This window comes from Nelumbo nucifera, chromosome 5, assembly GCF_055504915.1.
Source record: "Nelumbo nucifera cultivar China Antique chromosome 5, China Antique-T2T, whole genome shotgun sequence".
Classification (NCBI taxonomy): Eukaryota; Viridiplantae; Streptophyta; class Magnoliopsida; order Proteales; family Nelumbonaceae; genus Nelumbo; species Nelumbo nucifera.
The window spans coordinates 75566955-75711133 of NC_142653.1; the positions used below are offsets into that span (position 1 = coordinate 75566955).

The 144179-nt window shown below is 38.2% G+C and overlaps 2 protein-coding genes across 3 annotated transcripts; one reads left to right on the top strand and one right to left on the bottom strand.

The window, feature by feature from the left end:
* Nucleotides 1-8368: 8368 nt before the first annotated feature.
* Nucleotides 8369-11224, bottom strand: RAD52-1 (cobalt ion binding protein). The gene is made up of 4 exons (XM_010254060.2): nt 10797-11224; nt 10055-10092; nt 9786-9880; nt 8369-8879 (listed from the first exon to the last, which is right to left on the bottom strand). The coding sequence occupies exons 1-4, from the start codon at nt 11111-11113 to the stop codon at nt 8736-8738; spliced, it is 594 nt and encodes a 197-aa protein (XP_010252362.1). The 5' UTR covers nt 11114-11224; the 3' UTR covers nt 8369-8735.
* Nucleotides 11225-15891: 4667 nt separating this feature from the next.
* Nucleotides 15892-121203, top strand: MAD1 (mitotic checkpoint family protein). Of its 2 annotated transcripts, XM_010254059.3 has the most exons (16): nt 15893-16189; nt 21070-21169; nt 21744-21904; nt 34427-34624; nt 34713-34805; nt 35959-36081; nt 68237-68484; nt 75500-75671; nt 86347-86451; nt 86535-86738; nt 111655-111817; nt 118257-118344; nt 118436-118505; nt 118640-118768; nt 118859-118897; nt 120817-121203. In XM_010254059.3, the coding sequence occupies exons 1-16, from the start codon at nt 16022-16024 to the stop codon at nt 120904-120906; spliced, it is 2151 nt and encodes a 716-aa protein (XP_010252361.1). In that variant the 5' UTR covers nt 15893-16021; the 3' UTR covers nt 120907-121203. The 2 variants fall into 2 exon arrangements, with proteins under 2 accessions (XP_088743666.1, XP_010252361.1); XM_088887540.1 differs by lacking the exons at nt 118257-118344; nt 118436-118505; nt 118640-118768; nt 118859-118897; nt 120817-121203 and adding an exon at nt 115702-115818 and having other exon boundaries at nt 15892-16189.
* Nucleotides 121204-144179: the final 22976 nt, after the last annotated feature.

Genomic DNA, 144179 nt, shown 5'->3' on the forward strand with positions numbered 1-144179 from the left:
GGATCCCACACTAATCTCACATAAGCCTACATGGGTTTGGCCTAGTCTCTTTCTGAAAGATGATAGGCCTAATTCAGTGTTTAGGGTACTGAACCCCTGACCCAATCAGCATTGGTCAAGTTTGGGCCCAACATTTACACCTAAATGATTATTAGATTCAGCCACCCTATGAAGACTCAAGGATAATGAACTCATGTAAAGCAAAGCCCATCAGGTAATCAGCCCTGTAATGGTTTCTTACACTTAACCTCTCAACCCATAATGATCAAACACTACCCAACAGAGAAAGACCTCTCTCCTGGTTACAAGGTGAAGTGTCACACTCTCTACTAAGATGGACCCTAAGATTAAAACCTTTTGCAAGCTTTTTTCATAAAATAGTAGTATATAACATATAAATACATTTTGCAAAACTATATTTCAAACATATGTGAAATGCCAATAGTTTAGGTTTCTATCAAAGGGAGTATAAACTCTAATATTCATGTTCTCTGATAAATGGGTCGATCATATCAATATGATCATCCACTTGGGTGAATTCTTAGACTGCCCCAACATACCCAAGTATTTTACCCTTAATGGATCTCACTACTTGTCATATCAAAGACAACCCAGTCCAAAACCTAGTGTAGTACCATAATCAAGTCTGGGGTAATGTGTAACTTTCCAATTTTGCCCATCTATCTTTAAGGTCCAAGGCATAACTAAAAATTGGTTCGGATTCAGTGCTTCTAATAAACACCCACTGGCAATGCTTGGGGTCTAACCTTAGTAGCTGAGATAAGCTATTCCAACTCCTTGCCAGCACACCAGTGTCAGCCTTGTCAGGATAAACTCCCCAAGTCTATACAATGATAGAGAACATTCTAAACTAACACAAATCTCTTAAATGTCTAGTTTAAGGGGTAATGCACAAAAAAATACTCATATTAACATTAAACAATAATGTACAACAACCACTTTCGATTTTACTTCATATTAGGCCCTACTTAACTTTTTATGCCCAAATAAATAAATATGTATGTATGTACCAACAAATCTCATCAATAATAGGGATGGCACATAGAAAGGTACTCTCATCATCAGAAATGTTGGGTTGTCCTCCTTATGAGATGGGACCTACAAATAAATAAAGGCAAACAAAAGTAAAAAGTGCAAAAAGACAATAAGAAGAAAATCAAAGAAAAAGATGGCTTTTGTATTTGGCTTTTCTCACAAGCCAATACGTCTTTTGGGGCTTTAATGAATTGGGTTCAGCTTTCTATCTCCTTTTCTCTTCAAGGATTTTAGAGAAAGAACAAGGTTTGGTGGAAAAGGTTTTTGAGAAAAGGACAAGAAGAAAATATAAGGGTTGTAGAAGAAAGAAGAATCCTACAACATCTCTTGGCTCCCTCTCTTTTTGCTTTCTTATTGATGAGATCTTTCTCATTTTGTTTATTCCATCTACTTAAATGGTGTTTATTGTTGTTAGAAACCAAGAGTCTCTCTCTTGAAGTATTTATCTAGTTGTAACTAGATAGAACTTGTTGTACCCAGCTATTTAGTTGATAGTGGAAGTTGTGGACTTCAGTCTTGTGGTTGTTACCCTCACATTAAGGGGTTTTTCACGTAAATTTTGGTGTCTTTGTCATTGCTTGGATTGTGTTTGTTAAAATTGCTTCTATATATTGTTGCTTGCTATTTGCTCATTATTCTCCTTGATTTGCACAAGGAAGTACAAAGGGATTTATTTCCCCAACAAAGTGATATCAGAGCAAGGTTCTTGTACAAATCATGAAAGGAAGTTCGGTTAGGATGATTTCATTAATTAGAAGCAATTCCTCTTTGGAAATCAAAAATTAAGATATGTTGCTCTCCAAAGACTTGTATGCACCATTGAAAGGTGAACAAGGCAAGCCCAGGGATATGTTAAGTGACCAATGGGAAATTCTTGACTTGAAAGTCGTTACACATATCTAATAATGGTTGGGCGATAATATTTATCATCTTGTGGCAAATAAAATTTCAACCTTTCCACTTTGGAACAAGTTGGAAGATTTGTATTTGAAGAAAACCTCAGCAATAAGCCTTTCTTAATAAGAAAGCTTGTAAATTTGAAGTATAGGGAGGGTTTTTCCATTACTGAACACTTAAACCAAGTGCAAGATGTTGTAAATCAGCTAGTTTCAATGAGTATTGTAAGAATCAATTTTCTCAAAGAGAAAACTAGAAGGAAATCATTAGACACTAGAAAATTAAATGCACTTCTTACAGAAAGTCAGGGTAGAAGTCAAAGTCAAGATCCATACAACCGTGACAGGTCTAGAGGTAAATCCAAGTCAAGAAAGGATATCACTTCTCATTAGTGTAACAAGCCAAGATGCTTCAACAAAGAATGCAAAAAAAAAAAATAAAAAGGGACAGAAAAAAAAAAGAGAAAAAATAAGGAAATGAGACGACTACAGTTGTTTCAGATAGTGAGGTTATGATTTTTGTAGGTTGTGAAGAGTCTTGTTTTAGCCTCCAAGACACAAATTGGATTATTGATACTGGTGCTTCATACCACACTACTCCACACAAGGAATTCTTTACTACTTACAAATCAAGTGATTTTGGTGTTGTAAGAATTGGAAACAACTACACATCAAAAATTGTGGGGTTAGGTGATTTACAAATAGAGACCGATGTTGATTGTAAATTGGTTCTCAAGGATGTGAGGCACATACTGGATTTTTGTTTTGACCTAATTTCTGTAGGAAAATAAAATGAAAAAGGCTACAATAACAATTTTGGTGAAGGAAAATGGAAGCTCACCAAAGGATCTCTAGTAGTGGAAAAGGGGTGAAGATGTTGTATCCTTCTACAAAATGAAGGCTCAGTTATGTAAGGAGCAGGTAAATGTTATAGAAAAAGGCTCCTCCAACTTATGACATAAGCGGCTTGGTCACATGAATGAGAAAGGACTCCAAGCTCTTGCCAAGAAACAATACCTCCCTAGCTTGAAAGGTACGCATTTAGATTCATGTGTTTATTGTTTTTCAAAGATATCCTCCTCATTGAAAGCAAAATGTTTTAAAATTGGTCCATTCTGATGCATGTGACATGAAAGACAGGTCACTTAGTGATGCTTCCTACTTTGTTACATTCATTGATGATACATCTAGAAAAGTTTTTATGTTAAGACTGGGCATCAGGCTTTATATAAGGGTTAGGCTTGGACTCAAGCCTAGACATTTTCTATTAATAAAGAGGCAAAGCCCAGTCCAAACCCGGTGCAATACAACACATTAGCAGGTCTATTTGACACCAACAAATGAAGACTCTTCCATCAAAAGTCAAGTGGAAAGAAGAGGAAGAGTGAAAATTTATCGGTCTTCACATGCACCAAGAGATAAGTGAAGAACAATTATTGTTTTCAATTTTTTTAATGTTCAGATGTGATTAGTTAGTAACAGAGAAATTGGACTTGAACCAAAGAAAATGACTTGATTATAGGCTAAAGAAAAAGAGTTGCAAAATTAAAATGAAATATGTTTGACCCAAAGAGTGGGAGAGGGAAGTAGAAAACTTGAAATGGTAAAAGCTAATGGTTACCCATTGAATAATTGTGACCCAACCCAACCCAACTCATTAAATAGCCCAGTGATCCAGGCTAAATGGATACAACCTAACTCGTTAATTAATGGGGTGGGTTGGATGGGTTAGCGAGTTGGGTTAAAAAATTGCCACCCCTAATACCAAGTAAAAGAAACGGATGGGGAAAATTCTGGAGTTATCTCTTTAAGGTATCAAAAACCTCTTGTCTATGGGCGACCATAGACACCAATGCAATTTTAAATATAATCGAAGGGATCTTAATATGCAAATAAAATTCTGGAGTAATTGCTTTAAGGTATCAAAAACCTCTACTTTCAATTATAGTATAACTATAATCATTCAATCTATTGAGGAAGCTTCAAAGAAGGAGCAAGTGCAATGTGTTTTAGGCCCCATTCACTTTTCGGTAAGTTAATTTCTCGAGTAAATAGACTTATCTGATGGGCGTTTTAGCTATAAAAATCCATTATTAAAAGTGGCAATTTTGTCCCATCCAAGTGCTAGCAACTTTCCCCCAACTGGGAAGATGGGTATCATTTATCACTTGCCTAGGGAAGTGGTTCCCAGGGAAAATAAATTTTCCATGAATTCCACAAATCTGAAAAAAGAACATGGGTTTCTTAGTCAATGGGAACCAAAATCCCATTGACTAACTTTCCTCCTCTCAAAATCCAAAAAGCGAGCAAACCCTTAGGTAGGGGTGATCATGGGTCGGATCAGGCTTTGCACTTATGATAAGGCTATAGCTTAGGCCCGAGGTTCTGGGCCTGAAACATAAGCCCTAGCCCAGGTCTATACGGGCCTAGGTCGGGCCGGGCCTGATTCCAGGCCAATATCACTTATATATAAAACATTACATATTTATATATTAAATGACATAACATGCCTATAAAATTATTTTATATATTATATAATATAAAATATTACATATAGTATAAATTATACATGTCATTTTATAATATTTATATATAAAATATATAATATAATGTAAAATAACATGTATACATATGTATATAATATACACAAAATGTGTAAGTTTAAATGCATGCGAGTCGGGCCGAGCTTGAAGTATTAAGCCCAAGTCCGGCCCTAAATTTTAAGGGCCTGATGTGGGCTCGGGCCTGGGCCGGGCCTGAACACAAAACCCAGGCCCAAGCCCGAAATTTCTGGGCCGGGCCTTGTTCACTTTTCAATAAGTTACTTACCCAAGTAAATGCACATACCCGGGTAAGTGTTTCTCAAGAAATATTTACCCGAGTAAATGCATTTACCCATGTTCTTTTATTTCCCAAGTAAATAAAACAACGACCATCTTAGCCATAAAAATACAGTATTAAAAGGGGCATTTTTGTCCCATTCAAGTATTGGCAACTTTCCCAAGGCGGGAAAGTTATTTACCCACTTGGGATATGGGTAAGTGATATCCATAAAAATTAATTTTCCCTGATCCTCCAACAACTCTGAAAAAAGAACATGAGTTTCTTGGTCAATGTGCAACTTTTCCCCTCTCAAAATCCAAATAACAAATGAACCCTTAAATATTAAAAAATTAAAAAATAAAAAAAAATATATTGGTTTCACATCATCAAGCAATCTATTCGTGAACAGAGTGACTGCCCCCACCTTGACAGTTCCAAGCCAACAGCTTCATGGTGCCTACGGTGGCAATTGACAGCTGCCACCTAGGCCTCAAACAAGGTAGATTTCAGGGGGGTAATTCTGCAAACTTGAGCTTGTAGTTCGTCTAGATCTCTTCTTCATGTCAAGTCAAGGTGAGGATGGAGAAACTGGAAGAACAACAATGAACTTTCTCATCGGCCTTACTTTCTAGGAGAGGTGCAAATCCGAAGCAAGTTTGTCTATGATCAACAAGCATAGATTCAGTCTCATTAAGTTGCTCCAATGGTGAAGGTGGATACGCAGGTATTTGACATGCCTTTCTAATCATCTCCTTCAACCCCGAGGGATTAATATTTCTATTTGAATAGCAGGGAAACACCTGCATCATCCCTCACTTGGTAGAGAATCTTCTTCAGTCGCTTTAATCTTTCTCGATGAGCTTGGTAGCAACAACGAGATAGGTTAGTATTCAGTTGGTTGTCCCCTAAATCATCATATATTTTCCTGTCTCTTAAAATTGTGGTCTGTTTCCAATTCGTGCTAGTCGGAACAATTGGTTCTACTACGTATTGGCACATTTCCAACTTACAGCCCAAGACAAGTGAACAATCCAATGGTAGAGTAGCAAAACATTGTACCCTGGACCCATTTAATTTCGCATTCAATCCTTTAATTTTATCAATCAATACCAATATACCATGTCATCAACAAATAACATGCACTGCCAAACCTCTTAAATATGTTGATGAGAGCAAGGTTTTAAAAACCGACCTAGAAAGAGAACCATTCTAGCTACCAGTTTCCAGGTAGGCAGTTTGACTGTCCGGGTCAAATAGTTTGGACGGTTTGCATTAAGGCAAATATTTATATGAGAAAGGACTCAGAAAAACTGGAGAAGAGACTATTGTGGAAAGAAAAAAAGAAAGACAGAAAAGGAAAGGAGAAAGGAAAAAAAAAAAAGAAAAGAGAAAGGAAAGGAAAGGAAGAAAGAGGAAAGAAAAATGAGAGAAAAAGAGGGAAGAGGAGGAGGATGATTCGATGCTCACCGGCGACGATAATGGCGATGGTGAGGTGACGGCAGCAACAGACGCAAATCTGATATTTGAGTTCTAGGATCTCAGATCTAAGATCAATTTCTCTACAACGTCTGTCTTCTTCTTCTTCTTCTTCTCTCTCTCTGTGTTGGATCTCAGATCTGAATTCATGTCTCAGACTGGATCTCAGATCTGAGTTCATGTGTTTCTCTCATCTCTGCAACTTTCTAAAGCTATGAACTGATGTCTGGGTCAAACAAGTCGATGGTTCGACCACCTAGGTCAGTGGTTTTCTGACCAAGTCAACAGTTTTTTATCTAAGAACAGGTTAAGGATGAAACCAAACCAGTTACTTGAACGGTTTCTGGGCCAAACGGTCTGACCGTTTAAGTGAACGATGATTCAAAAACATTGGATGAGAGTCTAGATCAAATCACCACAACACATTGCTGGTCACAGGACTGCAGCCGCACATCAAGAACATCTCCTATGAATGGCAATATAAAATATAAGAGATGCTCCCGATGTGCGGCTTTGCTCATTTGGCCCGCAAGGTGCTGCTGTCAGCATATCCGAACTTGTTTGGTCAATTTATCCATGAATAAGGACCACGTGCACTTTGATGAAGTTCCATCATAAGTGAAAACTGATCTCCCTCCCACAAGTGTTCTAACATCAACTACTAGAACCGATACATTAAATGCATAATTCTATATAACAAAGGAGAAAGGTATGGGTAATTACATGTAAGAAAGCTCGCAGAAGCTCCTGTCTCGCCAGGTAAAATCTTTCATTAAACAGCTTAGTATATCCGAATACTTATCAAGCAGTCTTCAGAAGATCTTCCTAAAAAGACTTGTCAAACATCCCCTATCTGATCTTTATTATCTGATTTAGAAAGAGAACTTGGATCCCACACTACCCAGGAAACTCACTTTCCTCAAGCAAATATATTCTAGTTATAATGTAGGGTATGCATATGTTTTGGCCTTCTTAAATCCTAAATACGAATGCATATCTGATATCATCACCCTCCATACATGATACATCAAGTGAGAATTGAAACTCAAGCCCATGCACTACGGAAGTTCATAGCTAGTTATGAGATTTTTGACATATTCAACACCCACATGCATTCAGTATACGCTACCAACTACGATCTTCTATCTAATATCTAACTAGACAATTCATTCATTTTCATAGAAAAAAGTATTCATTAAAATACAAAGAACACTTAAAAAAATTCCATAAAATTACCCCAAAGCAATCTTTCTCATCCATGCAAACACACCTACCACCCCCTAAGGACAAATTAAAAGCCATATCATAACACCCCCAAAGTGCTATCATTATCCCCTCTTCCAAATTCTCTATCCGAGGATTAGAAGAATCTTTAATAACAAAGAAAGGAAGAAGGATCAATTATGTGCTGTCACCGGTTCGGGGCTGGTGGATTGGATGCTGAATCTTCCAGAGTCCAGAAATTCTAAGAGAGAACGCTTTGATTCTGAATTTTGGGCTTCTTTGAGTCCCTGTTAAGAAGAGTGTCTGTTCTGTTTTCCTTTTTGTTTTACTGCTTGTAATCTGGCTTTGTGGGTGATGCTGCATTGTACCTCTCTTCTTATATTTAATGAATTTTCTTTTTGATTTATCTTCCAAAAAAAACTCTCTCCAAGCATACCTCCCTCAAAATTTACCTGGCTCTGGATCAATTTGCAGACTACAATTCACTACTTAAAAAGCTCATGGTTCAGTAACTGTATTTTTTCTTTTCTTTTTTTCTTTCATTTGTTCTGAGAGTAAAGCAACAAATGTTACAAATCTATTCAAAAGATATGAGAGCTTAAACAGATATTTTTTAGGAGGCCTAAAGGAAGCAAAAGAGATTCATGTTCAACTCGATAGTGTTTTCTATGGCAAGTCTTCAACTCGATAGAATTGATCAAAAGAACCCTTGAAATAGATTCTACTTAAAGAAAGGGTTCTTGTCATAAGTTGTTCCTAGATGGGTTTTTTTACCAGCTAAATTGTTCTTGGTGTTTATAATGTTTTAGATACCTTTTTCATACAAATACATTTACATGTAAATGTATGTGCTGGTAAAAGATACAAGAATAGATGTTTCAAACACATTTACATGCATCAACTAGAAGATCAAGATAACTAAAAGAGCCAGAATGGACTACCACAAAAGGCGCTAGAGGATCAAGATAACTACAAGAATAGATGTTTCTTTTCTTTTTTTCTTTTTTTCCTTTTTTTTTTTGAAAAGAAAAAAAGGTGTAGATGTCAAACTATAACATTACAACACATCATGATAAAAAAAAAGTCCAATGCTTGGAAGCGAGGAAAGCATTGCTCTTGTCTTTGAAGGAAACCTTTGTAATCTGTATCATGAACAAGCCCACATCTTGTTTCATGATTCCTTAGAAACTATAGTTTGAGTATGGTGCTGATAGAAAAGCCAAAATTGCCCATAGTCTGAAAAGGGATTATATGGTCATCCTATGACAAATCTTCATGATAAAGATGAAGCCCAAGCCCTAAACGTGCACAAGCTCGACGAAATGCCATTGATTCTGCCTTTTGAACAGGGTCCCCGAAATTTGTATCATCAACAGAGGCAGTGCCAGTCGATTCCCTAAAAATCTTTTCCAAGTAGCCAAGTCAACTGAATTAGATATCTCCAATAATTCCTTCATTTTCTCCCAAATTCTTAAGATACATTTTTAATTACTCTTTAATGGTTTAAAGACATTTGAAAGCATAATAAATTTAAAGATAATCTGGCAAATCCTACAAAGGTAAAATAAAGAACTTTTTTTGTTACAACTCAATACAACACTTAGATTTAGGGTAGTCAAAAGTACATATTTAAGAGAAAATCAAATATTTTTAATAACTGAAAATAATCAAACTCAAATGGCAAAGTCAAACACATGGAAACTAGAGATATTTGCATGAGAACAAAAGAATCAGGAAAAATGAATTTGAGTGGAGTACTTGATAAATATAATTTTAGATAACAAGCTCAGATGAATATGTTGAAAATGTTTATATTAACATGAACTCATCTAGAGACCAACACCAAGTGGACCCTTTTTTTTGTTGCTTTACAACTGATTTTAAAATGCTTATGGAACAATCTATTTTTTAATTCTATGAGAACTCTATTGAGTTTTCCATACATCCACTGAATCCTTCATAGTTAAATGAAGTTTTCCAGATTTGGAATTGGAAACCCAGTTTTTGAAAAGGGGAAGCCATATTAGGAATTTTTTTCAAGCATCGAATCAGTTTTTTTTCTTTCAGAAGATACCGTTTAAGGCAGTAAGAACTTAGGATGATAGCAAATAGTCACATATATGAAACTATGCAGTGAAAACTACCTCACATGCAAACCTGTCTTTGAAAAATAGGAAGCAACTAATCAAATTTTTTAAAAAGATTTTCCAATGCTAAAAGTTCAAGCACAGCATAAAAAACATGCCAACCATGCATATACATGCACACAAAAATACAAAAACTCCTGAAAAATATAAAGTGAAGTGGTACCTCAGCATCAGTCCCATAGAGTGTTACACGATAGACAACTGATACCGACTTCCCATCAGCAGAATAGGTGATGCTTCGAATTTCACCAGACCATTCTACAATGTTGAACATGAGATACTTTCAGAGTTGTAAAATTTGATACTGAAGTACACATCCCCCTCTAGTCCTCTACCCAAAAAAAAAGATTAGATGAATAAATGAAAATCAATTGTAATTATTTAAATGAAAAAGAAAGCAATATGAGAGAGAAATTAAGATCTAAAATAAACCTGGAGCATGTAAATTCATGATCCGATTGATAACATGCCTGCAAGGAGTGAAAAAGGGATCATTCAAATCCAAGTTTAAAGCAATCCAACAAATATATGCTAGGTTCGTAAAAATTACTGAAAACTAGCCATGCAGAACTACTAGAACAATCCTCTGGTTTTTTATAGAGTCAAATAAAGATCCAAAAAGGATCATTACTCTCTAAGGGCCAGCTATTTAGGGCCTTGGGAAGGGTAATAAACTGGATAGGACCTCAACCTTTAGCATTCATTTCTTACAAAGTGGTCGCTCTCAGACTCGAACCCGCGTTCTCACTCTTGTCAGCCCGGTATTTTACCATTGCACCAAGCAATGGCCCTACATCATTACCAATTTACTATCAAGAAACCAGTATATAGAAAATGAAGAAAAAATATGGGCATGGAACCAAAGATTTCTTAGTAAAAGAAGAAGAACCACGGACATAAGTCAGAAATTCTCTTCTAGGCAAACCGAAATGTCAACAATGAAACATAGACACTCTCAAAATAATCACGAAAAAGAGCATGAAAACTCTCAATCAAAACCATTTCTTACACATTTTCTTGTATGTAAATGCTAGTCATGTTTTCCCTGAATTCACAATCATCTTTCATTTGTAATTCACAATTTTTCCAGAGTTTTCTTCAAGAAGTTCTAGCTTCAAAGTTTACCAAACTAATCCATTCTGATTGAGAGTGAGATAGAGATAGAGGTTCTTACCAAGGAACGTACTTAACGGATAACCCATTTTCCATTCGAACTTTGATGAGGGAATCCGGGATTCTTTTATTAAGTTCTCTGAGAACTTCCGACAACGGGCGACTGATTCCAGAAGTCGGAACATCGAAAGCTTCGGAATGTTCTATTGGGACTACCACTCTCTCCTCACTCTCCTTCTCGTTCGCCACAGGAGCGGAAGAAGCTTTGGCGTAAGACCGAGAAGAGATCCGCGGTGACAATCTTAGAGGGTACTGTAAAGACGAGCAAGAACAACGAGTGGAAGCCTTGAACAAGGATTTCATCAGACACGACGCCATTAAAGAGTTCTTCCGCTCTTTCCCTCTGAGAGAAAGATGACCGGAACTCCGGAAGACAAAACCTCAGTTTTAGGGTTTTGGACATGCCTATGGAAATGGAAGTCAAAATTACCATTTGATTGACATATTGCTGCCCCGAATTTTAAGAAACAACTAGAGGGGACCGCACGGGAAATCTGAAAGATTTAAAAATTTTATTTATTATTAATTAATATTAAATTAATAATCAAAATTTATTGTTATTTAATTAAAAAATTTTAATATTTAAATTTTTAATAATTGTATTTTTTATTTAATATTAATTTACATAAAATAATTAATGTTAATTTAATATGAATAAATATTTTTTATTAAATTTAGTTTTATTAATAATTTGTAGTAATTTTAATAATTGTTATTATTTTTTCATTTTTAAATGAAATTTTGATTACCTTTAAATAAATAAAAATAATTACAAAAACTAACATTATTATTAATTTCACTAATAATTAATAATTATATAGGAATGACAACGGGGTGGGTTCACGATAGGGCACCCCATCCCTATACCTGTCCCATAGTCAATACACTCTCCTCCATCCCCACCCCGTCCGTCCCTAGTGTCAAGCGGGTTCAGGGCAAGGCAACCACTCCCCTATGTCAGGCAAGTTTAAGGGCAAGGCACCCCACTCCTCATCAAGGATGGGGAATCCTCAAATTTTCCCACCTCGTCCCTAGTATTGGCGGGTTCAAGTAGAGGTGTAAATCGGGTCATGTTGGCCTGGCACAGCACAACTTGCATGTGGCCATCACAAAGTGTGGGTCGCGCTATTCTGGCCCACGAGGCGTCTTGACCAGTGCTTCCCTCCCTTAGGATAATTTGGGGGGTCAATTCGGCACGGCCCACGGCCCGAGCCCGCATGGGTCCGTGTCGTGGGCTAGGTTTTAGACCTAGCAAAAAGTTGACCCAACCTGCGATCCCAACCCAACCCAACCCGAAAAAAACAGGGTTAGGGTCTCATATTTAGTTACCCGAATGTAAAAATGACCCGACTCGACCCAACTCGAAAAAAAAACGGGTTGGGTTGGGTCATGGGTCAACCCGCCGACCCGATTGTCAAGTCTAATTGGGATTATTTTGCATTGTTAGAAGTTTACACTCTTTAATTTTTTCTATTTAGTCTTTACTTTTTATTGTTTACTCTTTAAATTGTTAAATGTTCAAGTTTTTTATTTTATATTTTGGAATTTTAAGGTTAATTCTTTTAATTTTAACATTTTTCATGTATTTTTTCTTTATTTTTTTAAATTTCAATTATTTTTTGGGATGACCTGAATTGACCCAATGGGTCAAACCCAAACTCGAACATTTAGGGTTAGGGTCTAGCACTTGACAACCCAACCCGAAATTTCACCCCGACCTAAAATCAACCCAAAGTACATTGACACAACCCAAACCCAATCAACCTAACCCAATTGCCAGGTCTAGCCAGGTTGGTCCATGGGCTAAGCCTTGGACCAAGCCAAGCTATGAAAGGTCCATTTAAAAAAATATGAAAAAGATGTTTAAATTTTTATTTCAAATGATTTTTTATGTATACAATTAGACATATTTATGGGCCGAGTAGCCTCACGGCCCGGCCTGGCCTAACCCATTATTTTTTAGGCTTTGACAAAATTTCAGACTTGTGGGCCCAAGCTTGAACTTTCTCAAATAAGCCCGACTTATACTATTACATATATAAAAGAGTACTTATGTTATATATAATAAATATAATATATATATATATATATATATATATGCTTCCTAAAATATTAATAAATATCAATTTATTATTAGGAAATATAAATTAGTTTACTAATTTATCAAATTATTACCAGATTAATGTAATTTTAGTTTATAAAAATATATTGAAAAATAAGACATCTTGTGTATAGGTCGGGCTTCGGGCTTGGGCTTAAGATCTAGGCCCGATGGTCGGGCTGAGCTCGGGCTTAGGCTTGCACATTTTCTATTGATAAAGAGGCTCGTGTTAATTATAAAACTATGTTTTTTTATAAATTAAAAATTTTATTTAATTCTAGTCTACTATAAAAAAATACATAACATTTCTATGCATATTAATATAAAATTTGTTATTTAAAGATTATATAATAATATTTACCATATATGCATATAACTTCCAAATTGAGCTTATTAGGAGTTATTTAGCTTGGGCTCTATCCGCTAATTGGACTCAAAAAGTTTGATACACAGTTAGATTTCGAATCTCATTATCCCTGATAATGTGTGGACATGGTGCATATCTCAACTAGACCTAACTTAAAAGAAAATAGTTGCTTAATTAAGTTATAAACGATTTGTTACTTTTTATTATTAATTATTAAAATATTGTAATTATTAAATTACTATATTTATTTAAAATATAGTAGTTTATTGAAAGTATCATATTTTCAAAAATATTGCTAATTTCTTGGTTAAAACAAATTAAATGTATTTTTTTGGTAATTAAATGTAATTTTCTACTATTTATAGCTTAAGTTATAATTATTGTTAGTTATAGTTTAAAAATAATTAATGTTAATTATATTACTATTAATAATTAAAATGCATTATTTTTTCATTATTATTCAGTATTTTTTTGCAATAAAATACAACTAATTTAATTTTTTAATTATTTTTAGTATTTTAATTAAGCTTTAGATTTTTTAGAATTTTTGGATTTTTAATTAAGTTTTGGTGTTGTTTTCATTATTATTCATTAATTTTTGCATATGAGTATTTTTCAATAATTTTCAGTTTTTTCAGCATTTATTTTTGCATACTAGTCATACAAAAATAATTTGCATACGCTTTCAGTAAAAATAAATTAAAAAACTAAATAAATATCATAGTTAATAAAAATACAGCTAATTTTCAATATTTTTCAATAATTTATGGCTTTGGTATTTTTTTTTATAATTTTTAGTATATACCCTTATTAATATAAAATATTGTTAATTTTCAATATTATTTAATTATTCATAGTATTTTAATTATGTTTAGGTTTTTCAGAATTTTCCGAATTTTTAATTAATTGTTGGTCTTTTTCATTATTATTTAGTAATTTTTGCATATGAGTAAATTTGCAATAAAATATTATTAATAAAACATGTTATACATTTTAAATTTTTATTATTTTTTATCATTTTTAATGAGTTCAATATGCACAATAAAGGTCTCAACTCATAAAAATTATTAATTAATTAAAATGCATCAATACAAAGTTATCTAATAATATTTTTAAAACTATCAATTAATATTTTTATATTTAAATTTCTTATTTTTTAATTAATTGTTGGTATTTTTTTCATTGTTATTCAATAAGTTTTGCAATAAAATACTGTTAATAAAATGGGTTTTGCATTCTAAATTTTCATTAATTTTTATCATTTTTAATGAGTTCATTATGCACAATAAAGGTCTCAACTCATAAGTTATCTAATAATATTATTACAAGTTTAAAACTATCAATTAATATTTTTATATTTAAATTTCTTATTTTTATTATTATTAAGTTTGATTTTTAAGTGGAATTGAAACACATTTTTAATATTTAATAAGTTTTGTTAATATTTATTTTTATTGAAAGTTATGTGGATTTTTAAATTAATAACTTTGTGATTGTTTAACCTTAACCTATTTATATTATTACTATTCTCTCTCTCTCTTAAATGTAATAATAACATGTATTAAAATAAGAGGCATTGGAAAACGCAAAGGTCTTTATCTAATAGTATATAGTTTTATTAATCTAATCAAGATAAGCAATGATTACTGTTTTATATTTTTTAAATAAAAAAATACAAAAAGTAGAGAAAATAGATAAATAGCTTTATCTCAAATGAGAGACATGCTAACACTCGTGATATAGATAGATAGATTACAACCGCTTATCACTCGTGATCACTCCGTTTATGCTCAGTCAAAAGGTTTTTGTCCTTCGACATCCAATCGACGCATCACAGATGTTCTCTGGATGAGAGGTTTAAATGAAAATGATTGAAATCGAGATTTGTCAAAATGAAAATGAATTAAAATAATTAATTTAATTTGTTATAAAAATAATTTAGTAATTTGGATTAGTTATATTAATAAGGGCTTTTTACATACAAAATGATGAAGTATGATGACTTTACAAAATCAGATATGCTAAAAAAAAAACTAAAACAATGAGCGGGAAAAGTTTTATTTTTTTCTAGACTAAAATGCCCCAAATTCCTGTTCATATAAAATATAAAAATGTTAGTAGATTTTTTATAGAAGTTTCCATCATTTTCTTAAATCATTAAAAAATATAAAAAAATTTTGAGAAAATTTATCTGATTCCATTTTTACAGGCAGCTGATTCCATCTTCTTTCTTTACAAGCGGCGAACCCAGATCTGTCTTCACAGAGGAAAACGATAAAAACAAATCTGGGTTTAAATATAATATTTGAGTTGGCTTAGATTGACTTGGCTCAATTAGTGTAGGACAAAACAACCTTTGCGTGAGAATAACAAAAAGAACTTTATCATCGTCACGATCAATATTGTAAACCATCCAACTTAATTCGGATTTGCTCCTCTCCTCTCCCTCATATACGGCCCATTTAAGAATGTCCCTTACTTGGGCTCAGCATGGCAAGGCTCATCCACTCATATGTGGGCCAAACCTGAACTCTCCCATACCATGCCCAAGGCCCAAATGTTATGGGCCTTTTGGGCCCTCATTCTAGCACCAATGAATATAGCAAAAAATGGCGCCTTCATTTTGAACCATCAGTCTGCCAATGAAAACATTGGCCTTCCATTTCGCAGGAGAGAGAGAGAGAGAGAAGCAACAAGTAGCAAAAACAGAAAACAGCGGAGAAAGGTACCCTAGACAATAGATAGAGGCGTCCGAAAGATGATTCTTAGAACTCCTCCTCCAAGGAAGCGCAAGGTGGATTCCGGCGCCACTGACCACGAGACTCCCGGTTCGAATCGCGCTCTAGTCATCTATGAAGACCCCGTGCGGGAATCTTCTCACGATCCCTGTGAGCAGATGCTCTGCACTTACCAATGCCGCCAAATGGTATCCCTCTCGAAATTCACTACAGTCAATTTATTGTCCTTTGTAACAACTTCGGGTCTTACTGATTTCATTGAACTTTTCATAGTAGAAGTTCGTAAAAAAAAGCTTTTATATGAGATTGATGTCTTCTATGTTATTCTTTTTGGCTCTTTGGTTTGAGTGTTGAAATCAATTGCATGAGCTACTTAATTAGTTCAGCTTCAAGAAAACCCATTGGAATTAGTTCAGATTCTTCTCTTTTCCAGGCTCTCGTTTATTGCCTCAGGGCCTGGGGTATTTTAGGTTTGCGGTTGCTTGCATTTGGAACCGACAATTGAGAGACTGACAATAAATTTACTATTTATTACCGTTTTTAGATAATGATGGCTGTGATAGAAAATCTGTAGAAAGTTTCCTTTATTTGCAAAAGAAATATTGGGGACATATGCTATAGTTTGGTTGTAAAATTTTTTAGTTGCCGAGAGTGAATGAATTATTAGATCATTTAATGTGTTAGTGTCTCTAGAGTTAAAGCAAGGTGGTTGAAGTAGATAGGTGCATCTTGTGCCTCTAGGGCGTCATGTTATCTTTTAACATGCACGTTGTACTTGTAGGTTCAAGTCCTACTCCTACATAGGCTTACTAACAATTACAAACTTATAGATTAGTGCTTAAATGTCTTAAATTAAATTCTTAACTCTTATCTAAAAGAACCTCTAGGATAACTTTCTTTGTACAAATTCCGCATGTATCATGATGCATTTTACAATACATTCTAAAAGACTAAAGATCAATTACTAAAAGGACATATAATATGCCAATATCAGAAATGACAAATCAGAGTATTTAAATACAAATATAAAGTCATATTTTTTTGAACCCCAAACTTTACTCCTGATGGAGTGGTGGCCATCATTGAATTTTGCTAATAATAAATTGGTAAGAAATACTTGGGGGGGGGGGGGGGAATTGGGGATGTAAAAGCCTTATCCCTCAGAAAAAAAACTAGATACAAGGAGATCATCCCCATAGTTATTAAACATCATGTACAATAAAAAAACTCTAAAATCCACCAACCAAGAAAAACACAAAAACAGAATACCTGAAATATCATTTTTAAACAAGACTTGAATATGAACTGGGAGTTTGAGAAAAGAATTATAGACTGTATTGCTGTGTAAGCTACTCCCTATCTTGGAGAGAGAATCTGCTACTTGGTTTTCTTCACGGTATATGTGAACACATCACCAAAGGGTTGAAAGATGTCATGCAAAATTTTTGGGTGTGTTTCCACCATCCATTCTCTGGCTTGGATTTTTTGTCTCTGTTGAAAACCAGGTTATGTTAAAATCACCACCCAAACACCATGGTCCCTCCCACAATCCTCTAATCATGCTCAACTCTTCCCAAAAATGGACCCTATCTTTATAGGAGTTTGGACCATAAACATTTGTCAAAGCCCAATCCTTACCATCAGTTAGCCTACTAAATTTGATTGAGACTGAGAACTGCCCTACTAGCTCTTCCAAACCCTCCAACTATTCATTCCTCCAAATGATGAGAATACCTCCAGAGGCTCCCCATGAAGGTGCAAAAACCCAGCTTAAGCCCCTAACTCCCCAAATGCTCCTGATCCATCTCCTATCTATCTCTTGAAGTTTTGTTTCTTGTCATAACACCACATGTGATTTTTCCTTCCTGAGGGCTTCTCTAATTAGCCGTCTTTTCTTTGCACTCCCTTAACCCCTCTCATTCCAGAATCCAGCTTATAATCTTCACATCTGCAACAACAATGAACCCTAACTTTTGAGCAGTAACTAACAGGCTTCCCCTCTTCTACCCTTTCTTCTGCTCTCTTCCCTATCATATTCTATCTCACTAACTAACATTTCCACTTCACTCTTCTTCCTTTTCTTTCCTTTGTCCTTCCTTGTGTATGCCTTCACACCTAAGGGCTTCTCCAAGGCGGCTCTCTTTTTTTTCTTAGGCATCTCCCTTAATTTCTTTGGTCTCTTTCTAACTTCCTGTCTTCCCTCTTCAAGACTAGAGCAAGAACTCTTGATTTCTTGCTGTCCTCTCTCTTTCCCTTCCTTCTCTTTTTCTTTTGGCTCCACTAAAGTCAAATTCTCTGTACCTAGTTCCAGAACTTTCTCTTTAACCCTTATCACCCCCACTTCCTCTGAATCCAATTCACTTCCAAGCTTTGTGGCAGAGATATTTTCTGCAATCATTGGCACCTGACTTGACCTGGTTCTGCAAATGCTACCTTTTCTTCTTCTTTTGGCTCTTAGTAAAGTCTGCTTCTTTGTTCCCACCTCCAAAACTTTCTTTCTCACCCCTACCTCCCCTGTTTCCTTTGACTCCTTTGCACCTCTATGTGTTGTGGCAAAAAGATTTTCAGCATCCACTGGCTTCTGAACTGTGGTTGGATTTGCAAACACAGGGGAGGACACACAAACTTCATTATTAGCAAAGGTTTTCGAGGAAAAGAAAGGACCAACATAAATTGAAGGAAATACAGGGGTAGACAACTCACTGTTCACAACTTTTGTAGGCCCCACCCAAAGCAAACTTAGGATGGTTGGAGTCCTATGAGGATGAAGGCTGCACGGCTTCTTGTGGAAGGGGGTGCTGTGCTCCTGTGCTCTGCATCAGGTTGCGATCCAACCCCTGAGTGATGTTATCCGCCGGTTGCTTTGATGTAAGATTACCTAAATCCTCTTGCTTGGTCATTGGTGAAGTCACTTCACATTTGTAGGAGCCTCACCTGGCCTAGACCCTTTCAATAGATTACTTTCGTTTGAAGAATCTTCAGCAAAAAGTATTTGCGTGACTAATTCGTCATCGCTCATTCTCTTGCAAGCCTTAGTCAAGTCTATACTCCGCATACTCAACGGTTGGTTGATTTCTTCATCCCCTTCAGGCTGCATATCGTCCCAGTCGCTGTCTGTATCTGACTCTTCTTTATTTTCTCTGATAAACTTTGGGTTTGGCCAAGCTGGTGTGGTCGAAAGCTCCTCTCTAATCAGTCTCTAAGCTAAGGTTGTGGCCATCCGTTCAGCTGAATACTGTGAGACCTCCACTGACCTCTGAAACTTTTCCATCTCCGCTGTCATCTTCGGTTGGAAGGGAGGAACAATTGATGGGGACAATGATAGATCCAAATTTTTGTCCCCCATCAACCCAAGTGAGCAGGGCACATGACTTTTTAAAGAGTCACACACCATAATATAAGAATTTGGATCCATCCTTCTTAATGAACTGGGTCGGGTTGGCTTGACGTTTTCCTTAACCCGCATATCCAACCGCCTCTGTAAATCCTTAGAATTTGAAAAACTTGCCATCTTAACATCCGCTTCAATTACCTTGTTTGACACGGCAGCCCTCCCTGACACTATCTCTGCACAAGATTTTCTCTCCATCATCCAATCCTGATTGAATGAACCTCCTTTCCATTTTTATAGATATCTGCTGGCCCCCTTTCTTCGCAAGCAACATTTCAGCTTCCTTTTTAAGAGATTTTTCAAGCTCTACTTTTGACCATCCATTCTCCACGTGGCAAAGTTTCAGCTTCCTTTTTAGGAATTGGAGAATCAGGGCACACTTAGGACTGGAGACCAATAAATAACTCCATGTGGCCTTTTCTGGTACATTGGTTCAATATTTCATAACCAGGGAGAGATCGAGGAGGATGTTGCCCATAGGATTAAAGCAGGATGGTCAAAATGGAGGAGTGCATTCGGACTTTTATGTGATAAGTGAATACCACTTGATTAAAAGGACAATTCTATAAGATAGTTGTAAGGCCAGTTATTTTGTATGGAGCAAAGTGTTGGACAGTCAAGAAACATGTCCAAGATATGAGTGTGGTATATTATACTCGGGCCCATTAGGAGTGGGGGTCTCCACTAGGGCAGAATTATTAACTGCCCTTCAAGGGGTGCAGTTTGCAGTACAGCTAGGAGTGGAACATATAATAATAGGAGATTTCAAGGTGGTTGTGGGGTGGTTACAGAAACCAGAGTCGGTGGTGTTGTGTTTTAGGAATGAAATTAAGAAATTCAAGTGGCTAACAAGAAGTCTGTGTATTAGCTAGAATATGATGGGTGGGGAGATCAGCAAATGCTATGGCTGATAGCTTAGCCAAGCAAGGGGCAAACAGGGAACATTTGTATTGGGCATCTCTGTAGTAAGCTTTTGTTTTTGATGTCTTGGAGAGGTCACAGCTCGTGCATCTCCATGGGACACTTGTGCCTGTTCTATACACTTTCTAATAAATTCTTTCTTCATTTATAAAAAAAAAAGAGTGTGGTAAAAATGCTTATGCTGAGTTGTATGAGTGGAAAAACTAGAAAGGATAGGATTAGGAATTAGATCATTTGTAGGAACTTAGGGGTAGACATAGCTCCAATAGCTATAGTTGATAAAATGAAAGAAAGTTGATGCAGATAGTTTGGCCACATGGCATAGAAGACCTTCAACAACACCTGTGAGAAGAAGTGATTTGTTGCAAGTTGAAGGGGATAGAAGGGCTAGGTGGATTAAAAAGGACATGGGTAGAAGTAGCCAGAAATAATTTATGTGCCGATAGTTTAGCAATGGGTATGGCTTTGAACAGAATGGAATGGTGAAGCAGGATTCATGTAGCCGACTTGATATGGTTGGGATAGGCTTAGATGATGATGATGATATTTTTGGGTTTTGTCCTTAAAATAGCACATGAATATTTTAATTTATTTATAAAGAATCACAAATCCATGCTTTCTTGCTATTTTGGAAATGCTAGTTGTGAAATGGCAATTTTGCAGGACTCTATTGATTCAAGAACTTGCTTGGTTTAAAGATTTGCTGAGTCCAGTGTTTGTCTTGATACTTTGGATTTTGTTTTTTCATTTTAATAGGTTAAGTCAGAGTTTTTGGATGCATTGGGTAGTGCAGAGAAGCAAGTTCGTGATTACCAATCCAGACTTGAAATGTTGAATGATGATCTTCGTAAATCTGGTGGGTTGTTAGAAGCTCTATGATGCTGTTAAATCTCATTGCTTGCCTACCATACTCTAAACTTATGCATCCCTTACAAATATCTATACTTTAAATATTCAAACCAGGAAAAATGTTAATACATTTTGATTTCTTTGATAAACCTTCCTGTGATGCCACTTTGTTAACATGGCATTTTGCTAGACAATTTAGTAATATATTTTATTTTGCAGGAATCATGAATTTCCAAACATTCCATTCTTGTTTATATGTAAATATTTTCCACCATGTATTCTTCTGATATAAAAAGGCCACTACCCAATGTTGGTCCTAGCTATCTGTGGTCTTGGGAAAGGGTAGACTGGGTGTGGTCCTAATCTTTGGCAGTTTTTGGATAAAGTGGCTACCTTAAACCTGCGTTCTCACATTTGCAAGCCTGAGATCCATTACACCAAGTAATGGTGAAAGTGTTATTTGTAGATATTGAATGATTTTATGCCATTCATTTTCTAAACTCTTGTGTCTTGATACAATCCACTAAGAACAATAGTTTATAACTTCATTGTAGTTCTCATCTCGTTTTTACTTGATACAGAAGTTGAGAGGAAAAAATTCAGAGATCAGTTCCTTTATGCAGAACAAGAACTTGCTGCTGCCAAAGGGCGTGAACAGTCGCTGCAGGAGCAGCTTTTAAAAGAAGTAAATGATTCTCAGGAACGGCTCCACAAACAAATTAGATCTTACAGTGAACTTGAGGTACTAGTTTTTCTCTGTTAACCTTGGATCAGTTAAGCCTTTTGGTTAATATTACCAAATATCAAGCTGGATGATATGATATTGGTATTTGGAACAAATTTGCTAATGTCTATAGGTACTAGTTTCTATTTCAATCTCAAGAAAAAAACATTATTTCAACCTTGTTATTTTTAGATTGTAGTTGTCAAGTAAGAAATGAGAGGTTAGGTTAAATCTTTTTGATGCTTTAACTCTGTTTAGGTATATTATTTATTAGGGCAATTTTCTTAAACTACCCCTTCTGTTTACATATGGTCTTAAAGTACCTCTACTGTTTCTGACAATTGACTAAATCTTCCTTGCTGTTATTGTCCGTTAACTGAAAAATAAAAAGACTATTTTGCCCATCATTCTTCTTTAAAATTTCAAAATGAGGGCCTGCTAGAAAACACTACCCGATGCTCAATCTGGATCTTGGGAATGACAGGTGGCACTGACGATCAGGAGCGTCGAACACAACTCGATGAGTGCAGATCTACTAAAGATGGAAGAGCTTCTTCGTTCATCTTTTCCGATCGACGGAAAAGCCTCAAACCCAACTTGATTTCTTTTCGTTTCTGTTTTTCCTCTCCCTCTCTATCCCCCCCTCTCTCTCTTACCCACTCTTCTTCTCCCCATCGACCTCACCTCCCCTGTTTCAGTGTAATAAAACATCGTCGCTGCTGCAACTTCTACTCACCGGTCGATTCAGTCTTCTTCTCTAAAGGTGCTGTCAGCCGGGAACAGCCTCTACAAATGCCTGAACCGCCACCACGAGTGCCCGAATCTCAACCGCCATCGGAACCGCTGCTGAAACCACCACTCTCTCTGACAGGAGGGGGGCGAGACAATTGTCATTGAAGCTGTTCAAAGTGACAGAAATGATGAAGATTAGTATGATACAACTGTTGTTCAAAATCTCACAATCCTTGCTCTATGTCGTGTTTGCTTTTACGTTGCCTATGCAAACCCAGCTGAAGCCTCTGTTCTCCTTTCCTTTTCAGCTTTTTTTCTCTCTCCCTTCTTTATGCAAGAAAAAACAAACTCATACTAAGCTTTTAACAGAAGGAAAGAGGGGGTTGCAGCGGTGGCATGCAGTACTAAAAATGGTGTGACAGGGGAGCATTGTGCGCAAGCTTTTAATAGGAGAGAGGGGGGTTGCAGCGGGTGCGGTGATTTAGTTGCAGCGCAAGCTTTTCTGCTTGTCTTGACTCAGTGGTGGTTCTTTTCGAAGCTTCCCTGAAACAGAAAACCTTTTCTTAACAGTATAGCAGAGAGCTTGCTAAGGTGCGTGGTTTTACACAAGCTTAATGGCTTGTGTGATGTTGCTGATCAAAGCTTTCAAAGAGGTGCTCCTATAGAAATTGCATAGTCAAAGTCGGAATTGGAGTCAGAGACGAAGATGAAGACGGAGTTGGAGCCGGAGACGTAGATGAAGATAGAATCAGAATCAGAGACAGAGTCGGAGTTGGAGTAGGAGTTGGAGCCGGAGTCGGAGACGTAGACGAATATGGAATCAAGATCGGAATTGGAATCAGAGATAGAGTTGGAGTCAGAGCCGGAGACGTAGATGAAGGCGGAATCGAATCGGAATCAGAGACAAAGTCGGAGGTGGAGATGAAATCGGAATCGGAGAGGGAGACAGAGACTGACGGAGAATGGAGTGAAACCATAAAAGGGTATTTTAGGAATTTTAAAATATATATCTGTCACGTGATGTCAAATGTGAACGGAGTGTGACAGAAAGTTAGCGGTAAGGGAGGTTTTAGACAATTGTCAGAAACCTTGAGGGTACTTTAAGATGATATGTAAACAGTAGGGGTATAGTTAGTCAATTTTCTAAACCTTAGTGGTAGTTTAAGAAATTTGCCCTATTTATTATTATGAACCACTGGAAAGACATTGGAGCCCTTAATTAGTACAAACTGTACAATTTACCAATTTATTTCTTGTTATTCTCATATTTTGATGGCAAATTTGCAAATGCTTTGAAATTATATTTACTTACGACAGGAATGCTATTGTAGAGAATTGGTAGGTCCCTTCATGCAATCATACCTGAATACTCTCCTAACTCCTGAAAGCCCTGGATTCCCCAAGCTGCAACCATCAAAGTTTATCTGTCGATCTTAATGTTATTCTTCTAGAGAAGGCTTTCCAGTAGCAACTTCTTGCTTATTCAATTGTGATGCTAACACATGTTTGTATTGCAATAAAAGATATTAGATTCAGAGATACCATAGTAAGTTGAATAGTAGTGTTCTAAAATTTCAACTTGTAATTTGCTTGAACTGAAACAACTTGATTAGCTTGGCCATGAAAAGATCAAGTGGTTGTTACTTCATACTGGCAAGGCTTCTCTAGAAGAACAACGGTAAAATCCAGAGCTAAACACATGTTTTCTATTACAGTGAAATGTATTAGACTTGGAGGTACTAGTGAGTTGAATAGCAGCAAGTGTTTTAAAACTAGTAAAGTCAACTTGAAACTTGCCTGAGCTGAAACAACTTGGTTAACTTCGCGATGAAAAGATTTGGTTGGATTTCTGAATTATGAAATCTTGATGATCGGTCTTGAATTAGTTTCCTGATGCCACAATCAAAATCTGGAGGGGGGGGAGTTTTGAGAAAGAGGTTCTCTTTTCAAAGTGGCCATTTCTTTTTCTTATCCCAAAGGTAAAAGATATACCCCTGTACAAAATATACAATTAATGTATTTGTTACATAAAAATCCCATTATATCCTTATAACTCAACATAATCCAAAGTGTGGAAAATCAGTGTTGCTGTGATAACAGACTTTGATTGGACAAGTGCTGATCTTTCAATAGCCAAAGTGCCAAACTTCAAAATATTTGCCTCTCATAAATCATACCTGATTGACCAATTAACGAGCTTTTGTTCTCAATTTTGTCAGTACCTGATTCACCTATAATGTTTCAAATGTTTAGAAAATAACAGATGGCAAAAAAGATTGTGGGGGTAGAATGGAGAGAAAAATCAGGGTCTTTCTACCAAATAATGAGGCTTTGATTGGACATAATCCAGTGTGTGGAAATTGAGTATTGCTGTGATAACAGACTTTGATTGGACAAATAGTGATCTTTCAATAGCCAAAGTTTGAAACATCAGCCTCTCATATCTGATTGACCAATTAATGAGCTTTTGTTCTCAGTTTTGCCAGAACCTACAAAAGAGTTTTGGGGTAAAAATGGAAAGAATTATCAGTCTTTCAACCAATGAGATATGGTCATGGTCATGATTTTTCTGGGATTTGAGAAAAAGATAACTTGTATTTAGAAAAGGGGAGGGAGTGATGTTCACATGAAATACTGTTCAAAAGAGGGCCTAGATAAACCAAAAAGCAAGTTCCTAACTATTTTTTGATAGTATCATAAAAGAAAGTTTTATTAAAAAATAGAACCACAAATTACATCAAGGTATAAAGATTACACCATCAGACATTACAAAGAGCTAATCCAGATTACATTCTTGAATCTCAAGAGCACTCCAAAAGGAGGACCTAAAATCTGACAAAGAAGTTCGAGCAAAATCTGGAAGGATGAGCACCCAGGCAGAATAGCTTTTCCAATAGACTCCACTACCTTTTCTAACACATGTTGACTATCCTTGAATACTCTTCTGTTTCTTTCTCTCCAAATTGACCAACACACAGCAAAAGGAATACAACCCCACACAATTCTGGCTTTTTTGCTGCCCTTGTAGGAAGGCCATTTGGAAAAGATTTCCGCTGGAGACTCAGGGAGGAACAGCTGCATGCCAAACAGATCTGAATAATAACTCCAGTACGTCTCAGCCACCAAGCACAAGAAGAACAAATGAAGTACTGTTTCCTCACATTCTTTGCACATGTGGCAATTGTTTGCCATGTGAAAGCCTCTTGACTTCAAATGGTCAGTGGTAAGAACACTATCTATAGCCACCAACCACGCAAATGCCTCCACCCTAGGTGGAACAGGATTACCCTACATGCCCTTTACAGCTCTCTTCCCCCAACTAGTTTTTAATTTTTTTTGAAGAATCAGAAAAAAAAGATTTTATTAAAAGATAAAGAATACAAAAGAAAGGTGATAAGATATCACCTGAGAAAGGGGCACATCCAAAAGACCCTTACACAGAGACCACAACCATCCAAATCCAACCCAAAGCCACACAAACACAAAAACCACACTTTACCCAAGAACAACTAAAAAACCCAGACGTGAAAAAGGAAACCCCTATAACTGAGATTGTCACCATACAGACAGCTGAACTGGCTAAGCCTCAACTCGCGATATGAACACAGCCTCAATCTTTGTCCACTAGAGCATCTTGTTGCCCTAATCATCCTTATCCCAAACCTTGCCTTCTTGCAATCAAGCTCTTTTATTCAACTTCTCGTCCCTTGTTTTCCCTTCAAACTCGTCGAAGGCCCTTCTAACTAATTCCTTGCTTCCCCAAAAACATAAACCCAGGCTGTTACCGATTGTTACCTCTCTTTCCACTAATATCTGGATAGGCACGCCATCTGAGTCATCCTTCTTTTTGTCGCTTGTTTGTAACGGCAAGTTCTCACCAGAGTCAGCACCTTCGACATACACATTGTTTACTTGTTGCTCCTTCCTCAACTGGTTTTTAATCAGAGCTAGATAGAATGACTTCACTGTGAATTTCCCATTCTTGCACTCCTTCCACCACAATTCATTCCTTGAAGAACTAGAGACCTTTGAAATCTCCAAGACTTCCAGAAGTTGTACACATTCCTCCACCTCCCTAACCCAGAAAAGTCTCCTAAACTTTTGGCACCAAATCACCTTGTCCCCCCTCCTCTCATAGCATTGGCTGATTGAAACATCATGGTCAACCAACCTGTATAGTTTGGGACAAACCTCACACAACCTTCCCACTCCACACCAGGTGAGATTTCTGAAATCTTGGTTGAAGTTCATGATACCTTTCCAGATACTCACCCCAAAATTGCTGAAACCTCTCTAGATTCCCACCCGAAGCCAACCACCCCATACTTTCCAGCCACCACCCTCCTCCATAGAGAATCCTTCTCCTTTTCTAATCCAAATCTCCACAATCACTTACCTAGCAAAGTCTTATTAAACACTTTCAGCCTTCTAATTCCCAAACCCCCATTCTTCTTTGGTCTGCAAATCGGGTCCCAGCTCACCAAGTGAAATTTCTTAGAACCTCCCACCCCTTACCAAAGAAATTCCCTCTGCAGCCTTTCAATTTTCTTAGCCACCTCAGCTGGAATTCTCAATATATATATATAAGTTGGCAAGCTAGACAGGATGCTTCTAACCAAGGTAATTCTGCCCTAGTGTTTTAAAAGCGCAAGGGCTAATTTGTGCCTGAGGTGCAAGGCGCAAGGTGAGCACATGCCTTTTTGAAGCAAGGCGCAAAATTACAAAAAAAGATAAAAAATAAAAAAAGTCAGAAAATTAAAAAAAAGCAAAAAAATTTTAAAAAATGCAAAAAATTCAAAAAAATATTAAATATAATATTAATAAAAAAATAAACTAAAATTTAAAATAAATGTTTTAAAGAACCTATTACCGAAAATTAAAATACATAAACATTACATGTAAAGTAAAGCGTATTCAAATGAAAGTTTAAAAATAAAAGCAAACATATAAAGCATTTTCAAGCATGTAAAACCCACAATCTCTTTTTATCCTCAATTGCATTACTTCAAGTAGCTAATGTGATGTAAAACATATTGCATTCTTGATTCTATGAGTCGCCTTTGTACCACGCCCCTTGAGGCAAGGCGCATACCCTAAAATGTGCCTAGCTTTTAAATCACTGTGCACCCCAAGGACAAGTGCTTAGCCTTCCACCTATCCAGCTTCCTCTCCACTCTCTCAATGATTGGTCTCCAAATAGATAAAGTGGAGGATTTGGCACCAATCGGCATCCCTAGATGCTGAAATGGAAGCTCTCCAGCTTGACAATCAAACACTGTAGCACAATTCAACAACACTTCTCTCTCCACTTCCCCAACCCCAATGATGGTGCTCTTTGCTAGATTCACTTTTAAACCTGTCAGCATCTCAAAGTTAGCTAGAATTGTTCTCAGGCTAAGGACTTGGTCAATAGACGCATCCAGGAAAATCAGCGTGTCATCAGCATATTGCAGGTGTGATATACATGAGCCATCAGACCCAGCTTTGAATCCTTCAATAAATCCATACTGAACACCTTTAGCAAGCAGCAAGAACCCCCATCTTTCTTCAGAGGCATTTGTCAGCTTATCTAGGTACTTAAGAGTCAAACAGCTCTTTAAACATTGGCATGAACTCATTTTCTAGCAGAGATCAGCAGTGTTTAATAAAGGCAAAATTCAACCTGTCTGGGCCCGGGGTTTTGTCTCCTGAAATTCGTTTCAGAGGCTCCTTCACTTCTGCAGCTCTGCCACCTCAAAGCTACTCTTGAGCCAATGAGAATCAAACTCACTCAGTTTTCTTGGCTCCAAACCCCTCTAATGCCACCCAGCTCCACTATCTAGCAGAGTACAATCCTTTGTAGAATTCCACCACTTTTTCTTGAATATCAGGACACCCGTCCACCACTTCGTCCCCCACTTTAATTCTGGAAATAGTGTTACATCTGCACTTGGCATTAGCAAAAGCATGAAAAAATGCAGTAATCTTGTCACCAGCTCTCAACCAAACTGCCCTAGACTTCTGCCTCCAGCTCACTTCCTCCCTCTTTGTTAATCTTTCCAGGTCACCTTTCAGCTTCTCTCTCTCCTCCCTCGTCTCCCTAGAAATATTCCCCTCCTCCAGCCTTTCTAGCCTCCCCATTTTCTCAAGCACTTCCTTCTTTCTACTTGGGAAGTCTCCAAAAACCTCCTTGTTCTACCCTTTTAATTCCTCTTTTAAAAATTGTAGTTTCTTCATTAACTTGAAACTTGCAGACCCTTCCACTTACCACCCACCCCATTTCTCCTCCATCCAATCCCTAAAGTCCAGATGATCCAGCACATATTTTCAAAGCGAAATGGCTTAGCACCCAACACCTTAGCTAGGCAGGGCCTCTTGAATTACTTCCCCAACTTCATCAGCTCAATCCCTTGTGAACATAAATCTGTCCAGCCTTCTGAGAATCTGGATGCTGTCCATTTGACCAAGTGAACCTCCCTCCCAACAGCGGAGGGTCAATCAGCCCTGCTTGGCGATAAAATTCCCAAATCTCCTTATCCCCACACAGACTATCCCCTCCCTGCTCCCTATCATCTCTCTTATCCTCCTAACCACATTGAATCCCCCCCTGACCCAAGGCCCCCCCACCCCATGTGACTGTCTAACCTCCTCCAACTCCTCCCAAACTCCTTCCTCCTACCTTCCTCATTCAGGCCATAGACATTAGTGACTCCCCAACACAACTGACCTCCATGTGCTGATTTGAGACAGACCGACACCGAAAATTCACCCACTTCTCCCCTACCTTCAAGAACACATTTGGGTCCCAGATTATGACCAAGCCCCCTGAAAGCCCTATGCCATTCAATTCCAAACATTCCCCAAATTTCAGACTTCTCCCTTAAACCAAACTCCTCCATCTTAGTTTCTTGAAGGCAGACCACATCCGGCTTAAGCCTTCTAATCAACTCTCTCACCAACATCCTTCTCCTATCCTCCCTCAGACCCCTAGCGCTCTAAGAGAGGATTTTCGTCCTTCTAATCTTCCTTTCTTAATTCCCTTTCTTTTTTTTTTCTTTTTTTAGGATTCTGCCTCAAAATCTTCTCCTTGTATTTCTCCCTCATCCCACACTTTGCCTCCTTCCACCACTATTTCCTTCTCCCTTTCCACCTTTCTCCTTCTCTCTAGATTCTTGAAGGCTTTCCTCACGAATCCTTCTCCTCCCCAGTAAAACACACCAAAGATTTTACCCACTTCCACCTCCCTCTCCAAAGTTTGTTTATATCCACCTTTCTGTCACTCCCTTTATCACCCAACAACAACGGACTCTTCCTCCCTTGTCCTTCTCAACCCCCCTTTTCTTCCATACCCTTAGAACTTTTCTCTTCCTCTGCCTTCCCTCCCCCTTTCTACGCCTCCTCCCCTCCTTGAGTCAAGCTTCTTCTTTTCCCATTATAGACCTTACCTACTCTGCCCTCTTCTTCAGAAACTTCTCTATGCTTCCTTTTTGAGTAGAAAAGTTTGGACAACCTGTTTTGATATAAAAACTGTAAAAGAAAGAAGAAAAGAAAGAGGAGAAAAGGTTTCAGCTGAGAAAGAGAGAGAAGAGAATGGGAGAAGCTCAGAATTAGGTCTGACAGCCTCTTTCATTAGATTATATACTCATAAATAAAAGAGAGTACAAAGACAAGTATGCCCTTAGTAAGTCGGCTACTTATGAGAACTTAAAAACACTCTTAACTTAAAAACATAAATTGATGGGCCTAAGGCCCAATAACTCCCTAACTATGCTATGTAAATAAAAAAACATGTTATATAAGCCCAAAACTCAACACTACTCAAGTTGGGAATAAATGTCACACATTCCCAACTTGCGTAGATCATGCTCCAGCTTGTTTCTTGCAACTCCTTTTGTAATAACACCAGTAAGCTGCAAGTCGGATGCAACATATGGCAAGCAAACTTCTTCGGATGTTACCCTTTCCCTTATAAAGTGTCTATCCATTTCTATATGCTTCGTTCTATCATGCTGAATTGGGTTGTGGGCAATGTTAATTGCTGCTTGATTGTCGCAATATAGCACCATAGGTTCTTTGGCCTCAACTCCAATGTCCCCTAACAAGGAACGGATCCAGAGGAGCTCTGAAACATCATGTGCCATGGCTCTGTATTCAACTTCTGCACTTGACCTTGCCATAATTGTCTCTTTCTTTCTCTTCCATGAAACTAAATTACCTCCAACAAGAGTACAAACTCCTGATGTAGATCTCCTGTCATCTAGACATCCTGCCCAATTAGCATCTATGTAAGCCTCTAACTTCATTTGTTTGTTTCTTACTCTCAGTATTTTACAATGTTACCTAGGCCTGAACTATTTGAGAGAGCCTTGACCTCTCCCTCAAACTTTTTTTTTCACTTGCGATAGTCGGTTCCTCTCCCTTCTTTACTAGCCCCACACTCTTCTTTAAAGAGTCACTCAGCTTAAAAACCACCTCCGCGTGTCTGTCTCTGGACATATTTGCCCTATGTCCTCCCTCAAATTTTCTTTTTTGCCCAAGTGCGACTGTTGGGCTTCTTCCTTTTCAACCTCGCCATTGTTTGATCTCCTCCCTCCATCGTCCTTAATCGACTTTTGGACCCACTCCACCTCAAGAGCGTTACTCAAATTAATAGGTTGGCCCAAAGACAATGGCAAGGTTGAAAAGGAGATTTGGGACATAGGACATGTGTCCAGTATCCCAAGGAGATTTGGGACTATGCCAAGCAGTTGTGTTTTGGACAAGACAGTGTCACAAGAATTTACTACTTATACCAAGATTGTTTTTTCTCTTCAATAAGGGGATAAAGGTGTTGAAGAATACTATGGTTCTTTAAAAAGCTAAAGAAAGGAGCTTAATGTTTATCAATCCCTATGCACTGATTTGAAGACTCAACAAGAACAAGGATAACATCTAGATGTTGCAAGGTTTTTATCTGTGTTGAGGTCTGAATTTGAATTGGTATGGGCCCAAATCTTAGGTAGCAATGATCTTCCATCCCGTTTTGAGGTTTTCTCCCATATAAGAAGAGCTTCAAATTCATGTAGTGATTATCCCCCACCTTCAGAGAGATCAGCCATGGTGGTTTCCAGAGGAGGTTTTCTTGGTAGAAATATGTGCAGTAAAGGTGGAGGTAACATGAGGCGTTTTGTTTGTGGGCCTAGGGGTGGACATGGCAGTGGTAGAGAGGCTGGTGGTGGTCGTAGTGGCAGTGTTATGATCTTCATGGCCCTTCATCTTCCTGGGCTAACTATGCATGGTGGAAGGTGGCTTTGGGAGTCATAGTATGATTTAAAAATGCTCTTACTTCTAATGTTGGTAAGGGTAAAGACAATCTCTTTCATGTGAGGACTGAGGAGTATGAAAAGCTTCGCCAGTCTGTTTCTTCCAGTTTTGCTACTATACACTTGTGAAGTTAGGTACCGCTTGCCTTGTTTCCAGTTCTACACCTTTGCCCTAGGTAATTGATTTTGGAGCCTCATACTACATGACTGGCTCCTTAGATATGTTTGTATCTTTGTCACCACCTTCTAATCCCAGACTATTATTGGTACCGATAATGTGTCTCTTGGTTATGACCTTAACTTATGCTCTATTTTTTTATGATCCCAAGATTCCCTTTAGTCTCTTGTCTACAAGTAAGATTACTCAAACCTTTCATTGTTTAGTAGCTTTTTATCCTTCATATTGTGTCTTTCAAGATCTCAAGATGGGGAAGACGATTGGTGGTAGTCATGGAGTTGGAGGACTGTACTCTACCTAGATGACTATGGTCCTTAGAAGGCTCTCTTCTTTCCTCTCTTACACCACATCAATGGCATTGTTGTCTTGATCATCCTTATCTTTGTGTTTTAAAAAGCAAGTCCTGACTTTGGAGCTTGTAACCTGGTTAGATTGTGAGTCTGTTAGTTAAGCAAACATCATAAAGCGTCTTTTGTTTCTAGAGTTGATAAGTGAGTCCTAAGTCCTTTTGCTTTAGTTCACTCATATGTTTGGGGTCCTAGTCATGTGTCATCTTATAATGGATTTAGATATTTTGTAACACTTATTGATGATTATTCAAGAATGACACGGATTTACTTAATGAAGGATTGTTCAAAATTGTTCTCTATTTATTGATGACTATTCAAGAATGACATGGATTTACTTAGTGGAGGAACCTATTCAACCATCTATTTACAAAGTGTACTCCAAATGTAATTGACAACTAGAATTGTCATCAACAGTTGATCTGGCTCCAGTTTCTTACCTACCACCAGAGTCTTTGTCGTTGACAGATCCACCAGCCTGAAATCTTAATCTTCCTATTGCTCTTCATAAGTGTAAGCGTGCTTGCATAGATCACCCATTTTCTCAATATGTCTCTTTTGCTCACTTATATCCTTTACATCAATGGTTCATTTCCCTTCTATCCTTAGTTTCCCTACCGTGTTCTCTACAAGAGGCCCTCTCATCTTCGGACTAGAAGAAGGCGATGGATGAAGAATTTCATGCTCTTCAATCTAATAATACTTAAGACCTCACTTCCTTACCAGCTAGGAAGCAAATCGGTGGTTTTTTATGGGTCTATACAGTTAAGCATTGTCAAGATGGCCATATTGAGCGATTCAAGGCTCAACTTGTTGCTATGGGGTATACTCAGAACTGTGGTGAAACCTTCTCTCCCATGGCTAAAATAGGTTATGTACGAGTGCTCATCTTTTTAGCTACCCACTTTGATTTTCCCCTATTTTAGCTTGATGTTAAAAATGCTTCCCTCCATGGTGATCTTCAAGAGGAGAGGTGTATATGGATCAACCTCCTAGATATGCTGCTCAAGGGGAGTCAGGGAAGGTGTGCCTATTGAAGAAGGCTATCTATGGGTTGAAGTAGTCACCACGGGTATGGTTGGGTTGATTTACTACTGTGGTGTAAGATTTTGTCTTGAATAATGCAGTGCTGATCATTCTGTGTTTAGTAGGGACTCTTCATTTAGGAAAATCATTTTGGTAGTGTATGCTGATGATATTATTCTCATTGGTAATGATGCACATGGAATTAATGAGTTGAAACAGTTCCTACAACAACACTTTCAAATTAAGATCTAGGAACCTTGAAGTACTTTCTTGGAATTGAGGTGGCTCGACCGAAGTGGGGAATCTCTGTCCAAGCGAAAGTACGTTTTGGATATGTTGGATGAAACTGGGTTGTTGGGATCCAAGCCAGTTGAAACTCCTATGGATCCCAATGTGAAGATGACTGATGGTTAGGGGGAGCCATTAGAAGACCTACAAGGTATTAGAGACTAGTAGGCAAGCTGATCTATCCTACCATCACTAGGCCTGACATCTCCTTTAGTGTTGGAGTCTTTAGTCAATTCATGCAGAATCCAACAATTGCTCATTGGTATGGTGTTATGAGGGTGGTAAAGTATCTAAAGGGTGCTCTTGGTCGAGGGGTTTTGTATAAGAAAGGGGGAGATATATCTCTAGTAGGGTATTTAGATGCAGATTGTCCAAGGTCTCTAATGGATAGGAAGTCTACTATAGGCTATTGTACCTTCTTGTGTTGAAATCTCGTCACTTGGAAGAGCAAGAAATAAATATTGTTTAATTCTATATACAAGATTATCACAGGTAATAGGCTACAAAAATTACAAATGGAAACAAGAATAAGTAGACAAAATTATCTATACAGTGAAAAATAAATGAGTAGGCGTACTTTATACTGTAACTCTCTCCATCCCAATTTCAAGTCAAAACTTATTTGCTATTTATTTGGCCTTTGATGCTATATGAATGAATTACCTATTCTATGTCATTCACAATCCAGGTGAAACTCCGGAAAGAAGTAAACCTTCGCAGGAATGCTGAATCTTCGGCGGCTTCAGCTGAAGAGAAGGCTAGCCTATTAGAGGAAAAGCTGAACCATCTCTCTGAAAGCATGAGCAGAGAGAAAAATTGTCTCCAGAATGAACTTGTTCAGTTAAAGAAAGACTCCAAACTTTCTATTTCTCGAAAACATGCAGATGTGAGTGGTTGGATGTGCTCATTGAATTTGAAAAAAAATGTTTAACTTTAATCTTTCTAAAGGGTAACTGACTTGTATGTACTTTTAGTTTGAACGAATGGAATGCAGAGCAAACAATGCAGAGAAAGAGTCAGAGCTGCTGAGGAAAGAGTTGGAGGAACTTAAAGAGCATCTGAACGAGGTTGGTATGATATCTTGTACTGATTTATACTTATGCACAAATCAATGTATTCTGTGTTGGATTTTGATGCTTTGTTGTTCTGATGTTCATTTTGAGGTAATTCTGTGCTTACTTTCATTTCTAATTAACCTGAGGAGCATTGTTGGCCTAATAAAAATGAGGTTAGGTTTCTTCTTGTGTACTTGTAGGGATCTCTGTTTCAGATGTTGTCATCAATCTGCATGGTCCATATTCTGGGTCATTATTTGTGTTGTGCTAAAGCAGTCCTGTGGTGTCTTGGTGCTAAGCTTGCACTAATTACTATTTGTTTTGATGTCTCTAATGAATCTCCGAAACATAAGTAACCTGGTAAAAGTTGAGGCTGGTTTTCTTCGATTGTGAGTCTAGATTCCTTCTGTTGATGCCTATCAAAAGAAAAAAAAACCAAAAAAGAAAGATTCCTTGTGTTCGGGAGGATCTTAGTCTCTTAATGCTTATGGCATAATTTTTCATCAATCTGCATACTCTAAATTTTGCACCATGCTTTGGGTTTGACTCAACGCAACGCAATCCCCTCACAGTCTGGATAAACCAGCTTAAGGACTTCAATTTATACGTAGGTAATTTTGCTAAATCAGCTTGCTGTTCAGAGAATTGTCCTTTTTTTTTTTTAATTTTTTTGATACTTGTTTTTAAGGATGCCAATATTTAGAATCCTGATTTATGTGAAACCAGCTCTTCATTGTCTACCCTTTGCAGTTTTAATATTCATACGGCTCTAAATGGGATTTTCATGTGATTGTATCCTTGATGCCCTGATTCTCTGGTCAATTGTCAGGCCTGTCAGATTGTGAGGGTTTTGGTATTTGGTCAATCTAAGTCTGGCTTAGTGTTGGGTTCAAAGGTCAATCAAACTATTAGCATCTATGTAGAATTCCTTGTATGTGTCCCATTTCTTTTGGATTCGAAGGTCAAGCATTTGGTGCTATGGCCTGGGGCTTTACACCACTGTTAGATATCAAACATCCCAATAGTGCGATACAAATATCAAATCTCCTGTTTTCTTTGTAATTCTGGTTGTGGAAGTTGGATGGTTTTGATTTTTTAGTACTTGGTCTATGACATGATTACACCAAATTTGACTAATAATTATTTCTTTTTTAATTTTTAACAGTGTTTGCAGCAGAAAAATGAAGTAGAAATGAAATTGTTAAAAATCACATCTCTATCTCAAGAAGCTGCTTCTACAGATACTGATATTTTGGTGAAGCATCTACAGGAGGAGCTCAGAAACTATGTGAGTTCAGCATTTTCTTGCATTATGAAAAGGGTCATTACCTAATAATGATCCTGACTGTTTTGGAAGGGGTAGACTGGATATGGACCTTGCCTTATTTTATTTTATTTTTTTCAGAAAGTTATACTTCTTTCAGAGTGAAACCTATATTTTTGTGCTTGCATTTTTACCTTACTTCAAGATTTTATTGTTGCACCAAGCAATGTCTCCTATTTTCTTGCATTCTGACTTGTGCATCAAATGTCTTATTCTTTTTCTTATTATTAATTATGGCCTATGTTGCATAATTGTACATTTGTTTCAATGGATATCTTGGAAAAATATATGAAAAAGGTGTACATGGACCATACAAGATAACAAAAATCCCAAGGTCCCAAAATAAAACAATGTCTCCACATATTCTCCATCCTCGGAATAAAAGGTGCCACATACAAAAGGCTCTAAATATGGAAGCTTATACAAATGAATGACTAAACAGGAAATGCCCTTGATTTCAACATGATATACATTTCTTGTGTATTATATTTTTTCCTGTTAATGGAAGGAATTTTACTAAAAACTAGATAAGTAAACTGTAGAAATGTATGAAAATATAACCATCCAATACTGATAAAAAATATAACCATCCAAGACCTAAAATATTTTAATTGGAATTTAGAGAGGAAGATTTTCTTCTCTATTTTCTGAATATCAGAGACTTTCTACTACTACTGTTTTATCTACTATTAAAAATGGCTATAAGTAGAGATGATGAGTGATGCAGGACAGGTAGGGGGGTGCAAAAACTTTTAGATTTGGTGGTTTACTTTGTGGAGTGAAAGAAGGTAATTGGAGTGATTAATAATGAAGAATTGAAATGGAGAAGCAAGTAAAGAGCTTGCTGCCTCCCAGAAGATTAGAAAGAGATTAGAAAGAAAAGAACAGTTTTTCTGTTAGAGTAAACAACATATAGGTAGATCACCTGGAAGAAGTAGACAAGGAAATTGAAAATAGTTCACTAAACTAAAGGTTTCTTGGATGTAGCCATAGTATCAAGAAGATCTCAGAATTGGAAGAATACAATGAAGTTGAAAGGAAAGGTTTTTGAAGCAGAACAACGGTTCAATAGAAAAGGGTGGTTCATCACAGTTACAGAGTGGTTCGGACTGGGCACAAAACAGATGATATGTATCCCCTTTGGAAACCAGAGCAAAGGTTGGACCATGTTTGCGAAAGAGTTGCAGGATTTCTTGTGGAGAAACGAGGAGCAATCAAGGAAAACCCAGGCCAACCACAGTGAGGCAATCCAATCAAAGACAGGTCGGGGAAAGGATAAAGATGGGAATGGTAAGGATTGGAGTAAAATGTATTTAGTTTATGCAAACAAGAAGGTGTCCAAATGGAGCTTGGTAGCAGAGGAACTGAAACAGAAATTGAAGTTTGAAGGTCCCTTCAATCTGTGACCCTTTCAGGCAGACAAGGCTTTGTTAGAAGTGGGTAAGATGGGAGAGGAGATCCATGCTCGTTCTTTTCAGACCACCGAAGGTGTAATGGTAATCAACCAGTGGACTTCGAGCGCAAATCGCATACACCACTCAGAAGGCTTCCACATTAAAGTTTTAGGGATTCCTTTCAACTTATGGACCCCTGAAATTTTTAAGAAAATTGCATCCCTGTGCGGAGGTGTCTTGGAAGACCTGGATACCTCAAACCTCAGTGCGGCTGTTTTGGGTCTGAGAGGGATCAAAGTGGAAGAAATCCCAAAAGCAGTGGAGATGGAAATAGGCGAATCTCAGTTTGTGGTGTGGTTGCTTTCTTCAGTGGAGGAGAGGCTGTGGAGAAATTTGTGAGAGGTAGAAGATGATGACGTGGCATGGGTCAAAGAAAGGGAAGAAGAAACAAAGAAGTTTGACCGCTCTTGCAAAAGAATGGAAATTGAACAGTCATCATATTCGAAAGTTGGAAATTTGTGCATTAATGAAGAGGGTAAATCTGAGCCGTTTATTAACGCACACGTGGCCTTTCAAAGATCTTTTGCGGAGGTGACAGCTGGAAGAGGCGGTAAAACATCATTAAATTGTAAACCCGCGCCAATAGTCAAACTGATGGGCGAACCGAGCGAACCAAGGGCTCAGGTGCGCGGGTCAGTCCGAAGGGTGGTGGACAGTAGCAGGGGTCTATCATCGTCTTCTTCGATCCCTGTTGCTCGCCTCCCGCCATGCTTTTAACGCAGAGTTGCAAAGCCGCTTCTAAAGCCCCTAAGGACGTTGGAAAAGGTGCGGCCACATGGAGATGGATGCCGGTGGCGACGAACAACTCTACATCTCCTGATAAGCCCAATCCGAAATTTAATAGGCATGAGAGCGACAAATCCGAAGAGGAAAGTGATTGGGAAGACCTAAGGCAAGAGAAGGGGTATCAATCGGAGCTAGAAGATAGTATCGGAAGTGTCAACATTACTAAAATGTGCATCTTGTGGGACAATGAAATGCTGGGAATAGAATTGTTGTTTGAAGATCCCTCTACCTACGCTAGCGTGGCTCCAAGAGAAGTATCCGGTGATAGTCCTGCCCCAGTCTTAGAGGCAAACTCAACTTCAGTCAGAAGGGAAGATGGAGAGCTCCCAGGGGAGGCACAACGTCAAGATATTAATAAAGGATGTCAGATTTTAGTACTAACCCGGACAAAGAAGCACAGGAGGAACAGGACATTGATGTTATATCAGTGTTGCATGCCAAGGCTTCCGAATTAGTGAGTATTGATAAAGGGAAGAACTCAGGCTTGCTGGCACAGGGAGTCCCTAACCCCTCGTCTTCGTGTTTACCCTTTCAGCATGTGAATCCTTGTTTAGACCCCTCTAAATTATATTCATGTGTTTGTGCAGGTACAACCAATGCCATTCCTCCCAGGAATCTCTCAATGAAAAGTGCCATAGCCCAAGATTCTGATAACCTATCGGACAATAGCCTAGAACAAGAGAGCTAGAATTTGGTCCTTAATTCTAGAAAACCTATTTGACCTGACCTTATTTTTGGAGAATAATGAAAATAGAGTAAACCACCCTGTGGGTGATTGGGGGCTGAATCAGGAGAAATAAAAGTTAGAAGGAAAGAGAAGAGTGGGAAGGAAGAATGAGGGAAGTATGGTATACTTGAGGAAAAAAGGAAAACAAAGAAGAAGAAAGCGAAGCGAGCTAGTGAAGCTTAAGTGTGGAATAAATTATGAGAAGATGGAAGAGGGGAATCTGAAAAGGAAAAGAGGGGAATTTTAGGCAGCCATTGATAAGGGGTCACAACAGGTCGAAATGAAGATAGTTAGCTGGAATGTAAGATGCCTAGGAAGCGCCAAAAAGAGGAGGATAATCAGGAATGCTTTCAGAAAAGAAAGACCAAATATGATATTGATTCAAGAAACCGAACTTTCAGAGCTAAATCGAAGGTGGATAAGAAGTATTTGGGGAGCCAGGGGTCTAAGCTGGTCGTATGCTCCATCATGGGGAGCCTCAGGAGGAATTTTGACTATTTGGAGAAATGAGGAAATGGAGTGTGTGGAGGAATTGATTGGTAGATATTTAGTCTCCCTAAAAATTAGAAGACTATCGGATGGGAGTGAATGGGTGGTAACAAATGTATGTGGTCCTAACTCCTATAGAGACAAGGAGGTTTATTGGGAAGAATTATGCGATATTAGGGGAATCTGGGAGGGACCATGGTGTGTGGGTGGTGATTCCAATGTCATCAGATTTTCAGGAGAAACAAACAATCCGAATCAAAGAATCACTACCAGCATGAGGAAGTTTAATAACTTAATTGATTCCCTTGAATTGAGTGAACCTCCGATGCTAAGGGTGGACTATACTTGGTCAAATTTTCAATCCCCCCTAACCATTTCCAAGCTGGATAGGTTTCTTATTACTCCTGACTAGGAAGAATTGTGGGGATCAATAGTAGTGAAAGGGCTACCTTGGGTAACTTCAGACCATTGCCCCATTTCCATTGAGAAGGAAAGTCCAGGAGGAGGCCCTAGTCCTTTCAGATTCGAAAACGTGTGGTTTGAGGATCATTCATTTAAAACCAGATTGAAGGAATGGTGGCAGAAACTCAGACCTTTGGGGAGTATGAAAATGTTAAGCTTTGCATGGAAATTAAAGAGGATAAATGGGAAAATAAAAGAGTGGAATAAAGAGCATTTTGGGAGGGTTGAGGAAATAAAAGAGAACATAGTGAGGAGGATTGAGGAGTTAGATAAGAAAGAGACTATCAGAATGTTATTAGAAGAAGAGTGGAAGGATCGATGGAAAATCAAACAAGAATTGGAAGAGATATTAAGAAAGGAGGAAATATGTTGGCGATAGAAGTCAAGGTGTCAATGGATTGTTGAAGGAGATGGTAACACTAAGTTTTTCCATGAAAGTGCAAACGAAAGAAGAAAAAAAAACTTATTCTTCAGTGTGGAGGAGGGGGGTCAGGAAGCAAGAGAGAGCTAGGAGATCACAAGGATTTTTGTAAACCATTTCAAGGAAACCTTCACAAGATCAAGCGGGGTGACAATAGAGCTACCATAAATGGAAGGGGATAGGATCTCAGAAGTGCAATCCTTACTTTTGGAAATGAATTTTACTTTGGAAGAAATCAAGGATGCAATCGAGCTGGATGGATTTTCAATGGCCTTCTATCAAGAATGCTGGGATTGGACGAAAACTGATATTCTGGAAGTTCAATGAATTTTTTCAGAAAGGAGAGGTGCCTCGAGGGGTGAATGTCACTTTTATCACTTTAATCCCAAAAAGGAGAGAGGCCAAAACCCCTAAAGATTATAGGCCAATCAGTTTTATTGGGAGTATATATAAAAATATTGCAAAGGTTCTCTTAGAAATGAATTAGGCAAGGAGACCCTTTATCCCCTTTTATCTTCACTATAGTGGCTGAGGTGTTAAGCAGAATGGCTATGAAAGCTGATTCCCAAGGACTGTTTAGAGGGTGGAGGATAGGTAGAAATCAAGTGGTTGTTACCCACCACCAAATGCAGATGACACAATATTCATTTGTGAGGGTGGTACCGTGGTAATGAGGAAGGAGTAGTAAACCTAAAATTGCTATTGGATAAATTTGTGGGGGTGACAGGTTTAAGGATAAATTGGACTAAAACAAGCATATTAGGGGTCAATCTGGAGGAAGGGGAACTCCATAGATTTGTAGAGATTTTGGGGTGTGAGATTAGAAGGTGGCCAATGAGCTACTTGGGGTTACCCTTAGGAGGCAATCCTAGGTTAGAAGGTTTTCTGGAAGCCAGTCATTGAAAGATATGCTAGGAAGTTAGCTCTTGGAAGAGGAATTATATCTCTTATGGTGGAAGGATAACCTTGATTAGAGCCACTCTGGCAAACTTCCCTATTTATTTTCTTTCAACCTTTAGAATACCCTGTAGAGTAGCAAGGAATCTAGAGAAATACATGAGAGACTTCCTTTGAGACCCAGGAGAGGAGAGGAAGGTTCACTTGATTAATTGGGACCAAGTTAGAAAGCCCAAGGATCAAGGTGGTTTGGGAATAGGAATTATTTCACTCAGGAACTCAACTTTGTTAGGAAAATGGCTGTGGAGATTCCCTTTTGAGAGAGACAGGCGGTGGCACAAAGTCATTGAGAGTATTCATGGGTTGGATGGAAATGGTTGGGATGCAAAAGTTGCCCCTCATGTTTCTTCAGCTTCTCCTTGGAAAGCAATTTATGAAATTTACCGACTTTCCTTAATTCCATTTGATTTGACGTGGGGCAAGGTAATAAAGTTCGTTTTTGGGAAGACCTTTGAGTGGGAGATAGTCCACTTAAGGACCTTTTTCCTGACCTCTACACTTTGTCAAATTTCGAAGGGGAAACAGTAAGAAAATTGGGAAATCCTAGTCCAAATGGGGTTAATTGGAATCTGGGTTTCAGGGAAAATGATTGTGATTCTCTAATTCAATTGTTGGACCTAATAGGACAAGTTCATTTGGACCCATCCTTGAAGATTCTAGAATATGGAAAGGCTCCGTTGATGGCCTCTTCTCTTGTTCTTCCTTCTTTAGTGTTCTCGCTTAACCTAGCATCCCAATTGGGGACATCCCTATGAAAGAAATCTGGAGTAAGCCTAATACCCCCAAAATTCAAGCTTTTTGTTGGGAAGTCTTCCTTGGAAGGTAAATACTTGTGATATGCTGCAGAGAAGAAGGCCTTTTGTATGCCTCTCTCTTCATATGTGCTCCCTTTGTATGGAAAGTGGTGAGACCTTGGCACACTTATTATTATCTTGCTCCTTTGTGCATCACATTTGGGAATATTTTTGTACTCGTTTTGGTTGCAGGGGGTTTCCCTTCAAGATGTGGCAGGGCTCTTCAACTGAGATTTTTTGAGTCAACCAGAGAAAAGAGGGAAGGTTATGTGGAAAGCTACAAAGGTAGCTATTTGTTGGGTGATTTGGAAGAAAGGAATAACAGAATATTTTTGGACAGGAGTAGAACAATGGAGGAGGTAATTGACACCATCAAAATTAAAGTAGCTCAATGGGTAAGATCTATGCATATCTTTCATGATTGCTCAGTCATAGACATTACAAGATCTTGGACAAGTAGCACAATCTTCAAGAGTGAAACTGTGAAAGAGAAAGTAAGGATGGAATGGTAACCTCCAAATGGAAATAGGTTTAAACTGAATTTTGATGGAAGCTCCTTTGGAAATCCGGTCAGGTATTGGGGGAGTAATCAGAAATTCTGAAAGGAGAGTATTAGCTATTGGCATGGGCAACTCTCTAAAAGCTGAGTTAATGGCATTGCTACAAGGGCTGAAGATAGCTAAGCAACTTGGAATGAGGCATATTGAGGTTGAAGGGGATTCCAAGGTGATTATTTCTTGGGCTAGAAACAATAGAAGTATTCCGTGGACCTTCAAACAAGTGATAAGGGAAGTGGAAAAGGTTGCAAGGGAGGTAGAGGCTGAATTCAAATGGGTTAGAAGGAGTGCAAATGGGTTAGCTGATTATCTTGCTAGCTTCATGTATCCATGCCTAGAGAAGAGAAACTCTTTCTTGGAGTTCCCTTTGAGTAACAGAAAACCCATTCTGCAGTGGCCATATGTGTGTCTCTTGGGGCATGCTGCATGTATAAACCAACCAATCGCACTACCAACATATGAAATATCTGGTCATGCCATACAAAGATATATTAACTTCCCCAAAAGTCTTTGGAACACTCCCCTGTTTGACAAGAGTTCACCATTCCCAGCTGAAAGATTGTGGTTGGCATCAATGGGTGTAGAGGCAGATTTGACACCGAGTTTCCTGGTCTCAATAAGAAGATCTAACACATAATTCTGCTAGGAGATGAACATACCATCTTTAGACCTGGCAACTTCAATTCCAAAGAAGTAATGCAAAGTATTTGAAGGAATACAAAATATTTTAGATCACATTAGCTATTTGAAGTAATGCATTTGAAAAAAAAAGAGATCAAGGGTTTTACATGTTTTGAATATGTTTGTTTTATACATTTTTTTTTAAATTTTCATTTGAATGTGTTTTTTTGATAAATGATCACTTTATTAATGAATTATAAAAAATGATTAGTTTATTAATACCAAGAGTTTAAACCAGTACAAGCATCCCTTGGAGAGGTGTGAGTTGCAACCTCCCCCAAATCAAATACAAATAGAACAAATTAATAACAGATTACAGCTGAGCCCAGTACAACGTATCCCTATTTGTCCCTTGTTTGGCTAGAAAATCAGCCATAGTATTTGCTGATCTCTTGACCCGATGTATTCTTACATTCATACTCCTTGTATACCATTTAAATTTCTTGATTTGATCTCTATAACACCATAGGACAGTCCGGATTTTGCAGCTATCCCACTACCACCTTAGAATCTTCTATTATTAGATTTACCAAACTAACCTGGTGGGCAATCTGGATTCCTTGTATTGCAGCAAGCTGTTCAGCCTAATAGAATCTCCTTCCCCCACCGGTCCTAAGAAAAGTGCCAAAATATTACCATCCATGTCTCTCACCACCCATCCTACTACTTCCATCAAAGTTCAGTTTTAGTGCTCTTCTAGTGGTAGTGTCCAAACTAAATGTGTTCTATCCTTTTGAGAACTGCTATTGGCCACCACCATCCATTTTGTCCTAATATCATCAAAGGAAACTGATTTTTTTTTTTGGATCAATAACTGTGAAATGTATTCATTAAAATTAAGAAGAATTGCAAAGCAAGGGGGCTAAACAAACTTAGCTCCCTATAACAGTCTATGAGCAGCAAATACAATTACAATAAAGCCCAAAACAAAGAGTTCCTATTAACCCCTTGCCTAGCTAAACCATCTGCCAGTGAGTTTGCACTTGTCTTAACCCATTTGTACTGAATTTCAACATCCTTAGCCAGCCACTTAAATTATCGTTTTTCATTGCTGTACTTCCATATCGTTGAGTTATCTTCTTTTAACCAGTTCACCACCACTTCAGAATCTTCTTCAATAATCAGCTTTCTAATTTGCAGCTCCTTGGCTCTTCGAACCCCTTCAAGGGCTGCAAGAATCTCAGCCCTCAAAGAGTCTGCTTCCCCAATTGGTCCCGAAAACATAGCTAACAGATTTCCATGTTTATCTATTATTGCTCCCTCTATTCCAGATGGACCTGGATTACCCATACTGCTGCCATCAAAATTTAGTTTAATAAAGCCGTTATGTGACGGTTCGGCCACCATCAGCCACCATCAGCGCCATCAGCACGCCATCTAAGCGTCTTGGGTTGGGTCCTTGTACTCTTTTTGTAAGGGGGGTATGCCAATGGCAATTATGTAAATAGTAGTATGAATGTACAGTATTTTGATGTATCCTTTTGTCACTCCCCCAAAAGCTTAACGTACTCTTTGAGGGGAGGTAGGTAGTCGAGTGAGCTCATAAGCGTGTAAAGGTTAAGCACGAGATCCCCTCGACACTGTACTGTGTGCTTGTGCTTACCACTGATTAATGCAATACAAGTTGCCTTTTGTCTAATTTGTGTGCACTCTTGTTTCCTTTTGTGTGTTGTTGCTTGCATTTGTAGGCTTTCTCGACCCCAATCGAGCGCCGCACGGGGCCCCGTCGATCAGCCCCGTGACAGTTGGTATCAGAGCTAGGTTGACATTAGTGGTTGTCAAGTGCAACGAGTCCCTTTCGTGCCCCGCAACAACACCAGCCAGATGAAGAATCGTGACACGCGAGAGGAGATCCAGGTAGGGATCTCACGGGTGTATGATGAGGACGAGCCTAGAGGTAGCTCTCCCAAGGACAAAGGCGTCAGCTCAAAGCATAGCAAGCGTGACAAGTCAGTTGACAAGCTTGCGACCATGGACAAGCGCATCATGCGCTGTGAAGCAGTGGTTGGCGAAACTCGTGACCGTGTGGACGAGCTTCAAATCAACCTTGAGACCGTAGCATCGGTCGTGGAAAGATTGGAGGACCAGTCCGGTGGTAGCTCCAACAGGCCAGATAACCCACTAGACCTGGTGAAGTGCCTGCAGATCCAGCTTGAAGACTTGAAGGGCGAAGTGACCCTTCTGAAGAGGCTGATGGCCAGTACAGCCAGCGCACCTGCTGCTCCAGCCCCTCCAAAGATCAAAGTCCGCGAGCCTACCTCATATGCAGGGACCCGCGATGCCCGGGAGCTTGACAATTTCCTGTGGCAAATGGATCAATATTTCACCGCCGCCGAACTCGTCGAGGAGGCGGCCAAGGTGCGTACTGTTGTTATGTATCTTACTGATGTTGCTATGTTATGGTGGCGCAGGAGATGTGCCAATGCGGAGCGAGGATTATGCTCCATTAATACTTGGTCCGTGTTCAAGAGCGAGATAAAGCGCCAGTTCTATCCAGAGAACGTGGAGTACCAAGCCCGTCGGAAGCTCAAGAACCTAAAACACACGGGCTCATTGCATGAGTACGTGAAGGAGTTCTCCGCACTATCGCTCGAGATCACGGACATGTCAGACAAAGACCTTCTCTTCAACTTTATGGACGGCCTACAACAATGGGCCGAGCTCGAACTCCAGAGACGAGGTGTGAAGGACCTTGCCACAGCCATGGCCGTTGTTGAACAACTGGTAGACAACAGGCGACCAAGCAAAGACGGCCCTAAACCCAACTCATATCAGGGCGTAGGCAAGATAGGAGGCGACAGGAGACCTTACTATGCGCCCAAGGGAGACTCTGGGCCAAGTAAACCCAACACTTTTAAGTTCTACAGGAGACCCGAAGGAGACACTGGATACAGAGGTGGCCAGTTTGTGAAGAGGACACCTCCGGCACCATGCTTCATCTGTGAGGGAAAGCATTGGACTAAGGATTGTCCTAGTCGGGGGAAGCTCAGTGCCTTGCTTGCAAAGCTTAGTGATGATGAGCATAGCGAGGAGGAGAAGGAACCAGGGGAGACAAGAATGGGGGCTCTACGAAGACTCAATGCAATGAAGAAGAAGGCGAGCCCGCAAGGAGCATCGAAGTTCAAGCCGAAGGGACTGATGTATGTAGACATCCGCTTGAATGGTAAGCCCACAAGAGCCATGGTGGATACTGGTGCTACTCACAACTTTATCTCTATGGAAGAGGCATCCCGAGTAGAACTTGCACCTACCAAGGAAGTCGGATGGTTGAAGGCTGTGAACTCTAATGCCAAACCCATACAAGGTGTAGCTCATGGGGTGGTCTTGCAACTTGGTGACTGGGAAGGGATGATAGACCTCTCAGTCGTGCCCATGGATGATTTTCAGGTTGTTCTTGGCATGGACTTCTTAACTCAGGTAAAGGCGGTGCCCATGCCCTTCCTCAACAAAGTGTGCATTTTTGAAGATCAGGCTCCTTGCATGGTTCCAGTTGTGCCAGATACCACGTCCACCCCCAAGATGCTCTCAGCATTGCAACTCAAGGATGGAGTGCGGAAAGGAGAGACCACTTACCTAGCCACATTGGTGGACTCCGACCTGCCTGATCCACTAACCGAGCATATCCCACCAGTGATTACAATGGCACTAGAAGAATTCCAGGACGTCATGCCTCCCACATTGCCGAATAAGCTTCCCCCAAGGAGAGAAGTTGACCACAAGATTGAGTTGGAGCCTGGAACCAAACCACCAGCACGCCCGCCATACAGAATGTCTCCTCCTGAGCTGGCCGAGCTACGCAGACAGTTGAATGAGTTGTTGGATGCTGGATTGATTCAGCCTTCTAAGGCCCCTTTTGGAGCACCAGTCCTATTTCAGAAGAAGCATGATGGATCTCTTCGGCTCTGTATTGACTACCGAGCTCTCAACAAGCTCACCATCAAGAACAAATATCCCATACCATTGGTGGCCGACCTCTTTGACCAGCTCAGCAGGGCCAAGTACTTCACCAAGCTAGACCTGAGGTCGGGGTACTATCAAGTGCGTATAGCCGAAGGAGATGAACACAAAACAGCTTGTGTTAACCGCTATGGGTCCTTTGAATTTCGTGTCATGCCCTTTGGGCTTACCAATGCTCCAGCCACCTTTTGTACATTGATGAATAGAATATTTCATCCCTACCTAGACCAATTTGTTGTTGTGTATATTGATGATATTGTAATCTATAGTAGAACCTTGGAGGAACATGTTGACCACCTCCGCACTGTTTTACAGGTCTTGCGGGACAACAATCTATTTGTTAAGAAGGAGAAATGTTCTTTCGCCACAGAAGAGGTGGCCTTCCTCGGTCATATAATCCGAGCAGGCACAATAGTATGGATCCAGCTAAAGTCAAGGCCATTCAAGATTGGGCACCGCCCACCAGGGTCACCGAACTTCGCTCCTTCCTTGGCCTCGTGAACTACTATCGAAGATTCATCTCTGGATTCTCAGCACGAGCCACTGCCCTCACCAACTTACTGAAGAAGACTAGTATGTGGACCTGGAGTGAATGTTGCCAAACAGCTTTTGATGATTTGAAGAGAGCTGTCTCAGCAGAACCTGTCCTCGACTTGCCTGATCCAAGCAAGCCGTATGAGCTACACACAGATGCTTCTGATTTTGCTATTGGCGGGGTCTTGATGCAAGAAGGACATCCCATCGCCTTTGAAAGCCGTAAATTGAATGATACAGAGAGGAGGTACACTGTACAAGAGAAGGAGATGACAGCCATCGTCCACTGCCTCCGCACATGGCGACACTACCTGCTTGGCTCCAAGTTCGTGGTCAAGACTGACAACATAGCTACTAGTTACTTTCAGTCTCAGAAGAAGCTGAGCCCTAAGCAAGCTCGATGGCAAGATTTCTTAGCGGAGTTTGACATGACTCTAGAGTACAAGCCAGGGCCGATGAACAGGGTTGCTGATGCACTTAGCAGGAAGGCCGAGCTTGCAACACTATCCACAGGTGAAGGTCCCTCTCAAAGCCAGATCAGACTAGACCTCATCAAGCTCATCAAGGAAGGACTCCAGAAGGACCCCATTGCTCAGAGCCTATTGACAGCGGCTCGTGAAGGGAAGACTAGGCGGTTTTGGGTTGAAGAAGACCTTCTTTTGACAAAGGGAAGGTGGATATTTGTGCCGAGAGTTGAAGATTTGAGGAAGACTCTCCTACGTGAATTTCATGATAGCTTATGGGCAGGACATCCTGGGTGGCAGCGTACCTTGGCACTTCTACAACATGCCTACTATTGGCCTCATATGGAGCAAGATGTTCGAGAATACACAAGGACATGCCTGATTTGCCAGCAAGACAAGCCCGAACGTGCCAAGCCTCTTGGACTCCTACAACCTCTTCCAACTCCCTCACAACCTTGGGAGAGTGTTTCTATGGACTTCATCAGCGGTCTTCCTAAAGTGGGAGACTATACATCCATCATTGTTGTTGTTGATAGATTTTCCAAGTATGCCACTTTCACCCCAGCACCAAAGCACCTTTCAGCTGAAGACACGGCATACCTTTTCTTCAAGCACGTAGTGAAGTATTGGGGAGTCCCCCGGAACATTGTTAGTGATCGGGATCCCCGATTCACTAGTGCTTTCTGGACAGAGCTATTCAAGCTTCTTGGCTCGAACTTGAACTTCTCCAGCAGCAGCCATCCAGAGTCAGATGGGCAGACAGAGAGAATGAACTCCCTCCTTGAAGAGTACCTCCGCCATTTTGTATCAGCTACACAGAAGAATTGGGTTCGATTGCTGGACATTGCGCAGTTCTCCGTCAACACACAGAAGAGCTCCTCCACCAATCAAAGTCCTTTTGAAGTCATCACCGGCCAACTACCAAGATGTCCGCACAGCATCGTCAACGACCATCAAGGAAGAAGCCCTCGCGCCTTCACTTTCACCAGGGAATGGAAAGAATGCCTTGACATCACTCGAGCCTCCCTAGAAAAAGCCTCAAGAAGAATGAAGAAATGGGCCGATTTGGGTAGACGACCCGAGAACTTCCAAGTAGGTGACCTAGCCTTAGTAAAACTCCATACCCATTGCCTTAGGTTCTTTCGAAGAGTTCATCCCGGGCTTGTGAGAAAATATGAGGGACCCTGTGAAATCCTAGCCAAAGTAGGAGCTTCAGCCTACAGACTCAAACTACCTCCATGGCTAAAAGTACACCCTGTCTTTCATGTAAGCCAACTTAAACCCTACCATGCCGACAACCAAGACACCTCCCGAAACCAAAGTCAACGTCCACACCCATCCTACCAACCACCCAAGAACCGATCCCTTGACTCCATCCTCAACCATAGGTTGTCCCAATCCTCCCAAACATTAGAATGGGAGTACCTGGTGAAGTGGAAGGGACCTGCAGAAGAAGACACTTGGGAGATTGCAGAAGACCTCCTTCCGTTCGCAGTGAAGCTGGACGAGTACCTGAGGAAGAATCTTCGAGGACGAAGATTGAATTGAGTGGATGAGACTGTGACGGTTCGGCCACCATCAGCCACCATCAGCGCCATCAGCACGCCATCAGCACGCCATCTAAGCGTCTTGGGTTGGGTCCTTGGTACTCTTTTTGTAAGGGGGGTATGCCAATGGCAATTATGTAAATAGTAGTATGAATGTACAGTATTTTGATGTATCCTTTTGTCACTCCCCCAAAAGCTTAACGTACTCTTTGAGGGGAGGTAGGTAGTCGAGTGAGCTCATAAGCGTGTAAAGGTTAAGCACGAGATCCCCTCGACACTGTACTGTTTGCTTGTGCTTACCACTGATTAATGCAATACAAGTTGCCTTTTGTCTAATTTGTGTGCACTCTTGTTTTCTTTTGTGTGTTGTTGCTTGCATTTGTAGGCTTTCTCGACCCCAATCGAGCGCCGCACGGGGCCCCGTCGATCAGCCCCGTGACAGTTAGGTAGGGGACTCCAGCAAGAAAGTGATGCCTTCTTAGCTGAAGCTAATTCTGCAATTTCCTTCCAGTGTTTTACCATTTCATCTACTAAGAACTCTGCAAACAAAGCCAAAGTTTTCAGCCAATGTATCACCCTAATATGGATTACCTCCAAAATTACTTCCAAGGTTCTCTCCTTTTCTAAGAATATCCGTGAGTTCCTCTCCTCCCAAACAGTCCATCATACTGCAGCCCTCATACATCTCCACATAGCCTTGGCCCTTTTTGTTGGCCTACTCAGCATGAACCTGAATAAACTCTACACATTCAAGGAGGGGGGGGGGGGGTTCTACCTGCACCCAAACAAAGAAGTATACCACTCCCACTATTGGGTCTTTTTCTTTGAAGTAGATCACATGTATTAACTCTTTCCAGAAAGGCTTCCCAATAGAAACTCCCAACCTTAGGGGGTATAGGAAGACACAACACCTTTTTAACAGGGAAAGACAGACCCATAGAAGGAGTTGAGTTGGAGCTTTAAAGAAGGAAGCACATGCGAAAGAACTAGAGGGGGTGAGAAACCAAATTCTATTGTCTGTCTTTGTAGGCTCTAAAAAAACCCCTTCAAGAATGGATAGCAAGGATATGACATAATCAAACTCTGTGTCCCTAATTTCCCTTCTAAAGCCCAAGTTCCAGCTGAACCCAGAAGTTGAGTTAGAAGCAAGGTTTAAAATGTCGATGTTGACGGAAATGTTGCTTACCAAAATATAGGACATATGTCGGAAATGTCGAGGGGAAATATTGTAAAAATTAGAGACGTTGTGGAAATATTATGAAATATGTGGAAATATGCAATGATATTTTGTAAAATGATAAAAGAAGCATTAATACATATTTCTAGACTATTATCTTATTCCCAACCATTATATAATGCTAAGAAACTAAGATCAATAACAAATTAGTAAATGACGATTTACTGATTTATTATGCATTTTGATGTTTTTACAAGGCTATATGATATTTTCTTTTCTTATTTTTAATTCTGATTTATTATAAATTCTAATATATTTATTTCACACTAGTAAATAGAAATACATTTATTATGATTTTTAAATATTAAAGTTATAATACATTATAAATTTAATAAACTGATTCTCCTTTTTGTAGTATTAAGATTATGATAAATTCTGATTTCTTATAAAACTTAATGAATTTATTATGATTTTAGTAGAGATCACTAATTGCAGATTTTGTCGAGTTTCTTGTGAAGGAAAGAGGGGGAAGATGAAGTTTCTTGTGAGATTAACCCTAGCCGCCCCCCTCTCATTATATTTATACTTAACTTAAAAGATGAGATATTACAAGGATGCCCTTAGTAGGGCGGCTACTAAAAGCTGAACAGTCACAACTTAAAGAAACATAAACTAATGGGCCTAAAGCCCAACAACTTCCTAACTAAAATAAAACAAACCGGACCAACTCAACACTCCCCCTCAAGTTGGGAGTAAATGTCACACATTCCCAACTTGCGTAGATCATGCTCCAACTTGTTCTTTGCAACACCTTTTGTGAGAACATCTGCGAGCTGCAGATCAGAAGCAATGTATGGAAGACAAACTTCTCCAGAAGTTACCCTTTCTCTGATAAAATGTCTATCCACTTCAATGTGCTTAGTTCGGTCAGGCTGGCTTGGTTTAATGGCAATGTTAATTGCTGCCTGGTTATCATAGTATAGCATCATAGGTTTTTCTGCCTGTACACCAATTTCTTCTAACAGGGAACAGATATAGAGGAGTTCTGAAACTCCATGTGCCATGGCCCTGTATTCGGCTTCAACACTTGATCTTGCCACCACTGTTTGTTTCTTACTTTTCTATGAGACAAGGTTACCCCCAACTAGGGTGCACACTCCTGAAGTTGATCTCCTATCATCAAGGCATCGTGCCCAATCTGCATCTGCATAAGCCTCTAGTTTCAACTGTCCATGATCAGTAAACAATATGCCTCTGCCCGGGCATCCCTTCAGATAAGGAAGAATTCTGTCAACTGCCTCCCAATGCTGGACTCGTGGAGCATGCATGTATTGACTTACTACACTTACTGCATAGGAGATGTCTGGTCTCGTCATACACAAGTATAGCAGCTGACCCACAAGTCTCTGATATCTTCCAATGTCCTTTACTGGTTCACCTTCTGATGCATTGATTTTATGGTTCTGATCAATAGGGGTGATGATTGCCTTTGTTCCAAGTTTCCCTGTCTCTTGAAGGAGATCCAAGACATACTTCCTTTGTGAGATAAAAATTCCATGTTTTGATCTTGCAACTTCAATGCCTAAGAAATATCTCAGTTCTCCAAGATCCTTAATTTCAAATTCTTTATGTAGGTTCTTTTTCAGACCATCAATCTCACTCAGATCATTCCCGGTGACTACAATATCATCCACATAAACAATTAGGATTGACACCAAAGATCCCCTTCGCTTCACAAACAAGGTGTGATCGGATTGAGTCTGAGTGTAACCAAAAGCAATCAAGGCCTGTCTGAATCTGTCAAACCATGCTTTGGGAGATTGTTTCAAGCCATAAAGTGACTTCTAAAGCCTGCATCCCTTTCCCTTTTCAGTATCATTGTAAAAGCCAGCAGGAAGATCCATATACACTTCTTCTTGCAGATCCCCATTTAGGAAAGCATTCTTCACATCAAGTTGAAACAAGGGCCAAGAGTATGAGGTAGTAAGAGAAAGAAGTATCTGAATGAGGTCATCTTTGCAACTGGCGCAAAGGTCTCTCAGTAATCAATGCCATAGGTCTGTGTGTACCCTTTTGCAACAAGTCTTGCCTTGTACCTTTCTATACTTCCATCTGCCTTATATTTTACTGTGTAAACCCATCTGCATCCAACTGTCTCTTTGCCTTCTAGTAGATCCACAATGTTCCATATTTGATTCTTAATCAAAGCTGCCATCTCTTCCTGCATAGCTGTCTTCCACTCAGGTTTGGAGAGAACCTCACTAACACCCTTGGGTATAGACACTGAATCAAGAGAAGAGAGAAAAGAACGGTAGGAAGGAGAAAGTCCACTGTAGGATAAGTACTGTGAAATACAATGAGCAGTACACTTTCTCTTCCCTTTTCTGAGAGCAATAGGGAGATCAAGATTATCTGTAACAGAGTTTGTAGGATCAATTGGAACTGAAACAGTAACGGGACCAAGAGGAATACCTGAATCCATGGCATCCGAATCTGGAGTCTCCAAGTAATCGATAGGAAGTGATGTGAGTTATGCTGTAGTGGAATCAACCTCCTTGTGAAGTCTCTGTCGTAAGTAATGCTGAGAAGCAGAACGCAAAGGAGGTGGCAAGGTAGGTGCCACAGGGTGGTGGTCAAGCACAGGAGTAGACACAGGGATTGGAACTGGGAGAGGAATAGATTTCTGACTCACTTCCCCAAAACACTCCCCCTGAGAAGGATTCTTTGAGAAGAAGCACGTAGATTCAAAAAAGGTGACATCCATGGTAACATACCGGCTCCCAGAGACTGGATCATAGCAGCAGTACCCTTTCTGATTCTCTGCATATCCAAGGAAGACACACTTCTTTGCCTTGGGATCAAGCTTCGAGCGGTGAGGACCAAGGATATGTGCAAAGCAGACACACCCAAACACCCTGAGAGGAATATGAAACATCTCCCCCTGAGGAAAAAGAAGACTGAATGGGGTGGTGAATCCAAGTATACGAGAGGGCACCTTGTTAATCAGATATACTGCTGTGAGAACTTCATCCCCCCAAAATCGAACTGGAACTGTAGATGTGATCATCATGCTTCTTGCAGTCTCAACAATGTGTCTGTTCTTCCTTTTTGCAACACCATTCTGCTGTGGACTGTAAGGGCAACTGCTCTGATGGACAACACCATATTCTAACAGATATGAGGCAAGATGTCTTTCAAAATATTCCCTGGCATTGTCAGATCTGAACACCTTTATTCTTGTTCCAAACTGTGTTAGTACCATCTGATGAAATTCCCTCACCAAGGATGGTACCTCATCGCGGGATCTCATCAGGTAAATCCAAGAGTATCGTGAGAAATCATCCACAAATAAGAGAAAATAACGATAGCCTCCCATAGAAGGAACATGGTAAGGGCCCCACACATCTGAATAAATAACATCAAAAGAAGAACATCTTTTATTACTAGGTTTAAATGAATGTCTACAATGCTTTCCAAGTTGACAACCTTCACACTCCAGACTTGACAAACTAACAGACTCAAAAAGTTTTGGAAACAAAAAACTCAAAGAAGAAAACAGTAAATGACCCAAACGATTATGCCAAAGTATAATTTGACTCACAGGCCCTGACTCACTATCCCTGCTGACATGGCGACTTTGATGAGATGGAAGTACATCCAGGAGGTAGATTCCATTCACTTCACAACCACTCCCAATCGTCCTCTTTGAATCCAGATCTTGCAAAATACGACTAGGAGAAAAAATTACTGAGTAGTTCAGGTTCTTAGTCAAACTACTAACAGATAACAAATTAGTGCTCAATCTGGGAACATGAAGGACAGATGGTAGAGAAATAGAATCACTAATCTTGACAGATCCCTTTCCAACAATAGGAACATGGGATCCATCAGCTGTGGGGACCCTATCTCTGCCAGAACAAAGCTGGTAAGTTGAAAAAATAGTAGAGCTCTGAGTCATGTGCTCTGAGGCTCCAGAATCTATAATCCAAGGAGGACCCTCCTTACCTGAAGTGGAAACATAATTTGCAGTGACGTGTGAACTACATGTGTGAGCAAAGGAAGTAGAGTGGACTCCACTAGTGCTTTCTGTACCTTGCTGTCCGCTTGCGCGGCTGAACTGGAACTGGTTGTATCCTGCTGGTTTAGAAGTAGCCCATACCTCTCAAGTTCGGCCCTTACTACAGCAACTGCAACAGACTCCAGGGTAGCTGTAGTAGGAGGGGCTAGAATGTCACCAGTAACTGCCATGTGCGCATTTCCCTTCTTATTTTTCAATCTAGTGGGCACAAGATGTGGGTGAAGCTTCTAGCAAGTATCTCTTGTATGTTTAGGCTTCTTACAATAGTCACAGATCAGATCTCTTTTATCTTCCTTCTTGATGTCATTGCCACTTTGTTTAGGTTTCACAACACTTACCATGGCAGACTGATCAGAAATAAGGTTTTTCATCATCACATCTCTCCTGCACTCCTCCCCTAACACGAAGGCATATGCTTGGGAGAGAGTAACACTGTCCCTGGAAAGAAGGTGCTGTCGTGCAATATCATACTTAGGATTAAGGCTAGCAAGGAATTCAAGCACCCTTTACTTCTCTAGATGTTTCTGATAGGTAGCTGCATCCTTAGTGGTTTCCCAAGCAAATGTCTCTAAATGGTCAATCTTCTGCCACAGGGTTTTAAGGATTGAAAAATAGGCTGCAACAGATCTATCTCCTTGCCTTGTAGCAATAATTTGATTTCTCAATTGATAAGCCCTAGCAACATTCTTTCTCTGTGAGTAGGTTTCTGCAACCCCATCTCATATTTCCTTAGCTGTATTTGCCCATAAAAAATTTTTACTTATATGTGGCAACATGGAATTACACAACCAAGTCATCACCATATAATTTTTCTGTACCCACCGGGAGTTGCTAGTATCGGGTTTCACCTTTTCACCAGTGATATACCCTAATTTCCCATGAGTATCAATGGCCATCTTTGCAGATTGTGACCATTCTAAGTAATTTGCACCATCTAACCTAATTGTAGTAATGGTCCTAGCCCCGAAAGGGTCTTTAACACTTCCTCCCATTGGTCCCATTTCACTCTTGGGCTTATTTTCAACTCCGTGACCCTCCATGCTTCTTTAAAAAGGTAATGAAAATAACTAAAATTTGCAGCAAGATCAAACAAAACACATTTTGGAACCAACAACACCTTTCTGGTGTCCTAGACTTTCTTCCCACAAAAGATTCCTTTTCTATGGGACGGGAGAAGAGAGAGAAGAGGCAGCTGCCCTCTCTAGAAGCCTCCAAATCAGGGAGGACTTGAATCGCCCCTTACAAAAAACTCCAAGGAACCCTAAAAAATTAGGGCGCCACTTCCTTGGTCAAAATTGAAGAGTCCAACAGAAACTGGACTCTTCCCCTTTCTCCAGTTTTTCCTGATTTTGATGAGAAACCCTAGAACAGCTACAGGGCACACAGATCCACCAAAAAAAATCCAAAAACTGGGCTTACCTGAGAGCTTCGATCAGCCTCTTAAATCACCATGCAATCGGCCGATCAAGGGCTGCATGAGAGAACAACTTCAAGGAACCTTCGGCCCGCTCTGATACCAAGTAGAGATCACTAATTGCAGATTTTGTCGAGTTTCTTGTGAAGGAAAGAGGGGGAAGATGAAGATTTCAGCAGTAGAGAAGAAAGGAGAAGAAGAAGAGAGTAGGAAGTCAACCAGGATTATCAAAATCAACCCTAGCCGCCCCCTCTCATTATATTTATACTTAACTTAAAAAAAGATGAGATATTACAAGGATGCCCTTAGTAGGGCGGCTACTAAAAGCTGAATAGTCACAACTTAAAAAACATAAACTAATGGGCCTAAAGCCCAACAACTTCCTAACTAAATAAAAACAAACCGGACCAACTCAACATTCCTATCTTTTGTACCCTCGTTTTGCTTTTGGAAAGTCTCAGATACTTCATTACCTGTTTCCTGAACGACCAAAAGATTGGAATTAGCGGCTTTGGAGAATGAGTCAGGCTTTTCACCAACAGCATTAAAGAGATGTTCCGTGCTGTTTTGAGTGTTTAGCTCTTTACTGGCACAACAATGAGGTTCCCTAGCTTGCACTTCTTGAAACAGAGTTTCCAAGTTAAGAGTTGCGGCAATCTCTTCCTCTGCGACCTTATCGAACTCAGCACTGCCTATACTAGTCTGGCTTTCTAGGTCTTCCTCCGTGTCTTCATCTTTAGTATCACAGTCTACCCAGCCTTCATCAAAACCCTCCTTCCACGTTACAATCTCTGGCATATCTAGGATTTGGCCGGTCTGGTGAAGATCTTCCCACCCTAGGATCATTCAAAGCTGTGCGAGAAATCCACTGTAAGGAGCTCGAGTTCCGCACATACCTTTTGGAGGAGGTAGCAAGTTCTCTGCAAGCCTTCTTCGAGGAGGAAGAAAATAGACGGTTGCTATCGTCTATAGTCTCCCGTTGCAAACCCCGAATCACGTGCGCACTTAAACATGCACGTGGATTAGGGTTCCACCCATAGGTTGAACCGGTCGGACCTCCTACTGGTTCAGATGCTCCAACTTGTGGCCCGGTTCTTTTTTTAACCACGTCAGCGAAAGAAGTGCAGCCTTTTGAGGTTACGCCTAATTCAAAGTTATTTAAATTTTTTTCTTTAAATAGGTTGCATTGGTTTTGGGCTTCCCCCATTGACTTTTCAGCTTCCACTTTAGGCTGACCTCTATTTTCAAACTCTATCTCCACCTGTAAGCCCCTAGTAACCCAGCCTTCCACATCAGCATCATCTTCAACCTTGGAGCTTCGTCCCCGAAGCTCTGCTTCCATCTCTGAAATCAACCAGACTATATACCAAAATCCATCCGCAAGAACCTCTATTGTTCTTGGGATCGAATCAGGTTATACCCCAACCATCCTCAGCTCAGCAGCTCAAAAGCCTTGCAGCTGACATTCTTCCATTTCCCTCCCAAGAGCCTCACAATATTTCCCACATTTAATTCGTTCCAGAGATGAAATGGAAGTCCTACCAGTTTGAGCAGGAAGCTTCCGCCAGGCTGTTCTATCTCATTACATAATGGCTTCCACCTTTGAACTTGGACTATGCCTTCTTCACATTTGAAAGCAGTAAAGCCTCTGTTTACCTCATCATTAGTTCTTAGTATTGCCTTCCTTGCTGAAAAAGGTTTCAATGCAACCTCAGCCTCCAGATTCAGATTAATCACAATTGAATCTAAAACCTTCCTCCAGTCTTTTATCTCCTTGTTAATTGATATCACCAATCTACACTCCCAGCCACCTTGTTCACCTTCAAGCCACAACTTCAATCCAGTATTGGAGCTCGATATAACCTCTCCAACATTGTAAGATTTCTGCTTCAAGTGCTGCTCCGAACATTTCAAAGTTGCGGAACTTTGTTCTCTCACCTGCTCCGCATGTCTGTCTACAGAGACAAGAAAATGCTGCAGCTCTTTCATGAAAGCCTTCAAACCTTGTGTCTTCTTTCCTTCTGGTAAACAGACCATCTATTTCCTGGCACCGAAGTATTCTGATATCGTAATAAACCATCCTTTTCTGTTGCGCCTCAGCTCCACTTCAAACCTCTTTCTTTCCATTTCTAACACATTCCTCCAACCAGCTGTTCTAACCGATTGTAGTACACCATCGATAAAACCCTTCAACCATAGAACCACATCTTCGAACAATAATATCATCGCCTTCTTGTCTTCCCTAATTTTTGGCAGATTCTTGCCTCTGAGTCTTCCACTCTCCAATAATAAATTCTTTGCTTCAATGTTTAAAACTGATTTCCAACTATTCACCATCTGGAAACCTTCTTCAGATCTTTTCTCCATCTTCGACGATCAACCACAAGCTCCTTTCACCTGTTACGGGTGAAGAACAAGAAGATCAATTTTCGATCTATTAGGTTTAACTCAAACCTACCGACCTTCCTTCGATCGAATATCGCTGCAATGGAGCCCGGAAAAATAAAATAGAAAGAGGGCGGCGAGAGGAGAGGGGAACACGTTGAAGTCCACCCCCCTTCCTATTTTCATCAAAAGAAACTGATGAGAAGAGTCCAAGGTTTTTAACCAAGGCATCACCCTGGTCATCACACACTCCTTCATTTCTTGTATACTTCTCTCCTCCTGAAAAATTCTTGCACTTCTCTCTACCCAAATAGACCCGATTAGTGATACTCTTGTAAACCTCCACATTATTCTTCCTCTTTTTTTTGCCCACACAAAGATAGGTGAAATGACAAACGTATCTCTGAAGGTATATTCCATCTGAACCCAAACAAAGATAAGAACCAATTCTACAATTTTGCAGCAAAAGAATAGGAAATAAATTAGTGATAAGAATCCTCTCCACTAGATTTGCAAAGAATGCACCAGTAAGGGGATTAACATAGAGAGGGTTTTCACTTTTGCAAGTTGTTCAAGGTGTTTAACTTCCCATAGTATACTTCTCAACAAAGAGCATTAACTTTAGGGGGAATAGACCTACACTAGACTTGAAGAAGGAAGCATGCGAAAAGGAGTCCTTAGGATTAGGAGACCAACCCATCTGCCTGAGGTAAAGGGATCCAAATGGACATTATCAAGAGAACATAAAAGCCCAATAGCAACTCAGTCTTCCTCCTTTAACCCTCCATGAAAAACAAAGTCTCAACTCAAACCCAAGAGAGTAATAGAAAGGGTGAGAATTTCGATACTACTTTCTTTTACAAGGAATAGAGTACAAAGAGGGATGCAGGTCCTTAAGGGTTGAGTTACCAATCCACACATCTTCCCAAAAACAGAGTTCCTAGAACACACATCAAACCTGACAAACTTGGGAAGCTAAGGAAGCAAGCTATGAATTGCTTTACATGAAGTTGCCAAAGTAACCCATGAGAAACACTAGCATCCCAACCATTATCCAACCGACCATGGATACTTGCCACCACCACATGCCACAAGCTTTTCCTCTCTAAAGGCCATTTCCACAACCATTTTCCTAATGAGGCGGCATTCTTTTAACCCACATTCCCTAATCCCAATCCACCCTCCTAACTCTTACACTGTCTCCCGTTTGATTAGTTGGTCTTTTTAACTTTCCCCTGGTTCCCACAAAAAAAATTTTTCTTTTTTTTCTCTAACTTTTTTGCTTCTCTCAAGGGGATTCTAAAAATACAGAGAAATTAAACTGATAGATTTGCAAGAGTGGCTTTTATCAAAGTATTTCTGCCCTCCAAAGAGATGTAATTCTTTTTCCAAGCAGCCAACCTCTTTCCAATCATCTATTCTTGTCCAAGATTGGGTTCCAAAAACTGCTCTCCTTACGATTGTTACCTAGGGGAAGACCTAAGTAGGTCAAAGGCCAAGGGGAAGTAGAGCACTCTAGACAAGCTGCCATTGATTCTAAAATCCTCTCCTCCACATTAAGACCTGCAATGCAATTTTTTTCAAGATATGATTTTCAGATTAGTGACTATAACCTCGTTTCTGCCAACCCTCCAACCTTTTAACCAGCCTTCCACATCAGCCTTCGAGATTTTTGAATATGCTTTAAATGCTATCTTTATGTATTTTAATTTTAGATAATATTTTTTTAACATTTATTTTAAAATTTCAGTTTATATTTTTAATTAATATTTATGTTTAATATTTTATCTTTTTTTTTTTGCATTTTTGTGTCTTGTGCCTCAAGTGCAAAGTTCCCCTTGCGCTTTTAAAACATTGGGGCATTAACATCTTATGTAGCTGTTGTAGGTTATTTTCAGGGTCATATGCACACATTTATGCCTTTGAACAAACAAAGTTGTGGTACCTAGTGTGAGTGGGGAGGTAAGGCAATGTAGGGAGGTCAACTTGAAAGATAGTAGATGGCTTTGAGAGAAGGAAGAAGGGAGGAAGGAGGGTTGTAGAAGGTATGTAATGGAGGCTGGAAGAGACCTGAGAGCACACTTGGGTAGATCTCACGCAAGGAGATGATGTGTATGCGTGAAGAAAGCTTTGGGTCTCCTCTATTTATAGAAGAAACCCCTTAACAGAATAGGGAAACATGTAATAGGAAAATGAACTTTCCCCAAAGCGGGAAAGTCTATTATTTGGTTAGATCTGAGATAGAGAGGACACGAGTAGGGTTTTTCCATGTGTCACGTGTCATTGTGGAGATCTTGGAGAGAGAGAGAGAGAGAGAGAGAGAGAGAGAGAGAGAGAGAGAGAGAGAGAGAAAGAAACGGAAATTCCCAGAAATCAATTCTCCTCTTCTGGACTTACTTTCCTTATTTATAACACTCAGTTACAATTCTGTTATATCAGCCTCTCCACTTGTCCAGTTTGTTATGTAGTTTGTTCGAGTGGTTGGCTTTCAGTTACATTACTTAAAGGCTGACGTGGCCTTTTCTTGTACACTTGTCCCCCTGTTCCACTTATTTGTGTCTTAAAAGTCCCTCCTCCCTTGAAAGAGACCTTGCCCTCAAGGTCAAGATGTGGGAGACCTGACCATACCAGCAATGCTTCTGGTTCGATGTGATACCTCTTGTCCAGAACTGAAGTGAAGAGAAGGGAGAAGAGAGAAAGAGAGAAGAGAGGAGAGAGATTTGAGAGCTCAAAAAGATGCTGGCGGCGCCAACTTTTTAATATTTATATTAGGGCAACTAAACATAACATAAAGACAAGGGGAATTACAATAGTACCCCTGCCACACTAACATAAATAAAAACATAAGAAAAAACACACTTTAACTAGTCTTTTAACACTCCCTCTCAAGTTGGGACATAGATGTCAATCATGCCCAACTTGTCACATAGATCATTGTGCCGCAGATGATGTAGCCTTTTTGTGAAGATGTTTGCAAATTGATCTTCATGTCTGACATAGGGAGTGCACACTTCCCTTTGACAACCTTCTCTCTGATAAAATGCTTGTCTACTTCAATATGCTTGGTTCTATCATGCAGTACTGGGTTAGCAACAATGTTTATGGCTGCCCTGTTGTCGCAATATAAAGTCATAGGCCCATCAACTGTAAATCCCAGTTCACTCAATAGATTTTTTAACCACATTATTTCAGCCACTCCATGAGACATTGTTCTATATTCAGCTTCAGCACTAGATCTAGCCACCACATTTTGCTTTTTGCTTCTCCAAGTGACTAGTACAATAGCCACTGGTAGACTTCTTATCATCCATTGATCTTGCCCAATCTGCATCAGTATACATTTCAACCTTCAGATGTCAGTGCTTTTGGAACAATAAACCTGCACTTGGGAATTTCTAGAGATATCTGAGAATTCTTTCAGTTGCTTCAAGGTGGGAGGTCTTAGGGGCATGCATGAATTGACTAAGAATACCCACAACATAAGCAATATCTGGCCGAGTCATGGAGAGATATAGAAGTCTTCGTACAAGCCTCTGAAATTGCTTCACATCTTTGATGGGTTCACCTGGGAAATCACTTAATTTGTGATTAGGATCGATAGGAGAATCAACTGGTTTCACTCCCAACTTTCCTGTATCCTATAACAGATCTAGGACATACTTTCTCTAAGAAATGAAGATACCCTTTTGTGAGCGGGCAACTTCAATTCCATGAAAGTATTTTCAGAGGGCCTAGATCTTTCACCTCAAACTGAGTAGCGAGAAATCCTTTCAATCTTTGAATTTCATCTTTCCAATCACCAATGATAACTATATCATCAACATATACTATTAGGGCTGTAATTTTCCCTTCCTCTTTTTTTACAAACAATGTATGGTCAGATTGGCATTGCTTGTAGCCCTTTTGTTGTACAACTACCTGGAATCTGCTGAAATAGGCTCTTGGTGATTGTTTCAGGCCATATAAAGACTTTTTTAACTTGCATAACTTTTGTTCATTACCTTGAGCCCGAAAACCAGGAGGTTGTACCATGTACACTTCTTCTAGATCACCATTTAGAAATGCATTCTTGATATCCAATTGGTGAAGGTCCTAGTTGAAGTTAGTAGCTAAAGAGAGGAGAACCCTAATGGAGTTCATCTTAGCAATTGGTTTAAAACTTTTTGCATAATCCACTCCATACACTTGAGTGAACCCTTTTGACACTAGACAAGCTTTATACCTTTCCACTGTGCCACCAGCCCTATGTTTCACTGTAAATACCCATTTACATCCAACTGGTTATTTTCCCTCAGGAAGATCCACCAATTCTCACGTACCATTTTTATGTAATGCATTAATCTCTCATTGCATCTGTCCATTCAGGCACTGAGAGAGCTTCTGCCACATTCTTAGGAGTAGGGACACTATCAATAGAAGAGAGGAATGCTCGAAAGGAAGGTGAAATGTTTTCATAGGAAACAAAGTGGGAAATGGGGTGCTTGGTGGTGCAAGATCTAACACCCTTTCGGAGAGCAATAGGAAGGTTAAGATCACCAACACTTGAGGTATCAATAGCAATAGGGTTAGAAATATCAATGGGAGCTAAGGTACCTAGATGGGTAGGATCCGTTCTGGAGAATGTGATGGCATTGGTGGTACAACTTCTTGATGCTCCATAGCTCTTGAACTTGGTTGGCCTTTGTGATGATGAAAGAAAACACGAAAAGAAGGAGGGTTGGGTAGAGGAGGGAGCTAAATCTGAGGTAGAGGAGGATTTTGAAACTATTTGTCCTCATGCCTACACTTCCCCCTGAGGAGAAACAGAAAAGAAATGTTGACTCTCAAAAAAGGAGACATCCATGGAAACATGATATTTCCGAGAAACAGGATCAAAGCACTAGTACCCCTTCTGATTTGTAGGGTATCCCAAGAATATGGAAAGAATAGCACGAGGATCTAATTTCCCACGAGTGGGTGACAGGTTTTGAACAAAGCAACGACAATCAAAAACACGAAGAGGAATAGACAAAAGAGGAGCCTGGGGAAACAGAAGCTGATGTGGGGCTTTGTTCTCTAACCACCGAGAGGGCATACGGTTAATGAGATAGGCAACACAAAGGATAGCTTCAAGCCAAAAACATTTGGGGACATTCATATGAATCAATAGTCCCCGAGCTACTTCAAGAAGATGGCGGTTCTTTCTTTCAGCAACACCATTTTGTTGTGGTGTTCGAGCACAAGAGCTACGGTGGAGTGATCCACGTGAAGCAAAGAACTCCATAAGATCGTTATGGAAGTATTCTTTCGCATTATCAGAATGGAAGATCTGGATTTCAGTTTGAAATTGGGTGAAAATCATTCTTTGGAAATCTTGGATAATTTTCGGAACTTCATCCCTAGTTCGCATGGGATATACCCATGTATATCGAGAATAATCATCAATAAAGGTAATAAAATACTTGTAGCCACTTTCAGATGGTAAAGTAACTGGGCCCCAAACATCAGAGTGAACAATATAAAAAGGAAATTCAGATTTATTATTCTTCGAAGAAAAGTGAGTTCTACAATGTTTACTCAATTGACAAGTTTGACATACCAACTCTGACACTGACACAAACTTAAACGATTCTGGAAACACAATCTTTAAGGAATCAAAGGATAAATGACCAAGACGATTGTACCATAAATAGGTTTGACTCTTAATAGACTAACTCTTAGACTCTATGACTGCAAGGTCAGCCTAGAAGCCAAGTTGTTAGTGTGCATCTGCCGCTTTGTTGTGGTTGGCGTGAGAAGTAATGGAAATAGTTGTGGTTGGCGTGACAGTGCATCTGCCGCTTTGTTAGTGCGCCCTGCCTTGTATTCAATGAGATAATCGTAGCCGAGTAATTTGGCTATCCATCGCTGCTGTTTCGGGGATAGAACTGACTGCTCCAACAGAAATTTCAGGCTTTGATGCTTAGTTTGTATGATGAACCTCCTCCCTAGAAGGTAGGGTCGCCGCCGCTGAACTGCGAGGACAATTGCTATCAGTTCTTGTTCATATACTGACTTGGCCCATTTTTGTGTTGTCAATGCTTTGCTGAAAAACGCTAGTGGTATTCCTTCTTGCATGAGAACCGCACCCACTCCCTGGCTTGATGCATCACATTCAATGATTAAGTCCTTTGAGAAATCTGGAAGTGCGAGCATTGGTGGGGACGAGACAGTTGTTTTGAGCATCTCGAAGGCCTACTGGGCCTCCATAGTCCAACATAATCCATTCTTCCCGAGTAAACTTGTCAAGGGGGCAGCAATCAGTCCATACCCTCTGATGAATCACCAGTAGTACTCTGTTAGACCCAAGAAGGCCCGTAACTCCTTAACATTTTGAGGTTGGGGCCAATTTATCATGCTTGAGATCTTTTCCGGGTCTGTCGCTATAGTTCCGTTTTCGACTATGTGCCCCAAGTAGTGTACTTGAGTTTGGCTGAATGCGCACTTTGACTCCTTTGCAAAGACTTTATGAGTCCTTAGTAGTTCCAAAGTGATTTGTAGATGCACTAGGTGTTCGTCCCATATAGCGCTATATACAAGTATATCATAAAAAAGCTAGTGTAGATTTGCGCAAATGGGGTCGAAATATATCATTCATAAGTGCTTGGAACGTAGCTGGCGCATTGGTCAACCAAATGGCATGACCAAAATTGCATAATGCCAATTGTGTGTACGAAAGGCAGTCTTGTGGATGTCACCCTCATGGACCCGAATTTGATGATATCCCGATCTCAAGTCTAGTTTGGAGAATATTGTGGCCCGACCGAGTTCATCTAGTAGTTCATCGATTATCGGTATGGGAAATCGATCTTTCACAGTAATGTTGTTCAGGGCCCTCTAGTCTATACAAAACTGCCATGTCCCATCCTTCTTTTTCACAAGTAATACCGGTGAGGAGAATGGGCTATGGATGGGTTGTATAATTTTTTTATCAAGCATATCTTGCACTTGTCTTTCAATCTCTAGTTTTTGAAAATAGGGGTAATCATAGGGCCTTACATTCGTGGATGCCGTTCCAGGCAACAAGGGAATGCAATGATCATGGGCACGTTCCGGTGGTAGTTCCTTAGGCTCTTGGAAGATCACTGGAAACTTCTGAAGTAATTGTTGTTGTTGTATGTGGGCTTCTGCAGATCTGTTGGAGTTACTTCCTTGGGCTTGAATTGGGCCGTTCCCGTGGGAGTCTATTTGCATTAAAATGATGTGGGCTAGATCTGCCGCCTGTTTTCTTAGAGTGGCGAGGCTAATGGGCCCTGGATCCTTGGACATCTGCCCTTGAATATTCACCTGTGATTTTCCCACTTGAAAGTCCATTGTGAGGCGGGCCTAGTCACATATCACCGGCCCTAGTTGCCTTAACCATTGGACTTTGTGAACTACATCTGCTCGACTGATTTCTAGGGGATGTAGATCTACCTCGAACTCGTGTCCTTGTATCTTTAGTTTTAATCCTGTGCATGTACTGTCACACACCAGGTTGCTCCTATTAGCTACGTGCACCTAGAATGATGTGTATGGTTGGACCGGAATCCCTAGTTGTCTGACCAATGTTTGAGTAATGAAATTGAGGGTGCTGCCACTGTCTATAAGAGCCGACACATGGTGCCCTTGTATCAATCCGGTTACTCTCATAGTTTGAGAGGAGGCAAGACCGGTTAAGGCTTGCAGGGATACTTCCAGATATTCTTTTGTCCATTGCTCCCATTCTGGGTTGTCCACTGGCTCGTCGATGTCTGTTGATTCCTCTGCGTTTTCGGTTTCGGGCTGAAGGATGAATACTTGCTGGATCATGCAGCGATGGCCCAATCCAAATTTGTCTCCACACGCATAACAAAGGCTCTTTTCTCATTAGGCTTGCATCTCGACCCAGGTTAACCTCTTGGCTGGGTCGAGTGGGCCTGAACCGGAGTTGGCTTCCTTGCTTGTGATTCTCACTCCTGGTTTGGACTCCGGTTTACCCAAGATACCAGGTTCCGGATTCGGTATACCTGGTGTGACCGCTGCTCCCAGAGGTTGATTAATCCTTCTTGCCCGATTCAGTTTGTCTTCGTGAAGTCAAGTTAATGCTGCTGCGTCAAGAATGGTGGTGAGTTGCATGGCTTTAACCTCCAGCCGCAGTTCTTCCTTTAGTCCACCGACAAAACTGCTGATCAATGCGTTTTCTGGCCACCCTTGCACGCGCATAGCTAACCTCTCGAACGCCATCTGATAATCTTGGATGGAGCCACTTTGTCGTAGCTTGGCAAGGCTTTCATCATAGTTTTCAAAAGCCGAGACACCAAATCTCATGGTTAAGGCATCTGTGAAGTCTGCCCATGTGGCTCTTGGGTGCCGTTGCCAGTACCACTGGTACCAGACGATCACCTCTCCTTCTAGGTGCGCGGAAGCTAGTGGAACACGACCAGGTCTAGGCGTATCATGGTAATCGAAGTACCTTTCGGTTTGCAGAAGCCAGGACGTGGGATCCCCTCTTGCGAAGACGGGAAACTTGATTCTTGCCATTCTGATGGTTCTTGATCCGCTTTGATGACTAGTGTCACTGTGTTCTTCTTGCCCTTCCTGTTTCGGTGGTGTCTGTTCCAGTCACCCAAGAAAGGACGTGAAGCTCTCCTTCATTTCTTTAATGTCTGCCGATAATGTTCGCATTTTTCCTTCCATGTTGTCGACTCTGTTCTCCATCGAGGATGACCTTGTGCTCGGCATCTCAGCTCTGATACCAACTTGTTTGGTAACTGCCTAACTTAGGGCTTTTTGAGGAAGCCTGCCCCCTCGCGCGCGAGAGAGAGAGGGAAATTCCTTTCCTTATTTATAACACTCGGTTACAATTATGTTATATCAGCCTCTCCATTGTGCTGTAGGGATTTTCAGGCTACGTTAGCTATTGTTGGCCATTCTAAAGTGCAGTTCCTTTGTTATTTAAGTGGGGAGACTTGGGTTTGTGATGCGACGTGAGTGCATTGTGGTTACTTACTTGAGTGTCTATGGCACAATCTCCATAGGGCCTGAATCCATATACTTGCACCTAGAAAAACTTCACTATGTTTATATTAGTCTTTGAAAAGGAAATTGTGTCAACTGAAGGAAGGAGGCTGTGAGTATAACTTCTTGATTGTACTTATATTTGCGAAGGATAAATCTCTGAAAGATAGCTAGTCTAGGAAACCTTTTATTATGATTATATTCTATATTTATTTGATTTTCATTCACTTTTTACTAGGAGTCTGAAGTGCGTGAAGCAAGGAAGTTAAAGTCCTCGCATGAGAACAAAGAGTTATTAAAGGAGAAATTTTTGGAAGAAAAGAACCGCAGGGAGAGGGCAGAATCTGAGTTGCTTAAACTACAAGATGTCCAGCTGAGTGCAAAGAAGTTAGAGGATGAATTAATGTCATGGAAATTGGCGATCCATGAGATTCCCGGTGTTTCTTGTCCTGATGATATTATCATTAAGTTTTCAGGCTTGCAAAAGTAATTTCTTAACCTTTTGTTCTATCCTTTGCATATCATTTATGGGAATTCCATTTTATTGCACTATAGATGAATGATTCCTTACACTAACTCTGAATTTCCTATGGTAATTTACTTTTAATTGGATTGTGGTTTGAGATATGAAATCACCATCTACTAAAGTAATAGAAATTATTAGTATTGTTAATGGTGACCGCCATTAAACCATATCATTTAGGCCATGCATAGTTGCCTAAGAAATGTAGAAATGTAGGGATTTTATAATGCTTTTTCTAGAATGAACTGAGTTGTGGTTGGTTGGTTGGCCAAGGTAGCTTTTGGGCCCTGGTGTAAGATTTCCTGATTTGGAAAATAAAGATGCAATTAAGGATATGCAGGCACAACAACCAATGTTAGAACACCCGTGGGAGAGAAATCAGATTTTACAGTTATGATGGGCCTTCACCAAGGTTCAACAGGTAGCCCTGATTTATTTGCACTGATCATGGATGAATTGACTAAGCATATCCATGAGGAGGTCCCATGATGCATGTTTGCTGATGACGTCGTTCTAATTGATGAAACCAGCAGAGGATTAAGTGCAATATTAAGCTTATTGACAAATTCCTTGGACACGAGATTATAATGTAAGACTAAAACAGAATATATGACATGTAAATTTAAGAACAATGGAAATGCAAATCAAAGTTGAAGGCAGTACTCGTTGTCCTATTGTAATACTTTATATATAATATGAGATATCATGTGTTTCTTATTTCTTGCTTGAATTTCTTGTTTCTTTAACTTGCCCACCTAAAAAGGGAATTTGTGTAAATGTACATATTTTATGCCCATGAGCCCATCTCAATAAAACATTGCTCTTTTGGGGTGGGGCGTTCATTTGAATTCGCCCCTTAAACTGTTTATCTCTTCTTCTTTGCTGCATACATGAAAACCCTTATAGGCTGACAAGAGTACACTTAGGATTGGAAACCAAGAGATAACTCAATGTGACGTTTTTTGGCACCTTAGTTCAATTATTCATTGTAAGGAAGAGATTGTGGATGATGTTGTCTGTAGAATTAGAGTAGGATGGGCAAAATGGAGGGGGTGCATTTCGAGTCTTTTGTGATAGGGGAATACTACTTAGATGAAAAGGAAAATTCTATAAACAATTGTAAGGCCAGCTATGTTGTATGTATCTAAGTGTTGGGCAGTCAAGAAAAATATGTCCAGAAAATGAGAGTGGCAGAAATGTATGCTAAGATAGATGAGTGGAAAACTCGCAAGTATAGGATTGGGCAGTCTTAGGAACTTAGAAGTAGTTCCAATAGGTGATAAAATGAGAGGAAGTAGACTAAGATGATTTGGTCATATGCATAAAAGACATCAACATAACGAGTAGAAGAAGTGAATCAAGCGATTGTCACAAGTTGAAGGGGGTAGAAGGATAAGTGGTAGACCTAAGCGGACATGGGTAGAAGTAGTAACTAGTAAGATACATGTAGCCCTCACTGTGCGCCTTGTGCTTTTAACACAGTCATTAAATTGAACAGCCTGGTGAAGCAAGATACATGTAGCCGTCCCAATATAGTTCGGATAAGGGCTTGGATGATGAAGAATCATCTCTAGTAATGGTTCAATATTTTTTGATCCAAATGCATTCAAAGACAAGAAAGTTTGTTGGATCTGCCTTTACCTATTTCACACTGCAATCTGCTACAATAATTTTTGGAACTCCATTGCAAACAAACAACTTTTTGAAAAAGCAGATTTGCATCTTCAAGGCATTATGTCTCTGAGCATGAATGAAATGCACCTTATATGCATAGTTTTCGAGGAGTCAAGCGACCAAGGTGAACTTGGGCACCCACTTAGGCATTGCTTGTTGTCCTTGTTGTCTGTCTGAACTTCTGGTCCATCAATGTATCTTCTCAAACCTATTCTGTGAACAGAAGACAGAAAGTGAAACATCCATAATTCTACATCAATGTTTTAAAATGCGGAGGCGTGACGTGAGGCGTTCCACTAGCTAGAGGCATGAGGTGTAGTTCAGAGCGTAAGAGGCATCAATGCTTACGCCTCCTTAAGAGGAAGGGGGATGAGGAGGAAGAAGAGGCAGAAGAATCTCATTTTTCTTTATTTTTAATAAAAACATTTTATATTAAGAAGAATGAAGATGCATAACACTAGTTAAAGGGGGGGGGGTTCTTGTCGAAAAGGGGGCCTTTCGCCCCCCAGCCAAGGGGTCTGGGGGCTTAGACGCCGGCCCACTTTCTTTTCCCTTATCTTTTCTTCTATTCCCATTCCTTTCCTTTCCTTTTCTTTCTTTTTCTCTTTTTTGTCTTCTCTTTCTTTCTTTTTCTTTCTCTTCCCGTTCTTTTCCTTTCATTTCCTTTTTTTTTTCTTTCTTTTTTCTTTTTGTCTTTTTACATGAGGTGTGCGTGAGGCATATGCCTCAGAGGTATCAGTGCCTTTGGCATATGCCTCAGGGCGTTTTGGGGGCACCTCGCCTGGAGGCGTGCCTCTAGGCGTACACTTCCCACGCCTTTTAAAACACTGTTCTACATTTAATTGATTGTTCCATCAAACTTTACTGACAGTATTGATAGACCCTCTAACAGAAGCTGTAAACAAATCAAATGGGCTCTGAACACTCACTTAGTTCCTCTAATATGAAACTAGAGGTTGTGATTATGACCCAAGGAGGTAGCAGTCACAAGTGAAGTTTTTCTCAGATTCTCATCATATGACCGATAGACTAGAGGGCCCTATATATTGAGACCTCTAGCACACAACGTTACAAAATTTTACTGTTGGAAGGGAGAGCCCTTCTAGTCTGTGAATTTACCAATGATCAAAGGACAAGCTTCCTGCAGGGTAGGATTAGTTGCCCAGAAATTATCAACTACCCTGCCAGACATTGACCACACCAAGCAAATAAATAGCTGACATGGGAATAGTTTGATTAACTGTAAATAAGCTTAAGATAGGACACACGACAAAGATATTTACCCATTGGTGTATGCTATGCCATTGGCCGTAAGATTTATCCATACACCAAGGCTATTCTGAACTGAAGGCATCTGGCCACTCAGATAAACATCTCTCTTTTTAGAAGCCACTATACAAGACATCATCTAAAATACAGATGTCTAGAGACTTGGACAAGTGAAATATACATGAGTTAGTGGAGAGAAGGTCTATTCCCAAATAACCCATATGTCATGGGCTTCTGTGTGTATGTCTCAAACTGGACCAATGATCAGATTTAGTGGTGATAAATTGATCCAACAAAATCTGAAATGTAGGGGGCTCTGTCTAGGTTCAAAGTATGTACCTCTATTCAACTATAGACGTGGCCTGCTACCTCAGAAATATTAAAAGCAGACCAGATTTTGGACTGGTGAAAACAGTCCCAAGAAAACCTTGAAAATTCATGAAAAAGATGTACTGATCGCTGGAAACATACTCTACCAAAGGAGAATATAAGATTGAAGCAAGGAAAAAAAAAATAGATCTTCCAACCTGTATGCCTCCTTTCCAAAAGAAAGGACAAAAACTATCTTCCTTCTTAGTCCAGAGTCCAGATGTGTGACCCATTTAACCTATTCTAGGTGTTGAAACCTCCTTTGATACCATGTAATCTAAGCAAGACACCTCATGAAACTAGAGATAATGATGGAGCAATGGAAAACCAATATGGAGAGAATACGTGTCATTCTTGTTAGTTCAATAATAGTTCGATGAATCTTTTGTAGGTTAAACCGTGAGTCTTGCTTTTACTTAGTAAATTGCTGTCCATTTGTTTGATCCAACTACTTTAGATGGCCTAACGTAAGGGGGCAATAATGTTGAGTTGTACAATGTGTCAATGGTTGCCATGATTTGGACAATTTGGGAGGGAATTCTGTTCAAGGTTGTTAACTGGGTGAAGAGTATTGAGTTCTTTTCACCTTTCTTTTTCAATGGAAGTGGGCTGAAGTAGGGGTGTCAATTGGACCGGATTTGGTCGATCCAATCTGATGAATACTTAGGACCATTTTGGACTGGTTCCAATTCACTGTCTGTACCGTCCAATCTGTTCAAATTGGTTTTAATTTAGATTTGTTCCAATCCAAACATGGTCCATTGACACCTGTATTCTTATTTTCTATCAGTGGACCAGATATTGGTTCAATCTGACCCAATCCAATATAAATCCATTATGGATGGACCAGGTCCAATCCAATCCAACAGATACTTTGGACCATTAAGTCTGGACTGGTCCAATTCAATATGTCTTATTGGTCCATTCAATCTATCCAAATTGATTTTGATTTGGATGGGGTCCAACCCAAAACCAGTCCATTGACAGCCCTAGGCTGAAGTGGTGGGGTCTAGTTCAAAGAAGGTAATGTAAAAATGGGTTGCACCGGAAGGGGAATTTATTTAACTTAGTTTTGATAGCAGCAGTTTAGGAAATCTGGGGCCTTCGAGGATAGGTGGGGACTTTAGGGATGAAGATGGAAATGTCATAGCTATGTACTCAGGTCTTATTGGAGTAGGTTACTCAGTAAGGCCAGAACTTATGGCTGCAATTTATGGAGTGCAAAAATCTGTGGAGATCAGAATGGAGAAATTAATTATTGAAGGGGATCTGAAGGTGGTGATAAGTTGGTTGCTTAATAAGGAGAAGGTTTTAGGGATATTTATGAATGAGATTAAGGAATTTATATGGCTGTCAAGAAGCAGGCAATTGAAAATTTCATTAGGGGCCCAAAGAAATTTTACTTTGTAAAGTGGGACAAGGTGTGCAGGCCAAAAGGAAGAGGGGGTTTGGGGTTTAGAAGGGTAAGGCTCTTAAACAAGGCACTGTTGGGTAAATGGTTGTGGAGGTTTGGGTTGGATAGGGAAAGGGATTCTCTTTGGAGGAGCATAGTAGCTGGATAAATCTTACGGCATGAAGGGAGACCAGCTGGTGTGGAAGGGGATAATGAATTTTAACCAAGAGTTCAAAGCTTTGGTTAGGTTCAAGGTGGGGGGGGGGTCAAGGGTGGGAAGACGAGTAGTGTTGGACAAGGTTCAAAATTTCGATACGTATCAGGCCATATCGGTTGATACGTATCGTATCGGGAGCTTCCCAATACGCCCATCCAGGGGGTGTTTCGGGGTCTAACCCGGTTCAGGGCGTAGGCTGGTCTTAAACTGACCCCTCTGAACCAGGTTAAAGAAAAAAAACTAAAAAAAAGGGAGCGACTCACGATATAGTCCGATATGCCTACCGGTGTATTGGACTATATCGATATTTTGAACTTTGGTGTGGGATTGGGAAACTTAATGAGGTATGTCCAAGGTTATACAGGCTGTCTGAGCAGCAGGTAAGTGTAGATCATTGTTTTGACATGAAGGGAGACCAGCTGGTGTGAAGCCCAAAGTTTAGAAGACCCTCGAGGGATTAGGAAATTGAAGAATGTCTTCTACTGCTGGATAAACTCCAACAAACTAACTTCTCAATCACCACAAGAGACAGACTATGGTGGAAAGAGTGCAGAAATGGAAGGTTCACTATGAAATCTTTCTATTTGGTGCTGGTCAGGGCAGTGATTTAAAGGCACGCCAAGGTGCATAGGCAAGGTGCATTTTCAAAGGGTGTGTGGCTGGTGCGCCTAGTGTGCTAATGTTGCTCATTCTTTCATCCTAATAAAAGATAGTTTTAAAAGACACTTAAAGTTATAAAACCTTTCTTTTTTTATAGGGATTATGAATTTAAGACCCTAATATGGACTTGTTTGGGTTGGCCTCGAGGGGCTTAGATGCTTAGTACAAAGGTGGCTCGTAGAATTTGGGAAAAAATAATATTTATTTTAATTTGAGATAATAGGTTTTTAAGGCATTTATTTCAAAATTTAAGTTTATATTTTTAATTAATAATTTGTTTAATATTTTAATGATTTGCATTATTTGAATATTATGGCATTTTTTTGATTTTTGTTTTTTGCATTTTTGCATCTTGCTTCGAAAAGGGGTGTGCCTCACCTTGCGCCTTGTGCTTTGGGTGAAAAATGGCCCTTGCGCTTTTTTTGTGGCTTTTGCTTTTAAAACACTGGGTTAGGGAGCAGTTAGTTTCTGATCAAGTGGAAGGAGTGTGGGGGAGCATTGTAACCTCAAAGTGGAAGCTTTCGCTTGGTTAGTGGCTTTGGAGAGCATTGTAACCTCAGATCATCTGAAGAGTAGAGGTTTCTGCATGGCAAGTTACTGCTATCTTTGCTGCTTGGATCAGGAGACAGTCTACCATATATAAATAACTTACAGTTACTGTTGTATGCTTATTTAATATGGGACAGTTCTTGAACATAATAATAGAAGACTAAATGACATTACTACCCTTAATACTGATGCTATCTAACAGTGACTGTTTTGCATAATACATAAGAGTGGAACCCTAATCCTACTGTAAGTAGTATAACTCTACTTCCATACTTGGTCTTGCACATGTCATAAAGTGGCATAATTACTAAAACAACATCCTTCAACCTAGGTGAAAAGGCGTAAACACCATTGACATGAACATCTGTAAAGGCAAGGGTGTGAGAGTATCTCTACTATTGCTCTGGATGGTAGGATTATGATTTGTCAATTTTGATAAATCATTGAGAAGCTAACTGTTGCAATAGAAAAGTTTTCATGTATCATATACCTCTTCAACTTTAGCTCTCAGGAATCTGTACTTACGTCAGTATGTCAAACTACTGTAGAGAAGTTTCTGTTTTCGTTTCCTCTTTGGCTTCTTATTTTGCATTTTAGCATTCAATACTTGTTTGTTTTCCTTGTGTTTTTCTTGGAACATATAGTGATGTTGTCTTCTTTATCTTGTTGTGAGGACCATGACATAAATGTGCCTGTTTATGTCTTGACAGTTTGTTGCTTTTACGGTGAAACTACAAGTTCTTGCCTTGAATTTAGGTGTTCAATCCAGCTTTGCCAGGAAAGAAGAGATTATTCTTAGTTGACTATAGGTGATTTGTTTTTTTCTTTTTTTTTTTTGTTGTTGCAGGGAGGTGATTGAAAGTATGATGAAGGTGGGTGAATTTAATGCACGCTGGAAACAAATGGAAGTAGTTCTGGAAGCTGCAGATCTTGGTAAACAAAATGCTGAATCTGAGGCCATTTTGGCGAAACAGAAGGCAGATGAATTGGTATCAGAAATTAAGCGGCTTGAACTAGTTGTAAGTTTTAGATGATATATTCTTTAGTTTAACTTACATGCTCGGTTGGTAAACTTATGCTTCCCATGCTTAGATTGTCCATTTTTGTCATGCACAAAATTATTGCACCTGTCAGGCAGGTTTTCCTTTATCCACATTTTTTGCCTTGTTTTCTTTGTTAATGAGGAGTCATTAATATGCCAATTGCTTCTTTGTTTTTTGTTCTTTTTCATTCATAAAAGGTATATGAGAATTCTATGTTGACAGTAATTGGTTACTGACTTTTGTGATAAGTTCTTGTATATTTTGATTATTCCCCAATTTATGCCACCTTTTGGTTACTTATCTTCTAGTCTTACTATGGGGCCTTGAGATATCCTTTGATAGTTTTCAAAGATATGATTTCAATGGTTCATCTATGATTAATTGTTTGGGCTTTTGGTTATTGTTAAATGTTATATAAGTTGTTAGTTAATATTTTTAAGTGATCCCCACCATCTTATTTTTCAATTGATCTTTTGATATGAGTTATCTTGGATGACTCTTTTTAGCTCCTGCTGTATGGCTACTTGTTGTACTGGGCCTGGTTGCATCCAAACACACCTTTTTGATATACTAATGTACTTTGTGGTATGCAAATACAAATAGATTTACTGTTTAAAGATAATTGATTCAAGTATTCGAAAATTATTTATATATTGAGTATTGACATTGCCCTCTTATCTTGCTGGCTTGAGTTGAGCACATCTTTCCTCTGGCTTTGGATTCTCATTTCCTATCCATTCACATGTTTGATTAATAGCTGTGAAACAACAATTATTTGATTTGAACTCTGGAACGCTGTTATAGATTGTTAATAATGTTTACATTGCATTCTGTGAACTTTGTTTAAAGCCTATCATTTTACAAAGAACTGTTGTACCTATAAGTCAAAGTATGCAATTAGTGTACAAAGAAGTGCTAATAAGGAACACTGATGTTGAGACTTGGTATGTAACATCAGGGAGCTAATGCTGTTATAAGTAAAGAATAAGACCATCAACATTAACAAATAATAACAAATCCAATTTAACTAGAGAGCATGTGTGGGTTGCTGAATGCATAGAATGGGGGGATAAATTAGTGCTATGTGCTTGTAGTTATGAGCATACCATGCCAGTAGGGGTGGGCATTTGGTTTATTAAGTGAAAAACTGAACCCTTACATGGAAAACCGAACCGAAAACCAATATAGCTAGAACTGAAAAAACTGAAGCAAAATTTTTAGTTATTTCAGATATAACTGCATTTCGTTATAATATATTATATTATAATATATATTCTGTATATAATATATTATATTCAACATAAATTAATATGCTTATATATATTATATATGTAAGGAAATTTGGTTAATTCTGTTAATCAAATTTTCAATTATGAAAAGTTGAAACTGAAATACGCAAAAACTGAATTAGCTGAACAGAAATAACCAAACCGAAGAAACTGAAACTGAAATTTTGGCTTCGGTATTTCAGTTTTAACTGAATAATGCTCACCATAACCCTAAATCATGGTAATTTATGTCGATTTCCATTTTGTATGGGATCCATAGTTTTCACCTTGGTCACCCTTCTGTTCCATCTTTTGAAGCATGAGGTTTTTGCTTACATTGTTTCTATCATTGGAGGAAAGTTAGATGGTTGTTCACTTTTGACCTGCGCTCAGCAGCTCTTCGTCTAAATGGGGTGAAACCAGAAGATATACCCAGGAATATAAACATCGTTTTTGAGTGAGTGTTCTATCTGGTGTGGTTGGCGACCTCCATTGAAGTAGCTTTGTGGTTGGAGGCTCGCAGAAGGGAAGATGAAGGGTTTGAAGTGGATTGGTTTCGTGGGAAGCAGAGATTGCTGAATTTCAAACAGGATAAAGCTTTCTCAGATATGGAGGGGCAAAGCGAAGAAGTGTCAAAAGATGGAAGTCGAAGAGTCAAGATGACTGACCTAGGGAAGCCCAAGGGTGTTGCATGTGACAGGTGTTTTCCTCTAAAGGTCAGTGGTGAAGGAGAGAAGTGAGTTTTGTTGGTGGCCAAGATGTGTGGTAAGAAGATAGACAGTTGGGGTCCTAGTTCAATTCGAATTAAAGCCACTGGGTCAGCTGGTACTGAACTGGTAGCTTCGAAAGCAGGAGATATTGTTCTGGGTAGCAAGGTTGGACTGGTTTTAACTAGTTGTGGGCCTGATAAGTTCGAAGCATTGGCAAGGCCACATGACAATTTAAGTGAGCATGTGAGTGGGAGGGATGCTAGTACATTGTTTGACCTTTCTTTGGGTCTTTGACGTCTGTCCTCATCCTCTTCTAAACCTATTACAGCAGTGTGTTTGCAGCGAAGGAGAATTTTGAACAGGATCTTCTTTGGAAAGAAATGGAGGAACTCTTTGTTATTTAAAAGAAGTAGGCCTATAGGAATCAAACAGCTCTCATTAAAGAAGTTTGAAGGGGGAGATGAATTATCTTGCAAAGAGGGTGGTTGGATGGTAGATAGTTTTTCTAGAGCTGATGTTCCAAGCAATTTAAGTGTTGTCGTGAATGAATCTCTCTTGTAGGAGAAGAACCAGGAGCAGGCTAAGAAGTTTCTTAGGTTAGAATCTCTGGAGCCCATGGACAACAAACAGAGTCCTGGCATTTTGTTTAAAGATAACAGTTGTGTGTCCACTGGAGATATTTTAGGGGAGGCGCAGAGGGTTTTATGGAATAATAGAACAGAACCTGAAGATCAAATATACCTGGAAGATGCAGGCAGAGTTAGGGAGGAAAACCAAGAGACCAACATTTTATTTAAAGAGCTAAGAACAACTTTGGCTTTGGCCATTGAAGACTCATTTTTGATCTCTGACTTTAGTGACTTGAATATGGAAAAAGAGGAAAAAAATTGCTCCATCGAAAATGAATTTCCACTGGGGCAAGGGGTCTCACCAAATCATCCCACTGTCACACAGATTTTTATTGGAAAGTTAGGGGTGGATTTAGGAAGGAAAAAAGAGAAAAATATGTTAGAAGGGAATGTTAAACCTTTGAGGATTAAGGCTGTGTCGAAAATGGCCAAAATTCCAAACAATGGACAATTAGTTCATGTTACAATTGTTTTTCATTGATTTAAGTCAGGCATTTTTGGGTTGGTCCTTGCAGTAAATTCAAGAGAACATATAAGAGAAGGGTTGTGAAGACTAAAATTAAAGGAAAAAACTCTGCTGCAAGTAGCATCCGTGATAAGTAAATGATTAAGGTTGAAAAAGAGGATGTGGGACTTCTTCATAAAGGTCAATTTTTTAAAAGTGCAAGGTGCAAAAAATCCGCAAGGCACAAGGCGAGGCACAAGCCTGTTTGAAGGATGGCGCAAAAATACCAAAAATGCCAAAATAGTTCAAAAAATGCAAAAAATTAAAAGGGGAATTTACCGCCCAGCCAGGGGCATAAAAAATACCTCCACAAGCACTGTACTACTTTAGAAATCTCCCAATTTTATACCATGCAAATACAAACTTCCGTCAACTCCACTGGCCCACACCCACGTCACCCCCAATCCTGTCATATTATAAGAAATACCTGAAATACCCCTGGTACCCACTTGATTCTCGACCCTCTAAGACCCCCTTTTCCTCATCTTTTCTCTCTTCACCAGGGTTGTCTTCCCCTGAACCAGCTTCCTGTCTCCTTTCTTCCACCTCTCTTCGGAAGGAACTTTCTAGTTTACCTTTATTAGTGATTTAACAGATGCGCCTAGGCGCTCAAGCAAGGCACATATTAAGGTATGTGCTTGGCCTAGGCCTTAGGCCCAACACTTTTAAAAGACGCGCACCCGGTGCGCCTAGAGGGGCTTTGTACAAACACGGCTCATAAAATTAAGAAATTCAAATTATAAAATCATTTATTTTGTGTAAGGATTAAGAATTTAAGACACTAAACTGGACTTGTTTGGGCTTCCCTTGAGGGGCTTAGTACAAACACGACTTGTAGAATTAGGAATCCAAGATGTTTTACATCACATTAGTTATTTGAAGTAATATAATTGAGGAAGTAAAGAAGTTGCGGGTTTTAGATGCTTCAAAATGTATTTTTTATGTTTGATTTTGCTTTTAAATTTTCATTTGAATATGCTTTATATTTTTTATTAATATTTTGTTTAACATTTTTAATTTGGGGAATTTACCGCCCAACCAGGGGCATAAAAAAATACCTCGAAAAGCTCTGTACTACTTTAGAAATCTCCCAATTTTATACCTTGAAAATACAAACTTCTGTCAACTCCACTGGCCCACACCCATGCCACCCCCAATCCTGTCATATTTTAAGAAATACCCAAAATACCCCAGGCACCCACTTGACTCTCGACCTTTTATAGAAAAACCCAGGAATACCCCTCGCATCCCGTTGCGATTCAGTTAATTTTCTCTCTCCTCCCAACGTCCTTCAATTCTTTTGTTCAATGGCGCTCGTTTGAAGAAGACGATAGAGTTTCTGCAAGCGGCAGGGCTGGCACTTTCCTTCCTGTTGGACAAGGCATAAAGTTCTGCAAAGAGAACCTTGCAGAGGACTAAGATGACAGAGGTTATTTAAAGGGGAATTTTTCTTATTTAAAGAGAACTTTGTAGAGAAGCATTCGAACGCCAAACTTGTTCATACAATGTAAGATTCTAACTCTCTTTTTTTCTTCCTTCTTTGTCATTTTTTCCATTTTCACTATTTTTTTTATCTTTATTATTCTTTGTAACTCCCGCTTCCCTTCATCTGTCTCGTTGGGACGGCAACGACAACCTGAGCAGCGGCAACAATTTTTTCCCCCGTTTTCTAAGTTATGAATCAAACTAATATCGTGTAATAACACTAACTGACCTAGTGGTCATCATATTTGTTAGGTATTATGGTCTCTAAATTGAAATAGCGACATACTGTTCTTTCTACATTTATGTCTCACTTTTCACATGTTCTTCCAATTTTTTTATCTTGTTTAGTTGTTACGAATGGAGGAACCCTTTGAGATTGAAGTATCCTTGATATCCTGAGGCGAACTGTTGCTGCTTGCCACCTCCCATGTCCGAGATTTACTATAAATACCGTGGGCAACAAATTTTATGCAGTCGCCACTGTGACTGCGTGGGGAGATGTGATAAGCTTCTATGGGGATACAACTGATATGCCCGATGCATCGGTTGAAATGGCTGCTTGAGCGGCCATCCAATATCTGTGATCACGCTTGCAGATCAACATAAGGGATGCAAACTTCGATGCCATGAAAGAGTACCAGCACATTTGCCTTGAACGGGAGGTCGAACTACAGGATGTGAGGACAGAATATCTAGCATTGAGACGTGAGTTTTTGCAATTGCGCGGCGAGGTCAAACGCTTGCGGAATATCGCTACATGAAATGATCGAAGTGGTCTCCATTAATGAGATCGGATTGTGTCTAAATGATCGGATGTTTATGCCAGATCAAACATTTTGTGTGTAATTTGTTTATATAAACGTGTTTTCGTAAAAGCACTTTCATAAAGTGCTTTCATAAATCTCCCGTGTCCGAGATTTACTATATTTTTATTTGATTAGTCTTTTATGTGTTATGTTAATATGTTTATCCAGCTCCACCAAAAATGATTTATTTTCCTAAATGCTTCATATATACATATATCCATATGCAGGACTGAACAACAACGAAATCGAAATGACATAAGTCTGACAACTATCCTCCGTTACTTAAAAAAATGAGTAGATATTTTTCTGAAAAAATGACATAAGTCCGACAAGAATCATATATTTACTAATGAATTACATTTACAATTAAAACTGGTTTATTGCAAATTTATAAGACATTTTAGATGTGTGTTAGCCTATTGTAGTCCACATTTGGTGGATTATTGTGTGCACGTACCGAGATGGATTGACTTCAAGTGTATATGCCGGAGGCATCCGGGCCCTGAAGAGCCTATCTAAGGGCCCATTCACCTTCTGAGATTTGTTTTGACCTTTTTGTTTTTTGTTGTCTTTATTTCTTTTGTAATTAAAAAAAGGGATGAAGGTTTATGTTTCGGTGCGTCTTGGGTGTTTTTTTGGGGGTGATATCTTGTCACATATTTGTTTATCTCTCTTATTTTTATTAAAAGTTTTCTTTTTATTTATTACCAAAGAAAAGGTGCCAAGGCGAAGCTAGGCGATAAGGGAATGCCTTGTTGCTTAGTCACCTAGGTGAGCTCTTAGGCGATGAGTTTTGAAAATAAAAAAATATAAATCATAGGGTAGTTTCCTAGGTTTCGTAGTAATAAGCAGTAATCTTTAATTAATAATTATCATAATCCTCATGAAGCATGTATAAACCCCATATCAAAAGATAGAAAATCAATATATTTATGACAAGAAAAATAAGAAAGGAAAGAAAACATACAAAACATAAGGGCTGAGCCCTTGTGTTGGTCCTATTGTTTATTATTGTGCCAATTGGATAAAGTCTTCAAATTACTTATTACTTATCTATTCAGGTTTTAAAGTCTTAAAAGGTTTAAGACTGTGTCCTTTTGATAATAACTGAAGATGTGGAACTGAAAAATCTTAGTTTCCTGAAGAATGATGATATCTAGTTTTTCCCTCTTAAGAGTTTCTTTTATTAAGCTTCTTTTCAGTTCCTCTCCCAGTCCCCTAACATTCCAACTGAGGATCTTCATCAAGGCTCTGTTACAATCTTTCCCTTACTCATTCTACTTATTACACCAATCGATGAGTCCAAATTCTGATCTACCAATCCCCATTGTAATCTTTTCAGTTCCTTGTTTGTCCCTTTCTTCATCCCTGTTCCTGCCTTGGACACTGTACTCCTACTTATGCTTCTTTTGAGATCTCCTTATGTACTAGCTTTCCCATCTTTGTTTGAATTTACAATGCCCAGTTTTCTATCTAACTCATCTGGACCCAGCTTTCCTAGTTCGACTCCTTAATTTGCCATGTGTGCAAAAAGGAACTTGCCAACAATTTGGGAAAGTGGGGCACTTGAACCTGAAACACAAACAAAAGAGGGTTTTCGGTGAGAAACAAAAGAGGCAAGCAAGGAGTCAAAACAACTATGACCAAGGTTAGAAGAAGTATATAATGTAGTGCCTGGGTTGAGGAGGTTTTAATTTGCTGGAGGAAAGCAACTTTGTCTCTTTTGCAAATTCCTTGGTTCGGAGTTGTCTCTAATTTTGGTTCACCAACTTGATCGGTTGTAAGATTTCAACAATGCCTCAATCATCTCTTCCTTCGCATTGCACCTTTGATCTTCTAAGTGCCTCCTCTTGGGCATTAGTGACATCCTTAGAGAGGTATGAGCTGAAATCTATATCCAACTCTTTCTCTTTTTTTGGCAAAGTGTCTAGGAAAAGACTAGACCAGTGATTTAAAAGGCGCGCCTAGACGCTCAGGTGAGGCGCATTTTAGGGTAGGCGCCTCGCCCAGGTCCTAGGCGCAGCCCATTCAAAAGGCGCACGCCTGGTGCGCCTTGTGCCTTAGCCCAGGTGTGCGCCTTTTGAAAATTTGCCGCTTTTTCCTTTTTTTTTGAGTTTGGCCGCTAGGCCGGGGGCTCTACCCTTGGACCCCCGTGCCACGCCCCTTAAGGCCAGCCCAAAGGTGGCTCGTAGAATTAGGAATGTAATATTTCACATTCTTAAAAGCAATTAAAACTTTAAAATTATTATTTTTTGTGTGAAATCTAAGAATTTAAGACCCTAGCCTCGAGGGGCGTGGAACAAAGGCGGCTCGTAGAATTAGGAATGTAATATGTCACATTAGCTACTTGATGCAATTGAGAAAAAAAACAGATTGTGGGTTTTATATGTTTGAAAATGTTTTATATGTTTGATTTCATTTTTAAATTCTCATTTGAATATGCTTTACATATTATATTTATGTATTTTAGTTTTAGATAATAGGTTTTTTAAAACAATTATTTTAAAACTTAATATTTTTATTAATATTATGTTTTATAATTTTTGGATTTTTTTGATTTTTTTTGAATTTTTAGCTTTTTTTTTTAAATTGTGTGCCTTGCCTCAAAAAGGCACAATGCGCCTCAGGCGCAAAATTGTCCTTGCGCCTTTTTTGCGCTGTGCGCTTTTAAAACATTAGAGTAGACACAGGAGTTGGCAGCCAATTTGCATCTCCTGCTTTTCCTTCCGAGCTGAGAGGAGTACTAGTGATCCTTCCATTTTCGATGGTGGGGGTTGTAGGGATGTTGGGATCGACATTTCCCGAAGACGTAGAGATCTGTTGGGCTTTGGTTCTGATATGAGAAGGGGTTCCAACTGTATTCTGGTTCTTTTCTTGGAAGGTTTCTTAGCGATCTCCTTTAGAAACTTGAACCTCATGCAAACTGTTCTGCACAAAATGTCTAACCATTTCGAAGAGAGGAATGAATTCTCTTATTGCTCACCCTTATTATAGAAAAGCCTAGCTCCTGAAAGTGTTTCATTTTAACTTCAACTTCCAGAAGACCACCACAAAGACTCCCAATTAATTCAAACACCTACTTTATTTCGAATAATCAGCCATCCATCAGAGCTCAGATAGTTTAGCTCAATGCTCACCATGGGCCACCAATGAGAGACCGATGCTCATTTTCCAAATATGAAAACTATTTCTAGCCTTGTCCAAGTTGTGACCAAGAGGCAAAGCCCACTACTTTGTTTGAATTGAAAGGAGTTAGTTGCAACAGCTCAGGGGCATGACAATTTGTAGTTAGCCCCAACTCCACTTCCCTCCAAGTCAAGTCTTCTTTCTTAGTGTAAATGAAGGCAGTTTTCCCATTTTTCAAATGGGCTGGTCTTGTGAACCATAATAATGTGTTAAACTTCTCGTCGCCACCACTTTATTGAGTATACTCTTTTTCTTCAATTGTGGAAAAGATTTAGGCGAAGGAACTGAAGTGTTTGCTCTCATGGGGGGGGGGTAATAAACTCATCTATGTTTGTAGAAAGGTCTTTCATCCAGTTTTGTTGTCTTCTTCTAGGGTGCAGATATTATGCAACCCATTTGTTCCTTCCCAATGCCTTACCCTGTTAAATTTCCCCCATCTGTTTTTGTTGACTTGGACAAGTCTCACTCTACCCCTTTTTGCTCGTTTTTTGGGTTCTTTTTCCTTTCTTGAACTTCTACTACCTTCTAAAGGACATCCACCAATCAAATCACCTCCTATGTTTTTTAGCTAAATCATGTCCAAGCTTCTCTTCCTCGTTCCGTTACCACTATCTCTTTGAATCGCCTATTGGAGTTTAACTCTTGCTTGAAAGTTTTGGATCTAATAGCTAGCAGTCATTGTGCCATCTCTTATCTTGGAGTCACCATTGAATATCTTTCAATCCTTCAAATCGTTATTGGAGATCTTTCAATCTAGCTCGAAGCATTAATTTTGCATTTAATCGTTCATTAATTTTATCAATTAAAACAATGTCATCTGCAACATGCACCATGGAACTTCCTCTTGAACATGCCTAGTCAATTCATCTATTATCAATATAGAAAGACAAGGGCTAAGTGCTGAACCCTGGTGAAGACCCATCATAACTGTAAACTATGAAGTGTCTCGCATTGGTTGTTACCACCTTGTACATATCCTTAATTTGGTCTATATACCTATTTTGAATTCCCTTCTTTTATAAGACCCATCATATTATCTCTCAAGGAACTCTATCATATGCCTTTTCTAGATCAATGAATATGAAGATCTTTCTTCCATGGTTCATCTCCCTGGCATAAAGTTAAATTGGTTCTTTGATACACTTGTTTCAAATCATAATCTTTGTTCAATTATTCTCTCTCAAAGGCTCATAGTGTGGCTTATGAGTTTAACCCCTCAATAGTTATTACACCTTTTTATTTCACCTTTGTTCTTAAACATAGGCACTATACTACTGTTTCTCCAATCATCAAGAATCTTCTTTTGTTTCACTATCTTATGGCTTAGTTAGCCATAACATCTGCCCAAATAGCAAGCTTACCTCTCCCATACGTTTCCACATTTCATTGGAATCCCATCCGGTCTTAACGCGTTTCCCTTCATGTTCTCTAGTGCCTCTTTTACTTCAGAAAGTCTAACTCTACGAAGGTATGGGCTATTTTTAACACTACTAGTATAATTAGATTCCCCTCTATTAGCACCCTCTCTCTGCTGTTCATTTAATAATTTTCGAAGTAGTTTTCCACTTTTGTTTGATTTCCTCATCTTTCACCAAGACTTTTTAGTGCCTAATATATGTATTTGTTTTGATCAGCCTGGATTGAGCTGGACGTTTACAGTATTTAAGTACTAAAAGTGTATTCCATCTAGTTTCAGCCAAATTGTTGAAGCCTTGCTCTATCCTTCTATTTCATTCTTTGAGATTTACCGAGAAGATTCTTGTAACCACTTTCATGACCTGCCTTTTGCCCCCTCCGCCTTGGGAGCATCCTGGACTGTGTTCCACCCTCTATATTGCATTTTGACAAACCTCAGTTTATAGAAACTGTTGTTTTCTAGCCTTCTTGTTGGGGGTTAGTGCTGTATGTTTCTGTTTATGTGTGGTATTTCTATTTATTTGATTAAGTAATGGCTATGTTTAAGGTACTGTGTACTTAAATTGTTTCTTTATGTGTATGGGATCTTTTTTTAACTTGGCATTTTTCTTTTCATTTTTTAATAGCTTTGCATTGTTTATTACAGCTTTCTTTTGTTAGTGAAGAAAGAGATAGATTAAAAAAGGAAGTCGTTGCAATGAAGAAGAATGTTGAAGCAGAGAGTGAAATGACCAGTGAAACCGTTATCCAGGTCATAGTAGTATATTTTCTTTATTGTATTTTTTCTTCATGCTTTTTATCCTGATAGTTTTACTTGTACTTTTGGAAACACAGGAGCTAGAATCATTACTTTCTAAAAAGGAATATTCCATTAAAGAATTGGAGAGCAATTTAAATGAACAAAAAGAAGTCATTAATCATCAGCATGATGAAATAAAGTTGCTCACTGAGAAGCTGAATAATGAAGCAAGGAGAATCAAGTCATTAGAGAGGGAGGGCGATAGACTTCGCTCTGAAATTTCTTTACTCGAGTCCAAGGTGAGTTATCAAATCTAAAGTAATTTCAACATATTAGGGCATATTGAAAGCTAATCTGAGGTGGGGTGATGTTGCTGTGAATTGCAATGTTGATTTGGCTCCTGCTTTGAGCCATGTGAGATGAAAGCCAATCTAAGTTGGCAAAAGATTGTTTGTAACATAACATTTCATAATGAGGATGCAGGCCTTTAGTCACTCTGCATGGCAGTGTCTGGTAAAAGTCCCTGAGATTGCCTGGGCATTTTCAACTGTCTGGACCTGATTAGTGACAATCAATTACTTGGCTTTACCTAGGCCACAGTTAAAATATTTCTTTTAATTTTGGATGGTTAATGATATTGGGCTGCTAAATTATTGCATACTTAAATTTTAAAATCAGTTAGCAATTTATAAGTCAAAGATTTTTCTTTGTCATATCTGCAGTATCTGATATCTTCCCTCTAGTCATAAAGATTTTTCTTTGTATTCTTTTTCCATGAAAACAGAATACCTCATGTGTACTTAGACTTGAAATTTTAATTTCCTTAGACTTTAAAATTAAAATGTGTAATTTTAGTTATACATTTTCTATTAATACGTTTACTTTTTTATTTATTACAAAAAAAAAATAAAATGTGTATATGAATGATCATATCTTAGTTTAGACTTGAGAATTTAGTTTTTTTAATTGTATATAATGTTTATTTGTAGTGTTTCACTATTGTACTAATGTGTGTTGTTTGAAATTTGAATTATTTTGTTCTTGAATCTGCTAGGTTCTATGCAACCTAGTAGTTTCTTATTTTAATATTGTTTATGATGCATGCTTGATTTTAATAATTGAAACAATAGAAACTAGAGATTTATCATAATATTGTTTATGATGCATGCTTGATTTTTGCTTTAAAAGTCTTGAGGATGAGGATTACCAAAGCAAAGTGGTGCTTAATTATACCATAGGATCTGTTAAACTATGACTGTTGCTTGGGTACAAAAGTTGTACAAAATAATTTTTCTTCTATTTTTTTAGATGTTCAAGTATTTTTTAAAGGTTTTTGACAACTTTTAGAAAAATCAGAAGAAAATCTTATGATTTACGATATGACTTCATTCAGCCCCTTTATGATTTATGATAAGATTATGATTTTTAAAACATTGCTCGTGTTCATATTTGCATTTACTGTTTCAAGCGGTAAGGTAGTGATTACAGTTATGGTTGATCCACTTATCACTAGAGATGGTCCAAGATCTAGCAATTGAAGAAAACTGGATACACAATCCAGAAAAGGAAAGTCTGGACGCAGCTGCCCAGAAGAGAAGTACATATCTCTCTCAAAACTTCACAGATCTCAATGAAAATTTCAGAGTATGCTGAGAAGGGCTATGCGACAACTCCTTTCAAATCTTACTGCAAATGGATGTCAAACGAGAGAGATCCATTGAAATCTCTCTTGCTAGATGCACAGAGTGCATAAAAATGGTTACTGGAAAGATCAAGACAGTCCAGAACCAATTGGCAGTGTTACGAGTTCTCAACGGATTAAGAAAACAAAGTGGATCAGAGAGAAATGGATCAAGGAGCAATCTGCTCTGGTACCATGTGAACCGAACTGAGAACAAGAGCGAGAACAGAATTAAGGGTGTCAAGAATGGTTGACCCCCAACCCAAAGAACCTCTTTTATATTAAAGATATAAAAGATATGTACAGTTACAAGAATACCCTTATAGGGCTGAAAGATAAAAAGAACAAATAAAATAATAAGAATACTATTCTGTACAACAAGGGCTATACTAATAATGTACATCAAGATATATCTTCACAGCTTGGATCTACAAGAATGAGCTCAAGATATATAAATAGCTGACGAGAAACATGATTGTTATAGTACAGTGGATGGGGAGATCAACGAATGCCCTTGTGGATACTTTGGCAAAACAAGGGACAAAGAGGGAAACACTATTTTGGGCTTAACTGTAATTTTATAGTAGTACTCATGTATTCATTGTTATGGTTCTTTTGGTTTATGTTTTTTTGGGTTCCATGTCTTGGAGAGGCGGCACCTCGCATCTTCCCAAGGGTCAGTAATTGCCTCTTGATATTAATGAAATGTTATATATTGTTTATCAAAAGAAAAAAAAGAGTATGACTCCCTTCCAAGCTTTTTTATTGAAGACCTCCACCCTCTATAGTTCCCTACAGAAGGCATCATCCTTGGTGGCAGCTGCTGGTTCCTACCTGTTCGACAAAGATGAGGTCTTGTAGACTCTCAAGCATAACTTGCTCAAATCTCAACAGCAAATGAAACATCAGTATGACAAGAAGCACAGATTAGTAGAGTTCAACTTCAAGGACCTACTTATCTCAAACTGCATCCTCACCAACAAGCTTCTATAGCCAAGCACATTCGATATTACCTCTTACCCAAGCTTTGTGGCCTTTTGAAGATCGCAGTGAGGGTGAGCCTCATGGCATGTCGCCTGAACCAGCCTGAATCTACACAACTACATCCTATGTTTTACATTTCCTTGTTGAAAAAGCACTTAGGGAGTTAAGTTATTTGTTGCCCCACTTTACCGGACCTGAAAGAAGATGCTAAACTTGACCTACTGCTAGAACGGATCATTGATTATGAATGGGTCAAAATTGGAAGAAAAGTTTTCATGTAAGCTTTGGTTTGGTTAGGCTTGCCCATTGAAGTTGCCACTTGGGAGCAATGTTTTAAATTGTAGAGGTGTGCCGTGATGTGTTCCATTACCTAGAGGTGTGAGGTGTGCTTTAGAACATAAGCGGTGTAAGCCTCATGTACACCTCCTTAACAAGAGGGGGATGAGGAGGAAGAACAAGAGGAAGGAGGGGGAGGAGGAAGGGGGATCTCATCTTTTTTTTTTTTCTTTCTTTTTTATGAAGGATGTCTTGTATTAAGGAGAATGTAGATGCATAACACTAGTTGAAAGTTGGGATCTTATTGAAGCAAACAAAGTTGAAGCTTCACTCCTAACCCAAACTTTCTTTCTCTTACCCTTTCCTTCCCTTCCCTTCCCTTCCCTCTCCTTTCCTTTTCTTTCTTTTCTCTTTTTTTCCTTTCTTTTTTTCTTTCTTTTTATTTTCCTTCCCTTCCCTTCCCTTTCTTTTCTTTCTTTCTATCATTTTTGTATGAGGCTTGCATGAGTGAATGAGGAGTACATCTCTAGCATGCCTTATGCAAAAGGCGTATGAGGCAAGTGCTTTGGAGGCATCAACGCTTTTGGCATATGCCTCAGGGTGCAAACCATTTAGTACATTGCTTGGGAAGTCTTGTGTAGTTCTAACCCAGACTATCCCTGGCTTGCCCTCGGGGATGAAGTCCATCTTGAGGAGGGGGGAGATGTTAGGGCCCAATTTGAGCCCATCTTGGTGAGAAGGTCTCTATATAATCAACTCCATACACCTGAGTATACCCCTTGGCTACTAGTCGAGCCCTACACCTCTCAATGGTGCCATCAACATGACACTTGATGGTGAACACCCACTTACATCCCACTGGTTCCTTCCCATGAGGAAAATCCACAATATCCTAGGTATTATTTTTGTAAAGTGCTTCTACTTTAGTTCTCATAGGTTGGGAAGTGTTAGAGCTAGCCGGATAAGGGTAGATTAGTCATTTTATTTCTATTAAGTTATGTGCTTATGTGGCAGTTTTTAATAGAGACTTCCTGTCCCATACTTAAGTGGGGGGCAGTTTAGTCTTTGTACAACTAATTAGAGGCTAATTCATATTAGGGTCGACTGGTAGGGTTTATGCTATCAGATTCAACTGTTCCTCTTCTTCTTCTTCTTCTTCTTCTTCTTCTTCTTCCTTTAATTTGAACTACTGAAACCACTGAGATAACATGGTATCAGAGTAGGACGTTGCTCTTTAAATCTCTGCTCGTGACTGTTGCTCCTTTCTGTTCGTGACTTCTTTTTCTTCTCTCTGGACTGCAAATGGAGAACACAAAGTCGACCAAGGTCTGAAAACACTTCGGCCTCTCTTTCTCTGCTTAGAACTTGATTGCCTTTCAAGAGAATAACTCCAGAAATAAGTGGATGGCCAACTGGAGCTCTCCATCAAAGTTGGTTATCCTTTTTTTTGTGTTGGTGTTTCTGGGTTGGAAAACCCTAAAAAATCTGCTCGTACTGATCAGAACTTAAAGAACTAGGTTCTTTGTAGCCTTGGTTCTTGGTAAAAGGCCCAAGAACAGGCTGTGTTTACAGTGACCGAATGGTGTAGGGGTTACTGTAGTGGTTGTAGTTGATGTCTTTGGACTGGTAGTGACCTTTAAAAAAAAAAGGGTCAGACAGACCTATACCATGTGGGACAGAGATGGTTGTGTGGTGATGCTTTTGATGCTCACTCTTTATTGAGCAGCCTCAAGAGGGCTTGTATGTGGTTAGTAAATTGCTGAATTACTGTAGTGGTGATTTATGGCTCTGTGTAATCAGTAGTGGTGTGAGCAAGAACAAAAGTTGTTTTATTTTTTTTTTTGGGGGGCTGGAAGGAATGGCCGAATTGCCTACACCAATTCTCTGCCTTGTTGGTGTTGTTTGAATGTTGGTTTACCTTTTGTTCTTAATCTGGATGGTAGTTTGTGCACAGCCTTGGCTGTTGTAGTATTTGGTTGGTGATTGAGAGTTCAACATTAGAGATAGCAGTGGGGGAGACATAATGGCAGCAAAGGGAGATGGTTCTAGTGATTAGAAACCGAGTGTGATGATCCCCTCCGATTATTTGGGTGTGAAGATGACCTCCATTAAACTTAATGGTGAGAATTATGTGCCATGGGCCAAGTCAATGGAAGTTTTCCTCAAGGCAAAGAGGAAAGTGAAACACGTGAAGGAAGATAAACCATCAGCTGATTCTCTAGGGTTTGACGACTGGGAACAGGAAGATGCCCAAATCATGACATGGTTATGGAATAGTATGGAACCCAAAATAAGTACCAACTTTATGTTCTTAGGTACAGCTAAGGACATATGGGAACATGCCAAGAAGCTTTATTCTGGGCAGGATAATACTACAAGGGTATATAAGCTCTATCACGAGTATTTCGATCTGCAGCAAGGGAATAAAACCCTAGAAGAGTACTATGCCAATATGAAGAACCTCATAAATGAACTCGATGTCTATCATCCCCTCACTCTAGATGTTAAGGTTCAGCAACAACAGAGGGAACAACTAGATGCCACTAGGTTCTTAGTGGGGTTGAAATCAAAATATGAACCAGTAGGGCCCAAATATTGGGAGGCTCTACTCTTCCTACACTTGAGGAAGTTTTTGCACGACTTTGTAGGATTTCTTTGGGATTTACAGAGAATCCCACACAGTCTGACAGATCAGCATTTGTGATAGACACAGAAGGTGGACATGGTACTAGAGGGGGAGGACATGCCTCCCAAGGAGGTCGTGGTGGTTCCGTATTTGGCCGTGGTGGTGGTCGTGACTCAGGGGGAGGCCGTGGTAAAGGAAAAAGTAACTCTACAAGGAAGTGTACCCATTGTGGTAGGGACAGACATTCGATGAATTTCTGTTATGATCTCCATTGCCCTCCTTCTACATGGGCTAATCATGCAGTAGCTGGTGGGGTTGATGTCAGTGATAACCGACAGGCAGATCTAACACCTTCTACATCTACATCTTTTTCCCGGAAGGAGATGGTGAGTGTACCGCGCGATGAGTATGAGAGGTTCCTCTAGGCTACTTCACAGCATACTACAACCACCCTTGCCCACTCAGGTATAGCTTGTCTGGCATCCAAACCCTCTCCCTGGATTATTGACTCTGGAGCCTCTGATCACATGACCGGGACTCCAGGTGTGTTCTCTTCCCTCTCTGAAACTTCCACATCTCAAACTGTTACCCTTGCCAACGGTTCCTCTTCTTCCATCTGTGGTGTTGGTAATGTTGACACGACTTCTCTTTCTTTATCATCTGTTCTATGTCTCTAAGTTTCCATTCAATCTTATGTCTGTTAGTAAATTAACCAAGACTCTTAATTGCTCTATTACATTTTTCCCTTCCTTTTGTGTTTTTCGGGATCTCAAGACAGGGAAGAAGATTGGTGGGGGGCATGAGGTTGGTGGATTGCATTACCTTGACGGTGGTGGATCGTTAATTGTACTTCAGACTTCACTCACTCCTCTACAGTGGCATTGTCGATTGGGATATCCATCTCTCAAGGCACTCAAGATACTGGTTCCGTCTTTGAGTCATTTGTTGTCTTTACAGTGCGAGTCGTGTCAGTATGGGAAACATCGTTGGGTTCCCTTCAGTCCTAGAGTTGATAGTCGTATGTTGAGTCCTTTTGCTTTGGTTCATTCAGATGTTTGGGGTCCGATTGCTAGTTGGGGTTGACCCTTCACCTCCTCCAGTGCAGATCCCTACTAAACGGCCACTGATCTGGCACGTGTATACTCATCGACAGACACCGGCTCCTTCAGCTTCTACCTTGTCTGCGGATCTTGTTGTTGTTTTTGTTCTAGAACCTTCAAGATTTGATCTTCCCATTGCTTTATAGAAAGGTAAACGTATTTGTACCCTCCATCCCATTTCCAATTTTGTTTCAGTCTCTCGCCTTTCCGCTTCACATCGCTAGTTTGTTTCACTGTTGTCATCTATTTCTATACCTAAGAATGTCCAAAAGGCTCTTAGCTCACCTGGGTGGTGGCAGGCAATGGAGGAGGATCTCTCTGCCCTTCAGCACACTCAAACGTGGGAGCTCATTACTCTTTCTCCCGGTAAGCATGTTGTGGGTTGTAAATGTGTGTATACTATTAAATACTTGTCGGATGGTAGTGTGGAGCGTCTGAAGGCCAGACTTATTGCTAAAGGTTATTCACAGTTGTATGGGGTGGACTATATGGAGACCTTCTCTCCAGTGGCTAAGATTGGCTATGTCCGTGTCTTAATTTCCTTGGCAGTTATGTATGATTGGCCCTTGTTTCAACTTGACATTAATAAGCCTTCCTTCATGGTGACCTTATGGAGGAGGTATATGTGGAGCAACCACCTGGGTTTGTTGCTCAGGGGCAGGATGGTAAGGTGTGAAGATTGAAAATCACAATTTATGGGTTGAAACAATCGCCTCGTGCTTGGTTTGGGAAGTGGTGAAGAATTTTGGAATGAAACAATGCCAGGTTGACCACTCGGTGTTCAGCTATGATTCAGAAGCCAGAAAGATTTTATTAGTGGTCTATGTGGATGATATTGTCATAACTGGTAGTGACAAATTGGGAACCAATAAACTAAAGGTCTTTCTGCAAAACCATTTTCAAACAAAAGGCCTTGGGACATTGAAGTATTTCTTGGGTATAGAAGTTGCTAGATCAAAACAAGGTGTAAACTTGTGCCAAAGAAAATATGTTCTTGATCTGATGGATGAAACATGACTGTTAGGTGCAACACTGGCTGAAACTCCCATGGAGCCAAATGCTAAGTTGAGCAGTGATACAGGGGAAATATTTGATGATCCTAGAAGGTATAGACAGTTAGTGGGGAAGCTGAACTATTTGACTATCATGAGACCATACATCTCCTTTGCAGTCAGTGTGGTGAGCCAATTTATGTAGAACCCTCAGATACCTCACTGGGATGCAGTTCTTAGAATTGTAAGGTACTTGAAGGGAGCTCCAGGCCATGGGTTATTGTACAAACCAAGAGGAAGACTTGAGGTAATTGGGTATACAGATGCAGATTGGGCAGGCTTTGTGTCTGATAGAAGATCTACTACAGGTTACTGCACATTTCTTGGAGGAATCTTGTGACATGGAAGAGTAAGAAGCAGACGGCTGTGGCAAGGAGCAGTGCTAAAGCCGAATACAGAGCCATGGCACACACTACGTGTGAATTAGTATGGCTAAGGAATCTCCTACAATGAAATCGGGTTCTCCATGGGTAGACCTATGAAATTGTTCTGTGACAATCAAGCTGCACTCCACATCTCATCTAACCCTGTTTTTCATGAGAGAACAAAGCATATAGAGATTGATTGCCACTTTGTGAGGGAGAAGGTCCTTATTGGAGAGATAAGTACAAAACATGTGGGCTCACGTGATCAATGGGCAGATTTATTTACAAAAGGCTTAAGCTCAGGGAGAGTGAACTATATATTTAACAAGCTGGGATTATATGACATATATTCTCCAGATTGAGGGGGAGTGTTAGAGCTAGCCGAATAAGGGTAGATTAGTCATTTTTTTTTCTGTTAAGTTATGTGCTTATGTGGCAATTTTAATAGAGACTTCTTGTCTTATACTTAAGTGGGGGGTAGTTTAGTCTTTGTACAACTAATTAGAGGCTAATTCATATTAGGGTTGACTGATAGGGTTTATGCTATCAGATTCGACTGTTCCTTTTCTTCTTCTTCCTTTGGTTCGAACTACTGAAGCCACTGAGATAACAGGAAGAAATAAAGGCTAAGAAAGAGTAATATGATGGGGACAATATGCTATAAGAAAGGTGTTTAGAAATACAATGTGTTGTACATTTTCTCTTACCTTTTCTCACAACTATAGGTAGGCCAAGTCTGGGAAGGAAGGTTTTGGAGCAGGTTCCTATTCTTTTGCCTCTCTTCAAGAGTTGGGAGTGTCTGAGGATCAATTGTAGATGGGGGAACAACCTATTCATGTCATAGCCTATCTTTGGTATCACCTCTTAAAAATAGGATGAGTAGTGAAAATTGGAGGACTAGAAGGTGGAGGAGCAGGAATGGAAGAACTTGGAGATGAGTCTGCCAATGGGACAGAAGAAGCCACAAGGGATTCAACTCCAGGGTTGACAAGAGAAGGCAGAGGAAGTGGTGAAACAAACAACTTAATGGAATGATCGCCCTTAGGAGAATGGCTATAAAAAGGAAGTGACTCTCAAAGGTGACATCCATGGAGACAAAACTAGTGCCACTTATGTCTTTGAGAGCTAGGAACATGAACATAACATGTGCAACCAAAGACACATAAAGGAATATGAAACACTCCACCCTTAGGGAAGAACACAACAAAGGGAGATTTGAACCCCAAGATTCGAGAAGGCATGCGATTAATAAGATAGGTAGTTGTCATAACTGCATCACCCCAAAATCTTACTAGAACATGGAAGGCAAAAAAGATGCTCTTGGCTACTTCAACAACATGTTGATTCTTTCTCTTTGCCACTCCATTTTGCTATGGAGTGTAGGGACATGAACTCTGATGTATAACCCCAAACCTCTCAAAATATGAAACAAGATCCTTCTCAAAATATTCCTACGCGTTGTTTGATCATAATATTTTGATGAGGGTATCACATTGGGTAAGCACAAATTCAAGAAATTGCTTCACAAGTTTGGGTAACTCAGCACGAGAATGCATAATGTAAAGCCAAGTGTAACGTGAAAAATCATCAATAAACAGAATAAAGTATTTATAACCACCCATGCAAGGTAAATGGTATGGCCCCCACACATCAGAGTGAACAATATGAAAAGGAATTGTGGATCTTTTATTATGTGCAGGATAAGAGTTTCCACAATGCTTTGACAACTCACATGACTCACAATGTAGATTTCACAACTTAATTTCCTTAAACAAAGTTGGAAACAAATGACTCAACGAATAAAAAACTTGACCCAATTGATATTGACATAACATAATATGACTGATTGACTCTAACACATTAGAACCAAAAGCAACTTTCTGAGCTGATACTTGACTTTGCTTAGGAATATCCAACAACTATATCCCATTCGTCTTATGGCCACTTCCAATCACCTTCTGAGATTTCATGTCCTGAAAAACATGGTAAGAAGGGAAAACAGTTACATTGCGGTTCAAGGTTTTTTTCAAATTACTTACTGAAAGCCGGTTCATATTTAATTTAGAAACATGAAAGACTGAAGATAAGGTGAGGTATCGAAAGCTTTGATGTTTCCCTTTTCCGAAATAGGGGCAAGGGAGCCATCAACAAGGGAGATCTTGTCTTGGCCAGATAAAAGACAATAAGTAGAAAATAAATGGGACTCACTAGTCATATGGTTTGAGGTTCCAGAATCAATTATCCAATGGGTCCTGTGATTACTTGTGATAGAAGCGGTTTGTAGTAGCACAAATACCTGAATGGGCATAGGAAAAAGAGGATATTTCATGAAGAAGTACTAGTTGTAGTAGTAGATTCTAAGTGGTTGATGAGTCATCCATACTTCTCATACTTTTCTTCAACATCAGCAAGCTGTTCTCCCATTGATTTCTCATCATTGGAACCCTTTTCAACCTCATAAGAGGCAGCTACATTGTCATTGCCACTTTCCCAGTCCCACTCTTCTTACCATTATTGTTGGAAGCTCTAGATGTAGCTTCCAATAGGTATCCTTCGTGTGCTTAGGTTTCTTGCAATACTCATACTACATCTTTCTTTTTAGTACCGACCCTTGGCTTCATCCCAGCATTGGCAAAGTGATTCGTTGAGACTTTTGTAACCTACACTTGTCTTTGACTCTCCTCACTACTAACCATGGCATAGGCTTGGGATAAAGTCACTTTGTCTTTTGCTATAAATATTCTATCAGACAATATCATACTCGAGATTGAGTCCAGTGAGAAACTCGAAGACCCGATTTCTCTCCACTAACATCTTATGAGTCTTGGCATCTTTAGTACATTCCCACACAATAGTCTCCATCAAGTAAATTGGTTGCGAAAGAGATTTCAGCACAGAGAAGTAAACAACCAAAGGTTTCACCCCTATCTTAAATTATTCACATCATTCTTTAGTTTGTATGACCATTGACATTCAACTTCTGGATATAGGTCTTTGTAACACAGTTCTACGCCTCTTTTGCAGTCTCCATCCACAAGTAATGGTAACTGGAATATGAGGTTGCATGGAATTCACTAATCAACCTATTACAGTGTAGTTCTTTTGCATCCACCTCTCATAGGTAGTAGGGTCATCCTTCGTAGGTTTTTTCTTGGTTCCAGTGATGTATCCTCATTTCCCTCTTCTACATACATGGATCTTTATAGATTGAGACCATGCCAAACAATTGGTTTCATCCAGCTTCACTGAGGTTACTGCCCCCAACAGTCTCCACAGACCCTCCTTAACCAGGTCTAAGATCTGTGGAGTGTTTCATCTCACCTCTAATTTGCTCCATTGGCCAAATGAAGACAAACAGAAATCAAAATAGGATGTTACTAGTCAAGACATACTGCCTCAAGGCCCAAACTGCTCTTCAAACATCCGAATTAGGGATTTCACCAGACTCGACAAAATGGAAGAAAGGGAGAAAAGTCTAGCCGCTCCTACTAGAGGCACCAGAAATCTTTCCAACTCGGGTCGATCTCAAAGACAATCAAAGCGCTTCTATTCTAGTCCCAAGTACTTGCTAGGGTTTTCGGGAAGCTCTCCAAGAACATTCCTTGGGCCCCAAATAAGCATTGCAATCTTCTCCAAATACCTCCTCTAACTGGGATGAATACATGCTATTTAATTAACCAATCAATTCTCCATACAACCTGTGTATGGGATTAAAGAGAAGAAAAAAGAGTGTAGGTCTGCTACTTTGATACCAAGTTGTAGATCCCACCTGCAATAAAAATAGAAAAAATTGGAAAAGAAGAAAAAGATCGCAGAAGTTGGAAGAGATAGAAGTAATGGAGGAAGAAGATGGAAGAAAAAGGAAGAAGGAAGAGAGTAGTTCGATCCTTCTCTCCAGCCCCTAAAGATATCTTTTATTCTTTAATAGTAATCTGAGTACAATTACATGAATACCCTCAACAGGGCGGCCAGCACTAAAACAATAACAAAAAAGCAGAAAGCAGGCCCATAACTATGGTCCACTACTGAAAAACGTAAAACATAAACATAACTAAATAAAAAGAAATAAACTAAGGCCCATTCGACCCATCATCTCTACAGCCTGTTGAACCTGTTAGTCTTAGTTATGACTATAACAGTCATTCCATGGCCAATTGTAGTTCTAGAGAAAATTGTAACCAAGGAGTCAGGATTGCTGCCTAACTTAGAGTTCCTATGAGAAGAACTAGCCTCCGGAAGTGGAAGAATAAGAAGAGAATTTGAATGGAAAAAGAGAGAGAGAGATTTGGGTTCAACAGTTCATGACATGAGTTTTTGCCAGCACTTTATAATGTTACATCTGAATTACATTCACAGATCTATTCCTTTCCTGCCATAACCTGTTGCTGATGTGGCTTTGTTGGTATGGCTTGCTGGGAAGGCCATTCCTCATGTGGGGGTACTTGGTGATGGGGTTATTCCTGAGCTTAATTGTCTCTATTGGTGGCCTAACAGGTCCCCACGTGTTCAAATCAACCTCATCCACAAGGTTTAGATGTTGAAACTGCTGTTGGTGCTTATCATAAGGCTTCCATGTTGCACCATCAGTACCAAGGTGTGTCCAAAACTCCAAATAACCAAAGTTTCAGGTATGACATGCTGACCTTTCTGTAGAGAAGATGGGCCGAATGGCCTATAGGCTGTTTATCCTTCTTTATTTTTTATGTTATTTGCTGTAATGGGCCTTAATCTGGGCTTTATTCTTTCTTGTGTTATGTTTTTTAATTTTTTGCCCAACTAGGGGCCTCTCTGTAAATTATTAAAGTTTAACTTAATGAAATAGAATTAGGGGTGTAAGAGAGAAGGTTATGTTTGAAAATCTCTCTCTGAACCCTAGTTGCTGCCACCTTCTTCTTCTTCTTCTCTCTTCTTGAAACCTGGTTTCTGCTACTTTCTTTTGATTTTCTGCAACTTTTTAAATAGTCCTTTCTTTTCAAAAGGCTGTTTTTCTTCTTGGTATCAGAGTAGGCTCGACTTTTCTCTCTTTTCACCTCTTTTTCCCCATACATAGTGTGTATGGAGAACTGAATCGTATGAATAGTTAATTTCAGCCCAGTTGTTGGTGGTTTCTGGAGAGAAGGGGACTGGTTTTGTTGTCCTCCTGACAGATTCAAGTGTGTTGGCCGAAACCCTAATTTTTTGGAGAAATCTGATTGCGGGCCCCACAGGGAGTTTGATCTGGGTGCTCAGTGATTGAAGGTCTTCTCATCCTTCATCTTGAAGATCGAATCAAGTGGATTGGTGTTCTGTGAAGTCTACAAGGAGTGGTTGAGATTTCTCTGTTTCTCCCGGCTTCAGTGTGTGACGCAGGTAGTTGGTACGTTTGCATAGAGGTTCGCTCACAATACAGTTTTTGTTCTGTCTTCATTTGTATTCAAAGTTGTTAGAAGTTATTTTTGAAGTATTTAAGAAGATGAACCCTTCAGAAGTTGATAACAAACATGTTGAATCCGGACAAGTTCCGGGAGCCTCTGTAGACTCTCTACTGTCTGTGACCACCGTCAAGCTGGATGAAACTAATTATCTGGCTTGGTCACAATCAGTAAAAATTCATATCTGTAGTAGAGGCAAATAGGGTTTTATCTCTGGGAGCAAGAAGGCTCCTTCTGAAGATGATCCATCATATGAAAAATGGATGCAAGAAAATTATACTGTTATTGGATGGCTTGTAAACTCAATGCAACCGCAGATTAGTCAGCGCTATTTGTGGATGAATTTAGCAAAGGAAATTTGGGATAGTGTTGCTGAAACCTATTCCCATAAATTAAATGTGGCCAGGGTTTACAAGTTGAGAAGTGATGTGAAGAATTTGAGACAGGGGGAGAAACCATTAACTGTGTATTTCTCAATACTGAAGTCTTTATGGCAAGAAATTGATTTGATAGAAGCTGTAGCCTGGGACACCACTAATGATGCTGAGACCTACAGGAAACTTGTTGAGAGAAACAAGGTGTTTGAGTTTTTGACAGGGTTGAATCCAAAGCAAAATATTTTATCCAAGGGTAGTGTTTCACTGTCTCAAGCCTATGCCTTGGTAAGTAGTGAAGAAAGTAGGAGACTTGTCCAGGTCCAAGGGGCTGGTCTAAATGATCACTTTGCTAATATGGAAGTGAAACCCAAGGGAGTTGCAGGGACTCCAAGTAGCTCAGGGAAGAAAGAAATTATTTGTGAGTATTGTAAGAAGCCAAAACACACTAAAGACAAGTGTTGGAAATTGCACCCTGAGCTTCTTCCTCTTCGATTCCAAAAGAAGTCTAATAATATGAAGGCAGAGAGTGCCAATATTGCTATTGGTCCAGATAATGACAGATACCAAACTGAAGAGATGACTACTAGTGAGCAGTTACCAACTATGAAGGCATAATATGAGAAGTTTGGGAGGACAATCAGTCACCTAGAGGGTGTGGCCTCTTCTTCCAACCCTCCAGGAAATTCAACATCTTCTGCATTTGCTCATTTAGGTATATGGGCTTTTGCCAATCATGCAACCATTTCAGGTAATCGTAGGATCCCTTGGATTATTGATTTTGGTGCTTCTTATCATATGACCAACCTTTCCACTTTGTTTGTTTCTTATGGTTTACTTCTTGGTCGTGACAAAATCACCCTAGCCGATGGCTCTCTTGCCCCTATCTCCGGCAAGGGAACCATCAAAGCTACGGATTCCTTAGTACTTTCTTCTACTCTTCATGTACCCAAGCTAAATACAAATTTGTTATCTGTAAGTAGCTTAACTAAGTCATTGAATTGTTGTGTAACCTTCTTTCCTTCCTATTGTGTTTTTCAGGATCTGGAGTCTCAGAAAGTGATTGGGAGTTTCTATGAGGCGAATGGAATATATCTACTAGACACTCCTGGACAGAGCCATGAACAACCTGGAAAATTTGCTTTTGGGTCTACATCTACAGAGTCCATATTTCGAGTCATGTTATGTCATTTTCGTTTGGGTCATCTTTCTTTTTCTGCATCGAGTCATTTATTCCCAGAACTGTTTAAGGGAATTAGTCTGTCCAGTCTTCATTGTGAGTCGTGTGTATTGTCAAAACATTGTAGAAGCAGTTATCCTTTGAGTAATAAAAGATCTTCTTCTCCTTTTCATATTGTGCACTTTGATGTATGGGGGCCTTACCACTTACCTTCTATGGGTGACTACAAGTATTTTATCTTGTTCATTGATGACTTTTCTCGGTTCACTTGGATATTTTTGATGAAGTCCCGTGATGAAGTTTCCAGATTTGAGGCAATTCCATGAATTTGTCCTAACCTAGTTTGATACTAGAATTAAAATTTTCAGATCCGACAATGCAAAAGAATATTTTGAGAAAAATCTGACCTGTTATCTCACTGATTTGGGGGTTATTCACCAAAGCTCCTGTGTTAGTACCCTAGAACATAATGGAGTTGCTGAAAGAAAAAATCGACATATTGTTGAAGTTGCAAGAAGTATTCTATTTGCCTTACATGTCCCTACAAAATTTTGGGGTGATGTTGTTCTCACTGCAACCTACCTAATCAACTGTATGCCATCCAATGTTTTGGGTTTTAAGTCTCCCTTCAGTCTTCTTCATCCGGGCAAGGATCTTTTTCCTATTCCTATGTCTTTGGCTGCACTTGTTATGTATATATCCCAAGTGTCCAGAGACATAAATTTAAACCAAAAGCCCACAAGTGTATCTTCCTTGGTTATTCCCCCACACAAAAGGGTTACTGTTGTTTTGATCCGAAGAATGGCACTCGGTATGTCTCAATGGATGTCACCTTTGATGTGCTCTCTTCCTTTTATGATTCTTCTCAGGAGAGGCATTGTCCAAAGGGGGAGAATTTGTCACAGTTCTTTGCTTTTCCCCTTCTTGTCCCAGTTCAGTCTTCTGTTGAGACTCTTCCTCCTTCAAATGAGTCAAGGGAGGATCAGTCATTTCATTCTCATTCCAGTGTTCCTATCTCTCCTCCTTTACCTCCTCGTCCTCTTTTTAATCCCAGGTTGTACCAATGGCAGAGAACCAAAAATGAGCAGATTGTTTCCCTTACAACACATGAGCCTCCTGCACTTCCAATCACAGAAGAGACAACAGGTATTGATACAACCCCTTTGGAGTCATCATTCCCAGACCTTGATATCCCTATTGCTATTAGGAAAGGAAAAAGGAAGTGTACTGCACATTGCATTTCCAAACACCTTTCTTATAGTTTGCTCTCTCCTTCATATTTTGCCTACCTTTCTTTTGTTGCTTCTAACCCAATTCCCAGGTTTGTGTCAAAAGCTCTTACTATTCCAGAATGGAGGGATGCTATGAGAACAGAAATTGATGCTCTGCACAAGGATGACACTTGGGAAGTGATTGATTTGCTTGAAGGGAAGGATCCAGTAGGCTGTAAGTGGGTCTTTACTATCAAATATCTTGCTGATGGCACCATTGAAAGGTACAAGGCTAGGCTGGTTGCAAAAGGTTATACACAGATATATGGGATTGATTATCTGGAGACCTTTGCTCATATTGCCAAGATGACTTCTGTGAGAGTTTTGCTATCTCTTGCTGCACACTCAGACTGGCCACTTTATCAACTGGATGTAAAGAATGCACTTTTGAATGGAGAGTTACATGAGGAGGTCTATATGTCTTCCTCCAGGGATGTATGAAACAGATATGAAAGGGAAGGTCTCTAGGCTGAAGAAATCTCTTTATGGACTTAAACAGTTCCCTAGAGTATGGTTTTAAAGGTTTAGGGCTGCCCTTGTTAGCTTTGGCTATGTACAAACATAGTCTGATTATACCCTCTTTATGAAGAGGAGAGGATCCTTGGCCGTTTACTTGATTGTATATGTTGATGATATTGTTGTGACTGGTGTGAGATCAAAGATCTGGGGGAATTGAGATACTTTCTTGGCATATATGTTGCTAGATCCAAGGATGGGATACTTATCTCTCAGAGAAAGTATGTACTTGATTTGCTCTTTGAAACAGGGAAGATGGGTGTTAAACCAATTGCTACTCCTATTGATATGAGTCATAAACTCTCTGCTTTAGATGGATTATTGTTGAAAGATAAGGGAGCCTTGCATAGACTACTTGGAAAACTTCTCTATCTATGCATGACTCGCCAGACATTGCATATGCTGTTAGTTGCATTAGTCAGTTCATGCATGCTCCCAGGGATACTCACATGGTAGCAGCAGAGCGGATTCTGTGTTATTTGAAGGGTTTCCCTGGAAAGGGAATTCTATTTGCTAAGCATGGCCATATGAAACTTGAAGCCTACGCAGATGCTGATTGGGCCGGAAACATTCATGACAGAAGATCTACCTCTGGGTACTGTAGCTTGGTGGCAGGTAATATTGTTTCTTGGAGAAGCAAGAAACAATCAGTTGTTGCCCGATCTTCAGCCGAAGCTGAATACAAAGCCATGGCTCATGGAGTTTCTGAACCACTGTGGCTTAGATCCTTGATGGAGGAACTGGGTATTGAGCATGATAAGCCAATGATGTTATATTATGATAATCAGGCTGCCATCAACATTGCTCATAATCCAGTGCAACATGACAAAACTAAACATATTGAAGTTGACAGGCACTTCATTCGAGAAAGAGTGGCTTCTGGAGAAGTGTGTCTACCTTTCATCACTTCTAAAGGACAGTTAGCTGATTTCCTCACCAAGGGCATTCCCAAGGCTAAACTTCAGCATGATACTGGCAATCTTGGCATGATTGACATCTATGCTCATCTTGAGGGGGAGTGTAGAGAAGATGGGCCAAATGGCCCATAGGCTGTTTATCCTTCTTTATTTTTTATTTTTTATGTTATTTATTGTAATGGGCCTTAATCTGGGCTTTATTCTTTCTTGAGTAGTTCAATCACCGTTTTCCTCTCATAAAAAAAACTGAGGTAATGTAGGACTGCTGAGAAGTCTACCTGTGTAAGGTGGGAGTTTGAGGAAAGCAAAATCTCTAACCTGGTATACAACCTGTTGATGCTTGGCATCATAGGCCTTCTTTTGAGTTGTTGGGCCCGTAGGAGATTAGCCTTAACTTCTTGAAGTATAGCATCTCATTGTAAGAGGTGATCCTCTAATGTAGCCACAGTGGTGGACCCCTTCTCATAGGGAACAATGGGAGGTGGATCCCTACCATACAAGGTTCTAAAGGGTGACATTCCAGCTGGGATATGGTAGGTGGTATTGTACCACAATTCAGCCCAACACCATTTCATCCATTGCTTGGGTCGATCATTAGAGAAGCAACATAGGTAGGTCTCCAAACAATGGTTGACTACTTCGGTTTGTCCATTTGTTTGGGGATGATAACTAGTTTATTTCATCAGCCAAACCCCTTGAAGGCAGAAGAATTCTTCCTAGAAGCGTCTCAAGAACACTGGGTATCTGTCTGATATAATAGACCTTGGGTTATCGTGAATTAAAGCAACCTCTTTGTCAAAGACTTTAGCCATCAATATTGCGCTATATGGATGCAGAAGGCCTATGAAATGGCTTTATTTGGTGAACTGATCAACTATGACCATAATAACTGATTTTCCTACCAATACTGTCAAATCGAAGACAAAATCCGTGGATATATCTTCCCACACCTGAGTGGGGGTGGGCAATGGTTCTAAAAGACCAGAAGGGGAGGGGGCGAGTTTTGACTTTTGTTGTTGACAGACACTGCATGCTACAACATATGCCTAACTTGCGATGCTAGCCATTTGTATGTTTGCAGGACTCCTGAGTATTCCCATCTGGAGAGGCGTGAAAAAGTTCAAAAAACTGTTGTACGTGTACCTAATTACTAGGAATCACTATGTGACCCTGAGTATTCCCACCTGGGCCCATTTGTTTTTAACGGCCTTCATCTCTTTATTCAATTCATTTCACTTCAGAGTCTGTCGATGAGAGGGAAAATGGGTCTAGATACTTGCATGGGCTTGCACTCAGGCTGCCTGGACAAGGTATCAATAGAACAACTAGTGGCCCCAGCTTGATATTCAATTTGGTAATCACCTAGCAATTTGGATTTTCATTTTTGCTGTTGAGTAGATAACACCTATTGTTCCATGAAGAGCTTCAATTTGATAATCACTACCATCAATTCCTTCATGCACAGACCTTGACGTGGCTTGGGATGACAATGCCTTCACTATGGGCCTTCCCTCTGGCATTAACAACGCCCCCATTTATTTGAGGCATCAGACTCACTCAAAGTCTCCTTACAGATATCAGGTAACACTAAAGTTAAAGATTCAGAAGGTCAAAAGTTTGCTGGGCTTCCAGCTTCCCTGGACCATACAAAAGAATTTTTCTTGAGGAGCCTTGTTAGTGGAGCTGGTATTAGGTTGTAGTTCTGAATGAACCAGCGGTTGTAACCTGTGAGACCAAGGAACCCTCTGAGGTCCTTAACCATGGTCAGGTAGGGTCACTTAGTCATGCAAAAAGAAAAAGAAATTGTGTCACTAGAAAGTTTTAAATTGGTAGGAGAGGAGTTCTTGTTTTCAATGGACATATGGTCTATTGAAAATTTTAACTTATTGATTTTAAAAATGTTATACTAGAAATGTTTTGCTTTAAGTTTATTGTTGATATATACATACATATAAAATATTTATATTTATAGATGTGAACAGATTTTGGGTTTCGGTTGGATTGGGGTGCTCAATGTCTCAACCCTAACCTGACCCTAAATTAAGTTAGTTTCATATTTTTCAACCCTAACTCGAATTCAAATTTCAACCAGAACCAACACAACTTTTTTGAGTTGGGTTTGGGATAACATGATCCTAGTTGCACCTCTACTATAACTTGAAGTTACTGCTGTTAGCAAAACTGTTTTAGGATGGAAAATAACCCAGAAATAAAAGAAGAAGAGAGAAGAGGGAAGAAGAGGGAAGAAGAAATGCCTTGATGCCTATAACAGTACAAGAAAACATGAAGAAAGCAAAAAAAAACAACAAGATAACTGAATATATGGGACCACAAGTAAACATTATCAGGTCTGGCCCACTATATCGCTATACTCCCCCTGAAGTTGGGAATAGATGTTGATCATTCCCAACTTGTGCAAATTTGATTCCAATTTGACTTTGGTGAAGAGATCGGGAAGCTGCATATTAGAGGCAACATATGGCAAGCAGACATCTTGAGAAGCAACTTTCTCTCGGATGAAGTGGCAGTCAACCTCAATATGTTTAGTTCTGTCATGCTGGATTGGGTTGTGAGCAATATCAATGGCAGCTTGATTTCCTCAAGAAGAAATCTCAGCCATAACACTGCAGCCACAACATGAGTGATGGACCTATACTCTGCCTCAACACTTGAACGAGCAACAACATATTATTTTCTGCTACGCCAACACATTGACCCAATCAACATCAATATACACCTCAATTTTCATATGATCATTGTTCTTAAAGAGTATGCCATGACATGGACATCTTTTCAAGCAAGGATTCTTTCCACAACCAATAGATGAGTGGTTCTAGTAGAATGCATGTATTAGTTGACAACACTAATAGTACAAGAGATGTCAGGACGGGTAAGACATAGATAAAGGAGCTTTCCTACCAGCCGATGATTCAATTCAATGGGTGTGTCTACTGGTTTAACTCCTAGTTTCCTACTATCCTCAAGGAGATCAATGACATATTTCCACAACCAATAGATGAGTGGTTCTAGTAGAATGCATGTATTAGCTGACAACACTAACAGTATAAGAGATGTCAGGATGGGCAAGACATAGATAAAGGAGCTTTCCTACCAGCCGTTGATTCAATTCAATGGGTGTGTCTACTGGTTTAACTCCTAGTCTCCTAGTATCCTCAAGGAGATCAATGACATATTTCCTTTGTAAAATGAAGATATCATGTCTAGATTGGGCCACTTCAATTCCCAAGATATATCGTAGGTCACCAAGGTCTTTCAATTCAAATTCCTTATTAAACAATTGTTTGAGAGAATCAATCTCACCAGCATTACTATCGGTCACAACAATGTCATCAACATACACTGCAAAAAGGGTAAGGGAAGCATCACTTCTCTTAATGAAGAGAGTATGGCTGGAGTGGTCCTATACATAACCAAATCAGGCTCTTAGAGTGAGCCAATCTAAATCTGTCAAATCAAGCTCTTGGAGATTGTTTTAAACCATATAAAGCCTTTTGCAATTTGCAAACTTTCTTCCCTACAGCTTCATCATAGAAACTAGGAGGTAACTCCATATAGATCTCCTCCTGCAAATCACCATTAAGGAAAGCATTCATGACATCCAGTTGGAACAGAGGCCATGAAAAATTTGCTACAAGGGATAATAGAACCCTAATGCAATTCATCTTGGGTACAAGTGCAAAGGTTTCTAGGTAGTCAATGCCACAAGTCTAAGTATACCCGTTTGCAACTAGTCGGGTTTTATACCTATCAACTGAACCATTTGCGTTATGCTTCACAGTGAATACCCATCTACACCCAATTGGTTTATTCCCTTCTAGCTTGTCTATTAGCTCCCAAGTCTTATTCCTAATGAGGGCATTTATCTCTTCCTCCACTGCATTGTTCTACTAGGTACCACAAGAACTTCTTGGACAGATCTAGGAATAGATACAACAGAGGTAGTTGCCAAGTAGGACCTATAGGATGGTGAAAGATAACCATAGGTGATAAACTGAGATAGTGAGATATGCAATGGGCAGTAAATGAAGTGCACCAACACTTCCCTTTGCAGACTGCAATGGGATGATCAAGATCATTTGGAGGAGGTAAGGAATCAAAAGTTTGAGTGATGTATCAACAGGCAAGGTGGAAGTACTTGAATCTGGAACTGCAAAAGTCTTAGGAACTTGCCTGGACTACTTATGAGCACCAAAATCAACTTGCCTCCACCTTTTGTGAAAGACCCTCAACTCCTTACACCTCTGACAAGCACCCTCATTACACAACTCTCCTTCAAGAATAGGAATATGCAGAGAAACTTAAAGACTAGGAACATCCCTCTCACTACTCTCCCCCGATAAGAAACACCTGGGTAATAAGGTACATTCTCAAAGAAAGTAACTTCCATGGACACAAATTGAGCCAAAACGAGGATCATAGCAGCAATATCCCTTTTGATTTTATGCATAACCAAGGAATATACATTTAGGAATATACATTTATTAGCCTTAGGATCAAACTTAGAACAGTGAGGTCCCAAATTTTGAACAAAACAAGCACACCCAAAAAGTTTAAGAGGGATGGTATACAAATCTTTCTTAGGATGCAATAATGTAAAAGGAGCTTTCATATCCAAAACACGGGAAGGGACTCAGTTGATGAGATACACAGCAGTATGAATACCATCCCGCCAAAAAGCGAATGGGAACATTAGAATTCAGCATAAAGCTTTTTGCAACTTCTAGGATATGTCTATTTTTTCTCTTAGCCACCCCATTTTGTTGAGGTGTATGAGGACATGTACTCTGGTGAACAACCCCATACTCAAGAAAATATGAGTTTAGGTGTTTAGTGAAGTACTCTTTGGCATTACCGGATCTGAAAATTTTTATTCTAACTTCGAATTGAGCGAGAACCATTTGATGAAAAGCACAAGTTAAAGTGAGAGTCTCATCTCAAGAATGCATAAGATAAACCCATGAGAAATGGAAATAATCATCAACAAACAATAAGAAATACTTATATCCCCCCATAGCAAGAATATGATATGGCCCCCACACATTAGTGTGCACAGTTTCAAAAGGAACATTACTTCTTTTATGACTTAAAAAACAGAGTGATCTACAATGTTTTGCAAGCTCACAACTCTCACATTGCATAATAGACATTTGAATTGGCTTAAATAATGCAGGAAGGATGCTTTTCAAAAACCAAAAAGACAAATGATCCAAATGATTTTACCAAAGAATAACCTGACTCACAAACTTAGAAACAAAAGACTTCGCAACTCTTTTTATCACTTCGAAGTGGGTGTTCATGTAGGTAGATTCCATTCATCTCATGGACAGTCATATGGTCTAATGCAACTCTGATATTTCCTTTTCTAGAAATAGGAACAAGAGAGCCATCAGTTATAGATACTTTATCTTTGCTTGAAGACAAATTATATGAAGTGAATAATGAAGACAAGCTAGTCATATGGTCTAATGCAATGGAGGCTATAATTCAAGTAGCATGAAAAACAGTGGCTCTTGTACTTGAGTGGGCAAGAGCTAAAGTAGAGGAAGGAGGAGCAGTGGTGGTAGTGGTAGGCCGGGATGATCCTATAAATCTAGCTTCATTCTCCAACTGTGTCAAAACTGCCCTGATTGCATCTAAGGCCTCCAAATAAGTAGATCGAGGTTTAAGAAGGGAAGAACCATTTGATGTAATAACTGCATTTGCATTTTCCTTCTTATTCATGAATCTTTCTAGTATAAGGTTGGTGAAGCTTCCAACAAGTGTCTTTTGTGTGCCTATTGCCTAGGTTTCTTGCAGTACTCACAAAACACCCCCTTTTTTCCTTCATTCTTCATCTCTTTCTCCCAGTCACCACCATGCTTCTGTCTTGCAGCTGCTAATGTTGCCTCCCTTTGATAATTTTGCAACATAACCTTCCTCCTACTTTCTTCACTATGCAAAAGGGAGTAGGCTTGGGTCAAGGTAACAGTTTCCCTAGTGAGAAGTTGCTGTCTAACAATGTCAAAATCAGAATTCAAACCCTCAAGAAACTCAAAAACTCTGTTTCTTTCAACCAACTTGTTCTAAGTTGCTGCTTCCTATTGCTTTCCTACTCAATTGTTCAAGGTGATCTATCTCATGCCATAATGATTTCAGAGTAGAGAAATAAACCAATACAGGTTTCTCCCCCTGCTTCAGATTGTTCAAGTCACTTTTCAACTCATAATCCCTAGCCACGTCAAGTCGCTGTAAGTCTCTTTCATATTTTCCCAAATATCCTTGGTTGTCTTTGCCCAAAGGTAATTTTTGCTAATATGGGGCTGCATTGAGTAGTACATCCATGTCATCACAAGATAATTCTCTTGAACCCATTTTGCATAAGTAGTGTCTTCCTTGGCTGGTTTCTTAGTGTCTCCAGTTATAATCTAACTTCCCCTTCCTCCAATGGCCATCGTGGTAGATTGAGCCCAATGCAAGTAGTTTGAACCATCAAATTTGATTGTGGTGATCTGAAAAGGGTTGTTATCACTTATAAGTCATACTAACAGCGCCTCTAGCACCTTCTCCAGCAGATTTCTATTCACTCCCAAATAACTCCATGCTGGACTCAACACAGAGAAGAAAAAGAACATAGTCGGCTCCTCTTTTGAATACAAAAAATCCCCCAAAACTGAGAATAGGGACAACAATCCAATAGATTTATTGTTTTAAGAGAAAAACCCTAGTAACAGTCTTGGAGAAAGATGAAAAAGAGCAGCTGCTCCTCACAGAACCCTATCTCCTGTTACAAGTCTTCAGGAAAGTTGAATAACCACCCAGAAATTGTCTGGGTGGCACCTTCAATCTGAGATTTAAGCCCTAAACTCACTTGAACTTAAGTTCTCTGATTCTTCCTAACTGCTGGGCAATCTCCAAGAACAGAATTGTCTTAGGCAAGCTTTGAACTCCACCAATCTCCAAGAATCAGGCCACAAAGAGAGATAAATTTCCAGTCCTAAGAAAATCTCATGCAGCCGGCTAGGAAGAACTTACATGAGATTCACGAATGACGAGCAGAGCTAAGCCTGCTCTGATACCAACTTGAAGTTACTGCTGTTAGCAGAACTGTTTTAGGATGAAAAATAACCCACAAATAAAAGAAGACGAAAAAGAGAAAAGAATAGAAGAGATATGGGGGCAGAATGTTATGTTGCTGCCATCCTAAGCAGTATTTTTTTTTGTGTTTAACATAACATAAAGTGAAAAGACAGAAATTCCCTGCTGCCTATAACAGTACAAGAAAACGAAAAGAAAGCAAAAATAAGCAACAAGATAACTGAATATATAGGACCACAAGTAAACATATCAGGTCTGATCCACTGTATCACTACACTATATTACCATTATAGCATACTTTTCTCTTACTTACATGTGTGCAATTACAATCTTACATTCAACAACTTGGATGGTTTGTCTTGTGCAGTTAGGTCATGGTGATTTCTCTGCTGCAAATACAAAAGTTCTGCGAATGGTAAACACCTTGGCAGTTGATAATGAGGCAAAGCATACTATAGAGGCATTACGAACTGAATTGCAGAAAACTAAAGAGAAATTGCAAGCTGTTGAAGAATTGAAAGGCCAGTCAGGTATGCACGAACCCTTCTTGTCTAATAGCAAAGAATTATGACACGTATTCTCCTTTTTGGCCATGCTTTGATGAATCTTATGGCACTTTTATCTGTTTATTGTTGTGAGCTTTCATTTATTTTCTTTTTGGAAATTCTTTTGAGTGAATGTTATTTACTTGAATATCTTGGGTTGCAAGTTGCAACTTGGGCCAGGCTAGCCTGAACCTAACTTGAAAATATCAGGCTGGGTTGAAGGTTGGTTTTGGTTTGGATTGAAAATTATGAACCTGACTTAATTCAGGTTAGTTTAGGGTTGATAATTAGTTTGCTAAAAATGTTGCATTGAATGCAGCTTTTCTTTAGAGGACCAAGCATATAGAAGTAGGCTTCCACTTTGTTAGAGAAAATGTACTTGGTGTTAAACCTGCCTGTTCTGTGAATTCTATGGATTAGTTGACTGATTTTTATACTCAAGGATTAAGTTGGGAAAGAGTAAACTATATTGATTGATTAATGAAAGTTATCTCTTTTGGACAAGTTGGGGTATATGGAGTATGCCCCCCAACTAGGGGAATTTATGTCATTTTATCTGTAATTGTGTTTAAATTGTGCTTTAATTTCTAATCCCCACAATTATCATGGATTGAAGTATCATTGTAATTTATGATTAGAATCCTACAAAGTTCAGCCTTTTTAACTCACCATTGAGGCCAGTTGGACAGTTTGACCTGTGACCCACTCATGATTCCAATGTGCTAACTTATAGATTGGAAATACTTTGAAAACAGTTGTCTTAGTTAGTGATCAATTGATTTGGGTGGTTGAAACATTGGTCTGCATGACCCTCTTAGGGTCTTACATGTAATAGTAAATATTTTACCTTATGATATTTGATTCCTTTTGGGATGGGGGTCGATCATATGTTACTCCACTTATATTGAAGTCTTTCTTTTCTTCTTCCTCTTTTGTAAATTAAACAAATTAATAATTTTTGCAGCAGTAAATAAAAGTGCAGATTTTATTAGTTCAAACTAAAAAAATTATTAGTTTTGTTCTTTCAACTACATGTAGCAAAAATGTAGAGAAGCTTGAATTCTTCTGTAGATATGAGACTAACTTAAATAAGGAGCTACTATAAAGACTTTATGATGTGGGTCCCATTTTTTTATCAAATAGGTTGTTGTTTGCAAATTAAACTTGATTTAATTTTTTTAAAATATATAAGAAACCAAAATCAAATTTATCATATAAGGATAAGTTGTGAATCTCAAATGATATAATAAATGGTGTGTGCCCATTCTTCTAGATAAAATATGGTCTCTTAAGTCAAATAAAAATCTATCAAAATACCAAATAAAAAACCTAACCTAAAATTTTAATATAAATGATTTAAAAAATTGAAATAGCTTAGATTAGTGGCTTTATACTTAGTACAAGGGGTCATTCCTAGTTGTAATATTGTTTTTGTTTATTGCAAACTTGTCAAATAATTAAAAATAGCTATGCTAAATATCAAAATCATAGTTTTCGGAGTGAAGGTAAGGTTAGGCAACAATGGGCACCTTGTCACCTAGTTGTCTAGGTAGGCACCTAGGTGTCTCCTAGGTTTTTTTTTCTTATGTTTTGTAAATAAAAACCTTGAATTCTAGGGTAATTCTCTAGGTTCTATGGTAACCAGTAACCATCTTTCATTAGTAATTATCAATAATCTTCATCAAAAATATAAATTTCATATTATGACATAGAATCAAGTCATCAACATATATTCAGGCTAAGCACCTGAATCACCCCAAAGTGGTGACTTGTGTCCCTTTTTCTATCCCCCAAGTGTTTGAATTTAGTTACAATTAAGATCAATCTTAGAAAATGTGGAGAGATTGGGCCAAATGGGCCCTAGCCCAATTCTATCTTATTGATTAGTTCTTCTTGTTATTTGTTCTTAATGGGCCTTAGTTCTCTTTAGGTTTTCTAAGTATGCTGATGTGGCGGACACCTACTTAACGGAAAACTTGTAATTTATGTAATCTTAATAAGATTAATAAAAGATTAGAGAGAAGAAAGTGGAGATTATTGAACTCCTTTTTTCTCCCTTCTTCTCCATTCTCTATTCTTCTTCTCGTTGGCTTCTTCTCAAAATATTCCTTTGCATTATCAGACCAGAATATTTTGATCCGAGTATTAAATTGGGTAAGAATAAGTTATTGAATTTTTTGAAAATTTCATAAGGTAAATCCAGGTGTAATGACAAAAATCATCAATAAAAAGGATGAATACTTGTAACCCCCATAGCAGATAAATGATATGGCCCCCACACATCAAAGTGCACAATATGGAATGGAGAAACTGATCTTTTATTACTCACCGAAAAGGTTTGTCTATAATGCTTTGCAAGTTCATATGACTCACAATGAAGACTCGATAGGGATATTCCCTTAAACGTTTCTGGAAACAAATGACTCAATGCTGAAAAAGAAAAATGATCAGATAGATTCCAAAGCTACTCCAGTAAGTAGTCTAGGATTCAATCAGAGATGTCTAGCAAATATATTCCATTCGCCTCATGGCCACTCCCAATCGTCCTCTGAGTTTTCAGGTCCTGAAAAACACAATGAGTAGGAAAGAAGGTTACACTGCAATTCATTATTTAGTTAAGCTACTAACAGATGAAAGGTCAGTGTTATGTTTGGAAACATGAAGGATAGAAGACAAAACAAGGGAGTCAGAGGCTATAATATCTTTTGCCAGAGATGGGAGCAAGAAACCCATCGGCAAGGGAAATCTTCTCTCTACCAGAGAGGAGCTGGTATGAACAAAAAAAGTTAGATATTTTGGTCATATGATCTGATGCACCGGAATCTATAATCCAAGGAATTCTACGATTACCTAAGACTGTAGCATGATTTGTAGAAGCACAAATGCCTACATGGGAAAATGTAGATGTAGAGGTGTTGCATGAGGAGGAAGCTACAACAGTAGTCTCCAAGTGATTAGCGTCCCATATCTTTCAAATTCTGCCTTCAAGGCTGCTAGCTACTCCACACCAGATTTTTCAACACTTTCTCTATTTCCACCTTTAGATGCTATAGCAACATTTGCATTCTTGGGCTTTCCAGATTGACCACCTTTCTTAAAGTTGTTGTTTCTTGCAATATTCGCATATCACCTCTTTCTTCTCAGTTGGCCCCTTTGTTAAGAGGAGAGATTCCTTAGTGACCCTTCTGATTGTCTATGTTGATGATATTGTGATTATTGGTAATGATACTCGGGAAGTTACTCATCTCAAAAGATTTCTTAACACTGAGTTTGAGATTAAAGACTTGGGTGAACTCAAATATTTCTTGGGAATCAAAGTTGCTAGGTCTAAGGATGGTATCCATAGTTTTCAAGGCGCCAAGGCGAGGTTGGGTGTCAGAGGGGCATCTTGTCACCTAGTCGACTAGGCGGGCACCTAGGCATCGCCTAGTCACCTAGTTCCCTAGGTACCATAGCCATATTTCCTTGATAATTATTCATAATTTTCATAAGAAAAGTATAGAGTTCATGTTAAAGTATAGAAAATCAACATATTCATGAAAAGATAAAAAAGGAGAAGAAAATTCAAAAAATATAGGGGCTGAACCTTTATTTTTGTTATAGGAAAAGAAGAAAAGAAAAATAATGAAAAGAAATTAGTATATAAACACACAAAATGAATATTTTAGTTTAATAGTGCCTATTTTATAATTATAATGTCAAAAAATAAAGAATAAAAAAGTATTTTACAATACATAGTACAAAACTACTTGGTGATTAGGCGAGGCGAGCCTCAAAGGGTGCCTTGTCATTGTCACCTAGGCGTCGCCTTGACAACTATGATGGCATCTTCATTTCTCAACCTAAGTATGTTCTTGATCTTCTTGCAGAGATTGGCAAACTGCGTGCTCGACCAACTTCCACTCCTATAGACCTAAATCATAAGTTGTCAGCTTACAGCTACTGGTGGTGAATTGTTGATTGATCGGGGAGTGTTCTAGAGACTAGTTCAGAAGTTTTATATCTTTGCATGACTAAACCAGATATTTCCTATGCAGTTAGTGTAATTAGTCAGTTCATGCATTCTCTAAAGATACACATTTAGCAGTTGCTAAGAGGGTTCTGTGTAATCTAAAAGGGACTCCAGGGAAAGATATCTTGTTTGCTATGCATGGACACATGAAGTTGGAAGCATACACTGATGCTAACTGTGCTAGATGTTTTGATGATAGGACATCCACTTCAGGTTACTTTGCTATGGTGGCAGGGAACATTGTATCATGGATGAGTAAGAAGTAGTCTGTAGTGGCTAGATCCTCGGCTGAAGCAGAGCACAGGGCAATGGCACATGGAGTTTCAAAACTTTTGTAGTTGAGATTACTTTTAGAAGAATTGGGTATAGATCGGGAGAAGCCAATGATGTTATTATCGTGACAACCAGGCCGCTATCAACATTGCACATAATCCTGTTCAGCATGTTAGAACTAAACACATAGAAGTTGACATACAGTTTATATGGAGAGAGTTGCTTCAGGAGAAGTCTGTCTGCCATTTATTGCTTCTAAAGAATAGTTGGTTGATGTTTCGACAAAAGGTGTTCCTAAAGGAAAGCCGGTTCACTATATAAGCAAATTGGGCATGATTGATATCTATGCTCAGGTTGAGGGGGAGTATAGAGAGACTGGGCCAAGTGGGCCCTAGCCCATTTCTATCTTATTGATTAGTTCCTCTTGTTATTTGTTCTTAATGGGCCTTCAATTCTCTTTATGTTTTCTAAGTATGTTGTCATGCTAATAAGGTGGATGCCCACTTAAGGGCAGATTTGTAATTTATGTAATCTTAGTAAGATTAATAAAAGATTAGAGAGGAGAAAGAGGAGATTATCGAACTCCTTTTTTCTCCCTTCTCCCTTCTCTATTCTTCTTTCTTCTTTTCTTCCTCTTCTGCTATGATTTGAAATATTTGTACTATTTTTTATTGGTTTGAATCACATTTGAAAATTAACTTATTCATGAGAAGAAAATTCGGAAAATATAGGGTTGTGAACGTCGGAAATCGGTTCTTCACTTCATGGCCGAGTAGATGGAGTTGCTACCTATGAAAATAAATAGTTGGGAGTGATGGGCCTCTCGGGTCTGTAAAAAAAGCTCAAATTAATAGTGACTCCTTGTTCTTCAGCCAGGACTAGGCCAATCAAGGTAAGTTGAGAGAGAGAGAAAGGGTAGGGATTAGGCACTCCTATCTCTATTCAATGTGAATGTCAGTTTCTGTTTTTTTTTTTTCCTTTTAAACAATGAAAATTTTGGGGTTAGATTGAGAACCTACATTTCTTGACAGCTTGAAGATGGATGATGACTGTAAACCCCATAAAGTTTGAATAAGGCTTGGATGATGATGATATGAATAGACAAGGAAATATGCAAATTAAATACATAAATCATTCTAATTTGTAAAGAAGGTTTTAACCAGGAAACGAAGTAAAAAAAAAAAGAATCCAATTTCTAGAACATGGTATTCATGTTAGAAAGAATCTATGTAATAAAAATGAAAATATGTCAATTGTCTATAAAAAGAACTAAATTGTACTTGCATAAAAATTATAGTAAATATATTTACATATATAGATATGTATGTGTATGTGTTTTGTGCATTGTATTCATACATACATAAAAACTAAAAAATTATATGTATACTGTAGGCTTACACCTGACCTTTTGAACACCCAGCCACCTTGCCTTCACATTTAGCCTTGACCCTCACAAAGCCCTACAAAAGCAATACTTGTACTAATGACAAATATAGATGATAAAAAATAGCATAACTTTCTCAATATTCATCTGTTCTTTGTGAGACAAGTTTTGGTGTTTCTAAAAAAGTATAGGAACTATACCATTGTAGTCATAATCCCCAAAAATCTCAATAGGTCATGGTAGATCAGGAATCCCAGAACTGCAATTTTCACAATGTTGTTGAAAGATCTGGAAAAAAACAAATAACTTCTAATCACTTGAAAACCTGCATTGAAATTCTTCTAAAAGCAATGCCCTATCAAGGGATATAGAATGAAATAATGAGAAAAGATGGATGTTTTCAATCAGAGAACCTTGCTCTGGTACCAAGTTGAGTTGCTTGGTTGGTTTTGGACAAGATATAAAATGAAATAATGAGAAAAGATAGATGAAGAGAGAAACTAGAAGACGAAGTAGAGAAAATAAGAGACGGCATGAAAATCTTCTCTTCTCATGCCTCAGCATTAGTATTAATAGTAATAGAAAATAGAGTGCTTGTGTTTTGACCAATGAACTCCTGATAATGGTAATAAAGTACTTTTGAAATATGTTGTAGTTTCTAGAAAAATGCTTAATGCAAATATTTGGACATGGTTAATTTATTATTTACAAATAGGAAATATTCTTAATTTTATAGTTCTGCATATGATTAGCAGATGCTGGAAAATTAATTGACTCAGATATATCTGAAAAGCTTACACAGCTTAAAGGGCAAATTGCGACACTTGAGAAAAGAGAAGAAAGGTTAGTGGTCAGCAGACTTTTAGAACTGTGGGCATTGCACTTTTAGTATACTGTCTCTTTGTACTGAGGTTCAAATCTGCACTTGAAACAGATACAAAGCTGTTTTTGCGGAGAAAATCTCAGTTTTCCGAAGGGCTTGTTGCTTACTTTTTGGTTACAAGGTATAATCTAAATCTCAATTACTATTACTACTACTACTACCACCGCCACCACCACAATAAGAAGTCTGCTTTATTCATTTTTCCATTTCAATTTGACGATAATAACTCTCAAATCTGTTCACAATCTTTGTTAGATTGTAATGGATGATCAACTGCGCCCTAATGGAATTCCAGTAACACGGTTTACTCTCCAATCTATTTATGCTCTCAGTGATGATGAGAAACTTGAATTTGATTATGAATCAGGAAACACAAACATTTTGGTAAGATGCTCTTGTTGATGCTCTTGTTGCTGAACTCTGGTAGCTCTTGTTGCTGAACTCATGTGCTGACTTTACTTTTCATTTATATAGGCTAGTGATTATGCTTCCCAGCCTGAGATATCTCAACAGGTATGAAGTATTTTTATTTGTGGAAAATGTTGTTATCTCTATGTGCAACCAAACACCAATTTCACTAGATTGTGGTTGGACCAGTCTGGTGAAGTAGGTGAGATCAATCAATAAGAATAACAAATAGAATGAACAAATAAATACTTGAAATGATGATGAATATTAACAGAATCTTGTGGGATTAAAAGTTGAAACAAAAAATAGGATGAAGCAATCTGGGTATCATCCAGGCAGTTGTGCTTTTAAGGCTCGGTCACCATGGCAACCAACATAAGTACTTCCTATGTAATGCAGAATAGGTTATTATGTGAGATTTTATTGGTTGAGTGGTTAACATAATATGGTGAAGTATATGCTGTAAAATTGATGTTTGATGGTGAAATTTGAAGTGCTTATTATCATATATAATTTCCTAACATGAAAATAAAAAGGCTAAATCCAGAAGTTAATAAAAGGTTGGGTTTGGATTGGATCAAGTTGCCCAAGGAATCAACTCTAACCCAATGATAATCTCTTTCAGTTACTGTTCTCTGGCGATGACTTGTCTGAGACTGGCTCTGGCAATTAGTTTAGACCAGATGAGTCCTGAAAAAAGTCAAAATGAGCCAAGAGAAAGCCTCTGGGCCTGCCCTCGTTTAGATGTGAGGGACAATGTTTTGATCAAGGAAGCTATATGCCAAAGAACTTGGCCGGAAGAGCGGAAATCCAATTTTAAGAAGGGTGGGAACATTTTGAATACATCAGTTGGAGCTAAGGGCATACACACTATCCAACAGAACCAATGTTTAAAATGTCGATGGAAATGTCGCTTACCAAAATATAGGACATATGTCGGAAATGTCGAGGGGAAATATTGTAAAAATTAGAGACATTGTTGAAATATTAATAAATATGTGAAAATATGCAATGATATTTTGTAAAATAAGCATTAATACATATTTCTAGACGATTATCTTATTCCCAACCATTATATAAATCTAAGAAACTAAGATCAATAACAAATTAGTAAATGACGATTTACTAATTTATTATGCATTTTGATCTTTTTACAAGGTTATCTTATATTTTCTTTTCTTATTTTTAATTCTGATTTATTATAAGTTCTAATATATTTATTTCACACTAGAAAATAGAAATACATTTATTCTGATTTTTATAATACATTATGTTTTATTATAAATTTAATAAACTGATTCTCCTTTTTGAAGTATTAAGATTATGATAAATTCTGGTTTCTTATAAAACTTAATGAATTTATTATGATTTTTAAAACTAAACTTATAATAAATTATGATTTAGTATAAATTTAATAAATTCATTCTGATTTTTAATAAATATTTTAAAAAAATACTAACTAGTTAATATTTTATTACTTGAAAAAATATTTTATGTTTTATATTATAAAGTAATTAATTTATTCTTTTGTTTTTATATTTTGTTAATTCTTTTTTATAACTATTTTATTTGAAATATTAAATAGAAATTATTAATGGAATAATTTATATTAATATACTGTATTATAATAATATAATATACTATATTATTAATGTACATTAGTCGACATAATAGGAAAAACTGTTTTTTTTTTTTGTTATTTGGACCAATTTGGTTGACATTTCCGAAATATAGGAAATGTCGACCGAAATAATGTAATTTTTATATTACCATCCATTTTCATGTCGGTGAGCCTCAACATTGACATATGTCAGGCAACATTAACGGCATTTCACAACATTTTAAACCATAAACAGAACAAAGCCACCATTAGGGATGGATCAGTCCCTACGGGAATTGATTGACAATTTGTTTGGGACTTGGGCTTTAAACTGTCTCTCTAAATTCCTGGTCTTGTTATTGGACTGTCTTCTTACTTGAGGAGGAAAAATAGATATAAGACCATTTTGGCATTTCTTTTGCAGATAGAGATATTTATACGGAAGATGAATTCCATTCCAGCCTTTACAGCCAACTTAACTATAGAGTCTTTCAACAGGCGGACACTTTCTTGAAGTCTGAGTATTAGCTGGCTGGCCAATGTAAGAGACTCCTTGCAATAATTTCCCTTCTGTCACCACCCTGAATATATGGGAAAGTAATAAATCGAAATGTACATGTTTTCATTGGTCTTGCTTCGTTACCTATGATGGCACCTTTTCTAATGCCTGCTGTTGACTAATGTCTGCAAAGTTTTAGACATTTTAAATTGAAGCCTGAATGTTTGTTATTCTCAGCGTGTAATTATGATAGTTGATGGTAGGACAAGGTATTGGTGTTGATTTAATGAACTTGTCCCACTGGGCACCATAGATAACTTTATAGGGATTTATTGGTGTTAGCATTTATGATATCCAAGGTAGTGTTTGAATTAATTATCAAAAAAAAGGGTAGTGTTTGAACTAGGAAAGCAGAACGGTTGTAGTGTCAAACATTGCTTTCTTTAAACTTGTGCTTTGCTCATTAAATAGCGTGGTAAAAGAGAGGATACATCGTTTCAGTCCAACAGAATCAGCTAAAAAAATGCAAGCCCGCATGTTTTGCAATTTGATGGGCCACAGAATTAAAAGATCTTGAAACACAGTAAAAAATGCACTCGTCCAAACGAGAAGACAGATCTGACATCCGAAACTGTTCCATCAACGGCAGCAAACTTCCAGCGATAGGATTCGAAAATGTTTCTTGCTAGCTGCAATCTTCGATGCGACAATACAATCCTGTTTTCAGCGTCCATGGCTGAAACACAGGTCTTTTTTATTGGTTGCTGGCAACTGGTTACCAGAATGTTCCCTGATAGCACATGCCAAAGTAGCTTAATGAGAAGGGTGATAGTAAATTTGTAAGCCACATCACAATTACATTTAACCCACCCAAGGGGAGGCAGCTTTCGGGCACAAAGCAGCTAGCTACCCAGAAGATGCTTGTTGAGACAGGAGATTGTGGAAACTGCTAAAGAAGTCTCAGTCAGGTTTTTGCTCATCAAATCTGCTGGGTTACTACCAATTGCATTGAGATGCCAATCATATCTTTCCTTCCAAATTCCCCAACACAGGATGAAATGGAGAGCGATCCATCTTAGCTGGTCCTCACTGGACCCACTAGCAGCAGCAAACCAACTCTCCACCCAATCATCATAAGTACTGAAACTACAGATCCCTAGATCTAGGTGCCATTTGGTACGTCTTTCTTGAAAGATCTTTTGGAAGATTTGATAGCCAAAAGTAGTGGGTTTTATATAAAGATATTGGCAACGAAAAAAGGCAAGTTTCATTTCTAGCTTCTCAAAATAAACTTGAAGTGAGCTTTTCGCGTCTTTTTGGCAGTCTTTAGATGGCTAGATCTCCCCCCAACCAAATGGGGAAAGACGAAAACGTGGGTTGTTGGGCTTCTAAATTGTTAACAACTCATGTGGAAAGACACACCAAATGAGGCCCTAATGTTTAGGATTGTAAGCCAAGCTGCTTGAGCAAAACCACATTCCATAAGCATATGAATAATTGATTCACTAGCAACATTACAAATTAGGCATGAATCATCAGAAGTAATACCTTTCTCCAAGTCTTTGCATAACTACAATCACTTGGTAACTTTTCTAGAGAAATTTTTTAATTTTCGGGGGATCTTTTGTATACTCGATGAGAAGCTACGATTACCAGTGAATTTGCATTGGCACCCTCTAGAGCGTGCCTCACAGCACATCCCAACTGTGTATTGGGAACATCTCCCCATGATAGGTATGGTAGATGTTCCCAATGCACATTGAGATGTGCATGTAGGGTGCGCTTTGTGGGGCACCAATCTGAACTCATTACTAGTATTCAGATCAGATGAGCAGCAATCAAAAAATTCATCATTTTTAGAGAAATCCCAAGAGGAATTAACTTCAATAGGGGAGAACAAGGATCTTATCAAACTAGCATTCCAGTGCTTTGGAGGACTTGAAATGAGCTCAATGACTTTAGACAAAACATAGTTAGGATGCATAGCATATTGAATTTTAAAACCAAAGAAGACCAGGAATCCATTGGTCCTCCCAAATATTGATCAAACTTCCATTCGCTGAAGGATTCATTTAGTAAGCAGATTTTGACCTTCAATAATACTATTCCAAGCCCAGAAAGAATAGTGATGGCAATTGGGCAAATTTGGGGAGGGTTTTGTAAATTTTAGACCCTACTCGACTTCCTAAGCTTCCAACCGGATACTCTAGGAAAGATTAGATCCTTTCTAAGCCTGTGGAAGTTGAGCATCGGGGTAATACTTGCCTTTTATGGATGCTTCATGCCCAAAATGAATTCTTATTATCGATAAGCTTTCATGCAGTTTTAGGTAGAGAAGAGTTAGGTTTAAACATTCAAGTTTTCAAAAACCAAGACCTCCAACATTCTTACTCTTACGGAGATTGGCCCAATTGATCCATCTAATTTCCTTCTCTTTTCTATCCTCCAAAAAAGCAACTTACTCATGACATAGGTAGGGGTGGATGTTACTAAATGATTTAATCATTACTTATCCGCTTGCTTGGTTTAGCAAGGCTTTCTTCCACCCACTCATTCTAGAAAAAGCTTTATTCACCACTTCAAATAGAACTACTTTTTTCTTTCCAAAATTGGTTGGAAATCCCAAATACTGAAGAGGGTGTTTAGCCTCTTTCATCCTTAGCATTCTACTAAGAATCACTCTAAATCTCCTGGGGGTATTCCTCTCACTCCTCTATTTTGTATGAATGTTCTCTCTTCACTAATGAGTAAGTTAGTTCATGAAGGGAGGTTGTCGGGAATTAAAATTGCAAGAGGGTGCCCTACTGTCTCTCATATGATATCCACTGACGATTTAATTATTTTTGGCAAAGCATCCTTGGGGTAATTGGAAACAGTGAATGAAAGAGTCTCTCCAACACTTTGGTGAAAGTTCAGGTCAAGAGGTAAATTACTCTAAGTTACATGTGAAGTTCATTGCTAGGAAGGAAAAGTATTTTGGAGCTCCTCTGTTCTTGGATAGAACAAAAAGGAAGCATTTAGTGGTGTTCTTTAGCGGGTGTGTGATCGTCTTACTGGTGGAAGGCCAATACATTGTCATTTGCTGGCTGCCTTGCTCTTATTAAACATGTTGTGGCTGTGGTTCCATCCTATAATATGTCTACCTTGTCCCTTAGTGTGTGTGTGTGAATATATGGAGCAGTCAATGAGACGGTTTCTTTCGTGTAAGGGTGTAGGTGAGGGATGTCACCCTCCAATTGGTTGGATCACAATCTGTCTTCCAAATATTGTAGGAGGTCTTTGTGTGAGAAGAATGAAATACATAAATGATTCACTTCTTGCAAAATTTATTCGGTGGAGAATCCTTACATAACCTATACCTACTTGGGAAATTATTCCTAAGGAAAAACATTTTTCATATATAATGAGATATTTCATGGGGACCACTCCTAGAAAGGGTGACTGTTGGGTTTGAAAAGGAATTTGTAAGGTGAGATGTGTTGAAAAGGGGGTGTATTATTAGAAAACTTGGTTCTAGAAATACTATTTGGATTTGGGAGGATCCTTAGGTACCCCAGATTAGGGGTGCTCACGGTTCAGTTAATCGAACTGTGAGGCTTTTTTTTGGACTGAACCGGTATTATTGGTTTTTGAAAAACCGGTAATCAAAATTTAACTAAACCAGTCGATTAACTGGTTGATCAGTTTGGTTAACCGTCAGTTCGGTTCGTTGGTTTTTCGGTTTTTTAATTTGTATAATATATATTATAAAAATATATACAAATATATAATAAAAAATTATAAATATATATAAAATATTATATTTTAATTAATAAATAATATATCATATATTATAAATATATATTTATATATAATACATATTTATTAATTGAACCGATCAATTCAAATATAAAATATATAGAAATATATGTATTCCTGTCGGTCTGGTTAACCGTCGGTTTTCTATATTAGTTAACCGAAATCGAACCGATACCTTTGGTTTTTTAAAAACACTGAACCGATCAATTCGATTAACCGATTTTTTTGTTCGGTTTCGGTCAATTTTTTCAGTTGGTTTGATTTTTTGGTTTTTTTTGCTCACCCCTACCCCATATCCCTGACTTCTGCATTCCATTGCAAGAATATGCGACTTGTTGGACCAGAATAGATACTGGAAAATGGATGTGTTGAAGCAGTTGTTTGATCACAATACCATCAGTGCAATGAAACAAGTTCCCATGTCTTTGGTTGTGGATCCATGAGAAGAGTGGTTCCTTTTTGGTCAAATTGGCCTTTAAGTTGATTTCTCCTTCTGGTAGTGACCAAGATGTATTATTTTGGCGCAAGTTCTGGTCTTTAAGTTGCATTTGTATCTTCGAGTTCAGCTTTTTCAATGCCTTGTTGAAGAATGAGACGTGGTCCCTAGGGGTGCAGTCAAGCCCAGTCGAGCCGAACTTTGATTTAACAATATAAAGCCTGTTTAGTTGCATGGACACTAGCGAAGAATACCCCACCATTGTATACCTTCTGTTACACATTGACGATATTATCATGACTGGAATTGAGGATATTCTGTCTTTGTTCTTTAAGCCCCAAACTTTACTTCAGGCTAAAAATTTTATAGAAAACATTAGCAAATATAAAAACAGGAGAGGACTTAACCCGCCTTGCCCCAAATCCGAGAAAATTCTCTCACACCCATTCCCACCCATCCCGAAGAAGGGAAAAAAGAAAACAGTTACAAATATCTAGAGATAGATAAACCATTCAAATCTTTTTTCACCATCAGCTTTATATGGTTGGGTAGATCATTAAAAGATTGAAAGCTAGCGTTCACAGTTGTATCAATACCCAAGTTTGCTAACAGATCTGTTTCTGTCCCACTTGCTTGGTGATTTTAATAAAACTTCTAGTATCAAAGGATCTTTGGTTCATTGAATTCTTTTCTTGGGCTAGAAGCCGAAGCCTACCCCATTTCCTATGGTATCACTCTTACATAGAAACTATGTATTCTTGATCTCCTGAACAAGACTGATTTACGTGATGCAAAGCTTGTTGCCACGCCTTTACCTACAAATCAGCAGTGTGGTGGACTCTCTTCAATATGTCACATTTACGAGGCTCGACTCCGCTGAGACCGGATTCAGTCCTCACAAAATTTGTGCTCATACCTTCCTCACAACACTTATAGCCGTGCATTTGAAATATTTCCATATTTTATATTATTTTTTTATTCATGATTCATGGGAATATGTTCTTAATGCAGTGCTACGTGTTGTGAGAACGGTGTGAGTACAAATTTTGTGAAGACTGATTTCAGATTCCACGTTGCCCTTCGATATTCATGATGAAGGGCATTTTGGGGAGGAGAAAATAAAAATCTTGTCAAACAATAATGATATGACATCTGAACTAAAATACCAGGTCGTTGATAGTCTCAAGTTTGAAATAGAAAAAAAAAATATTACTTTTCAATCTTGGCAAGTCTTTTTTAGAAGATCTTTTTGTGGCTCTGATAGTTAATAGATGCATTGAGCTTTTGACATAAGATCTAGGCAGCTCGAAGACCATTTGACAGACGTACGTCTTTCCATGCATCATTTCAGGTCTTTCTGTGCGAGATTAAAATGTAAAAAATGCGAAAAGCTTTATTTGGAGTTTCCCGAAATCAGCCCAAAATGGGCTTTGCGCGTCTTTTCGGCACCGTATCTTTTGGCGGCTAGATCTTCCGCATGCCAAACAGGAATAGACCGATTTTCGGTCTTCCCGACTTGTAAGCAATCGAAAGACCGCGCCAAACGGTGCCTTAATTTTTGTATCTTTTATTTTTTTTTATTTTGTAAACTAATAAAAATGTTAAGTCAATGGTCTTAACTTCCTAAAAATTATTAATGTAAAATTAAGTCAATTTTGTAAATAATATTTTTTTCTTTTTATAACTAATCAATATGTTGTTAGCATATTATAAAGTAACTTTATAATACGTGACCTTTTCCAAATCCATGCAACTCCTTTTTGGTAATGGTCTAAACATTATATAACATGTGCCTACATACACACAAGCTAATTGCATTATGGAAAAGAGAAGGAAATTTTTGCATCATTTATAAAATTGAGGATGGTAACAATTTTTAGTCAAAAAGTCTGATTTTACATTCCCTTTTTACCCTCTATGATTTTTGTTGTTTCAGTAATTTATTTAACTATCATGATTCATCAAACTTTTTCCAACGATAAAAAATGAGAATGCAAACCATTAACATGGTTGTATCTTGAATTTATCAAAAAAAAAAAAAACATGGTTCTATCTTGATTTTACTTTTGAACTTTGCTCTCAACAATTTGTTTTCCAATGTTCTTTTTTTATCACTCAAGTATTTGATTTTATCGTAAATGGCCATGTACACTCTCCAGTGGTGACCTTGTTGCTACCTACTATTTTCATTTAACTCATTGTAACTGTCCATAAATTTTCATCAATTACACACATGACACATAAGGACTGTTAAATGGTGATTGGAGATCTCATAACTAATAATTTAACATTATTTATGTTTTTGCTGAAATTATATATCAATAAATTATTTTATAAATTCACCCTGATATTTAGAATAAAAATTAAAAATTCATGAACCTCACTTAGGGTTAACATAGTGCATGTGAAATCATCTAAAAACCAAAACTTGAAAAGAATACAAAAGACACCTCTTATTGAATTAATATTAATTTTAGTTAGATAATAAGAATCCTATTATGGGATTAATATTAATTTCTTACCCATTTATAAAAAAGAAGAAATTGATGAATGGCCCAACACCCTGATTTTATATTTCCAATCCTATCCCCTCTTAAAATGATTAAAAATAAAATTAATATTTATTAATAATTAATTAATTAATTAATTAATAATATTAATATTTCTGAAAATAAATACAAATAATTAATTTATTAATAAATTACTATTAATATTTATCAACAAATCATTATCAATAATTTCTAAAAATTTTAGTAATTGATTGTTGGTAAAAGATATTGAAATAATTACATTTCTAAAAATTATAATTATGATTTCAGATAATTATAAGTTATTGATTAATTTCATTCGAAAATGAAAGCTAGTTTGGTGTAGTTTTTAGAAATTATGGACAATTTATTGATTATTCAATAGATTACTGAAATTATTGAAAATTTATTGATTATTCAACCAATAAATAATTATTGAAAATTAATAATTGATTATTCAGAAAATTAGCATATTTCTCATTATTACATTTTCAGAAAATTATTGATTAATTTTAATTGAAAATTAGCATAATTGTGTGATTTTCATTTTAAATTATTAAAGATAAATAGTATTGGTAAAGGAAATCATTAATTTGAACCAATAATTACACAAATTATTTCTGTTATTAATATAAATTAGTATAATATTGGAAAATTTTAGAAAAGGAAATTATTAAATAACTTATATTGAAAAATAAAAGATAAATTAGTGTAATTTTGTAAATAATATATTTAAAAAAGAAAATAAATAATTTATTTTCTTTTTTAAATATATTATTTACCAAGAGCCAACATTCAATATATCCTTTTTTCTTTTTTAAAAAGGAAAACATTAATTTATTTTCTTTTTTAAAAAACCAATAATTTAGTATATATACTTTTGGAAATTTACCAAGAGCCAACATTCAATATATCCTTTTGATCATTTTTACCAGCAAATTAGACATTGGGTTTTCCCGTGCATCGCACGGGTTCCCTACTAGTAGTACTAAAAAAATGAGAACGTTGCAATTGGTTTGGTCAAAACACCCTGATTTTACTTTTCAACTTTACCCTCAACTTTCTATTTTTCCCATTGTATATATGTTATTGCAAAATAATTATGAAAAATCACATAAAATGAAGAAATAATATAAATTACAAAAAACAAAGAAATACATAAAGAATTACAAAAAAATATAAAAAATCATAAAAATTGAAGAAAAATAACATAAATTACAATCTATACCATACCAAAAAATGAGAATGTTGCAATTGGTTTGGTCAAAACACCCTGATTTTACTTTCCCACTTTGCCCTCAACTTTCTATTTTTGTCCATTGTATATATTGTCATTGCAAAATAATTGTGAAAAAAAACACAAAAAATAAAGAAAATAATATAAATTACAAAAAAAAAAACAAAGAAACATAGAGAAAACTTACAAAAAATATAAAAAATCATAAAAATTGAAGAAAAACAAAAATTACAAGAAACAAAGAAAACTATAAATTATAGAGTGAACAAAAAACGAGAATAAACTAAGAATTTATATCTACTACCATATATAAAAAAATGAGAACGATCCAGTCAATGTAGTAAAAAAATACCAATTCTACCCCTTAGTTTTTTTTTTTTGTTTTTCTAACATATTCCAATTTTATACGAGGGTGCATGATAGTAGTTGGAAAAAACAACCATTGTCTTTTCTAAAAAGCCATTGGCACTTGACCCATCAACCCGTTAATGACCCATTTTGGGTTCAACCCAAACCCACCATAACCCAACCCATTAATTTTTCAAATAATATATAAATTCTAGAAAAATATAACTATAAAAAATACATAATATACAAATAAAGATAGGAAATGTAGAAAATAACATAAATTAAAGAAAAAATAAAAAATGCAAAATAATTATGAAAAACATAGAAAATGAAGAAAATAGTATAAATTACAAAAAACAAAGAAATGCATGAAATTTTACAAAATTTGTAGAAAATCATAAAAATTGATGAAAATAATAGAAATTACAATAAACAAAGAAAACCATAAATTATAGAAAAAATGAATAGAAATTGTATAATAAAACAAAAATTTATAGAAAAAATATAACAAAAATTACACAAATTACAGAAATTTCATTCCATGGGCCCTAGACATATTTGTTAATTGGGCCCACGTATTATATGGGCATTTGGCCACTAGGACTGTATGTTATCCTGTGTGTGGTTATTAAGTAAGGCCTACAACTCATGTCCTCAGTCGTATGCAATATTGTGACACATTATGAATCGTTCGATTGTTTTATTCTTAGACAAATGTGCGGAGGTGATCAACGTGGCTAGAAGGTGGTTTGCATACATGTTACTCTAGTAGTTGGTTGATAAATTTTGCTTCCAACTAATTTCTTTATCTCCTTTTAGTTAAACAGTAAGAAGAAAATGTTTTTAGGTTTCAATGTAAATTATTTAATAGTCATCTTAGACAATGACTTCTGCTATTCAATAGTTAATTGAATAAACTAACATAATAGCTTAGTTTACTTCTAACCATTAATAGTAATTATTTTCATAGGTTTTAAGTTATCACAAAACAGGAGATCGGTTAAGAGTAGCATCTCCAATTCTCCATAAATTTTGTGTTTCATTGGGATGAACTGTATCTATATATAATGATGTTGAATTTAATTTTATCATTAATTTGGTGCATTAATGTTTCAATCTAATGCATTTGCAACCAACATTTTATAATTATAAAATTCAGATCTTGGCATTTTGTGAGAATAGTCTTTTTTTATGTATTATATAATTGTCTTAGGACTTGACCGGTATGTGAACTTTCATCTATGCCCGAGATGTAAAAGCATAATCAAGCATCACCATTAATATCAAATACCCCGTGCATCGCACAGGCCATTCCACTAGTATTAACTAAAAGGGAAAAAGGGAGAAAAAAATAAAAGATCCATCCAAAAGAAAAATGCAATAACTAAAATATAAGAATAAATTCTAAATAAGACATTAATGCCCATAAATCATGACTATGAAGAATGGAAAAAATCAATTAATGAAGAATGGGATTTTATAGGGAAGAACCAATTTTAAGTTAGTAGACCTACGAAATGGTATGGAATCCTTGGGTGTAAGTTTGCATGAAGGAAAAGTTAAAAATAAAATCTGACAGTACCATATATAAATGCAAGGCTAACTATGATAGGGGCCGGGCTGGGCTTAGAACCAGTGATAAGGGTTATAGCCAGGATTGGGCCCTGTCTGGCCTAGATCCTAGGCCTAAAATATACATACCAGGCCCACGTTGGGCTGAAGCAGATTTTGGGCCTATGGCATTTAATAATAAAAATTTATTTAGAAATTTTAAATTAAATGATGTATGATACATGAATGGTCAATCCTTCAAATGGGGGAATGTCATTCCAACAGGAATGGGAATGGGATTCTAATTCCATTCAACCAAACAGTTGGAATCGGAATAGCCCAATCCGATTCCGATTCCAGACCCCTATTTCTACAAACCAAATGGACCCTGAGTATTGTCCCAAGTCTCACATAGAATATATAAAGCCTTGCATAGGAGAACCCTCATAATTGGGTTGACTCATGTGTTGGCACATGTGTCAACTTATGAATATGTATATGTTAAAATCTTTATATTTATATAAATTAAAATCATGTATATAACATATAAAATATATTATATATATACTTAAAATATATAATATTAATTATGCCTAAAGTGTTGGATCCAAGCCCCCTAGAATTTTGCAAACTTGGTGCAGGCCTGGGATGGGCTGGATCTGTACACAAAAGTCTAGGCCCAGGCCCAGAAATTTACGAACTGGATGGTTTAGGGTTTCAGGCCTGGCTAAGAATGATCACCCCTAGTTACATTTAATTAAAGGAATATAAATGGGATAAATTACAGGCTACACCCACGTACTTTTGGGGGGTAGTGACAAGTTAACTTCAAAATAGATTCTCGTATGGCTGTCACATGCATGTTCACACATTTATAAAACCCAAACTGACCTTATCATTTTATAAGACCAATTTATAAAAAAAAAATTATAAAATACAGCAATAAAATACAAAGAAGAAGAAAGTGAAGGAAATATAGGAAATACAACAAATAGTGAAGAAAAAAATGAAAATAAAATAAAGTACAAATAATAAGAATTATAGAAAATAACAAACTACAAGAAGATACATAAAACATTGAAAATTACAAAAAAAAAACACAACAAAAAAGAAATTGAAAAAATATAACAAAATACAAAAAAAATGCAGAAATAAAATTGAGGAAAGTACAAAAAGACAAACAAATACAAAGGAATGCAAAACTTCAAATACGCATTTTATCTCTACCAAGTACCATCAAGCCCATTAACAAGACAGGGGACAAAGTGTTGTAATATGTAAGTTTAGGGTGGGGTCTTTGTTCAAAATGAAAAGTTGGAGGTTTGAACTGTCACCACTTCAAAGTATAAGGTGACAAATTGTAATTTACTCTAACTATATCTATATACTAGTGGGGACCCGTGCAAAGCATGGGAAAATCTGAAAGATTTAATAATTTTATTTACTATTAATTAATATTAAATTAATAATCAATTTTTTTGTTAATTAATTAAAAGTATTCAAAGTTATTGTTAATATCTAAAATTTTAATAATTGTATTTTTATTTAATGTTGATTTGTAGAAAATAATTATTGTTAATTTAATATGAACAAATACTTTTTAATAAATTTAGTTTTATTAATAATTAGTAGTAATTTTAATAATTGTTATTATTTTTATTATTTTTAAATGAAATTTTGATTAACTTTAAAAAAATAGAAATAATTACAAAAGCTAACATTTTATTAATTTCACTAATAATCAATATAGGAATGACAACAGGGTGGGTTCAGGGCGGGGCACCCCATCCCTGTCCTTGCCCCATACTCAAGACACTCTACCCCATCCATGCCCTGTCCCTAGTGTTAGGCAGGTTCAAGGGAAGGCAACCACTCCTCAATGTCGGGTGAGTTCAAGGGCAAGGCACCCCCGCTCCTCATCAAAGATGGGGAATCCTCAAATTTCCCCACCCCATCCCCAGTGTTGGGTGGGTTCAAGTAGAGGTGTAAATCGGGTCGTGTTGGGCCGAGCCTTGGGCCAGGTCAGGCCACAGACTAGGCTAAGCCTTAGGCCAAGTAGCCCGACAGTCCGACCCAACCTGACTCATTATTTTTCACGCTTTGACAAAATTTCAGGCTCGTGAGCTCGATTTTGGGCTTTCTCAAATAATCTCGGCTCGATACTATTACATATATAAAAATGTACTTATGTTATATATAATATATATATATATATATATATATATGCTTCTTAAATTATTAATAAATATCAATTTCCATATAGAAAATATAAATTAATTTATTAATTTATTAAATTATTACTAAATTAATATATTATTTTATAAAAGTATACTAAAAATAAGACATTTTGTGTACAGATCGGGCTTCAAGTTTGGGCTCGAGCTTCGGACTTTATATAAGGGTTGGGCTTGGGCTCAAGCTCTAGGACCGGTGGTCGAGCCAAGATCAGGCTCGGGCTTGCACATTTTCTGTTGATAAAGAGGCTTGTGTTAATTATAAAACTATAACTATTTATAAATTAAAAATAATTGTTGTTCATTATATTACTATTAATAATTAAAATACATTATTTTTCATTATTAATCAGTATTTTTTGTAATAAAATACAATTAATTTAATTTTTAAATTATTTTTAGTATTTTAATTAAGCTTTAGGTTTTTCAGAATTTTTGGATTTTTAATTAATTTTTGGTGTTCTTTCATTATTATTCAGTAATTTTTGCATATGAGTATTTTTTAATAATTTTCAGTATTTTCATCTTTTATTTTTGCATATTAGTCACTACAAAACTAATTTGCATTTGATTTCAGTAAAAGTAAATTAAATAACTAAATAAATACCATAGTTAATAAAAAATATAGCTAGTTTTCAATATATTCAATAATTTCAGACTTGGGTATTTTATAATAATTTTTGGTATTTTTTAATAATAAAATACTATTAATTGTACTTTCTAATTATTTTCAATAAATACCCCTATTAATATAAAACATTGTTAATTTACAATATTTTTAATTATTTTTAGTATTTTAATTATGTTTAGGTTTTTCAAAATTTTTCAGATTTTTAATTAATTGTTGGTATTTTAAAACTATCAATAAATATTTTTATTAGCATTTATTAAGGTATCAGCTCATAAGTTATCTAATATAAATTAATATTTTTATATTTAAATATCCTATTTTTATTAGCATTTATTAAGTTGGATTTCTAAGTGGAATTGAAACACATTTTTAATACTTACTAAGTTTTGTTAATATTTATTTTTAGTGAAAGTTTAGTGGATTTTTAAATTAATAATTTTTTTATTGTTTAACATCATTTGATTTTATCATGGTTTTCAGAACTGGACCGGACCAGAAAAATCAGGAACCAGTTAGGTGACCGGTTCCATTTTACCCCATAACCGTTATTTTGCCAAAAACTATTGATTTGGTCAGCAAACCGCTGACCCAAGCAGTCAAACCATTTGAATCGTCCAACGGTTTTGCCTAATTTTTTTATTTTTTTGTTAGAATGGGTCGTCCTTTCAATTCGAATGGTTGGACCGTTCGATCCAGGAACTGGATCTTTGATCGATTCGTTGTCCGATTCGGTTTTAAAGACCTTGATTTAAAATGGATAAATATATATATATAGAGAGAGAGAGAGAGAGAGAGAGAGAGAGAGAGACATACATACATACATACATACATACATACATACATACATACATACATACATACATACATACATACATATTAAAATGGCACTTTCTAGCTTTCTAGTTGTTTTTGAAAGGTGGGTATCTTTTTTTTTTGTTTTATTTTGAATTTTTAAATTTAAAATTGAAAAAATAACTCAAATGGCCAATCACCCTTAAGACTTTTATCTCTCCTCATTATCTCACCATTAACTCTCTCTCTCTCTCTCTCTCTCTCCTTCATGTTTTATCATTAACACCTTTAATTACATCTCATCATTAGTGCCATTAACTCTATCTCCTTCCATAAGCCATGCACTAATTCTATCTCCTTTCCATTACTCCATTAAAGTCATTAACTTTATCTATATCTATATTCATTTCAATTTAACTATGTTTTTAGATGCATTAGATATATTTACATTAAACTATAATTATTAATAAAAATTAATTATATTGAAATGGAGATATTCAAATATTAGTTATATTACGTATTAATTATATTATTAGGTTAAATAGTCTACTTCTATTTAAGGGATATTATTTTTTTAAAATGTCATGAGCTGATCCTTTTGGATTGATGTACAGATGCATCCTTTTGGATTGATGTACAGACAGTGTATGCCGCTAGCTCCAATTAGATTGATGTACAAATACATTTATTGTAAATGAATAAAAGTATATAATTGTTTCATGTTATGATTGGTGTGCTTCTGTGTAATTACCTCATAAACTAGACACTTATGAGACTCGTATTAGTTTAAAATGTTCCCATCCGTTAGATAGACTTGGGGAGTTTATCCTGTCAAGGCTGACACTAATGTGTTGTCAAAGAAGTTGGAGCAGCTTGTCTCAACTACTAGGGTTGGACCCGAAGCACATGTAGTGTGTAATTGTTTGAAGCACTGAATCCGGCCCATTTTCTAGTTATGCTTTCGACCTTGGAGACTGATGGGAAAAACTGGAAAGTTACACCTAGCCCCTAGACTTGATTATGGTACTACACTGGGTGTCAGATCGGGTTGTCTTTGATATGCCAATCAGTGAGATCCTTTGGGGGTCAAAACCTGGGTATGTTGAGCTAGTCTGAGAATTCACTCGAGTGGGTGATCATAGTGATAGGATCAGCCCCTTTGTTAGACAAAGTAAATGATCGGGACTGCACACTCTCCAATTGAAACCAAAACTGTTGATAGTCAATTACCCATCCGAGCAAAGAGTGCAACACTGCACCTTGCAGTCAAGGGAGAGGTCATTCCCTGTCAAGCAGGGTTTGATCATTGTGGGTTGAGAGGTTAAGTGTAAGAGACCATTAAGGGTTGTTTACCTGATGGGCTATATCTTACTTAAGTCCATTATCCTTGGGCCTTCATAGGATGGCTGGACTCAATGATCATTTAATTGTAAATGTTGGGTCCATTAAGAGCCCATACTGATGGACTCAGGGTTCACTGTACTTGACAGTGAATTCAATCAGGCCTTTTCACAAAGGCTGGACTGAACCCATATGGACTTATGTAAGGTCATTGTTGGGGTCCCACGCCATACAAATTGAACCTAAATGGGCCAGCAACTATCTAGGGACATGAGCCACTTGATAAATGGGCCTAAAGCCCATGATTAATTGGATTAATCAAGTTGTCATATGACTGCTTAAAGTTGTCATGTGACTTCGACGAATATGGGTTTGGATATGGGTTTGGATCACCCATTCTCATAAGAGGATAATTTTTATCCACTAATAGAGTCCAAATCCAAATAAAGATTTGGATTAGGAACCTCCTAATTCGATTAGGAGTGGTGCTCCTTAAGACTTATAAAAAGAGAGATCGAATTGCTCTAGTTATCATTATGCTTTCAGCTCTCTCTCTCTGCTCTTGCCACCCCAGAAACCCTAGTTCGACCTCCCCTTCTTGTGACTGATCTTGATCAGTTTGATATCTAATTTTTGCAAGAAAACATAAGAGAAAATTGTGCTCACCTCCCTAGTTCGATCCAAGGTGTTGGATTGTAGTTTTATCAAAAATTGCATTGTTGTACCAACTTCACTCCAAGCTGCGCTATCTTTAGTGGAAGTTGGTTTGGGATTAAATTTGGGTGTGAACTACCACTTTGGGAGCTACACTTGTGGAATTTGTATCAGGTATATTTCTCCCTCTTGTTTGGTTAATATAGTCCAATTTCGGTGCAAGAATGATCATTGAAAAATGTAGTTTTTCTAAAATAGGGAATACGATTCCCAATGGTTGAAAGAAAATTTTTGAAATTTCGCCCAGCCATCTTGCATGGTTTGGCCATTTATATGATGGATTTCACCTTCCTTCAATTGACTTTGTTTTTTTGCTCAAACCGAAACCCTAGCTCTATCTCTATGTTTAGACCCTCTAGTTGCAATTAGAGGCTTACAAACATCAAGAAAATAATCCTTGGTTCACAAGTACAGCATTAACATCACCGAATGTAATGTGGATACAACAAAAACAAATGTTTGGATCTCACCAAGTTGCTATAAATCTAAACTGAGAAGAAGAAGGAGGAAGAATCAACAAATCTGAACTGGAGTGGGATTCTTAACTCTAACACTTAATCTCATCAAGAACGGACTTGAAACACATCTAAGCTTGGCCTTGAATGGAGAAGAAAAACCAACTCTCTCCTTCTCTTCTTCACAAACTCAAAACCTAGAGAACCCTTGGTTCTCCTCTTTTCTATTTCTCTTCCTTTGTGTCTTGCTACGGTGGTTACGAATGACACCCAATGCCAAAAATGTGGAGCCTTTTTGGCTTCCATAATATGGCTCCTTTTTGGGAGCATGAAAAGGTGGGGTAGGCCCATCATATGGGCTGGACCCACACCCAACAATTCTCCCCCTCCAACTCATATGGGGGGCTTCACCAAGCCTGCAGCTTATTTGCAAAATTCAAATTTGTCTCTAGGCAAGGATTTTATTAATATATTTGCACCATTCTCATCAGTATGAATCTTTTCAATATTCAACAACTTCATATCCAACACGTCCCGAATCCAATGGTACCTTACATAGATGTGTTTGGATCTTGAGTGAAATGTTGGATTTTTATAGAAATGGATAACACTTTGACTATCACAGTAGAGAACATATTTTTCTTACTTCATGCCTAATTCTTGTAAGAACTTCTTCAACCATAGAATCTCCTTACAAGCTTTTGTAGTTGCAATGTATTCTACCGCTATGGTGGACAATGCAACACACTTTTGAAGTTTGGATTGCCATGAAATTGCTCCCCCTGCAAAAGTCATTAAGTATCCCGAAATGGACTTTCGAGAGTCAACATCACCAGCCATTTTATATCTGTACACCCATCCAACATGATTTTACCATTCCCAAAGTATAAGCATATCTGAGAAGTACCTCTGAGGTACCTGAATATCCATTTTACTACTGTCCAATGTTTTTTGTTGAGGTTAGATAGAAACCGACTAACTATACCAACACCATGAGCAATATCCGGCCTCGTGCACACCATAGCATATAGACCCTCATTGTTCGTGGCCAGCATATTTTTCATGATTGGAACACAATTCACACACATCTCACATAATTTACATGGTTTCACACTTGGTCATACAATTCACAAGTGTTGCATAATTTCACTTATTGCACAAAATTTTATAATTTGTCATTCTGCATATAGTTTGCATGACTCATGCATTTTGCATAGCTCATTCATGTTTTGGGACCAATTTGGCTTTTACAATGGTAAATCATGTGTTTTGAAACTTTCTAGACCTGATCTAGGACCTTCTAATTTGGAGTTGTGGTACCAAGGACATAGAAATTTAGGATTCGAAAAAAATAGGGCCCGAGCAAGTGTTGACACTTCAAATAACCATAACTTTTTATCTGTTTTTTATACAAAATATGTCAAAACAAACGAGTTCAAATCTCCACTCCACAAGGGGATGACCCACAACGTCCACATTACATCACTGTCATGCATTGGGCACATCTCCTAATGATGACATCATCGGGAGTGGTACTATCATCGGGAGATGTTCCCAATGCATGGCGGGGATGTGTTGTGGGGGACCTTGTGGGGTGGAGATGTGAACTCAAAACAAATGCCTCAAAAAGGTCTAGAAGTTGGTCTAGGCAAAAACTACATGGCTAATCAATGTGACACCCGACTGATGCAATGCGTCATTTGGCTATTCATCCATAGATTGTGTCTAGATTGACGCTTTTCGACCATTTATGACCTCTAGGGTGCTTTTTTTCTCGTAAAAATTTGGTTTTTAGCTAGGCCGAGCTTTGCATATGTATCAACATAACACACTTAGGCCTGAGCCCGAGCCCAGCCCGACCATCGGGCCTAGGTCTTGAGCCAGAACCCGACCCTCATATAAAGCTCGAAGCCCAAGCCCGAGTAGAAACTTGAAAACATAATTTTTTTTCCTTTTTTTATTCAATAAAAAGTGTTTTATTTATATTAAAAACCTTCAAATCTAAAAAATAATAAACATCTCACTATTACTTGGAGAAAAAGAGAAGAAGAACAAAGAAAAATATTGTATATATTTTTTATTAAATAAAATATATTTATATTATTTAATATATAGTATTAAGTCAAGCTCGGGCTCGGGCTGAGCTTTTTTGAGAAAGCTTGAGCCCGGCCCGAAAAAAATCAGGCCCGGTGCTTTATGCCCGAGCCCACGGGCCTGAAATTATGACCAAGCTCGACTTATAACGAGCCGGGCTGGGCCAGCTTGAAAGAGCTTTTTTGGAAGTAGCTGGAGAACCCTTGCTTGAATGACACCAAAAATAAAAAGAAATACTACTTATTGTCTTTAAAACAGTGGCGAAAACAAAGAAATAATATCGGGAAGATTTTTTATACAAGTGGAAGGAGACGATCATTGTGAGAAGATTATGATACGAATGGAAGGAGAGTATCACTATGATAAGGAAAGCATAGCAATATCCTACCAACCCACATTCCATTCTAAATCTCTATTTTCTATATACGTTCCTTCCTTTCTAAAATTCGAATTTGATAAATACACTGATTTCAGTGAGACCGAATCAGCCCCCCACAATGTCCCACATCACATCTCCACCGTGTATTGGGAACATCTCCCAATGATGACATCATCATTCCTGATATTATCATTGGGAGATGTTCCCAATACACGGCAGGGATGTGCTGTAAGAAGTTGTGGGGGGCAGTTTTGTGGGAGGCTGATTTGAACTCGATTTCATTTTGGCTTATATCAAGTTTCCAATTTCATGTTTTCCATCTATATCACGATACTTATACATGGCCATGTGAAATGTGAAATGTGAATAGGTGGAATATAGAGAGAGTGAGAGGATGCTAAGATGGAAAATTGGGAGTGGTAGGAAGGGGAAGGGAGAGAAAATTAAGGAGAATGTAGGAAGGGGGTTTGATGAAAGAGAGTCCGGCTTCAGTCCAGGTAGCTTTGGTCAGGGCAAGGTCTGCCCAAAAGGAGGACATGCCACGCGTCCTCCACTTAGTTTAAAATGTTTGAAGCATGTGGGTGTTTAACTCTTATTTAACGCAGTTAGTTGCAAATAAAACCCACTTTTCTGAGTCCACTCCTCTCTCTCGCTCGAGTGTTGCTTGCAAACAAAATCCACTTTTTCGAGTCCACTCCTCTCCCTTGCTCGAGTGTTGCTTGCAAACAAAATGCTTGGGCTAGGTCAGGCCGTGGATTGGGCCAAAGTTATTTATTTAAAAAATTTGAAAAAAAAACTTAAATTTTTAATTTTATATGAATAATATATATATATATAGAAAATATATATATAAATAATATATATGGGTCATGTTGGGTCGTGCCGGCACGTGGGCCGCAGTGATTTGGATAGCAGCCATCAGTGATCGTGACACCGGATACCGTTGACCGGCGACAATCAGTTTCAGGCAACATTTTAAAAAATGACCCAAAAACGGAACCGTTCTGGTCACCGGTTTCTAGGTGTGGTCTGATCGCTCGATTTGAACAGATGGCCCGTTCTAACAAAAAATTAAAAATACAAAATGGACAAAAAATGTTGAACGGGTCAACAGGTTGTTGACTTTTTCAATGGTTTTTTACCAAAGACCGGGTTTGGGTAAAATGGAACTAGTTGCCTGGACAATTCTCGGGCTGAACCATTCGGGTCAACGATGGTTCGAAAACCATTGTTTCAGGTATGTACATCTTTTTATACATTAAAAAAATTACCAAAGACAAAAAACAAATGTTATAGCATAAATCCAATCCATTTTATACATTAAAAAATTAACAAGATAAAAAAACAAATGTTGTAGCATAAACTACTTCTGTAGAATTTCTATCTAGAATGTCCTATTGCCCGATAAACATGGAAACTAATATATATTCCCAATATTCAATAGATCCCACTGTTATTATGTTCTGCTAGTTCTCCAATAAAAAACATGTTTGTTGGTAATGCTTGATGTTACAAGCGGAATCATCTAGGTTCCACAAATGCATTAATTTCATTATGTTTTTGTGTGTATCCCTAAGAAAATCATTGAAAGAAATCGATCAGGCAACTATTTTGTGTAAATCAATTGCTTAAAAGCTCAGGCAACTATTTTGATGTCCCTCCCTCTAGGGGTTATTTGTATAGGCTTGTACATGGTGGCAAGCTTTGTTTCTTCTACTGTTTTCCACTTGCACCCCTATCTAAACACATTTCTAATGCCTAATTTACTAGTCATTTTCTTCACCACCGAGGACCAAATGCTTTTAGAATTGCACTTGACACTTAAAGGCAACTCCAAATAAGATGAAAGTAAAGCACTCAACCTGCAACCCAATAAATCTGACAAGGACTAGAGATTTACAACCTCCCCAATAGCCATCATTTCACTCTTTAATAGATTAACCTTTAAAACTAAGACCACTTTAATGTACCACAGAATGTACCTCAAGGACATTAAGATGGTCATAGGCCTTCTCTAAATCGACTTTCACACCAAGCCATTCTTGTCAATCTTTTATATTGAATTAACTTAAGTATTAGCTATGAGAACGTCATCTTGGATATGTTTATCTTCATGGGTAGCATCTGTTGCATAGTTTTATGAGATCAATTATTCTAAATCATCCCTTTATGGTGTGCCCAAACAATTTAATCCTAAGTGTTATAATTCATCTATATTTGTAATAGCTAATTTATCCTACCTTTGTATTGTTTAGGTATCGAGGTTCAGAACAATCTTTAAAATCACTCATCACCTACACAATGGCATCAATTCCAGAGAGGTCACTCTTGTGCATATGCACATACAAAGAAAAGTCAAGTGGATTGCAAGTCAATACAAATACTACGTACGAGTCCTTGGTTTCCAAGATTTGTGAACAATTTTCAATGGAACAAACAAAAGTTAAGATGGAATATAACATCTAGGGTGGGGGTGTCAAATTGAAGGTCTCTAGAGGTCTAAGCCCTTGGAGTTTCAATTCATGGTTTTGGTCTTGGGATTTGGGAATATAATGTTCTAGGTTGGTTTTTTTTTGCATTTAGCATGTTTAGTTTAGTTTCAATTTTATGCTATCATGGTTTTGGTACAAGACTTTCATTGCTTCATACCTATATGGCTCTAAATATTATGAATATGATCCAATGAATAGGGAGAGTCCCTTTAGTCTTAATTCTCCATATTGTTTGTTTTTCCCAATCCCTGCTAGCCATTTATTTGATTAGCTAAGAATAATGCCTTTGGTTTCATTTGCTTGCTTGATTGGAGTAGTCTCCTTTGTCTACTTGATTGTTTGCTTACATCCTCTCATATGCTCATGCACCCTATAGAATTCTATCTTCTTGCTTACACTTCTTCCTCTTTCATGGTAATACTTACATGCTCATGCATCGTGTAGGAATGATAGTTTATTTGTTACTCTTGACATGACCATGTATCACTTAGATATTAATACTACATTTATTTCTATTGAACTACTTGCATTCTAACATGTCATAGAATTGCATTTAGGCATGCAGTCTAGGACTTGGTCTTTTCTAAGGGTTAATGGAGAATACAATACTCCATTTCCCTTGGACTTTTTTAGTGGATGTTGAGCAATGATTGAAGTACCATTATTTTATTTCACGAGTTTATAGTTTATTTGCATTATGATTTTTTTAAGGAATAAGGGAGTGAAATAGAGGCCAAAGGTTTCAACCAAAAGCCAGTGTGATGCCTAATCCTCTCCAAAATGAGAGGACATACAAGAGCTTTCAGGAGAGAGAGAGAGAGAGAGAGAGAGGTGGGGGGAAGCCCCTATAACCTCCTAGAGTGAGTTGAGAGCAAAAATTCCTCTAGAGGTCATGCAAATGGCTATGAAGAAAGTCTTGAAATCTAATGTTGTAGCTGGAAATAAGAAAATTCCCACCATTTTCTATACATCACGAGCTACATATCCATGCAAGTAAATGACCTCATTTACATTTGTAGGTCATGTTAGTTCTCTCTTGCACCCTTAGAGTCATATAAGATAGAACAGATATATATAAGTACATATTCTAGTCATTCCTTTTCTCGTGCATATAATCAAATGCCATTTGCAAATTTGTATTCCATGTTAGCTAGTCTAGAATCATATATTCATTTAATTCACCCATTCATTCTTTATAGATTAAAATATAACTTTGTTGCATCATATTAGAAGATTCATCTTGCACTTATCTATGCAAGCACCAGACTACATAGTTGTAGTTGTTAATCTTTCAGCATATAGACTACATCTCTTTGAATCATTCATTTATTTGATTTATGTACTCATAGGAAAATAGATATAAAAAGTGCATTTCATGTTCACTCACATTGTTTTCTTTGGGTAGGTTATATCATTTCATTTTAAGAATGGTCTTAATTGGAGATCATTGTTTTCTTTATCTAACTTGGAACAATTTGTCATATCCCTTCATTTGATTTGTTTTCTAGGTCAGTTCATTGGTTGCATGTCAAAAGTGGATACTATTCCTTATTTTTGTTCAAGATGTTTGATCCTACACATTTCATTACATAGCATTTTGGTTCAGCATATTAGAATTTTAAACCGTTTTTTTTTTTCTTTTGAAGGTAAAAGGTTATAAGGTAGTTTACCTTATAATCCAATTAATTTATTCAACTACTTAGAATTACAATCATGTAAAACAATAGCATGTAGAAATGAATAACAAATCGACCACATATGCATGCACTTTATAATGAGGGCATTTTATCCAAAATATGAGTGACATTATTGCTTGTACTTGCAACCCAAGTAACTAAGTAGTAAGGGATTCTTGTAATTAAAAGTTTGTAATCAATGATCAAAGTTTGAATATGCCAAGGAGGGTGTAAACCATTCCCCAATAGACTTAAATTCACAATGGTAGAACCTCCCTCAATAACAATAGAAGACAAGCCCCAAGGGTACTTACAACAGCATGAGCAGCCTTAGTTTTGATTTTCATTATATGGGGTTTGGTTTAGGGGATATATAAATTCAAATTTGACACATGTTCTCATTATTCCATTCTCGAATGGTGATTACAATCCACATATCCTATACGTTAACCATCTATTTTGTCAATTCATTTAACTTTCACTGATCTTCTATTCAATAATTAGTGGAAAGCATAAATCTTGAATGAGTGGAAGAATTGTTTGGCAAAAATTTTCCATGAGGAGAAAACTATTTGCATATAT

Excerpts from the sequence above, each read along its gene's own strand:
- MAD1 (XM_010254059.3), top strand. The coding sequence starts at position 16,022 with ATGATTCTTAGAACTCCTCCTCCAAGGAAGCGCAAGGTGGATTCCGGC. Across the intron at positions 86,452-86,534 it reads CCAGTGAAACCGTTATCCAG|GAGCTAGAATCATTACTTTC; the intron begins GTCATAGTAGTA and ends TTGGAAACACAG. Across the intron at positions 86,739-111,654 it reads TTTCTTTACTCGAGTCCAAG|TTAGGTCATGGTGATTTCTC; the intron begins GTGAGTTATCAA and ends TGTCTTGTGCAG.
- RAD52-1 (XM_010254060.2), bottom strand. The coding sequence starts at position 11,113 with ATGGCGTCGTGTCTGATGAAATCCTTGTTCAAGGCTTCCACTCGTTGT. Across the intron at positions 10,093-10,796 it reads TCCGTTAAGTACGTTCCTTG|GCATGTTATCAATCGGATCA; the intron begins GTAAGAACCTCT and ends CACTCCTTGCAG. Across the intron at positions 9,881-10,054 it reads CATGAATTTACATGCTCCAG|AATGGTCTGGTGAAATTCGA; the intron begins GTTTATTTTAGA and ends TCAACATTGTAG.